This window comes from Cardiocondyla obscurior, linkage group LG27 (assembly GCF_019399895.1).
Source record: "Cardiocondyla obscurior isolate alpha-2009 linkage group LG27, Cobs3.1, whole genome shotgun sequence".
NCBI classification, from domain to species: domain Eukaryota; kingdom Metazoa; phylum Arthropoda; class Insecta; order Hymenoptera; family Formicidae; genus Cardiocondyla; species Cardiocondyla obscurior.
Window position 1 is genome coordinate 527392 of NC_091890.1, and position 121896 is coordinate 649287.

At 38.1% G+C, this 121896-nt stretch overlaps 19 protein-coding genes and 2 long non-coding RNA genes across 36 annotated transcripts; 11 read left to right on the top strand and 10 right to left on the bottom strand.

The window, feature by feature from the left end:
• Nucleotides 1-1023: 1023 nt before the first annotated feature.
• LOC139112234 (uncharacterized) lies at nt 1024-12387 on the top strand. Its single transcript, XM_070673125.1, has 4 exons — nt 1024-1306; nt 11594-11673; nt 11754-11889; nt 12143-12387. Exons 1-4 carry the CDS (start codon nt 1298-1300, stop codon nt 12266-12268), a joined length of 351 nt encoding a protein of 116 aa, XP_070529226.1. The 5' UTR covers nt 1024-1297; the 3' UTR covers nt 12269-12387.
• A 6840-nt stretch (nt 12388-19227) lies between these two features.
• On the bottom strand, nt 19228-20850 carry LOC139112151 (SCAN domain-containing protein 3-like). Its single transcript, XM_070672967.1, has one exon. It carries the CDS (start codon nt 20848-20850, stop codon nt 19228-19230), a length of 1623 nt encoding a protein of 540 aa, XP_070529068.1.
• Nucleotides 20851-28856: 8006 nt separating this feature from the next.
• Nucleotides 28857-31287, top strand: LOC139112160 (uncharacterized). Of its 2 annotated transcripts, none has more exons than XR_011547336.1 (6): nt 28857-29485; nt 29643-29839; nt 29997-30192; nt 30350-30545; nt 30703-30912; nt 31054-31287. It is a non-coding gene; the product is annotated as an uncharacterized lncRNA (long non-coding RNA). The 2 variants fall into 2 exon arrangements; XR_011547335.1 differs by having other exon boundaries at nt 28859-29485; nt 30703-30899.
• Nucleotides 31288-31552: 265 nt separating this feature from the next.
• LOC139112195 (uncharacterized) lies at nt 31553-32120 on the top strand. The gene is made up of 3 exons (XR_011547344.1): nt 31553-31730; nt 31787-31840; nt 32037-32120. It is a non-coding gene; the product is annotated as an uncharacterized lncRNA (long non-coding RNA).
• Nucleotides 32121-32275: 155 nt separating this feature from the next.
• Nucleotides 32276-33405, bottom strand: Emc4 (ER membrane protein complex subunit 4). The gene is made up of 3 exons (XM_070673045.1): nt 33211-33405; nt 32688-32959; nt 32276-32610 (listed from the first exon to the last, which is right to left on the bottom strand). Exons 1-3 carry the CDS (start codon nt 33276-33278, stop codon nt 32414-32416), a joined length of 537 nt encoding a protein of 178 aa, XP_070529146.1. The 5' UTR covers nt 33279-33405; the 3' UTR covers nt 32276-32413.
• A 331-nt stretch (nt 33406-33736) lies between these two features.
• Nucleotides 33737-40852, bottom strand: Rictor (rapamycin-insensitive companion of Tor). Its single transcript, XM_070673007.1, has 9 exons — nt 40411-40852; nt 40268-40312; nt 39692-39848; nt 36329-39574; nt 35977-36106; nt 35521-35891; nt 35208-35310; nt 35030-35137; nt 33737-34855 (listed from the first exon to the last, which is right to left on the bottom strand). The coding sequence occupies exons 1-9, from the start codon at nt 40469-40471 to the stop codon at nt 34439-34441; spliced, it is 4638 nt and encodes a 1545-aa protein (XP_070529108.1). The 5' UTR covers nt 40472-40852; the 3' UTR covers nt 33737-34438.
• A 170-nt stretch (nt 40853-41022) lies between these two features.
• Nucleotides 41023-42395, top strand: Hmgcl (hydroxymethylglutaryl-CoA lyase). The gene has a single exon (XM_070673042.1). It carries the CDS (start codon nt 41170-41172, stop codon nt 42142-42144), a length of 975 nt encoding a protein of 324 aa, XP_070529143.1. The 5' UTR covers nt 41023-41169; the 3' UTR covers nt 42145-42395.
• A 66-nt stretch (nt 42396-42461) lies between these two features.
• LOC139112177 (periodic tryptophan protein 1 homolog) lies at nt 42462-45982 on the top strand. 3 transcript variants are annotated; one of them, XR_011547341.1, is made up of 11 exons: nt 42462-42659; nt 42749-42810; nt 42940-43073; nt 43150-43323; nt 43392-43499; nt 43589-43763; nt 43832-43990; nt 44086-44194; nt 44291-44615; nt 44699-44923; nt 45850-45982. XR_011547341.1 is itself a non-coding variant. In XM_070673028.1 (11 exons), exons 1-11 carry the CDS (start codon nt 42591-42593, stop codon nt 45861-45863), a joined length of 1416 nt encoding a protein of 471 aa, XP_070529129.1. In that variant the 5' UTR covers nt 42462-42590; the 3' UTR covers nt 45864-45938. The 3 variants fall into 3 exon arrangements, 2 of the variants coding, with proteins under 2 accessions (XP_070529129.1, XP_070529128.1); XM_070673028.1 differs by having other exon boundaries at nt 44699-44785; nt 45850-45938; XM_070673027.1 differs by lacking the exon at nt 45850-45982 and having other exon boundaries at nt 44699-44927.
• Nucleotides 45647-48943, bottom strand: Rybp (ring and YY1 binding protein). 4 transcript variants are annotated; one of them, XM_070673051.1, is made up of 4 exons: nt 48632-48943; nt 47915-48423; nt 47239-47704; nt 45647-47125 (listed from the first exon to the last, which is right to left on the bottom strand). In XM_070673051.1, exons 3-4 carry the CDS (start codon nt 47413-47415, stop codon nt 46799-46801), a joined length of 504 nt encoding a protein of 167 aa, XP_070529152.1. In that variant the 5' UTR covers nt 47416-47704; nt 47915-48423; nt 48632-48943; the 3' UTR covers nt 45647-46798. The 4 variants fall into 4 exon arrangements, with proteins under 4 accessions (XP_070529152.1, XP_070529151.1, XP_070529153.1 ...); XM_070673050.1 differs by having other exon boundaries at nt 47915-48035; nt 48130-48943; XM_070673052.1 differs by having other exon boundaries at nt 47915-48426; nt 48632-48647.
• Nucleotides 48944-50233: 1290 nt separating this feature from the next.
• LOC139112176 (uncharacterized) lies at nt 50234-55334 on the top strand. Its single transcript, XM_070673025.1, has 8 exons — nt 50234-50469; nt 50550-50802; nt 51258-51505; nt 52026-52348; nt 52461-52704; nt 53076-53356; nt 53774-54039; nt 54129-55334. The coding sequence occupies exons 2-7, from the start codon at nt 50709-50711 to the stop codon at nt 54012-54014; spliced, it is 1431 nt and encodes a 476-aa protein (XP_070529126.1). The 5' UTR covers nt 50234-50469; nt 50550-50708; the 3' UTR covers nt 54015-54039; nt 54129-55334.
• Nucleotides 54089-57311, bottom strand: LOC139112190 (protein lethal(2)essential for life). The gene is made up of 3 exons (XM_070673046.1): nt 56888-57311; nt 56389-56710; nt 54089-56128 (listed from the first exon to the last, which is right to left on the bottom strand). Exon 3 carries the CDS (start codon nt 56120-56122, stop codon nt 55598-55600), a length of 525 nt encoding a protein of 174 aa, XP_070529147.1. The 5' UTR covers nt 56123-56128; nt 56389-56710; nt 56888-57311; the 3' UTR covers nt 54089-55597.
• A 129-nt stretch (nt 57312-57440) lies between these two features.
• On the bottom strand, nt 57441-63880 carry LOC139112184 (3-hydroxyisobutyrate dehydrogenase, mitochondrial). 4 transcript variants are annotated; one of them, XM_070673038.1, is made up of 7 exons: nt 63756-63880; nt 59144-59281; nt 58893-59071; nt 58661-58782; nt 58280-58490; nt 58073-58199; nt 57441-57765 (listed from the first exon to the last, which is right to left on the bottom strand). In XM_070673038.1, the coding sequence occupies exons 1-7, from the start codon at nt 63777-63779 to the stop codon at nt 57583-57585; spliced, it is 984 nt and encodes a 327-aa protein (XP_070529139.1). In that variant the 5' UTR covers nt 63780-63880; the 3' UTR covers nt 57441-57582. The 4 variants fall into 4 exon arrangements, with proteins under 4 accessions (XP_070529139.1, XP_070529141.1, XP_070529142.1 ...); XM_070673040.1 differs by lacking the exon at nt 63756-63880 and adding an exon at nt 59384-59666 and having other exon boundaries at nt 59144-59306; XM_070673041.1 differs by lacking the exon at nt 63756-63880 and adding an exon at nt 59384-59665.
• LOC139112172 (glutamate receptor ionotropic, kainate 2) lies at nt 60913-64802 on the top strand. The gene is made up of 12 exons (XM_070673012.1): nt 60913-61196; nt 61272-61416; nt 61542-61724; nt 61822-61976; nt 62105-62201; nt 62285-62351; nt 62497-62737; nt 62864-63047; nt 63131-63221; nt 63296-63457; nt 63582-63665; nt 63751-64802. The coding sequence occupies exons 1-12, from the start codon at nt 61025-61027 to the stop codon at nt 64072-64074; spliced, it is 1905 nt and encodes a 634-aa protein (XP_070529113.1). The 5' UTR covers nt 60913-61024; the 3' UTR covers nt 64075-64802.
• Nucleotides 64803-65142: 340 nt separating this feature from the next.
• Nucleotides 65143-67689, top strand: LOC139112182 (uncharacterized). Its single transcript, XM_070673036.1, has 8 exons — nt 65143-65384; nt 65504-65630; nt 65738-65831; nt 65914-66029; nt 66163-66411; nt 66531-66733; nt 67027-67095; nt 67165-67689. The coding sequence occupies exons 1-8, from the start codon at nt 65360-65362 to the stop codon at nt 67299-67301; spliced, it is 1020 nt and encodes a 339-aa protein (XP_070529137.1). The 5' UTR covers nt 65143-65359; the 3' UTR covers nt 67302-67689.
• Nucleotides 67690-67704: 15 nt separating this feature from the next.
• Nucleotides 67705-71793, top strand: LOC139112183 (uncharacterized). Its single transcript, XM_070673037.1, has 8 exons — nt 67705-68010; nt 68668-68794; nt 68951-69044; nt 69197-69312; nt 70582-70815; nt 70889-71091; nt 71222-71287; nt 71365-71793. Exons 1-8 carry the CDS (start codon nt 67986-67988, stop codon nt 71508-71510), a joined length of 1011 nt encoding a protein of 336 aa, XP_070529138.1. The 5' UTR covers nt 67705-67985; the 3' UTR covers nt 71511-71793.
• A 171-nt stretch (nt 71794-71964) lies between these two features.
• Nucleotides 71965-73867, bottom strand: Gxivspla2 (phospholipase A2 group XII). The gene is made up of 3 exons (XM_070673044.1): nt 73633-73867; nt 72767-72834; nt 71965-72613 (listed from the first exon to the last, which is right to left on the bottom strand). The coding sequence occupies exons 1-3, from the start codon at nt 73865-73867 to the stop codon at nt 72293-72295; spliced, it is 624 nt and encodes a 207-aa protein (XP_070529145.1). The 3' UTR covers nt 71965-72292.
• A 314-nt stretch (nt 73868-74181) lies between these two features.
• Nucleotides 74182-75074, bottom strand: LOC139112194 (uncharacterized). Of its 3 annotated transcripts, none has more exons than XR_011547343.1 (3): nt 74963-75074; nt 74538-74790; nt 74182-74358 (listed from the first exon to the last, which is right to left on the bottom strand). XR_011547343.1 is itself a non-coding variant. In XM_070673053.1 (2 exons), exons 1-2 carry the CDS (start codon nt 75059-75061, stop codon nt 74590-74592), a joined length of 300 nt encoding a protein of 99 aa, XP_070529154.1. In that variant the 5' UTR covers nt 75062-75074; the 3' UTR covers nt 74409-74589. The 3 variants fall into 3 exon arrangements, 1 of the variants encoding a protein (XP_070529154.1); XR_011547342.1 differs by having other exon boundaries at nt 74182-74424; XM_070673053.1 differs by lacking the exon at nt 74182-74358 and having other exon boundaries at nt 74409-74790.
• Nucleotides 74963-83405, top strand: Garz (Sec7 domain-containing protein garz). 5 transcript variants are annotated; one of them, XM_070672982.1, is made up of 18 exons: nt 74963-75090; nt 75351-75439; nt 75534-75668; nt 76406-76734; nt 76932-77130; nt 77221-77448; nt 77517-77623; nt 77699-78239; nt 78305-78675; nt 78755-78932; nt 79012-79127; nt 79218-79409; nt 79509-79847; nt 79924-80132; nt 80213-80458; nt 80522-81020; nt 81091-83190; nt 83259-83405. In XM_070672982.1, the coding sequence occupies exons 4-18, from the start codon at nt 76612-76614 to the stop codon at nt 83361-83363; spliced, it is 5553 nt and encodes a 1850-aa protein (XP_070529083.1). In that variant the 5' UTR covers nt 74963-75090; nt 75351-75439; nt 75534-75668; nt 76406-76611; the 3' UTR covers nt 83364-83405. The 5 variants fall into 5 exon arrangements, with proteins under 5 accessions (XP_070529083.1, XP_070529084.1, XP_070529082.1 ...); XM_070672983.1 differs by having other exon boundaries at nt 75534-75642; XM_070672981.1 differs by lacking the exons at nt 74963-75090; nt 75351-75439; nt 75534-75668 and adding an exon at nt 75948-76038.
• Nucleotides 83406-84817: 1412 nt separating this feature from the next.
• On the bottom strand, nt 84818-88157 carry LOC139112186 (zinc finger CCHC domain-containing protein 24). Its single transcript, XM_070673043.1, has 4 exons — nt 87963-88157; nt 87557-87799; nt 86148-86312; nt 84818-85536 (listed from the first exon to the last, which is right to left on the bottom strand). Exons 1-4 carry the CDS (start codon nt 88155-88157, stop codon nt 85414-85416), a joined length of 726 nt encoding a protein of 241 aa, XP_070529144.1. The 3' UTR covers nt 84818-85413.
• Nucleotides 88158-89110: 953 nt separating this feature from the next.
• LOC139112178 (cyclin-dependent kinase-like 4) lies at nt 89111-93472 on the top strand. The gene is made up of 6 exons (XM_070673029.1): nt 89111-90495; nt 90599-90818; nt 90899-91093; nt 91871-92156; nt 92403-92754; nt 92973-93472. Exons 2-6 carry the CDS (start codon nt 90651-90653, stop codon nt 93289-93291), a joined length of 1320 nt encoding a protein of 439 aa, XP_070529130.1. The 5' UTR covers nt 89111-90495; nt 90599-90650; the 3' UTR covers nt 93292-93472.
• A 3633-nt stretch (nt 93473-97105) lies between these two features.
• On the bottom strand, nt 97106-121618 carry Actbeta (inhibin subunit beta). The gene is made up of 5 exons (XM_070673011.1): nt 120396-121618; nt 101907-102121; nt 101452-101680; nt 101050-101227; nt 97106-100824 (listed from the first exon to the last, which is right to left on the bottom strand). Exons 1-5 carry the CDS (start codon nt 121513-121515, stop codon nt 100584-100586), a joined length of 1983 nt encoding a protein of 660 aa, XP_070529112.1. The 5' UTR covers nt 121516-121618; the 3' UTR covers nt 97106-100583.
• Between the last annotated feature and the right edge of the window lie 278 nt (nt 121619-121896).

A 121896-nucleotide genomic window follows, 5' to 3' on the forward strand; every position in this document is an offset into this window, starting at 1 on the left:
AGTTTATATGTAATGAAACAGAGATAAAGCATTGTCTTTAAAAATAAAACGTTAGGATTTCCATATATCTTGTAGCTCTGATATAATTATATTGATTATGCGTGCACAAAAAAAATATAGAAAATATACTTCTTCAAATATTTCAAACATTTATAAAATATGCAAATAAGATTCTCAATTTTACATATCAAGACAAAAAATTTAATTTCATAAAAAAGTAAAATAATGAAATCACTGTAATTTCTAACTGCGTGCTTTTGATGCATTTTGCTCGTAAATATCAATACCGAAATGTTAAAGTCGAAATCATTAAATTTATTCTGTTTTATTCAACAATAGAAAAATATTCAATTACGCTGGAACATCTAAAATTTTTGCAAGTTTTAAGTAAAAAGACGAGCTCCAGGCTATCGATATAAACATATTCGAAGAAAACTGGTTGCAAGTGTACATTCCATCGCTTACCATTTTTCATACTATGACCATGAAAATCTTCTTGTACTTTTGCAAGAACGTTATTTTACGAGATGTTTGTACTCAAAGCATGTATATACGCCTTTATAGCTACAACAATCACGTTTCTATTTCTCAGTTGCGACTTTTTATTTTAATTTTGCACAAACAAAATTTGATTTTTCTTTTTTTTAACTGTCTCTTTCTCTTCATTTTCTTTCTCTCTCTCTTTCTCTTGCTTATCATACCTTTTTGATAGAGACCGAGGTAATAATAATGACATAAAAGGACACGGTGCCATGTACTCTCGGATAAGCAGGAAGAAGAGTGGAGGAGGAATGAGTACATCAATCAGCAAAGGTGGAGGTGGATATGTAGCGCCCACTAGAAAGAGCCGATTCGATTTCACAAGCTTAATGAAAAACAAGGGATAGAACAGTGTAGGAGGTAGCAAAGAGCGGTGAGGAGGTTAGGAGAGAGAGAGAGAGAGAGAGGGGGGGGAAAGGGAGAGAGGGAGAGGGAGAGAGAGTGCGAGAAAAAAAGAGAATGTGCTTGCGGTATAAATGTGACCCGCGCGAGTACCATCAATCGTTCGCCCTCTGACTTCGAAACTTTCAGAGCTCTTTGTAGTCTCTTCTAGCTATTTAGCGATACCGAGACGTACCCCTTTGGCTATCAATCTCATCCGAGTCTTTACGGTCCACCGGCACTGTCAGTGGTAACGAGATCCGCTTTTGGTAAAGAAAGGGAAAAAGAAAACTGAGGTAGGCTTCCGAAGATACGGAACCGACGCTACTAAAGTTAAACAGCGAAAATCTGAGCAGAAAACCCTTTCACCAGCAACATGACAATCGTGAGTATCAATTGCAAATCATTGACTCATATCTTCTCCCACCAATTTTTATTTTTTCCTTTCTTTATTCAATTATTAATTTATTTAATTTTTTTTTCGTCTGAAGATTTAAATGACGTTTTCATTTAATTTCTCTACCCAACAAAAATGCAGATTAATTTAAAAAATACCAACATATTTAATAACATGCAGTTGCGAAAACTGTATCTGTATCAAAGATCATAAAAAGTTTGATGAAAAGTTGGAAAGCGGCTCTTTTATGGAAAATTAGTAGTCATCGATCGCGTTGTGGATCAAACGCGTGTACTCGAGTTTATTGTTGCAATAAGGAAGCAGTAAAAATTAGAGGGTGAACAGTGCATCTCGTTTCATACATCTCCACGTGAAAATATTCTTACGACTACCCTCAATTACTGTTCTCCGCACCGCGTTGCTACGGGACAATCCAACTATTTTTATAGAGTAGATTAAATTAATTTCAAACTATTTTTTGGGAAAAGAAGAAAACAAAAACAGTTTTTTTTAAATAAAAATATCGATGTAATTTTTTTCAAACTAAAAAAAATTTTTTGCGATGACGTGAAAGATTACGTCTATACATATTTACTCGACTATTTTATATTTTAGGAACATGTTACACATAATCAAAACTTAAAATTTGCCAAGTAATAAAATTATAATAAAATTAATGTGGCGTCTACAACAATTCCCGCAAAACTCCGTTATTTTGCACGAGTGGCATCTTTCTCAAGGCAGGGATAATAAATAAAACAAATATACTTTCTTTTATTCTAAATTACTGGACCAACCTTATTTTTTATCTTTACATTGTTTACATTGCTTACATAATCCTTACAATCTTCACGTATCTTTTACGTACATTTTTTACATCAGACGTAAAGAATTAATTTTTAATGTGTAAACGCACATCACTGTTAATTACCCCTTATTTTCCCACCCAGTCTATAGCTTGCCATTCTTTGCCATCTTCTCTCCTTCATCCTTCTTTTAAATAACTTGAAGTTTCTTCGCTTTTTACCCATTTATACCATTTGTTACATTTTGACTGCATTATCTTTTCCTTTCTTTCTTTTTTTTCTCTTCTTTTTCTTTCTTTTCCATTTCCTTATACTAGTCTTCCTTCATCCATTTTTCCTCCCTTATCTCTTCTTTCTTTATTCCTTTTTTTTCAAAGAATTCTTTTTTTCCCTTTTCCCATCTTGACATCTCTACTCTTCTTCTCTCTCTTACCTTTATTTTTTCTCTATATCTTCATGCAACTTTGTTTCCTTTCCTCATCATAAGTCTCGTCTCATATCCCCATGCTATTCTGTTCATTCTTGCTTTCAATATTTTTCTTTGCAATTCCTCTATCACCATATCTGTTGCATCGTAGCCGGTTCTGTGGGGTTTATTCTCCGGACAGGATGTTTTGTAGGCGGCAGAAAATAAAGATGTAGATTGTTAGTAATTTAATCGTTGTTTTATTTCGGCGTTGTCCTTGATTATACTTTGCACGTTAGATAGATATACGGATGGAGGTACGTGCCTTGTTTGACCGAGTAAAGACTGCCCGTCGCGGCTTGCAGGCCACTGCTAATATAATCGATTGTTGCTAAGTCAAAAATTATAGCGATCAACAATTCGCGAGTGGCAACCGCGATATTCTGGAATCGTCCTAGCTGACCGAAAATTTAGGAGTGGCCTGGTTGGAGAAATTCTGCAGATTCGACGGTTTCGCATCGCGCGTGCAGAACCTTGCCTGTTATATCTGAGTTTCTTGTTGCCAAGGACTTGGGATGTAACATATCTCGGCGTACATCTTTTCACTTCCAAAATCCATTTTAAATATCTTTTTTATATTCTCTCTATTTGCTTCTATTCTTTCTACTTCATATCTCTACTTTATATCTCATTACTGACCAGACCAAAGCATCAAATAACCATAATCTTTTCTTCCAATTATCTCTGAACTTCCTCTTTCCTATGCCACATACTTCTTAATGACTTTCGCCGCCTTTTTTACCCTCTTTCTCACATGTTTCTTTTACCCATCGTTTCTTTTCAACATGTATCCTAAATACTTATATACTATACATTGTCTTTCGACATTTTTCCTTTTCATCTTTACTGAATTTCTTTATCCTTTCTTCTCCCCTTCTACATTTCACTATTTTAGTTTTTTCCACATTTAGCTCTGATCCTTTTTTTATAGGTATCTTTCCAGCCTCACCATTATTGTATTTATCTCTCTTTCTTTTTCCGCCAACAGTACAATATCATCTATATAGCTTAACGTATATATCTCATATTCCTTTATTCTCACACCTCCCCATTCTTCTTTTCTCTTAGTCTACTCTAACTGTAAGGTTGTAATTATAATATTACATAGAATTGGATGTAATGGGCACCTTTGCCTTACCCCCTTACCTGTCAAAAATTTTTTATTTTTTTCTTCTTTTATTTTTATCTTGTATCTTGTTTTTCTTATCAATTCTTTATATCGTTCTATAAATCTCTTTCTCACATCTTTCTTTTCTATGCATTCCATTAAAATTTCTCTATTTACCGTTTTGAAAGCCTTTCGAAGATTAACAAACTGTTACGTCAAGGATGTAAGTATTTTGTAGGAGTTTATTAACCGCTCCTCGGGTGCTTAGGAAGATTTGGAGAGTGACGTAACAGCCGATCCTTGCGTGGCACGTGTTTAGAAGTGCCACGCGTAAACGCGCTAGGAATGGGTTCGAAACGGTTACGAGAAGGAACTAGCGCGTTATCTTGGTTCTTTTTAGGGAAAGAAATTTAATTCTTATTCCCTGGGACAGAACCGGAGGTGATTTTTCGCAACAAAGAATATTTGGATTAAATTGAAATAAGTAATTCTGAGTTCTCAGTAATGTAGCCGATGAATTTAATATTAATTAAATACAATTTTAGAGTATAAAAACAAATTAAATGAGTTTAGAGAAATAATTATATAAAAAGAAAGAGGAATAGGACTTAACAAAAGATATATTCTGAACATTTTTAAGAAAGAGAAAAGAAAACGTATCAATAATTTAAAGGGTAACAAAATTAAAAGTTAACAAATATGAATATAAGTGTATATACAGTGTAGTAGGTTGTGTGTAATAAAATTATTCTAGGTCGATCTCAATTATTTCCGAGATCTGAGCTGTTGACCTCGGAAATACTCGCTCGATGAGCCTGATCGGAGCTAGGAAGAGGTGTTCCACCCCGGGATAGTAAATAAGGATATTATGGTCAGGAGTCGCCCTCCTGGCTTCCCTCCTGATCTCCTCGGAATCAAAGTAGTCAGGGCCTATGGTATAGGCCCTTTCCGGAACAGAATCCGTCCACGGAGTGCAGGTCCTCCGGAGGAGCTTGAGGAGAGGGTCAACGACCGCTCTCGGTTCCTCTTGCTCCTCGAGGAACTCTACACTCGGGGCGGGGGAAGGGGAATGTTCCGGGCTGTCAGGCTCTTGCCAAGAGACGGTTTTGTCCTCAGTAAAGGAGCCGACCTTCTCGGGTTCCCCAGGGTAAGGAATCGGTGACGGGATGGGCGAGGAGCATGCTCTAGGAGCAGCTCCAAGAGAAGGTTCGGAGGAATTCAGGGAAATATCAGGAGTATAAGACGGAGAGGTAGGGCGGAACAGCTCCGACTCAGGTTCGGACGACGTGGTAGACTTCGAACGCGATGGTGATGGTGTTCGAGGTGGAGTGTTCTCCCCTGTTTCCGAATCTTCACCGTTAAACGGCGAATTGGGAGGTACGGAAGGTAGAGGCGACCATGGCCGCTCCGATCTTGGTTTCGGAAATTCAGGTGTGACCTCCCTTGGCGGCGCCGCGAATAAGAATTGGACAAAGAAGCTTCTAACTAATTCTTGTAGTTCCCGGATCTTCCGGTTCCTCCGGGCACGGTTTTTCTTAATCAACCGAAGATTTCTTGATTCCACTAAAAAGTATCAATTTGAATTTGATTTAACAAAATAATTGTAGTGGGAAAAATGTCAGGGCATCACGCCGCATTCCTCCTTCCGGATCTCTCTATACATCGCCTTAGAGATTCTTCCGGTTTCCCTGACCGGATGGACCCTTACTCAAGTTAAAGTTTTGATAGTCACCATTTACTGGCGGCATATCGCAACCTCTGACAAGAGGAGACCCATTAACCGAGTCGAGTTAACAGAGAATTCAAAGGATTCTAGAGAGATGCCTAATTCGGAAAACACGAACGGCATTCTGGCAATACCCACGTCATTCATTTCGGAGATATAAATTTTAGAATTTTAGTGGAACCGTTTCAAAGGGGAGGAGGAAATAAAGGTTAAATAAATGATGAGACTTACTTCTTGTTGTCTTCGGTTGTTCTTGGACAAATCCTGGACAAACTTTTTATTAGTTGAGTCACAAGTCACTTTTTCTTAACTGCGAAGGCGATTAATCGAATGGAGATGATTCAGAGACTGAATGAGAGCGAGTCCCGCCGAGACACGCGGTTTTATAACCTCGGAAACGGGGAGGACTAGCACCGGGTTTTCATTTTTGAAAAAGTCGGTGTTCTCATTTGCCAGTCGTGTCCCTCCACTTTTCCTTTTTCTTAATTATTGGTTACTCAGATCTCATCCCTTCTTTGATTTTCCTAAGCTCTAGTTTTCGCCCTTAGGTTTTTAATTAGTGATGAGGAGTTCCCGATATCTATTGGCCCGAGAGAAAAATTTCGGTCGTACCAAACTCCGCCCGCATGGCTTCCCTTTCCAACCTTCCAGAATATTATCATTAACAGTTGGGTCAAAATTCTTAAGGGCCCCTTTTCGTTATCACCGGGTCACGTTTGTTTATGGGATCCGGTCGCGTGTCATATTCTTATGACCGCAGGATTTTCGCGCCCTTTGTTTGCTTATACTTCGGAGCCACGGTATAACCGCGATCTCAAGTGTTTCACTTATCGCCAGATATTAGATATTGATTCTAAATCGTTTTGGGTCCCTATTAGTTTAATATCCCTTGAAGAGTTTTTTGTTTAGATTTCCGTCGGCATCTATAGCGTGATTGTTCTGAGTTTAATTTAAGCATCCGGCGATAAGGATTTCAAAGTTTAAATTATTTCTTCTGGAAGCTTGGAAGTTCTCTCTCGTCACCAAACAGTCACGGTTTACTCCTTTTATCTAATTTATTGAACGCGTGTCGGAAAAAAGGAGATGTGGAGTCCGAGGACGTAACAAAACAATATAACAATATTATAAATTTTTCTTTCTTGAGTAACCCTCTTGTCTCTAGTTCTTCTACCGTCTCTCTCTGTTAGTATTGTTTAGCCTGTACGGAAGAAATTTCGGTCGTCTCCGCGCACTCGCTCGCGACTTTTCGCACTTACTTACACTCGCGGCACTCTCGCGCCGCGAAAGAACTGATTCAGATTTTAGAAAAAAGAACGACAAGCTGTATTTAATCAACAACAAATTATAAACGTCAGTACCCGTCGAAAATTACGGAAAAGACTCGCTTGAATATTAACATAAACATTATCCATTCCCATAGCAACGGGGATCGAGCGAACGAGCTCGCGAAATCTTCACTCGCAAGCAACCGTCTTTAGGCGTAACAAACTTCGCGCCGATCTACGTACCCAAGCGCGCCGAACTCCGAACCGGGCGTAACTGTATCATTGTGTAGATCTTATACAAGGTGAACATAATCGTTATCCCCTTAAATTATTTACTTTGCTTCTGTTTTGTTATTTCTTTAACGGCACCACAATTTCTTTTTCCTATTTTTTTATCCATTTCTCCCCGTTCCATACTTTATTGCATAACTTCCAGACCCACTCTCTCACTTTTTCTCCTATATTTTTATACCTCTCCTGATATCTTATCACCTCTTATCGTCTTTCCGTCTTTTAGTTTCCTCAGAGCCCTTGCGACTTCTTTTTTTATTATCTTTTTCTCCCCTTTCTCTATTTTCTTTTTCATTCTTCTTTTCACCACTCTTTGCTCAATTCCTTTAAGTGTCCTCCCGAAATACGTCTCATACAACTACATTCTTTCATCTCTATCTCATCTCCTCCTCCTCCCCACTTTTTTTCCCTGTTTATTAGCTCTCAAGTTTATTTTTTCGTTTCTACTTTTTTCGATATTTTTATCCATTTTTATGTTTCCTTTTTTTCTTCCTGTCACACAGATTATTATAATTTTTTTTCTTTTTTCTGTATTTCACTCTTTTTATTTTTCCGGTTTTACATTTTTACAATTCTTTCCGTGTCCTTTTTTTTCTCTACATTTCTCATCTCACCAACCTCTTATTCGGTTTCCTTTTTTCTTTGTCTTTCAAAATTCTTTTTACTTCTTCCTTTACTTCTTTCCATTCAATTTCTTTCTTCTCACTGCATATTCTCTCAATTTTTCTTTCAAATTCTCTCTTTTCTTTCTCTGTCTACCTCCATTTTCTTCTTATTCTTTCTTTTTTCTGTTTTTTTTTTCTTTTCCTTTATCTTTACTATTACCGAAAAGTGATCTGAATCTATTTTGTTTCTGATTTCTATTTGTTTTATTTCTTCCTACATGTTCTCATTTTCCATTACGTAATTAATCATCGATACACTTATTGGTCCCTCATACGTTCAATTTCCTTCTTCGCCCCTTTTACTCCTCCTTTTAAAATTGGCCGCCTCGTTTCTTCTATTGTTCTTATCATTCTTCTTTCCATTTTATTAATTTTTTTATCTTTTGACTTTCTTATTTCTTCTTCTTTGTCTTCTCTTATTTGTGTTTTTTCTCTCTTACTTCCCGTTTTTGTGATGAAATTCCCTTTCATTATCATTTTTTTTTTTCTCTTCGTTCACTATCCTGTTTTGTAATATTTCTTATTTTTGTTCTTCCTTATAATTACTATATACTCCTATCATTTTTTAATGTATTTCATCCATCTTTACCTCTTTTGTCATAATTCCGTCCCAAGTATCTCTCTCTCTCTTTTCCTTCATTATTTCTATATATATTTTCTCAATTTTACTAATTCTCTCATATCCTTGTTGGCCTCTTTAAGCTCCTTTATGACTTTTTTACTTCCATTCTCATTTCCTTCATTAATTTCACTAATTTCTCTTTCTTTCCTTCTATATCTGTATCTATATCTGTCTTTTCAGTTGGTGGTCTTGCCGTCTTGTTGCTCTTGCTAAACTGACTAAACTCCCCTTTTTTTCCCATTCTATCATTCTTTTTTTTTTTTTAAGTAGTCTTTGATTTCTTCCAAACTTTCACTCTCTTTTTTTCCCTCCGAAAACCACTTTTCTCTTCTTTATTTATACCTTATTTCTTTCTTATTTTGCTTTTTTTGTCTTCTTTTCTGTTGTTGCTCTTTTTCTTTTGTTTGAACCTATACCTGTGTTTATGATTACTTGCTTTGTTCTCTTATCTTACTTCGGCTTTACTCACCGTCTTCTCAATTTCTATTTTTTACACTTTATTTATTTATTAATTTTTCTTTACCCTTTCTGTTTCCTCTCCAGATCATTCCCTTTTTCTTTATAATTCTACTTTTCTATCCTCACTTTTTCTCTTTCTTTTTTTCTCTTTCACTACACTTCCTTTCAATTTTATTTTCTTTTTTGCATCGCTCTTTCTTACTCTCATCAACTGTCCTCTCACTCACTCTTTCATCCCGTTTCTTCTAACCTTACTTTTATTTTTTTACACATCTTCTTTTGTTTTTTTCTTGAGCCCTGCACCTTTATCCCCACTTCCTCACTTTTTCTCCTTTTTTATCTTTACTCCCTAGCCCTTTTTTTCCACTTACACTATTTCCTTACTATTTACCACCAACTTTTACTGCACACCAATCCTTTACTCATCTACCACGCAGCACTTTGGAAACCGAAGTCTTTTTTGTATTAGTAATCGCGTTGTTTTTTTTTATAACTTTTTTAAAGTATTTTTATAAAAATGTTATTTTTTTAATGCTTTAAAAATATATTTTTATTTTAAGATATTTTATGTTGAATGTAGAAGCAACATTTCTCGAGAACTAACATGTCTGGAAGCGGTATTGAGAATTATCCCGCTTATCAAAATGGCGTTGGTGTTATACTGTTATTATAAAACAAAACTTCTTGCACAATAACAATCAGGCGGAATCTTTTAAGTATGCTTTATCTTTTCTTTATACGAAACTTATTTAAAGATATACATACATATATTGATTACTAATTAATTCAATCGGCAAGTAATCAGTATTGAATGTAACCCACATTTAATCAAAACTTCTGTAATTATAATTTTAAGAAGGAAAACTTTACATCTAACAAAAACAATATAAAACATTCTTCACATTTTCTCTATGAAACTTATAAAATACAATATTTAAAAAGAAATAAAAAATAAGAGAAATGTACATTAAAATATAATCAAAGTTGAACCTGTAACGAAAAGTAACCGATCTAAAGTGCAAACAAAAGAAAAAAAAAAAATATCGATGAGTTAAAACTCTTCGATATAAATAAGAAAAGATAAAAATTTTTGAAGGTCTGGAATTTCTACTGACGTACGTGATGGAAAATGAATTAATTGCCTTTTGTCAATTGCCTTTTGTCAATACATCTATTATTGCATATTTCAGTGCAGTTTCAAGTCAGTTTATAAACGGGTTTTTTGAGCAAGGAAAAATTGTATTAGAAATGTCTAACATTGTTTTGTATTTGTAGAACATTTCTTTCTTTATCCTAACTATAAAATAGTATTTTAAAATAATAATAAACAAGATTGACGTAAAGTTTATTCGTTAAAATATGTTTTTATTATGTGTCGGAAAGTTCTCGTCTTACATTAAAATAGGAAACACTTTCATTTGTTTTATAAACATATGTTGATTAGTAGCTAAAAATTATTTTCGCTTGAGATGCATCATTGTAAGATGCTGATAAGTTTTCTTAATGAGAAAAAGGGAGGAAAAAGGAAACAAAGGAAGAGAAATAAAAATGCTCGCTAGATGCAATTATTTCTTTATTGATTGACTATAAACAGGTATCGGGATAAAGATTTATGATTGTTTGTACTGAAGTTTTAAGTACATTTTTAAAAAATAACAGAAATTTATTTTTACATTAAAAAAAAAATGTTATGAGAAAATTGACAGCGATAAAACCTAAATCAACAACAACAAAAATTTGATAATTGTGTTCTTGGTAAGAAATTCTAAATAAGAGCGAATTTTAGGTAATATATATACTGAAAGAAACTTTTACTTAGAATGTGTCTGCGCTATACACTTTCATAAAAAGAAGTGAAGATAAAACAGTAAAGAAAAAAACGCGCGAGATTGTTGCTAAGGAAATCAACAAAACCGTTGTCAAGGAGGGACATTCGTGCCATCTAGTTATGAAGCCCATACATAAGCGCGAAATTCAAGATTAACTTAACAGTTCTCTTAACATAATTCGGAAAAATTGCTTTGAAAAATTTGTAGAATTACTTCCAACACTACATAATCTAAAAAAATAAAAGAATTTTTTTTTTAATTTACATACCGCTATACTTTGATTTCTTGTTTTATAATTCTATTAAACAATAAATTAGTTGCCGGACATGGAAACTCCATGAATTTTTTGATATAAAAGAGACATACGAGTGTGTAAACGTAAATCTCACCGATTAGAGCTAAAAGACTTGAAATCGAATATTTTTCCAATCTAAAGATGAATTTACGCAACAGTATTACGCAATTTTATTACGCTCTATTACGTAAACTTTTTGTGCGGCGCAATATCTAAGACAAAGCAATATCCGAAGCGAAGCCGTACCGATACTTTTTAAGCGGAATAATTTTTGAAGCGGTTAAACTAAGAAGTTTGACGTTTTTAACGATAATGATCGATGCAAACTTCACTCGATAAGTCGTAACATGTTAAAATTCCCCCACAAAAATTGATCCGCCAATGATATGAATAATTTTGAAAACAAATTGTCTTCTGACTCGAACCTGGCAACAACGCGATCGTAACAACCTGCTCACCTAAATATAAATTATGATAGCGGATAAGCGCTTGTAACATCCCAGAATAAATATATCAGCCTGCAAGAACAATAATCAATACATCAAGTAAATATCAAGAGTCTCAAATAACCGATCGCTCTCCGTAGAGAAAAGTAATCCGCACCGATAATTTTTAAATCTATATATAAGAAATTATTTCCTAAATTTCAAACAAATGGAAGAGTTAAAAAATTTGGAGCAAACCAAAATAATAAACTTAAAAAAAATATTATTTACGCAGAGCGTAATCTTTATTTTTTTCAGACATGTGTGCCGCGATTTTTAATCATTTTTGCTGTTTTTCTGTGCTATTATCAGTCATGGGTCGATGCAGTGGACTGCGAGTAAGTGTCGCACTAATAAGCTCTATTTTTTTTTGTACCGCTAAAAGATTAGTAAAATGTAATCGCGATTGCTGTTGCAGGAAGTATCCTTATCACCCGGAATGCCGAGGTATGCAGGCGAGAAAACGTTCGGTACCGTTGCCTGTTATGCGCGCTATAAATTGCGACGAAGGAGGTTGTCGAGTGCCCAGATTAATGATTGCGATTTTTGACAACGTAAGTTAAAACTTTTGATATTTCAGACTAATAAAATTATTAGTATACACTAAAAAGCAGTTGAGAAAATATTTAATTTGCTATGTATTTCTTTTTAATTTAATTAATTCGTTTCTTTTTCTATTAAATTTTAATAAAAATACTTATAAAAAATAATAATTAAATTAATTGTTTAAAACTAAAATAAAAACAGATTAAGAATTTTTATAATATACGTTAATTCAGATAGAATTAATTGGTGGCATTTTTTTAGACTCCCTACAGGAGCAATGAAATTTATTTACCTAACTTTGAATCAAACTCAATTCATTTAAGAAACGGTAAGAACAGAATTCGGTTAGAGGATCTGAAAGGTGCAACATATTTGGACGATTATTGATTCAATGATCACCGAACTATGTCGAAGTGATTCACATAAAAATGATTGACCAATCGACACAACTTTTTAAACATATTACTTGTCTGTTCAATTGCCTTTTATTATATTATCCGACTTAATTTTATCGTGTTTTCTTTAATATATTGTTTTTTTTTCTTGCCTTACCATTCGCAAATCTGAAAGCGATAAAAAAACATGTGCGTGCATGTATGTTAGGACTCTTTGGTAATAAACATCTGCATCACACAACGAAGTTTTATTTTGAGAGTAAAATAAAATTAAGAAACGCCGTCTTTGTCATCAACGTCGTTTCAAAAAAAGTCCTTTTCGTTTTCGTGCCTCTATATAGTGCAGATTGACAGAGTTGGGAAGTAACTCGTTACTTGTAACGAAGATACAATTACAGTTACTTTTTTTCAATAACTTTAACTTAACTTCGTTCCTTTGTTTCTTTCTGTAATTGTATCTTAATTTAGTTACATTTTTTTAATAACTAATAACTAATTGTAGCAGTTACATTAATAGTTATTATTAAAAAGATAATGGTAAGGATAATAGATAATATTACATACATTAGTTTTCGTCTCTGATATTTGGTTGCTTATTTCATATTTTCGCGCTTGCCTGCGTGGTGTGCAGTGATTTTTATTGGCTGCTCGCGATTTGTCCGTATCCCCATTAGACCACGTTTGCATTGGGCCTGCTCATTGGCTCTTAGCGTTACGCGCATGCGTTTTATTCGTCTCTCCGCGTAATGTACAGTCATTGACAGAAAAATTGCAACACTTGAAGTTAGGGACACGATTTTAGAAATAGAAATTTGTTGTGAACCACTGCATTCGCTTATGCGGCGCTTGATATGTGTGAAGCGCCGCATAAGCGAATGCAGTGGTTCACATCAAATTTCTATTTCTAAAATCGTGTCCCTAACTTCAAGTGTTGCAACCTTTCTGTCAATGACTGTACCACGTTTTCGCTATTGCGTTGTTTACCAAAGATTACGTCGTTTACGTGTTTCATTCGTCATTATCATTACTGATTATTGAATTCATTAATTCAACAAGGATTTGTTACTGGTATTACTACAAACGCGAGTTAAATGCAGCTGTGTTTAAGTGTTAAGTAATATAGTGATAAGATTAAGTGATAAGTTAAGTGATAATAAGACTGATAAGTTGATAAGATAAGTCGCCCGAAGGTGAGCTCTCGCTCTCTAAACAAGGTTAATAAGGTTAAAATATCAGGTAAGAGTTACATCTATTTTGTTTTATAAATTTATCGCAATTAATCGCGTAACTTTGAAATATTATTATTATTTTAATATGAAAAATAAAGTAAAAAACTGTAAAAATGCTAATTGCGTATAATATAAATTTCAGATTTGCGTTTAAGACGTTTAAGCAATGAGTAATGACAACTTCATCAGACAACTGTAAAAATAAAATACTATGGCCTTTTTTTCTTTATATTTTACCATGTTATATCATATCGGGGCGAATCTAAGTCTACGTTTGTACGGTTCCACATGGGTTTGTAATGTTAACGTTTTATTACCGGGGTGAACCTAGGTTCGTTTGTACGGTTCCACATGGGTTTGTAATGTTAATCACGTTTTATCCAAGCCAACCTAGGTCTACGTTTGTACGATTCCACATTTGTTTGTAATATTAAAAAAATTTTTTAGCTTCTTTAGATTCTTGGCGTAATTATTTGATCTCATTAGTTTTATAAAGATAATTTGATATTAAAATACATATTTTATGTTCTATTTTTGTGGTCTTTTTTCGGGGTCTACTTTTGGGGGAATTTCATTTTTTTGTAAATAATTTTCATGTTTCTTCAAGTTCTTGGCACAATTACTTGATCTCATTAGTTTTATAAAGAATATTTGACATTAAAGTTTACGTTTTATGTTCTATTTTGAGAGAGTCTGTTTTTAAGGGACTTTTGGTTTTGCTTAAATATAATTTTCTAGCTTCTTCCAGTTTTCGGCGTAATTATTTGATTATTAGTTTTATAAAGATTATTTGTATTAAAGTACACATTTTATGTTCTACTTAGGGGGAATATAATTTTGGGGATAGTTTTGGATTTGCTTAAATATAATATTTTAGTTTCTTCAGTCTCATTAATTTTATAAAGAGTATTTGATATTAAGGTACACATTTTATGTTTTATTTTGGGGTAGTCTTTTTGGAAGAGTCTTGGTTTTACTTAAAAATATTTTCGAGGATGCTTTTCGTGCACCTGTACTTGGCGCTTTTTTATACCTTTTTTTTAAAAAAAGAAATTTTGTAGTTAAAGTCCACATTTTATATTCTATTTTAGTGGAGTCTAATTTTTAGGAAATATAATTTTAAGGTAGTCTTTTTTTGGAAAAATCTTGATTTTGTTTAAAAACTTTTTCGAGGATGCTTTTCACGCGTCTATACTTGGCGCTTTTTATACCCTTTTTTAAAAAAAAGTAATTTTGGGGTGATATTAAAATACACATTCTATGTTTTATTTTGGGGAGAATAATTTTGGGGGATAATATCAATCTAGAGACACGATAGTATTTTGCGTTACGTATAACATGCAGCGAAACTGACCATGTTATTACACTATGTTATTTATTCTTAGCTATTGAGATTTTCGGATTTTAACAACATTCCAACCAATCGCTTTCTAAATAGGTTTCTTTAAAAGCTTATATACTTTTTGATGATTTTTTCTGAGAAAATGATTGACATATAAAATAGAATGGGCCCCATCCAACGCCCATTCTCGTGAAACGCATCAAATTAATACTTTTCGTTTCTCCGTTGCAATATTACATTTGACACCTGTAACGTTTTTATAAATATCGGTCTCAAGCACACGGCAACCTTTTATCGACGCACAGCAGCCTTTTGTCGGCGCACAGCAGCTTTCTATCTGCGTATAGTAACCAATATTTTAATCATTTCGTAAGATTTCTTATTCAGAGATATTGATATTTTCTAATCTCAACATTGGTCCAATCGATTGCTTTCTATATATAATCTTTTAAAAATATATAACAGAAAAATCTGTTTTACACTTTAGTAAAAACATATCTAAATATCAATAAAATTTGATTTTAATTTTTTAATTATTGATTACTTATTGGTCCATGCATGCAATTTGTTAAATAAATTTATTTTCTATCATTTTTTTGTAAAAAAAGTATATAAAAATCTTTAGTACTTTTGGGCCATTGTCTTTTTTTAATTTGCGCATTATTAATTTCAATCCAACTATTTGGTTCTCTACAAATACTTTTATAATTTCCTTCTTCAATACTAGAACCATAATGAAATATAGCATTCATAACTTTATATGATTTTTCAGCTATTAGTATTGTAGTTGTTGGAATATAAGATATATTACAACTACGTATTGCTTTTACAATTTTATCTTCTTCTGACAAAAATATTGCAAAATGAATAATAATTATATCTTTCGTCAACGTTATTTCTTTTTAAACAATATATTATTTCCTGTACAATTATCGCAAAACCCGTTATCAGTTTGAGACCAATGTGAGTATATAATATTAAATAAATCTTGTAAATTGTAGCTCTTTTTCTTAAAATTAATAATAGGTATTGAAATAAATAAATTGTTAGAATAAATTGTTTTTGAATATTAACAAGTAACATACCGAGTAGTAGAAGTTACCTCATGCTCTACTGATTCTCTTATACACTCGTACCTTGTACACAAAGTTGTTAAAAACTTGATTCTATCTAATTTTACATTCAACAAAAACAATTTTCTTAAATCTTGTCGAACATCATATGTATTTAAATTACTCATTCCATATTCATACCAATGCATTAACATACGTAGAATATTTGATTTATCACAATTAAGCAATTGCTTTCTAATAGCACTTAAATGAAATAGACATTGTATAACTGTATTAGCGTAACATGAGACATTGTCTGTATTTTGAAAATCACGTAAAATCCATGTGGTATTTTTTTGTAACGTTTGATTTTGTTGGCCATTCTCTTGAACAGCTTCGACTAGTTTAGACAATATCCATAGAATATCTTTCACTTTGGGACGACGTTCTTTTTGCATAGTAATTTTTTCTGCTTCTGGTTTGTACTTATATCTTAGTCGATTATATTTGTTAATAGTTTTTTCGTCAACTGTCACTTTGGAAGGATCAAAGTTAATCAAATGCAATCCTTCCAGAGTTGTTACTCGAGACAATGCAACATAAGATTGATCACAATTAAATATAGAATTGCCTATATCAATAATAGTTGTCTGTAAACTCAATTCTTGACATTTAATAGTTATTCCATAACTCAGACAAAGTAAAAATTGTTTTCTGACATCAAATGCTTTATCCACTACTTCAAATTTGACAATCACTCTCTCAATAAAATATTCTAATTCTGAGAATAAAAGAAGTTTGATTTTTTTAACACAATCGGTAGATACATCTCGTACAACTGAAACTACTGTGGCTATTGTACCATTCACTAAACCCAAAAAAGCATCGATATTACGTCTTATCATAACTTTTGCTCCAATTTTATTTATAATTTCTTTTAAAAGTCCAGCAGTTTTTGAATTATTATTGTCATTATTTGATAATACTTTTAATATTTTTTTTTTTAATATGAAGTACAGTTAATTGTATTTTCAGCAATTAGTAATATCTCTTTCGATTCAATGCAACTTAACATAGCTTTATTAAGAGCGTCACACATATGACGAGTAGGTAATAGACAAACAGTATCCAATAAACGATTATTAATAAAATCACATATCTCCTTTAATCTAGATTCAATAGAATCACCTTTAAAAATTATTTTTCTATTTTCAAGTATGGCACGATCAGTCTGTTGTAACCCGCCACGCCGCGCTGGTCATTGACCACTGCGTGCGCTAGATTTTATACAAGACTCAGCAGATTGCCAAACCGTTGGAATCTGCTAAGCCTACGATGTAGTCTTGTCAGCTTTTTCGTTATTACGCACTATCAGCAGAAGGCAGTAGGGCATTCGGCCACTTCCTTCTGCGATTTCGCTGACAGGATTAAAATTAATATTATAAAATGCACGAGCTCTGAAGCTCGTGCAAGACAGTCCGAGAATTATGGACTAGCGACTCGTAACTCTATCGCCGATATATATAAATATTATACTGCGAAGGGAATAAAAGTACTACTACTTATTAAATCAAAAGCACGTATAGTTATTTATCGACTACACTAAGTAAGTGTAAGTTTCGGAGGACGGACTCCGTGCACCACTCCGGTGCAACAAATTGGTGGCAACGGTGGGATCCGCCCCCCGAAAAAGAGGCAGCTCCATATCGCCCGCTCACACCGAACGGTGCTGTTGATAGAAGATAACTGAAACAAAAAGAATAAAGGTGAGGACACAGTCAACGATCAAGACAGCCAAGCAACTCACGTTGCAAACCCACCAAAGCAAAGCAGAAGCAGAAAGCAGACCCAGCAGAAAACAGCATGCGTTACATACTGTTTATGTAAGTTAACAATATTTTATGAACAAAAGACGTTTCATGCACAAAAAATTCGGCCCGAACACGATTGACTTCCTGCTTTAGGGCAGACGCTATCCCAATAAAAAAAAAAAAAAACGCAACCGCGCATAAACGTGATATACAAAATTTTTTCTTTTAAAAAAAAAAAATTAATTTAAAAGTCGCGAAAACAAAACCCTGCAAAACCCACTGCCACATGGCATATGGACATTTTTAATGAATCAAGCTACGAATTCGACGACGATCTGACAGAAGCCACTTACGAAAATATTGAGAGACCTGACAGACGAACGCGCCCCTCCGCACACACCACTATTCGCACGGCTAACGGAAAGAATTTCATGTTAACGATAACCGACCAAGGACACGATACAGAAAACCCTGAGGTTTTGGGTAGTGCCTCTACCCCCCGAGAGAATATAGAAGAAGAGGAGCAATCCGAACATGCTCACTCTTCGCCTATCGCACAACCGAAATCAACAAACCCGCGAGACAGTGATGGGAATTTTAGCTCCGAACAACATCGATGTTGCTGGAGTGGGGGACCACGCACACACGCCGGCGTCCTGTCGGTGAGCGCGCTTCGCTCGGCTTTCAGAAGAGGACAGATATATATATGTTCCGTCTTCGTCGCACCGAGGCAGCTACGATTCGTAGCCTACGAATCGTAGCCTTTGAGTTACGGTGACTAAGACGAGTGCTCGCATCGTGCGAGCCGCGTGAATCGCGGGCACCAAGATGCATGTTTTTTTACAGGCTGTATGTTAGAATATAATGTGGTCTTCCGCACTACCCAGGAGGTGCCACTTACAGTGCGTTAGGTTTTTTAACGTGGACCTTCGCCAGTAGCCATATCATACCACATTTCTGAATTGTCCAACACGCAAAGTGTCCGACAAACTTAATATTAAATTGTTAATAAATAAACTGTCCAACACGCAAAGTGTCCGACAAACTTAATATTGAATTGATAAAAAAAAAACTGTCCAACACGCAAAGTGTCCGACAAATTTAATTTTAAATTGATAATAAATAAACTGTCCAACACGCAAAGTGTCCGACAAATTTAATTTTAAATTAATAATAAATAAACTGTCCAACACGCAAAGTGTCCGACAAACTTAATATTGAATTAATAATAAATAAACTGTCCAACACGCAAAGTGTCCGACAAACTTAATATTGAATTGATAATTATTAAACTTCTTTTTTTCATAAATAAATTATTTATAGCATTGTAGACGAGGAAGGACCAGCCATGTCACAATCATCTGCAGTATATAATGTTAGATGACTTTCTTGTTTTTTATGACATATAGAATATAATTTGTCTGTTGACATTAAAGATAAATGCTCTTCATTGATGTTAATATTTAGAGCGGTTTCCTTTCTCGCTTTTAATGCTGACTTAAACACGCATAAAGCATTTACGTTTGCAGGTGCAAGTTTGTTTCGTTTTTAGTTTTTATATCTGGTAAAAAGGAAAAGATTCTTTCGGAATCGGCATTTGAATTTGGCAATGATCTAACAGCATTCAAGACAGACTTTAAATTAGGATATCGATGACTTTTTAAAATTTTTTTCCACAATTCATCAAACTCTAATATTGCTAACAAATCTTTATCTGATTCTGAAAAATCTTTGTATAATGCAAACCACTCTTTCTTCAAATCTTTTTCATCAAAGCCTCCAAAGGTGCTCACGATATAAGAGACATCACGAAATGAACTTTCTCTATTACTATCGCGTAAAGCCGTATTAAATTCAAAAACTTTTAATTTTGATAAAAAGGCATCACGTATTGGTAGTCTTTTACAAATGTCTTGTGCAGCTGTTACGTAAAATTGCAAACAATCTCGTCGAATGTTTGCAACAACGTCTGCATGTCCTTCCGTAATTAAATTATTTAGATATATTTGACATTCTTCTCCTAAATATATTTCATTTATTGAAATTTGATTTTCTGTTTTATCAAACTCTGGCATATCAATTTCTTTTAAACTGCTTAATAGCTCAGGTTTTAAGAAATTTCTACAAATGCCACATAAAAATTCTAAAGATTTTCTGTTTAATACTTGGATTCTTGTTTCTAGGCTTTGGAAAAAGAGATTGAAAGAATTAAAATGATATAAAATATGTTTTAAAAATAATAGGTAAGCTTTTGTATCAGGTTTTTGCATTATAGAAAGTATATATTCTCCAGATTTTGTTTTTTCATTTACTACTATTTCAGTTAAAAACAGAAATAGAGTATTCCAGTACTCAAGAAGTCGTTCAATACTTGAATACCGAGAAAGCCATCGTGTATCTGACAACTTTAAAATTTTGCGGTTTGTTTCCTGAAAACTTATAGCAAATTCTTCAAAAATAGCCGAACGTTTCGGACTACTGTTGATAAAAGTTGCTACTTTTTTAACAAATTCTTCGCAATGTTCTGGAATTTTACTACATGCATTATGTGCAATTAAAGCTGCGGAATGGCACGGGCATGAAAATGTTAATAATTTATGACAAAACTTTTGAAGTTTTGTTTTAAAAGATGAATATTTGCCCACCATAACATGTGCATTGTCGCATGACATAGCAATTATATTTTGAAATGGAATTTGCAATTTCCACATTTCATTTAAAAATGCATCAAATAATTTTTCCGCGCTGCTATTTTTTGCGTCAATATTTATTAATTTTACTAATTGTGAACGACTATCTAACGTTTCAGGATCAACATACCGCACAAGAAACGTCATCCATTTCTGATTCGAAATGTCTGATGTTTCATCTACAAAAATTGAAAATTTATTATTTTGTAATATGTCAACTACACGATTTGTTTCTATCGGACATAAAACGTTGGAAATAATTCCTTTACATTTTTTTTTATTCATTGTCATGCCTTTTATTATTTTAGAATCCTTTCCTATTTCTTTAAACAATGTTAGAATATCTTGTGCCGTTTCGAATGAAATATTTTTTTCAGCAATAAATGCAGCATATCGAATTTCTGCTGCCTTCTTTTCATCATCAAACGGCACAAGTGATTCCACGTTCATATTTTTGTCACACATATCATTTATATCTTTTTTTTTTTCTATTTTCATTGTTAATAATATGTACTTCGGATTCTGCATGACGATAAATATTCGATAATTTAACCACCATATATATTTCACAAAATGTACAAAAACATAATTTTTTATTATGTGATACTTCGCGCAACCATGGTTTAAATATTTCAATATCTAACCATTGTTGTCGGAATGTTTGCCGTGCCCCGTAACTAATATTTTTCTCGTTTGCGTCATTATTTGTTTCAAAATCGGTTTCATTAATTTTCTCATTATGACACGCAGAATCCGCATGTCGTGATACACATGTATTGCACGAAAAATCTTTTTTACAAATAATACAATGATATAAACTATCATCTGAGGGAACTTTTCGTATCCAAGATTTATAGCGATCATCAGAAAGCCAAGCTTCAACAAAGCTTCGCTTAGCTTTCTTTTTCAATAAATCGCACATTTTAATGTTTTATATATTATAAATATTAGATACGAAAAATAAAAATAAATTGAAAAGACTTACAATCTGTTGCAGCTTTCTGTAATAATTATTTCTCACAAAAACTATTACAATTGAGCAAATAAACTGTCAATATATACTAATTTAACTGTAGAAGTACTTTCAGTATATATAATAATTTTTTATTTATTGTTTCTGCTCGCGGTCACAAAGCGCTCGTAGCTTAGGGCAAAACAAATGTATTGTATATAATCGCTTACAAAGTTATAAACGAGCAGTAGACGTCTAAAAGCGAGCGAAATCGTCTAAAGATGAGCGAAAATCCTCGTAAGTAATATACATAATTGTTATTTTTTTTGTAATTCATATATTGTAAAATTAATACTTTTTTCATTTTTTAGAAAATAGTGCGTTAGAGCGGCTCGTGGAGGTAGAGCACCAAATTACCGCTCTATTACAAAAACGTAAGCAGTTGCAGGAAGAACTGCAACAACAGCCGCAGCCGCATCCGCAGCCGCATCCGCAGCCGCATCCGCAGCCGCAGCCGCAGCAGCAGGAGCAGCAGGAGCAGCAGCCGCAGCCGCAGCCGCAGCAGCAGGAGCAGCAGCCGCAGCCGCAGCAGCAGGAGCAGCAGCCGCAGCCGCAGCAGAAGCAGCAAAGTAATAACAATATTTAAATTCATATTTATTATTTATATTTAGTATATACTTATTTTTTTATTTATACATTTTAGAAAAACGAAAAAGAGGTTACGCGGCCGGACGGTCGCGAGGAAGTTTTTGGAGAGGCCGGGGCGGCATGCGAGGCCGGGGCGGCATGCGAGACCGAGGCGGCATGCGAGGCCGGGGCGGCATGCGAGGCCAGGGCGGCCCAAAGATATATCAATTTTTTTTTAATTAAATAATTTAAAATTAAAATAAAAATTTAAGTAATTAATATTGCCGCTCTTCTTTTTCATTTACTCCCGTAAAAAATTATCCTTCCTACATATAGTATACGCATTCTGTCGGACACTTTGCGTGTTAGACAGTTTATTAACAATTTAATATTAAGTTTGTCGGACACCTTGCGCGTTGGACAATTCAGAAATGTGGTATGATATGGCTACTGGCGAAGGTCCACATTAAAAAACCTAACGCACTGTAAGTGGCACCTCTTGGGTAGTGCGGAAGACCACATCATATTCTAACATACAGCCTGTAAAAAAAACATGCATCTTGGTGCCCGCGATTCACGCGGCTCGCACGATGCGAGCACTCGTCTTAGTCACCGTAACTCGAAGGCTACCACTCGTCGCCTACGAATCGTAGCTGCCTCGGTGCGACGAAGACGGAACATATATATATCTGTCCTCTTCTGAAAGCCGAGCGAAGCCGAGCGAGGCCGAACGAAGCGCGCTCACCGACAGGACGCTGGCGTGTGTGCGTGGTTCCCCACTCCAGCAACATCGATGTTGCTCGGAGCTAAAATTCCCATCACTGCTGCGAGACGACACTACTCTCATGTTATTAAACGCCATGTAAGAATTAACTAAAAGAATGGACTGCATGGAATCCGAACGTAATACGTCAGGAGCACGGAGTAGTTTAAGGAAACTAAGCTCTGTATATGAAAGGTGGGACGACTTTTGGCCGAACTAATGCGAAAATTGGCCAAAAGGAACATTAGCGCTTCTTGCGAAAAAATTCAGTACTATAGCGTTTGTGTGGCGCGCGTTGTTTGTAACGCTTTGATCTCATCCTTGTCAGTATTATTTTGACTGCTTGACATATAAAATAGAACAACCGGTTAGATCTTTGTTGAGAATATAGTAAATTAATTTTAGAATTAGATTGTTATAAAATTTTTATGTACAATTAATTTTTAAAATTTATTACATTTTACAAGAAAAGTTGTAAATATAATGCAAAAGAGCGTTGAATTCATCGAACGTAGTAATTTTAATAAATTTTGAAAAAGGAATTATTTTGTTAATTATAAATACTTTGACACTCATATTATTTAGAACTGCTACACTTCTTTTTATAGTAGCATCATCTTCTATTTTTTGAACTCCAAAAAATAAGTCGTTTCCTTTTGTGTGACACCACATTTCATTTGGCAAGTTTAATTTGTCTAAATTATTTTTTAAATAGTTAAAGTTGAATTCAGTTTGTGAATTTAGTGTTTGTCTAATACAGGGTTTTTCTTCATTGCTACTTTTGTTCTGATTTTGATGTATATTTGACTCCATGATGCTTATTCCACTGTTGGTTATTTAATATATGTTCTTAATTTTTTAATTGATGACTGTTTTAACAGAACCTAAAACATCCTCAAATTTAGAATTCACAAAAATAAATATAAATCAACAAATACTATATTGTTACGCCCGGTATACGGAGCAGCGTGAAGCTGTCGGCTCGCACCGAAGTCTCGGTTCCCCGTTGCCAGGGGAACGAAGATTATTTATTGTGACTAAATGACAGTTCTGCCCATGTCTTGAATCGGTGCAGACGTGTTACTGCTTGCATGCTCTTTATTAAATCGTTCCTGTTTATTTTTACAAATCGTGTCTCTTTCTTTCGCGGAGCTCAGGCGCCGCGAGTGTGTGTGTGTGTGAGAGTGTGAGAGACGCGAACGCAGAGACGTTCGCCGACCCGTTCCCGGCGTAACATTTTGGGGGCTCGTCCGGGATGGCTACGCATGCGGCGAAGAGGAGGCGATCCCGTCAGGAGGATCCTGCTTCGTCTGAGGCGGCGGCGTTCGAGTCGCTCCGCCAGGAGATGCGTCAGCTGCGGGTCGAGCAGGAGCAGAGGGAGGAGAGTCTGCGGGCCGAGATTCGTCTGCGTAATGATGCGATCACGAGGATGCAGAGCCGAATCCTGCAGCTAAGTCCCTCTAATAATTTTTCGCGCGTCTCCGGTGTTCTTCCGGCGGAGGGGGGCGCGAGTTTCGTTCCGGATGTCCCTCCGGTTGAGGGTGACGCGCGTTCCGTGTCCGGGTTGAATTTGAAATTAGACACATACGACGGTTCCGTTCCATTGCGGGAGTTCTTCTCCCAATTTGATTTGATCGCTCGGGCGAAGCAGTGGGGACAGGAGGCGAGAACTATTGCCCTTGTTTCTTGTCTTCGGGGTAGAGCGCGTTCGGTTCTCTGTTCTTTTCAAGATTCCGAAGGCATGGGCTACGCGGAGCTAAGAGCAAAGCTCGAGTTATGTTTCGGGGAACCGCGGTCTTCTCAGAATTATTATTCACTTTTTACAAATCGGAGACAGAAGGAGGGGGAAGATTTTGCTTCTTTTGGGACGGAATTAGAGCGGTTGTCTCAATTAGCTTATCCTGAATGTCCCTATGAGGTACGGGACAAGATCGCTTGTGCTCAGTTTATTTCTGCGTTGTTAGATGGTAGGGTTAAGAGAACGTTGCAATTAGAAGGAATCTCTTCACTTAAGAAGGCGATCGAGAGATCGAAAGTGATCGGGACGATTTTCGGGGAATCTTTTGATAGGAGAGTGTCAGGTTTTCAGGGGCGCGCGAGTTCTTTTAGAAATTTTAATTCTTTTCGTTCGGAAAAGTCCAGGGGGGACGTTAAGGAAAACGAAGGAAAGGGGGAAAATTCGGTAAATCCTAGGAAGTATAAAGGGAATAAATTTTCTCGGGAGACGAAGGGGGGGCTCGAGGAGAGTGTTGGCTTTGCGGGAAGCCAGGACACTTCCAAAATCAGTGCCCTACCCGTAAGGGAAACTCGGAATAGTCGACCTCTTCGGGGGGTCGGCTAAAGTAAAGGGGGCCCCGAGAGAGTTATTTTCCAGAAGAATCGGCTATTCTTCACGTGATTTTTGTTTTGCAGGGAAAATTAATAGTAGGGAATGTAATTTCAGGGTTGACACGGGCTCTGATATTACTATTTTGAGTTCTAGGTTTTTCGGAAAGGGGAATTTAGTTTTGCAATCGCTTAGAGAGGGGCTAAGATTTCGATATCCTACAGGGGAGGATGTTTCCATTAGAGGAGAAGCTAAAGTTTTTATGGAGGTAGGAAAGTTTGCTCTTGAAATGAGCATGTTTGTAGCAGAGATTTCGGATGATTGCCTTCTCGGGGCGGATTTTCTGAGGAAGGTTGGTTTTTCTAAAATTTTTGACGAAGCTTTTGGTTCTTGTCGGAATTCTTTGAGGGTGGCCAGAGTCGAACAGACTTCCGGGGTGAATTCTTCTTTTCCTCAGAAGCTTTTTGAAGAAAGCTTGAAGGAATTAAATGATGAGCAGAAGAATGTAGCTTCTTTATTCTTTAAAGAATTTCAAGGGACATTTTCGGAGGAAATTGTTGCAGGGAATTGTGAGTTAGTGAAACATAAGATTGATGTAGCAGACGCTCTTCCGATTAGACAGGTTCCTCGTCGGATTCCTTTTCGAATGAGGGATGAGGTTGATGGAATTATCGAAGACATGAAGAACCGTGGGGTAATTGAGGAATCGCGAAGTCCTTGGGTTTCTCCAGCAGTTTTAGTTAAAAAGAAGGATGGGACAATTAGATTCTGCGTCGATTATAGGAAAGTTAATGCGGTTACGGTAAAAGATTCTTTTCCTCTGCCGAGGATAGATGATATTTTAGATCGTTTGGCTGGGAATTCCTGGTTTGCTACTCTTGATCTTAAGAGTGGGTATTGGCAAATCAGGATGGATCCAAGGGACAAGGAGAAAACGGCTTTTTCCATAGGAAAAGGACTTTGGCAAATCACTGTCATGCCTTTTGGTCTCACGAATGCTCCGGCAACTTTTGAACGATTTATGGAAAGGGTTTTAGAAGGGCTTCTTTCTAAGAGTTGTTTTGTGTATTTAGATGATGTGATAGTTTTTGGAAGAAGTTTCGAAGGACTTATGGAGAATCTTAATGAGGTGTTTCTTCGTTTAAGAAAATTTAATTTAAAAATCAATCCAGGGAAGTGTGTTCTTTTCAGTAGGAAAGTTAAATACCTAGGTCACGTGGTTTCTTCAGAAGGGGTAGCTACTGATCAGGAGAAAGTAGCAGCAGTAATAGATTGGCCAGTTCCTTATACGAAGAAGCAATTGAGAAGCTTCTTAGGTTTTTGCTCGTATTATCGGAGATTCGTGAAAGGTTTTTCTTCGATAGCGAAGCCACTTCATTATTTGACGGGAAATTTGGTGAAATTTTCTTGGACGAATGATTGTCAGGAGGCTGTTGAATCCTTGAAGCGGGCCTTAACTTCTCCTCCAGTGTTAGCGTTCCCGAAGGAAGAAGGTCAGTTTATTCTAGATACTGATGCTTCTGGAATAGGAATCGGGGCTGTTCTTTCACAGAAGCAAGGGGATGAGGAGAAAGTTATAGCGTATTTCAGTCGGGTTTTATCGAAGTCTGAAAGGAATTATTGTGTTACTCGACGCGAGCTTTTAGCTATTGTAGATGCAGTCAAATCTTTTCGTCATTTTCTTTTAGGAGGGAAATTTTTAATTCGCACGGATCATATTTCTTTAAGGTGGCTCTTGTCTTTTAAGGAACTCGAGGGTCAGTTAGCTCGCTGGGTAGAAAGATTACAACAATTTCAGTTCGAAATTGCTTATAGAAAGGGGACTGCTCATGGGAATGCCGATGGTTTATCGAGACGGCTTTGTGAAGCGGAAAACTGTCGGTATTGTTTTAGGGTTGAGCAAAAAAGTCTTCCTGAAGGAGGTGAGACCGTGGCTCGTATAGTCTTCCAAGAAGAAGAGTTAGATCTTTGGAAGAAGGATCAGCGGGAGGATCCGAGTCTTAATGTTTTAATACAGGCAAAAGAGTCTGGGGAACGTCTTTCCCGTTCGGGATTTTCTTCTTCAAATATAACGGGAAGAGTTCTTAATTCATATTGGGATTCCCTCGTTTTAGAGAACGGAGTTCTTTATAAGAAATGGATAGCTCCAAATTTAAGGAAGGTGCTGTTGCAATTAGTGGTTCCTCGTAAACGGATTAAGGGGGTTCTGGCTGATGCCCACGATTCTCCTTCGGTTGGGCACTTTGGAATCAATAAGACTCTAGATAGAATTCGGAAGCGTTTTTATTGGGTTTCTTGCAAGCAAGATGTAGAAGATTGGTGTCGTTCATGTTCGGTTTGTTGTTCAAAGAAGGGACCTTCCGGCAAAGGGAAATCTCCTTTGCAAATTTACAATGTCGGATCTCCGTTTCAGAGATTACAGATGGACGTTCTTGGTCCTTTTCCTATATCTTCTTCTGGGAATAGGTTTCTTTTGGTAATTGTAGATTGTTTTTCTAAATGGGTGGAAGCATTTCCGGTGAGGAATATTAGGGCAAGAACGGTAGCTGAAGTTTTTGTTAGGGAAATTATTTCGAGATTTGGAGTTCCTGAGGAAATACATACAAATCAGGGACGAAACTTTGAGTCCGGTCTTTTGAAAGAGTTGTTGAATCTTTTGGGGGTTAGGAAAACTAGGACTACTGCTTTACATCCACAATCGGATGGGCAGGTGGAGCGACAGCATCGTACAGTTTTGGAATATCTTTCAAAATTTGTTTCAGAAAATCAAAAAGATTGGGATCGTTGGATTTCAATGTTTTTGTTAGCTTATAGGTCTTCGAAGCATGAGGTTACTGAGATTTCTCCGGCGGAGCTTTGTTTTGGCAGGGATTTAAGGTTACCGTTAGATTTGACGCGGGGAATGCCTCCTCAATCTTCTCAGTTTTCAGCTTCTCAAGGAGAGTTTGTTAGGGGTTTAAGGCAAAGGCTTGATGAAATCCATTCTCAACTCAGGAGGAAAATGGCGGTTAAGTCTTCTCGTGTTAAGGCGTTTTATGATAGGAATGTTAGGGAAATTTTATTCCGAGAGGGACAGAAGGTTTGGTTTTTTAATCCTTGTAGAGTTAGAGGAAAGGCTCCTAAATTGCAAAGTAATTGGGAAGGACCTTACTTGATTTTGAAAAAGTTAGGGGAGGTGGTGTTCTGTATTCAGAAGTCGCCTAAACATGGGAGAAAAGTCGTTCATGCGGATATGTTGGCTCCGTATTTTGAAAGGGAAAATTAAAAAGATTTTGGGGACCGTGTTTGTTTTTTTTTTTGGGGGGGAAAATTGATTTTTCTTTGGAAACTGCTTTTCTTCTTTTTCTCTTTTGAGGAGGAGTTTAGCTGGACGGGGAGGAAGGAGAATTTTCTTCAGGAGAAACGTGTTCCGCTCCGTTTCAAGATGAAGGAAGATTTTTCGTTAAGAAGACTGTTCTTCCTATGGTTTTTGATCTGTGGTTTTCCATGGGACGAAGGGCTAATGCCGGAACAGGAACTTGGGGAGACCTTGAGTCGGAGGGTCCACAGAAAGTTATGCCCCCCTTTTGTTTGAAGATTTTAAGAGGAGCAGCGGAATCGAGCTGAGGGCCAAGGACGGAAGCATCTTCGCGCTGAGGAAGATTCTTCGCGTCATTTCGTGGAGTTCAAGAACTTGGACAGGAGTCCAAGGTGGAACAGGAAGCCACGGAAGCCCCCCCTGATTGTCGGGGCGACAATCTTGTGGAAGGGGGGGGGGCAGTGTTACGCCCGGTATACGGAGCAGCGTGAAGCTGCCGGCTCGCTCCGAAGTCTCGGTTCCCCGTTGCCAGGGGAACGAAGATTATTTATTGTGACAAAATGACAGTTCTGCCCATGTCTTGAATCGGTGCAGACGTGTTACTGCTTGCATGCTCTTTATTAAATCGTTCCTGTTTATTTTTACAAATCGTGTCTCTTTCTTTCGCGGAGCTCAGGCGTCGCGAGTGTGTGTGTGTGTGAGAGTGTGAGAGACGCGAACGCGGAGATGTTCGCCGACCCGTTCCCGGCGTAACAATATAATAAATACTTACATAAACTGCAAACAGTTAATGTGAATTAATTAATGTTCCAAATGCATTTAATTTAATTTATCCTTTTGGTTTTCTTTTCTATTTCATGGCCCCTGTTTCTATTTCAGTGATAACACTAACTTTCTTAACTGTAAATAAATTTATATTTCAGATTCTTGGTGATTGGAGTGCTGCAAGGGTCACAGAAGTTTGACTGCACTTGTACTGCTTGTGAAAATAGTTCTGCTTATTCCTGGAGTGTCCAGTTGGATTTTTTATCAAATATAAACCTTCCTCTTGCTGCCCAAAAAGTGTCAAGCCTGCACATCAACGGGAATTATTTTTTATAAGAGTTTTAAAAGTGACAGGTATGTGTTTTAGGTTAAGAGTAAAGTTACACTTAAATAAATTATTTTCAGGCTTTTAAGTTCAATTTCTGACTTTAATACGGCTTTATTTAGTGTAGTAGAGTGTTTTAAAATCATTTTAATAATTCTCTTAACTGTAAATAAATTTATATTTCAGATTCTTGGTGATTGGAGTGCTGCGAGGGTCGCAGAAGTTTCACTGTGCTTGTACAGCTTGACAAAAAAGTTCTGCTGATTTCTGGACGGTCCCGTTGGATTTTTTATATAATTTGAAGCCTCTTCTTGCTCCACAAAAAGTGCCAAGTCTGTACCATACCGGGAACTATTTTTTATAAGACTTTTAAAAAGTGACAGGTATGTGTTTGAGGTTAAAAATTGAAATATTGTTAATTAAATTATTTTCAGGCTTCCAAGTTGAATTTTTAAGTTAATTTTAGTTTTGTTGAGTGTAGTAGAGTGTTCTAATAACAATTTAATATTTTTTCAAACTGTAAATAAATTTATATTTCAGATTTTTGGTGATTGGAGTGCTGCGAGGGTCGCAGAAGTTTCACTGTGCTTGTACAGCTTGACAAAAAAGTTCTGCTGATTTCTGGACGATCCCGTTGGTTTTTTTATCAATTTTGAAGCTCCTTTTTGCTGCCCAGAAAGTGCCAAGCCTGTGCAACGACGAGAACTATTTTTATTAAGGGTTTGAAAAGTGACAGGTACGTGTTATAGGTTAAGAGTAGAGTGACTCTTGAATAAATTATTTTCAGGCATTCAAGTTCAATTTTTAACTTTAATTCTGTTTTATTCAATGTATTAGAGTGTTTTAATTACAATTTAATATTTCTCCTAACTGTAATTAAATTTATATTTTAGTTTGCTGGTGATTGGAGAGTTGTGAGGGTCAGAAAAGTTTTCCTGTGCTTCTACACATTGTCAAGAAAGTTCTGTTGCTTCCTCGGCCATTCTGTTGGATTTTTTATCAATTTTGAAGCTCTTTCTTGCTGCCCAAAAAGTGCCAAGCCTGTACAACGACGTGAACTATTTTTATTAAGGGTTTGAAAAGTGACAGGTACGTGTTATAGGTTAAAATTAGAGTGACTCTTAAATAAGTTATTTTCAGGCATTCAAGTTTAATTTTTGATTTAAATTTGGTTTTGTTAAGTGTAGTAGAGTGTTATAAATACAATTTAATATTTCTTTTAACTGTAAATAAATTTATTTTTCAGTTTTTTGGTGATTTTAGTGCTGGGAGGGTCACAGAAGTTTCATTGTGCTTCTACAGCTTGAGAAATGATTTCTGCTGATTTCTGGAGGGTCCCGTTGGATTTTTTATATAATTTGAAACTTCTTTTTGCTCCACAAACAGTACCAAGCCTGTACATCGTCGGGAATTATTTTTTATAAAACTTATAAAAAGTGACAGGTATGTGTTGTAGGTTAGAAATTCAAATATTGTTAAATAAATTATTTTCAGGTTTTTATGATAAATTTCTGATTTAAATTTAGTTTATTTATGTGTAGTAGAGTGCTCACATTACATTTTAATAAGTTTTTTAACTCTAAAATATATATTTCAGTTATCTTGTGATTGGAGTATCTGGAAGGCCGCAGAATTTTTACTGTGATCTATACTAGGTGAGGGGGATTTCTGCTGCTTTCTCAAGAGTCTTATTGGCATTCCATTACAGTTTCTTCATTCTACTTTTGTCCCACAAAGTTTGAAGCTTGTAAGTCTACGGAAAATATTAATAATTAACTTATAAAAAGTGACATGTATGTTTTATAAATTAAAATAAAAATCTTATAAAGTTTATGATTTTGAATGTTTTATGTTAATTTTTTGACTCTAATTCGATTATATTATAGCTAGTAGAGTGCCCACGTTTTATCTAAATAATTATTTTAATTTTAAAATACATCGATAGAGGTTAGAAAGATCGATGTATTTTCGACGGTAGCGCCGTGAGCGTTTGTTAAACGGAATTTTTTGGAACTACCAAAATCGATGGTGACATATATATATCACCATCGATTTTGGTAGTTTCAAAATTATCCGTCTACCGAATAGTCCCAGCGCTACCGTCGCCGAAAAAAACATCGAAAGAGGTTAGAAAGATCGAACAACATTCAATTAACTTTTAAATCATACAGTGCATTTCTGTCTGAATGTTTATGTTTTTTGTGAGTTCTAGCGGATGAGATTCTCACGTTAAAAAAGTTTGATTTGAAAACCTTTAATATGTTGAAATTTTTGGTAGGTAAGTACTACAGTTAATTTCGATTACATTATAATATTATAATGATTTGCAGATTAGTCTGAGTATTGGAGTATACGCTGGTATATACATAGCTCAAAATTATGAGGTATGTACATTCGGCGAGATAAAATATTCTTCTGATTGTCTCACATATAAATATAGTCAATCTCGTTATGTAAATGATATTGAAGTTTTCTTTTTATTCCTGATTGTATTCGTTGTTTTTCTTTCAAATCAAAATTAAGATTACATAAAAGTTTAATGTGCCATACAATATTCAAGCTGAGCTGTTTCTGACGTAGGTGCCACGAGTGGACGAACCAGCTACACTGTATCAGCGAGTTCTTCAGTTTTTAGAAGAAAAAAAAAAGAAACCATAGCGTAATCTTAACATGTACTTTTTTCTGAGCCACTTCCGGTGCTAGAAGATGAAAATGCCATTATCAATATGGTAGAAATGTAATGTTTAACTATGCCTCTTAAAGAAATGCCGATGCATCTGTATATATGTACTTATACAATGTACAAAGAGACAACACACTTTTATTTTTCCATACTTTTATTTTAATAAACAATATTTAAACGCATGACACATATGTCTTTGTAGTATAATTTAGCTATGATTCACGTGGGCGCGTATGCCGAATACTTACAATGCCGCCTGACCAACCACTTTGCATCAAATGTACATGAAACCGCCACCCGAATACTCGACTCTCGTCTGGGGCTCGACAAACGCCAGCCAGTCGGACGCGTGTGTTGGCAGCAGGCCCATCGACTGACACTTGTACAAAGCTAACGCAATATTAACTAACTGTCCTAGAAAGTAGACGAATTTTTGCCCGCACGCATGTGTACCCTCGATCACTTTGAATGCTGCAAACAGAAGAAGGAAACAATTACATAATAGTGATGTCGAGCACGTGACACCTTGTAATTTTAGATCAACTCACTTTGCTGGAGTGTAAAGAGCGCCTTGACTGGTTTAATGATGAGCATACCGACCATCATGATGGGAAATATCGAAACGGAGCTGCCGGCCATGTACAAAATAAATAGATTCATGGGCACTTGTTTAAGGGGGCCCAGCGCCAGGTCCCAGGACTTTTTTATTATCAGATGGTTCGAATCTGACTCCCTCATGTACTCTACATTGTGAAAAAGACCGCCGGTTGGTGTATACCCTGGAGGAGAAGGTATCTCCACGCTTTTATCTTGTTTCGTTCTGCAAAGAGATATTTCATTATTATAAACATTTGCAGTGTACAGAGTTGCTTTTCCCGACAGTCCTTTGAGCGCAAAAAAAAAAATTTAACGATCTACTCAGAAGGAAAAAAAAAAAAGAAACAAAAGTTACAGAAAAGGGAAGTGGAAGGAGGAGTCTTTAATATTTAATACGCGAGTAGCTATTCAGCGTTGGCGATCTAAATATCGACACGTGTACTTTGACACTTGCGTGCCAATTAGGTTACGTACCTGTGGGCGAAATCTAAGGCCCATTTTGACCGTTTCGAACTTTGCTTCGAGCTCGCCGTCATCGTCATTGAGCCTACGATAATTCACGCTGGCTAATTCTCACAGTTTGTCCGCGAAAAATAATTATGGACGACACGCGATGACGCGAATCAACGCGAATGATCACCGATATCCGAGGCAGAAGTGATAGCAATCGCTGCGCCGAACAGCGGAGTTCTCGTGACTCAGGATGGTAACATCGATAACGTAGTTCCTCGATCGACAACGTCAAACGGTTACGTATACTTGCATACATACCCTAGTTTGGAGGAAAAAGGGTCTTGGATAAAATATGTATAAACATTTGCTGATATTTCACACATCCTGCTGCTTTTTTTTCCATCTTTTTTTTTCCATCGTATACATGATATATAAATTAATGCGTATAAATAGAAATAAAGTTGTAATATTAAGTATAAAACTAGCAACGTTACACGGTCTCGTCGCACCTTCACGAAGGGAAACAAAAAAAAAAAAAAAAATCGACTGCGATATTAAAAAATAATGCGGTATATACGTTACAATGAGATATGATATAGATATAAAATACGAATTAATCGGTTGTCAACCCATGGACTACAACGCGTAGAAGTCAATAAGACTTGGAGGAAAAAGTGGTCGGTGTTACATTGAACATCTCTTAAATATTAATATTTTACAATTTAGTGAACAAGCTTGGATTTTGATTCTACAATTACACCCGCCAGTCCTCAGTGACCGGTGCTACGCGACAGATCTACGCGCGCGCTTTGTGTGAGATTCGACGCTCCCCACGTCAAGATCACGTACGCTAGCCGCCGTCGCAGCACCACAAACGCGTAACCATTTCTGACGGTGTGAGTGTACAAAACGAGCGTAATCTCGGGGTTGAGTAATGAATAATTATGTATAGAAATAGAAACGCGAGATGTACAGAATAAGAAACATCGAAATATTCGTGAGAATACGTCTGATTGCTGGCAGTGTATGTGTTTATATGTATGTGTGCCTGTGTATGTGTATGTGTATGTGTAAGTGAACCGTTTCATTTGTATTATTTTTATATATCATTATCATTTTAATACAAAATATGTACACACAGCATACGACATACGTACAATTTGCATGTGTATGCCTATACATACACACGCACGTCCATATATACTCACGTGTATTCACGCGCGCGTAATTGTGAACGAGAATTTGAAAACTACGAATCAAGGCTGATGGCAGTGTTTGTACCCGATACTTTTAAAGATCTATCGGAACTCTTCGACAAACGTATTCGCTCTTCTGGCTTCAGGATTTCAGCTATGATTTTCTCGTCGGTGCGCCGCTCTTGCGACGAACGCACGACTTCCAGAGGTTTTTTTTTACACTGATTTTCCGCGTTGCACGATTCATTATTGCCGCTACCGCCGCCAGCCGAAGAAGCACCTTCCTCAGCGACCGATGCCAGTTGTGCCGTTTGTATTTCAGTCAGAGTAAGTCTTCCGTTAACTTTGCCCTCCGCAGGACTTGCAGACTGCTGCCGAGAGCTAGCCTCGGAACTAGGAACAGATGATTGCAAAGGATTCTCCTCCGTGCCAATTGGTATCTTCAGGATGTTGATTGGTTCGACATAGAGCTATAAAATTATAAATTATCTCAAGATTAAGATGGATAATTTTAATATATGTAATTTATTTTTAACGATGCCTTTATTTAAAGAATTACGTGTTGCATCAACTAAAAAATAATGCTGACAATTACGAGAGTCATGCAATTACGCACGCAAGTGTCGGCGTATGAGAAGGCTTACCGCATCGAATGGAGAATCTAGAAACAGTTCTTGTAGAAATCGCCGTGCCGGCATTCTATACGTCCCACTGCCCAGGCGAGCAGCAACGTCCGAAAACAAGCAGGTATCCTGCTTAAAACAAACACGTATTAAAAATACTTTTTATTTTGCAGATACTGAGACATTGTGGGAAACAAACCTGAAATTTTTCGGGATACCGCTGTCTCAGTCTAAGTAACGATTGACGACTGTGACGATACCACACTGGATTTGCCAGCCGCTGAGTGTGTCTAAGTATTTCTCTATATAAATAATATATACACTGTGAATTAGATCTTGTAAAATATATTATATAATATATTATATATTGTAAAATAATGTAAAACATTCAGACTTGAACATCGCTAATACCAGAATATATATATATATATATTTTTTTTTTAACGATAAATCAATTTTTTTATCGCATTTAAATTATATTAATTTTTTGTTTTTAACGTATTTTCGGTTACCTTCGCAATTTCAAATCTTGCTCTGTACCAACATCTTTGCCACCTTTTCCGTAATAACAAACGAGACACGTGCGACAATGCTCGGTATCGGCATCACATTCCGAGCTCGACTCCTCGTCAATCTCTGTCGTCTCTAATTCGGACCTAATGCTATCCTCGAGAATAGTTGGCTGGTATGGCTGAGGAGGATCGGGAAAGATGATGAGAAGTTTCCTCGGTAGACAGATACCCATGTAAAACAAGTTCTCATTGTCGTCTTCTGGAGGAAGTGGCGGCGTTGGTGTAAGAACCGCGTTCTCTGCAATCCAGCTACGAGACGAATCGTACTCGGATAAACTCTGCAGCGAAAGACGACCGTCTAAGCTATACATCTGTAAAGAAAAGAAAAGAAAAACTCAATCATTTAACGTGTGCTGTTTGTTTGTAGTAAATCTCGTCAAGTGATTTTTCACATACTTCTAAACTACTTTGAGAATAACTCGGTCTACGATGACGCTGTAAACTACGTAATCGTGCATATCCTTCAGCGTCTTGTTGGCTTAGTCTTTGAATACTCGAAACAGGACTTGGAGTTTCGCCTCTGTCTCTGCAAAATAAAACACAAAAGTATGATTTATTTAATAATCTAAATCATCTGTCGATATATATATATATATATATATATATATATATATATATATATATATATATATATTTTACATATTTTTTACACATTATATACATATATGTATATATATATATATGTATATATATATATGTATATATTGAATAATTTTTAATTGAATATATTGAACAGTTTTTAACTTACGAAAGAAAATATCGTCGAGCTTCGAGATCCGTGGCCGCGCTTTCAGATCGATTTCTAGTCCGGCGTATAATGGGCTCGAGCATTTCTGGTTTTCCGTCACTGAGACTACGATGATGCCTCTGTACAGGGACCGGACTTGGCATAGGATATCTGGTTGAAGGCGGTACCACGGGCCAGTTATCACCGCGTCGATGCCTGACGCATGGCCAGTTGAAATTTACCAACGTGTCGGCACCAGCTCGCGTCGTGCCAATCAGACTGAGAGCATACATCGCCGTGGCGCGTACCGAATAATATGGACATGTTTCCGCCATGGATGTGATCATCTCGATAATACTCAAGTGATTCAAGTGTTCGACTCCCGCGATGGACGTGCCTGCGTGACCGAGAGCCCAGAGAGCCGATTTGACTTTAAGAATGCCACCGTTCGGACCGACAAAGTGATCGTCACGCAACGATTCGGTCTCCAGTCTCCAGCTTCGCTCCGGAGTGGTGTGCCTGGAATCGTCTACACTGGTTTTACGACGGATCTCCATTAGAGAGTCCGTTCGCGGTTGAGTCGCGTCACGAGGATCGTTTTCGACCGTTTCGTAATCGGGAATGGTCTCGAGGCGACTGCATTGCTCGACGGCCTCGTCCGTGCCAGACTCCTCCGACATGATGCTGTCTTCAACGGCAGCAGAAGTTGCCGTTATCGCTGCCATTGCTGCCATACGACTTGTCCTGGTGCATCGCGAGTTCGATTCCGAGTCGCGGCCACCGAACTCTAGCTTGAATCGTTGCAGCACTCGAGCGAAACGTTGAATCACATTGCGGCGTAACAGCAATTGCATTCCCAGATCGTGTTGCGCTAGCTGGCCGATCAGATGTGGCAGGACGTAAACGTTCCGCGGCGTCATCACCACGTCGCTGGAGGGCCTTCTCTGGTAGCTCCCGATCTCATCGCGTTGACGACACGTTAACGCATCGTGTATCTCTCCTTCTACAAGGCCCACGTATCGCTCAGCAAAACCGCCGGGCCCAATCCATTTCTCTAGCTCTTCGGAAGGTGCAGTGAGACTCGCAAAACCCTGCTGAAGAGAATACAGTCTGATTTTCAATAAGTAACCTTTGTCACCCAGATGTTGTAGCCATTTGTCCCAGTCACGCGACTGTCCGCCCTGTTGCAACAGTGCCTCCAAGTATTCAGTCTCGTCGCAGGCTTCATGTAACGCTTCTAAAGCGGCCAATGCTACAGCCGTGTAGTTATCCGATAATCGATCGGCTAGTAACGTCATTGCCCAATGTACGGCGTCCGTCATTCTGGCACGAAGAATTAACCGTAAAAACTGTGTAGCGTAAAGACGCGTGCTCCATAACGTTGCCTCAGAGATGATCTTGCTTAGTACTTTCCTGTTGGGACCATCTCGAGTATAATCCAAACTGGAAACAATTAATTTGACATAGCAGTCGTGATTAGTAGCCAGGGCGAGATCTTGCAGCTTTTCCAACAGATTAAAGCTTTTGAGGACCACCGTGCCCTTAGCCGAGTGACTCAATTGGCCGAGAAAGAGGAAATACTTTTGGCAGCACGTAGTGGACATATGACGCGGCGAAAACAAACAATCGTGCGCGGATTCGGCGGTGCGGATGTTACCGATTTGCTCGGCGATGTCTCCAATTAGCTCGTTGAGTAGCCGCGCACCCTCTGGCTCGTGCAGTTCCAGCAAACAATTCAACAAATCACAACCGGCGAGAGTCGCTTCGCGCGCCAACGTTGCGCTCGTGCCCAATTCGACCCTGCTATAGCCGTTCCACGATGGTTTAAAGTAACGCACTAGTCGCTTCATGAACTGCCGATGATCGGAATCGTGAAGAATTCGCGTTGCATCTTCGCGCGATCGTAGAATCGCTCGCACCACCGGCCAATTCCAAGCGAGAGCGTCTTTCGAGCTGAGCACCTGTGCGTCCTTGAGCAAAGGTGTGATAGGTGACTCCCTGTTGATTCGCAACCAGTGCCTGCCGGACGGACGCTGACGCCGCGGTAGAATTGGACGTAACCAAGTGCCTGCTTGAAGAATGCGATCAAGAAAGAGACTCGCCGGGGTTGGTCTTCGGCGCATCATGGTATGCATTCGCTCGAGAATGGTGACCGCCGCTAGCGCTTGATGCTTGCCGGCACTTGCATGCTCCAGGAGATTCGGTAATGGTGGCGTGAGGTCGCAGAGTTCCGACGGAAGGAGTGAATGCGCGAGATGTAGCAACGCGCCCAGTAGTACCGCCGCGCGCACCGAAATAAACGTGTCACTGGAGACGATAGTTTCTGCAAGAGCACGGTGCAAACCACACTCCAACAGAACGTAGACTAGCAGCGCCGAATGTATCTCTGTGATGTTGGGACAGTGCGACGACAGGGACGGCAGGATAGATTTTCCCTCGGCAGCAACAAAGCCCTCTGACAACTTCCACGAGTCTCGGGATCTGCTGGGATCCACCGCAGCCAACGCGACGTCCGGTTCATCAGTCCACGTGGGCAATGGTAAGTCCAATAGTTCATAAAGTAATTCTAGAACAGCGCCGCGCACTTCCAGTTGGTCCACATAAAGAATATCCGCGATCGCCTTCAGTCCCGAATTATTGTCTGGCCGGCAAAAGTGAAGAACGCCCGGGTACGAGCGCAGAATGCTCAGTAGGGCCAGTTTACTAGCGGCAAATCTCTGTTCACGCTCTTCCTTGGTTCTTTCTATGCTCAAGGAATGTAGCTCGCAGTAGGGTGCGGCAAAACACAAGAGGGAAACGCTGCTGCGCGTATCGGGATTATTTAGCAACCGCAGCAACACTCCGACGACAGATTCGACTGCGATGCTACTCTGGCCGGTCATCGCGGCTCTGGCCAGCGCGTTAACGCCACCGCAACTTATCAGGAGACTCGAATTTAGAACGCCTAGCTCACACAGAACCGCCAGAAAAGCTTTAAACGCGCGATCTCTCTCCTCTATACCACCGTTTGTTAAACTGATCAATGATCTCGCTAGCACAGAACTGAAATGCTTGGGAGCTAATACTAAAATTCTCCTGACAAGTCGAAGAGCCTGAATCCTTTCCATTTCATTGCGCAGGTTAACGTCCATGCTACGCGCCAAGAAGTACGGATACTGTAGTCTGTTGATCGCGATAACATCTTGCTCCTTCTTAAGCATGTAACGTACTGCCCGCAACGCGGCAGCGCGCACCTGTGTCGCCTCGTGGACCAGCACCACGCGTAAACTAAAAAAAACATTTTACAATTTATTCATAATTCACTCATTAACAGTCAACGTTTTTTTTTTTTTTTTCCTCTAGTACTTGACAATTAAGCAAATCTAATTATCATCAGAGTCTCACCAACAGAATAGATCCTCTGCACAGTACCCATAATCTTGGGATTCGGTTTCACTGATCAACTTAACAATAGCATTGAGATACGCTAGCTTTTTTACACCTGGAACGTTGTGCCGCTGGCAGAGATTGGTCAAGACCTCCTTGACGTTTTCCTTCAATCCTGTAAATCAAAAATTATTTCCTTTCGTGAACAAGCTATGGAAAAAGAAACCAGCATCTTTTACATTCTCAGAAAGAACCAGCAGCTAAAGTAATTACGTAAATTAATAAAATTCCATATATAAAAAAAAAAAAAGAGATAATAGGGTGAAAGAAAAAAGCAGTTTTGTTTCCATTTCTTCGAGCCTTCCGGTTTCAATCCAGGCCGAGAAAGTCGCGTCGCTCGTTATTATTCAATCCAAAAGCGTTTCTATTTTTCTCGCCGTCAGGAACTCGCGGCAAATCAGTCACCGATCGTGAGCTCAAGACGTAATAGAATTGCGCAATATTGCGCTCGCAAGAGGAAAGATAAATAAATATACGAAAGGTGGCAAATTCCCGAAAGACTTGGAGGAAAAAAGAGGTTAGGTTACTACTAACCTCTTGACAGGTCGAGCTGCACGCAGCTGTCCTCGTCTTGGCGGCCTGTAATCAGAAAAAGAATAAGAAACACGCGAGAGAGGAAAGGCGAATTGTCGGGCGCTTCGTTGCAAAGTTTCATCCTGCAATCGTTAGACACGCACTTCGACGGGAACGGCCGGTGCGTAGGCTCCTGCCCCACATCATCCAGCTCGAGATCGCCATTGTCCAGGCGGCGGCGGCGGCGGCGGCGTGCTCAGGTCCGATCCGCTCGCTCCTCAGCCGTCACGGTCACGCTGCTCGACGACGCTCCTCCTGGTACGTGCGTGGTCGTCGACATCGTCGCCCGCGCCGCGCGATATGTCATTCTCGAGAGAGCGCGGGGTACTACGAACGCAGGCGTATGTACATACGTGCGCGTATATCGTGATCCGTGCGTGCGCGAATGCACGCGAAAGCGCTTATCGATGCCGGACCCCAGAGAGTTTCGTAGTCACGCCGCGTGACGGGCACTTTACACCGCAGATTTTCCCCACGAACGGCCAACGGAGGACGCAAGCTCGCCGAACAGAGCGAGCAGGCGGGCACGAAGAAGACGGCGACGACAACGACGGTGGCGGAAACGGGGGCGAAATCTCGCGGCGCCGCGCGCGCTTTCGCCGCTCCGCTTTCGCGCTCCTCCGCATGCTCCGAACGCTCGAGTCGGACCCGTCAGCGGTTGTACTACAGAACGCATTTGGTGCCCGTCCTACCATCTCGCGACGGTCAGGGAAACTCGATTATCAGCGGGTGGGGGAGCAAGTTGGTGCAAGTACAAACTCCCAGAGTCTAAAGTTTAGATCTTCGGAGCAATTCTGTCGTGGAATTTCTATTTAATATATTTTTATTCACCACGTAGTTTTTGAATATTATTTCTTTACACGATGCTAAAATCGTTAACGAACTTTCGCAACTGTATTCGAGGTTACGCGACGAGAAGCATCGATGGCTTTGTAAAGATAGTTGAAGTCGGTCCACGAGACGGTTTGCAAAACGAAAAAAAGATAGTGCCCATGGAAGTTAAGGTTGAATTTATCAACAGGTTGTCGTCAACCGGGTTGAGAAGCATTGAAGCTACAAGCTTTGTGTCTCCGAAATGGGTTCCTCAAATGGCAGACAACTCACGAGTCTTTGGAGAGATCAACAAGAAGGATGGGGTGTCCTACCCGGTGCTAGTGCCAAATCTGAAAGGCCTTGAGAGTGCTGTCGCAGCAGGTGTGAAGGAGATTGCAGTGTTTGGTGCTGCATCAGAGACTTTTTCCAAGACAAACACAAACTGCTCCATCAAAGACAGTGTCAAGAATTTTAAAACAGTTGTGGAAGAAGCAAAGAAGCATGGGATCAAGAGTCGTGGTTACATATCTTGCATCGTTGGCTGTCCTTACGAGGGGGAGACCAAACCATCTGTTACAGCGTACCTCGCCTCGGTAATGCTGGATCTTGGGTGCTACGAAGTTTCTCTTGGTGACACCATAGGCGTGGGCTCCCCAAGGAAGATAAAACGTGTGTTAAATGAGCTACGTCACGTTTCTTTCAACGATATGACTTGTTACGCTTTGCATTGTCACGACACGTATGGTCAGGCGTTGGTAAACGTACACACTGGTCTCAACGACGGTATACGGGTCTTTGATTCCTCAGTCGCTGGACTTGGCGGATGCCCGTATGCTGCCGGTGCTTCGGGGAATGTAGCCACGGAAGATCTACTATACTTTCTACGAGAAGAGGGATTAGAGACCGGGGTAGATTTTGATAAAGTAGTAGAAATTGGTGATTATATTAGTAAAGAACTTGGTAGAGTAAATCAATCTAAGGTTGGAGTGGCCATGCTTGCCAAAAAAAATCGTCTAAACTGCTGACTGATATTTAATATTACATATTATATTTAAGGATGCTTCGAAAGGCAAATAGGAAACTTGAAATTTGTAAAACAAAACCAAAGCAATTTGCATTCCAAATAATGATTTTTATCTATGTATATATATGTATATGCAATGTATAATATGTATATATAATTTTATACGTTTGTATCAATAACATTTTATATCAGTGTTACGTTTATATATATTAAATCGTTGAAAAAAAATTAAATATGTATTGTGCCATTTTATGTCTGATCAATCTATTTATTATATAATTTTTTTTAATAAATCAAATTTTTAGGTAAATAATCAGCTGGATGAGCATTGCCGCCATTTGCCACCATTGCTCACAGAAACACGTGCTACCGTGAGAGATCGGTGCGGTAGTTTGGTCAAAATTTGATTTTAATTGATATTGAGCGTTTAATATAATTTTAATCAAAATGGAAGCAAACGTTATAGCTTGTGCTACGTGGGTGAAAAAAGGCGTTGCTGCAGCCGTTCCAGAGAAAGTTAATATTTTACAGATATTTATTTATAGGTTATGTCTTTCTGAAAATATTACATTTTTTTACGTGTTTTTTTTTTTTTTTTTTTTTAGGTTGAATTAAAACCCGAAGAACTCGAGATAATTATAAAGGAGACACAAGCTGCTTTAGAAACGTAATAAAATTAAAATATTATTTATTTCTTTCTCTTGTAATATATTTTGTTTACTGTCAAAAATTTAACCATTAAATTTGTTTAAACTGAAATATTTTAATAAGCTAATTATAATGATTATTGTTCTAGAAATGAAGGCGAAGATGATGATTCCGATAAAGAAATTGACATCTCTAAAACACAATCTGGGGCAGACAATAAAGAAGAAGAATCTTTGACTGCTAATATTGACGAATACAACTTTAAGACATATGATGATGAATGTAAGAGACAAATATTTAAATATTTTATTATTTAATTATTTAATATTGATGTGTTTGACTTTGTATTTTGTTTTAGCTGGTGATATATGTTGTCACATCAGTAATTTAATTTCTTTTCGAAATGGAAAGGATCCTCTTATAACAAATAATGAAGAAGATTCGGATAAAGAAGATGATATTATCAAGGCTGATGATAATTTGGTATTATTTGGTCATGTTGAAGGTGATGCTAGCATTTTGGAAGTATTTGGTTTGTATAATATTATTTAATATGTAAATTTTGTTTGGAGTTTATGATAACTTTATACTTAATTACAGTATATAACGAAAGAGAAGAATCATTTTATTGCCATCATGATATATTGCTTCCTTCATTTCCATTATGCATAGAGTGGCTTAATTATGATCCCACTAATCCAAAACCAAGTAAGTAATATAACGATGCAAATTGCATTAAAAGTATTTTTAAAGAAGTTGCAAAATAAATAAATAAAAAAATGTATAACTATTTTTAGGCAATTTATGTGCTATCGGTAATATGACTCCTATAATTGAAATATGGGACTTGGATTTATTAGACTGCTTAAAACCAGTATACAAATTAGGCCGAAAATTAAGTAAAAAGAAAAACAGAGACCGCATCGGTCACAAAGACGCAGTTTTAGACGTGGCATGGAATCACAATTATACGTTAGTTATTAATTTTAGTGATTATAATTCGAAATATAATTATTATTATTAGGAAATTATTGTTGCAGACATGTTCTTGCTAGCGGTTCGGTTGACCGGACAGTTTTACTATGGGACTTGGAAAATGGAACACCTGTAAATAAACTAGGTCCGTTCGGCGAGAAAGTACAAGCGTTAAAATGGCATTCGCAAGAAACTCATCAACTATTAATAGGATGTGCAGACAAGTATGTTTAATTACTAAAATATATTTAATTACTCAATTATAAATATCTGTGTTATACAAATATTTACATGTAATAGTTTTTTTTTTCTTTTTAAGAAACGTAAGATTATTCGATTGCATGAACAAGGAACTTGTTGCGAGTTGGAATACATCGGGAGAAGTGGAACGAGTGTTATGGAATCATCACGATCAAAATTATTGTATTGTATGTTTTAGAAATACAATTAATTTATAATTAAAATAGAGAATTTAAAATTAACTTTCGTCGCATCTACTGTACAATAAATGTATTTTTTTGCAGGCTAGCACAGATAATGGTTACATAGAATATTTTGATGTAAGAAATTCCAAACCATTATGGCAAATTAAGGGTCATGAAAATGAAGTTACAGGTCTTTCGCTTAGTACATCGTGTCCCGGTCTGTTAGTCTCTTGTTCAAACGACAGTGTAATAAAAGTATGGGACATAGATCAAAAAGATCCTACTCTTATATGGGAAAAAATGAGTAATTTAGGTGCTATACAATGTCTCGCTGCAAATCCGGATAATGGATTTGTATTTATTGTTGGCGGAGATAATAAAGAACATAATTTCAAAGTCCTAGATGTCATGGAGATAGATCCAGGTATGTAGAAATAATTTCTAATGCAAATTAAATCATAAAGTTAACTTTTGATGTTTATTATTTTTTAAATTAATTTTTAATAGTGCGAGAGAGATTTGGAAAACGTGTTGTATCGAAAAATTCATTGGAATCTCAAGAAGAAATAATGGATGCTACTGAAGATATGGAAAGTATGGATATTTAAAATTTGAAATCGTCGAAACACGTTGAAAACGCGAATAAAAAAGCAAATTAAAAAAAATACAGTATAAAGATTGATTCAAATCTTGGTTATATTACGTTGGAACATATTAAAATATAATTTCACTGTAAGTAAACACTTGTTATGCATTTTTTTAAATATTTAATTTATAACGTCATAAATACTGTCGATATATGTATATAATTGATAGGTTTGTTATTAAAACTTTTTTTTTTTTTTTTTTTTTTTTTTTTATTTCTCGAAAACATTATTTATTGTTTTCTTGTTAAGAGTATAATTTTAACCCCATGATTATTTTTCAAAAATTTTACATCATGTAATATAATATTTCTATTAAAAACAACATACAATATTCTATTCAGGTAGCCGAAATTTTACATTGAGCGAGTAATTAATAATGTTCTGAAGAGATAATTACATAAAAGAAATTTTTTTCAATAGAGGAATCTTTCTTGATTTGTAATATTATAAATTTGTAATGGATTACACTTATTTGATCTCTCGAATGAACAAGAGCTTACACAATAATGCATTTAGAAACATTAATTTAAAAGAATTCAAAAATTCAATATATTTGATTAAGAGTCCAAGTTATTAACGATCGGGAAAGCAAGTCTAACAGGCAGTCGTAAAGATTTATCTCAGTTTAATAATATTACCAAATACTCGAAGATATCAATCTTTCATTTGTCTTTAAATCATTCAATTATTCTGATACTGGGAGATTCTTATATTTACTTTCATTTTCTAATGCAGAAATGCATTGTAATCATATGAATAGGATATAATTATCAATATTATTAACAATGTTTCGTTAAAAATTCTTTCATTTCCGTTTTACTCATTTATTTAAAGAATTGCCATGGTCCTTGTAACTATGATTTAATTTGAAATAATCACAAGTGTTTGTTATTATGAAATATCGTGGGCAGTTACAAATGTGGAAAAAAAGTTTTTATTTTACAGTCTTAATTCACTTATTCGTTGATGAAAATAAAGTTTTATTAGTACTTTTTTTTTTTTTTTTTTCAGGGGGCATTATTTGAATATTCAATACGTAAGGTACATGTACATACATTACACATTTGAAAATTTACGTTCGATTACTGTACGTACATACAATTGCGATTAAATGTTTTTGGGCATATCGTAAATTAAAAAATTTAATATTAGTTAATAAAAATGCAAAATAAATTAGCGAATCACGCAGATCGGTACAACAATTTATTATTTAAGTATTTTATGTTTGGAAAAAAGTCATCTCGATGACCAATTAGAATGGAATAAGATGTACATATGTACCATTGCTAATTATGCTAGGAATAATTAAAAAAAATAAAATAAAATAATACGATTTGATTGATAGAGTTGCTAATAAATTTCGCAAATCGTCTTATCGCTTTTTCTGGCAGTGGAATCGTAAATTCAATCGATATAATTACACTAACAATAGCTTACAAATTCCCTGTTTCACAGATATTTACAATTTACTTCTTTTTGTATTTATGTCTACTGCAACACATGTTATATTAAAACATTTTACATTAATTCAATAAATATTATAGAATGAAAAAAATGGCAAAAATTGAACGGTTTTTTAAGTACATTGTTTTTCTCGCAGAAAAAAAAAGTGGGGAGGGGGGGGAACCCTTAAAGAAGCAATAGGAACTATTTAGATTTAGTGCAACGAGCAAAACAGTGATATATAATGTACATATATTCCTATTCTTTTCTTGAATAATGATGATGATACGAATTTATGATCAGTCAATAATATCCCCCCTGGCAGCATAAACTGCCCGATCTCGTTGGATTCGTCCACATATAATTTGCGACGTGTACTCGAACGAGAGAAAGAATGACTGCCAACAATGGCCGCGCTTGTCTAGAGGATGTACAGTTGACCAAAGAGGTTGACATACATTATGACAATATATTAATTAGAATAATTCGTACACACATATGTAACATTAGCATTAAACTAGACGTCAGTTCCTACATCGAGACTTCTCGAGTCCTGATTCGAGTCGTGCTGGCTCCCGCCCTCGGAGCTCGCATTGCTCGACTGATCCGAGCCCTTTTTCACTTTCGGCTTATATTCTGTGATAGTGACGGTAACATTGTTGACCGTTACCTCGTTCGATTGCGCGGTGCTACGGTCGACATTTTTCAGACGCGGTGGATGTCTGCTTTTGCGCTTCGGCTTATCCAGTTTGCGTTCCTTCTCCTTGACACCGCTGGTTGTGCTACCGGCACTCCCTTCTTTTTTGCCTGGTTTCAGAAGTGGTACATACTGTTGCTGTGCAACCTGGATACGAGATGATACAAAATCGATTATGCATTACACTTGGATAAAAAGAAATATACATATTTTTTGTTTGTTCTTAAGCAATATATATATTACAGGATTATTAAACTGACCTGTTGAGCTACCAATTGGGGGTTTATGCGGGGTTTCCGCGTAGAGGTTCCTTTGCGGACGTCACACATGAGGCACTTAAATGCTTCCGCTGTATTTCTATAAGTGCAGACACTGCAGTCCCAATAATTTTCTTCCAAAACCTTCGCCTGGCGTTTTCCGCTTCCCGAATGGTTCATTGTTCGTTGCAGTCAATTGTAGAACGCTGTACCTTCTCAAAAGAAAGTTTCCCCTCTTTTGAGGCACCTTCGGCCTCATTAAATTTTTCAGTTTTGTAAACACGGGATAATTTCCAACAGAGTGTTACTAAGGATATGCAATAAAAATGCTAGATAAACGTTTTAAGCAACGTTCCATACATCAACTAAGCGAGATACACAATAGTCTGTTATAATCAATTGCTCTGTATTCAACACCTATGTCTCTAGATTGTATCGCTCTGACATTATACATTTTCTTCTAATGAATCTGTAATAGAGAAACAATCTTATTAATTTAACGCAGGAAATTAAATCGATTTTCTTTAAAGATAAATTTTATTAATATCTATTTAACTTGAAAAAGACTTTCAAATTAGTTACAATTATCATAAAAATTTTTTTTTTCTTTTTTTATTAATTGACTTAAACATTTATTAGTACAAAATTCACCTTCCGTTGGTCCTGAGCACTGACTTACATTATTTACACCTGCTGTTCACCGATGGTGAATTTCCTCACCCTGATGGACCCTGAAAGTCCTCTCCGACACACCTTCTGTATAGTATCCTCTCGTTTCGCTTTAACACAGCGAAAACGTCCTGCATTCAAAGACGATTTTATCAAATAATGCTTTCTGTACAGTTTACATACTTCTGGAGAAACTACGTTCGATTCACTAGACGTTGCACCTACAGAATTATTGTTCTTTAAGTTGAAAGTGTTTGTGGGAGTCTCTCCCGTAGTTCTTTGCCGGGCAACGACGCTCCACACTTTCCGTTGCCGTCACGTATTCGTCAAACCTGTGATTCCACTGAGGACGAGGTAACAGATCGGCACATCCTTCCAACGACGAGACGGACGGAGCTCGTCAGTGCATCGTTGACACGCACACACGTGTGCGTTCACGCGTCGTGTCTCGACGAAACCGTGTGTACGCGTGTCCTCCCACCGTGTTCGTGCATTCCAGCGTCCTGGCGTTGTCGAGGTCTGCTGCGAGCAAGGGAGGAGGGGAAATGAGCAAGCTACAAGAGAGAGTTGCGAGGAGGTAAAAGTAGCCGCAGATTAAATCGTAGACCCGCGATATGTCACCGAGTCTGCCGTTGATCGTCCGTCATGCCATGCCGTGACGTGACGTCTCGACGACGGCGTGTGGTGAGTGTGCCGTACAAGTACGAAGGGAGGAGGGGTGGCGTACCTTGACGTGCGAAAGAACAAGCGGCGTCACAGAGTTGGAGTCGGAGTCGGAGGAGGAGGAGGAGGAGGAGAGGATATTGACAAACAATCCGGTGGTGATTGCGTGCGGCGATCGTGCGCGGCTGCTCCGTTCACGACAGAGTCCGCTTCCGCTCGTTCCTGTCACCCGTCATGCAACTCCAACTGCTCCAAAACTCGGGAACGGAATCTCTCCGCTCGTCGACTGACGACCCGTTTGTGGACGATACAGACGTTTCCCTTTTTTTCTCTTTCTTTTTTCAGCGAGCAGAATTACAAACGCATTTTAAATGATATTTAAAATAGATATATATATATATATATATATATACCCTGATCGCGTGCTTAATTTTATTTTAATTAATTTTATTTTAAAATATGTCCAACTTATCATTTAGTCATACTATTTAGATATTCAATTACCTATGTATAATAACGTGATAATTCGTACTAGTAAATGTTTTTTTTTTTATTTAATTTAAAGTAACCGTACTACTACTACTACTACTACTACTACTACTACTTGATTATTTTTTTATTGAGAAGAAATAAAGCATTTGGCTAAAATCGTACTACTGAACGTCGAAGAAAAGCGACGGTGGTGAGCTCGTAGTGGATTTTTTCCCAACTAATAAAATTTTTCGTCATTTGATTGGCCCATGAAGGACCAATTAGACGACAGAAAATTTTGTTAGTTCCGTGAAAATTCACTAAGAACTGCCACCGTCGCCGACACCATTTTGAGGTAGCGGAAATGTCAACCGCCATCGGCAAATCGAGGGAATAATAGAGGAGTCAACCGATGCTGAATAGACGCTTTATTTTACATTACAACTCAAATTTAATTAGATGAATTATCGCACGTTAGTATATATTTTAAAGCTGTTTTTTTTTTTTTATGGATTTAATTATATATCAATATCATTTTACGAGCGAGACCCCACCGTACGTGTCTCTTGATTTCACTATACTAAACCGAACCTATTGGCGAATTCTTTTACTTTTTACATCATTTTACCTGACTGGGACAGGATGATATATTTATGTGTCTCTACTTATTTAAAAAATTAAGTTTTTTGGCCGACGCGTGTTAGTCGGATAAGGTTATAAAGTGTTGATTAAATTAAGCTTTTTTTTGTACGATTATTACGTCGCTTTGAGACACTTGGGAAGTTTCGGAACTTGCGTTTCGATGGACTTTGAATCGCAGAGCCTCAAAAATAATAATGCCGCAACGTGCGTGGCGCTCAATTTCTTTTGCACTTGTTGCATTTGTCGTTGCAACAAACGAAATCAACGCGCGGAGATTATTTACGACTGTCGACGATGGTTCCCCCGATAGCAAACTTTTATTTTCGATGGCCTCCAGGTACAACTCGATTTCAGGAATTTTTTTTTTTTTCCCTCCAACAACCTGTTTACGGGATAAAAATCTGTTGCAGGAATCGCACCCTGACTAATCGCGCCGCAATGTCGTCTACTCGGCACGCTTTGACTCGCTTTGGTGCCGTCGTTAAAGCGAGAGATAGGAATCGATGTGACAAGGGGAAAGGAGATAAGGGTAAAGAGGAAACCATGCAAGGCGGGAGGAGAGAGAGGCGCGGACAGAGATAAAACGATTGACCCTCGCTCCCTCAATGACCCGCTGGTGATATCGTTCCATTAATTTCGCTGGTATGCCTCTTCGGTCAGTCGAACGCGTGCATACACGCCTCTACTGTCGGCTGACGACTACGATCCACGCCGCTCATCTCTATCTGCTTGTAAGCATTCATATATCCACGTCGGTAGAAAACCGCCGGTGGCGGTCAAGTACGAAACGTATGTGGCAAAACTCAAACTCACCTTAAAACCGATCTGCAACTTTATATACAAAATATTAACACTTGAATAATTTGCAGCTGAATGCTGATAAATTTCCGAAAGAGGGAGGAACAACGACGAAAACGATTAGAGAGGATTTGAAGAAATTTATGATTCGGCTAAACGTTGATGTTGATGGTGATAGCTGGCACTTATAGAATAAAGGGGTGTTGTCAAAAGGAAACTAAGGAATAAACATGTGGGACGAGATGCGACCGGATATGCGACTGTACGCGACGGTCTTGTTGGGGTGCTGCTTCCTGTGTCTTTCATGTGCAGGCGTGGAATCAGGTACCGATGTCCCGTTGTCTTTGATAAGTACGGCATTTGTCGGCGGGTATATCTGTTTATTAAGAGATTGAATTTCGAAACAATAATTTTTACCGCGAAAGATTAAAAAAATAACTGACGTTATTCGTTTCGTAATAACTACGACGTACGTTTTTTTAACATTATTTCTCATGTAAACAGTTTATTCCTCTTACGTAGTTTAACATGCAGTTCAAAGAGCAGCCATAACATAGATCGTTATGAGATAGAGCTGTCGTATCTGCAAGCTTGAATAATTAATTTTTCCAACTGACTTTCGTCTCAAAATTTTTGGATGTTGATAATTTCAGAACTATAAGATTTACTTTTCATAAAAGTGCCTTTATATTGTATTGTATAATAATAATATTTCTATACTTATTTAGTATTTGATTATCGTGATATACGCTGATTAAATGAAATATGATATAACGCAGACAAGAGCAAGGCAGCTCAGCTAGCGGCGGGTGAAGAGCGACTCGGAGATCAGATTCGTGCTATTCTCAAGCATTATCAGCAAGACGATCCGGTTGGGCTTCCAGGCGCGCCGATTCCAGATCCGATGCCTGTGCCGGATATGAAACATTCCTTTTCCATGTACACGATGAATTTTAAACAGATGAACGTTTACGGGCTGTCCAAATTTCGTATCGAACGCGTAGAATCGGAATTGGCACGTATGCAGGTAAATTAAAATTGCCCTTTTATAAATCTTTATTTATAAAAGTAAAAGATGAAACGAGAAAATATCCCTGTAGAGTTTTAAATTAATGCGCTAATATTTCTTTTTTTTAATAACTTTTATTAAATTTTAAATAAAACGTATGTAGTTTGTTTAAAAGCAGGAATCAATATTTAGATATATAATTCACAAACGTAAAAAATTTTTGGTAAGCGAGACACTAAAAATTTCAACTTGTATCAGAATCGGCATTTTGTACGTAAAAAAAATCAAATGTATCATATTTTAAGCAGACGCAGGAGAAAAATGATAACAAATGCAACTGTGCAGGAATGAAAGTAGCAAATAAGAAAACTTTACTGATTCTTATGAAATTTTTTTCTGCTAATATGTAGATTTAAATTATTAATTTATAATATCGTAATAAATTTTTTTTCTGAATATTATTATTTTAAAATTGTCCGATTTTAATCGTTTATTTAGATTTTTAATTTTCTATATTATATGCAGATATTTTTTTAAGGTGTCTGTCGCGGTGAAGATCAATAGCCTTGATATTCGTGGATTATATACTCTGGCATCATGGATTTCGAGATCCGCCGGCGATTTTACCGTAAAACTCTCCGGGGTGAATGTCGAAGGTGTTGCTAGGCTAGAAGTGAGCACTGATGGTAAATTACAAGCTCAAAACATCGACATGGACCTGATTTTCGATAAGATTGACTTGGACTTTAAGAATCTTGGATTTCTTGGTTCGGTTTTTCAAGGTGTCATCAACTCTGTTGGTAGTTTTATCTTTGACAGTATTAAACCTTTTATATTGAAAGAAGTTAATACAAACGTAAGGTATAATATTTTTTCGTTCTTGAAGAAATTTTTACTATATTTTCGAAGGAGAGAAAACATTTATAATAAATTTCGACATGTTTTTTTCTTAACGATATATAATATATTTCAGAGGTGAGGTAAACAAGCATATATCACAATTACCGCAATATTTTCCGAATTCGATTTCACCCTTCGATATGGCGATCGCAGAAGGTCGCAGACAAGTTTCTCAGATGGGCTATGACCCATACAAAGTGAAAGATTACACCCAAAGCGTCGGTGTATTTACCGTGACTTCGTCGCATACCTGGATCACCGGTTTAGCCAGTTTTTATCGCATGGGAAACATAACTATCACCATGGAGAACGGAACTGTAAGGAAATTTTTTTAATATACTAGACATTACGAAGCGCGCACGTTCTATTAATATATATATATATATAATTGAAAAATTTCAAGTGAAAATAACGTTAGCGGTATAAACGCTGCAATTAGACATAGAAAAAAATAGTATTTTAACAAACTAGCTGTAATTTAATGTAAATAAGTAAATTTTGTCTGCGACAAAATTGTTAAATGATGTAAAGCAGCTGCAGCATTGGCCGCAATCGCGATCGTTGTTGCGTAAACATTACGTAAAGCACCGTATTTGCAAATTGCCTGCGACGCTCGGTTTTAGGGTTTTGCACACACGTAGACGAGATGTCTATCATGGACTTGATAATTAAACGACATTTTATATAGGTGTATGCGCTTTTGGATGTCGGTACTCAAGAGCTGGAAGGCAAATCGCATTGGGAAGTAAGTCTAATCGGTGGCTTCTTTTCTCGCGCTGGTACTGTGTCCTTCACCGTGCAATACTTCCGTGTCCAAGTGAAGCTGAGCCAGCCTCTAGATACACGGAAACGCGCTATGCTGGAAGAACTGGAGCTCGAATTGGGCAACATCCAAGCAAGAATTCACGGTGCTGGCACGCTCGACTATCTTGCGGAAGCAAGCGTTAATATTCTTCCGAACCTGTTAAGGTAAACCGTAATAGACCAGACCTTGCAAAATATGCGTCTTACACCGATCTCAAGGTAACATCTGTAATAGGCGATTTTCTGACATCGGTCGAATTACGATGAGTATTAAGAGACGTGTCTAATAGGGCCTATGTCCTTGATCATTTTAAAAATAATCTTTGATCAACCTTTTTCATAAATTTTGTTCGTCTCGGAACGTGTGATTATTTTATACATTTATATAATTTGGTAATTAAATTAATTTGAGTTCGAAAAGATATGAAATATCTATTCCTTTTCTCGTTATATTCTTCAAGTTTTAATATCATATAATTAAACTGTAAAAAAATATTTACAATTTTTTTTTCTGTTATCTTAAAATTTTACGATTAACAATAAAACTTGTAGCTTTGCTTTCTATTATTCTTACTTGTTTAGATATCAAATCATGGACGCGATTGAGGGACCGTTGAGAAGACGAATACAAGAGGAACTGGACAAAGTAGACATGGAAAAATTGATCGATGAAAAAATTCCAGTAATCGAGGAGCAAGCTAGATGGATGCAGGGTTTAGTGCCAGCAGAAGAAACTATTTTGGAAGATCTGACGCTATCACCGCATAGTCAAGATGATCAAGTGCCATTTTCTGAAAGTGAAGAAGAACGAGGACCGTCGTAAAAAAAGACGTTCAAACATTTAACAAGTAATTTAAATTTTAGACTATACCTAAGTTAGAAAAATATTTATTGCTGTTTATTTTTTTTTTTTTTTTTTTTTTTTTTATCTTTACAGATTTTCATGTGTCACAAGTGTGCCATTAAGATATTAGAGGCAAAATTGTTCAATTATAATACAATAAAATACAAAATTAAATTAATATTAACTCTTTATTGAAGAAAATATTAGCAAAGTGTTACATTAAATTTAATAGAAAGCAAGTAAAAGTATAAGTGCCTGTGCAAAAAATATCAAGGTAAAAAGTAAGTTATATATGTATATACATATATATATATACATATATTGCTTTAGTTTAATCGTTACTTGAACACAATTGCGATCGTCTAACTCGAAATATCAAATACATTACATAATAATGCAGTTACAATTCTAACTTGTTTCCTGGCTAGTGATGAATAATTAATACCGCGTGATTTACCTATATCACTCATACATATTTTATGCAACTTGCATTCCTTGCCAAAAACAGGTGTTACGTAAACAATCTATAAGTACAAACTCTAAATCGAATTGTCGAGCTGACGATAACGAATAAATTAAGTGAATAATTACGTAATAGCGACAAGCTCTACAGAACGCAAATAGTAGTTGTTACATTTTAATAGCGAGTCACGGCGGCATGAACCGTTTGAAACCAATCGCCGAGACGAACCCAAAATGATGTAATGCCTAATAGTGTCGTAAAGCTTCCTGGCGCGTTTGCCACTGACGTTCATACTTTTAAAACTATGAGAAAATAATTAGCGCAATATGATACGACTATACATATAAGTTTTTGTATAATTTTCTACACTTGCGACTAATTACGCTATATATCGAAGTTTGCCAAAAAAGGAAAAAAAAGAAAAAAAAAAGAGTGCGCAAAAAATAAGTCAGCCGTAATTATCGAATTAATAACTATTATTTTTTGTTCTTAAAAATTTATTGGAATTAAAAATTTATTGGAATTAAATAATCCTGTTTGAAATACGATAGAACGGAAATTTGCAGTCTTTTTCATCAATTCCAAATACTTGACTCAAATAACGTGTGACTCGTTTTTTTGCCGACATACGGAGTGCAATAATATACATACACATATGTAGGTATATTTGTGTACACGTATATATCAAAAAATATTTACATATCGTTACATCATATTAATCGGCTGTATATCATGATAGACGATTGCGAATAAGTCAGGACAACGCGGATCGGTCGCTTGAAACTCCGAGATATCTGACGGTTGTACAAAAAAAAAAAAAAAAAAAAAAAAAACAATTGGCACTTAAAGTATTAAATGTTTTTACGTGCAAGACATTTTCTAAACGTCGATTAACTTTTTAGCATCAATCGCCTGACTCTTCTTACGATTGCAATACTGAACGTTATTACAAATAACAGCACGCAACTGTAAATTGTTAATAGTAAGAGCAGTCGTGACTTTAAAAAAATAATTTGGATATTTAAATATCTTTGGAAATTGACAATTAATCTCTCGGATATTGGACCACCTTCGCGTTTTCCGGTAACGTTGTAGCGCATTAGATGGCCTTGATGGCTGGCAAATAGGTTCGTCGGATTGGCAAAATTCGTTCACCTGGCGCCGGTAATACCAGTCTTGGTGCAGTAATTGTCAGAATGCCGTCGGACGACAAGCTTGGCTTAACGTGCCCGATGTCATAGCCTTTGGGCAACAAGTAACGACGTATGAATTGCCGTGACACGAAACCATGCTTATCCTTCCTCTCGTGGTGCCTAGCTTCGACGGTGACAAACTTGTCGTCAGTGCGCACGATGATCTCCTCTGGCGTAAATTGTTGCACGTCCACGATCACTTGGAACTTGTCGGCGTCGCGCTCGACCGTCGCCCAACCGCCTATTTCGCGCTCCAGGCTTTCAAATACATCGCGCCACGGCCGGAACGTATCGCGGAGAGGACGTAACCGCGGCAACCATAGATCGTTGTCACGCACAGTCAGCTTCTGGAAATGTTCCTCCATCTCACGGTGGTAGCGATCAATCTCGTCCCACCAGCTGCGAAACGGAGTTTTCGGTACCAATGCCATAGTTTTCTGTGAATATACAGGAACGAGTTATATAGGCCAATAATTTAAATTAAAGACGTAAAAAATTACGCTCAATTTTTAAAAAGCAAAGTCAAGAGATTTTCTCTCTACTTTCTCGTTATTCACCCTGTAATTTTCCCACTTTGCGAAAATGTTTTTGTATATCCTGAGAGATAAATACATTTTTAAACCGCGTTGATTGCTCAATGATCGATGATTTTTACGGATTGGGTAAAGCTCACGGCGGAGAGAAGAAGTTTCAATACCTCGGATTGTTTTCGAAGGGTCACTCGTTTCGTTCGTCAGAAATCCAACGTCGTCGTGTACAAAATTCGCCACGCAAAATTCCTCGTTGTACTGCGCAATAAGAGATGCACGGTACGGGCTCGTTTTCTTCTGGGCAATTCCACTTGGCGATTAACTGCGCAACGCGTCCAACGCTGGCTTATATTCGGTTTGCCGCTCTTTTCGAGACCGTTCGATATCAAAACACACGCGCGTGCGCGAAACGGCGTCGTGCGGCTTCTCGTTACTTCGGGAAGTCATCCACTCGTTTTGAAACTGAACTCCTTATCCTTCTTGAAAGATCTGGAAGGAATACAAATATATTATTTCTTTGAATTAAATGCCCAACAAACGTGCACGTATATTTCGATATTTTTTTAACTGTAATTATGCCATGCATCTATTTCGAGGGAGGATCGTTTCATTTGCTTTTCCTGGTAGATGGAAAACGGCCAAGAAAAAAAGTATATAGAATCTTACGTGGATATAGAACTTGAATGCAGATAACGCCAAATACTATCGTATTAATAGCGCACAATACAATACTTGAGCATTTTCTTAAACGTCTCACGATGATCGGTTAGACAATTGTCGGACGATTTTCATCGCCCATTGCTTTTGTTTAAATAACTTATTGAATATTTATATCATTGACAAAAAGTTCAGTTTTGCACTAAAATATGTTGTATACGCGTGTACGTGCATTGTTTAACTAACATACGTACATACACTATGTATGTATACATATATGTTACTTGGAACTTCTGTCGGTGACAGTGGCGTCGCGTTTTGGGATTTCTCGGAAACTAAATGTCAATTTACCATGCAAGTAGCAAAAAAAACCGTGCAGAAAATGCGAATCATTATTTGTTGTAGGCTGTAATAATGGAAGAATAGCCAGAAAATAGTACAGAATTTGATGACAAAGTTCTTTTTTCTCTTGTTAAAACCACTGATAGAGCTATTGGGGTGTAGCCCCAGCACTAAAATATTAGCATGTGGCAAGAATAGTGAACTGGAACTTGTACAAAAGTTGCAGGATCTTATACATTGTCTTATTTTTTCTGAAAAGCAATATTTCCACCATTGATAAGTACAGAATTTTTCAATACCAAGTATAAAATTTATATTTACACAATATTTTAATAAAATTTAATATAACTTTTTAAGTTTCTTTAGATTTGTCCCTTAAGAAACTGATAGACGACGCTGAAATCCTTATTCGAGTATCCTTGGGCAATAACTGTTCTATAAATTTGATGCGCCAAAGAACCGAGAGGAATCGGAGTTTGCGTTCTAGTTGCTGCAGATTGTGCTAGTCCAAGATCCTTGGCCATCAACGTCGTTCCGAAACCTCCCTGCATGAATAAAATTGTTCTTAATTTCGTATAATTTATATTAAACATAGAAATAAAATTAATGTGGAAATTCAGATAAATATAATCAAGTGCCTGTTTCGCGCACACTTTCAAATAAATAGTAAGTTCTCTAAAGCGTTATACAAACTATTATATGCACATCGATCTTGTAAATTGTCTTAATTTTAAAACGTTAGTTTTTCTCTCCGATTATTTCGCAGTTTCTTCGACTGGAAATCTACGAATCAGTGCAGGGTGAAAAGCAAAGCGAGTTATGCTCGTGGATAAGCTCTTCACGCTCAATTACCTCGTAATTCTTCGAACTGGGAACATTAGGCAGGATTCCTGGAACCGGATTGTAAAGGTCGGAAGACCAGCATCTGCCTGAACTGGAATTTATTATGTCCGCCAATATCTTTGCATTTAAACCGAGTCTAAAATATAAAAAGCATTCATCAGTTACCGACGTGTTAAAAATAACAATAACGAGTGCATGCACACGATTGTCCCTCACTTTTGCCCAAGGTTGAACGCCTCAGCAGTGCCAATCATGCTAATGGCTAATAACATATTATTACATAATTTAGCCGCTTGTCCCATGCCCACATCTCCGCAATGTACTATCCTGGATCCCAGAGTTTCAAGAATGGATTTCGCATCGTTAAAATTCATTTCCGTGCCGCCTACCATAAACGTCAACGTGCCATCTTTAGCTGCATTTACACCTGCATATGATTTAATACGTAGTTTATTTAATTTCAACAACGTAAAAAAGCGTCGTCCAATAACACGGTAAGTTAAAATATTATTCTATCCAGCATATAAATTATCTTTTAATAAATAAATTCTTTGTTCTAAGAAAGAAGAAGAAAAAAAGAAAAGAAAAGAGAAATACCTCCTGAAACAGGGCTATCGATAAATCTCAAGTTGCGTTCCTGAGCCTGTAATGCAACCAGTTGAGATACCGATGGATCCACGGTACTACTGTCAATCAGCAGAGTATTGCTCTTTGCTGCACTAAAAAATAAATAAATTAACGAATTTCAAACTGCAATTTATAATGCTTTTGGTTAATAAATAAATTTGATAGAATTTTAGATATGCTAAAATTTAAAATTAAATTTTACCTGAGAATGCCGTTTTCACCAGTGTATACGTCAAGAACGTGCTCATTTGAAGGTAACATTGAAATAATTACTTGAGCATCTCTGGATACTTGGGCTAAATTTGATGCAGAATTAGCGCCTGCCTCCATTAAATTTATCACCGCAGATTTGTTTGAGTCGTAAACAGTCAGCTCACATTTCTAATAACAATTAATAAAGGATTATTAATTACAATAAAATATAGTATGTTATAAAAAAAAAATTGCAATTACCATTTTTAGCAAATTTTTCGCCATATGACTGCCCATGTTGCCCAATCCGATAAATCCAATTTTTGAATAACATCTTGCTCCTAATATTGGGCCAGCAAATAACTTTGTCAATACCGTATAGCTACTCATTTCGAATACCTGTGAAAATGATGACCTGCAGAAACTTATAAATAAATCGTGACTTTGTAGATAATGAGAATAATGCTAATTCTTGCGTTGAGCTATTTAAATACGTCGTACCGATAATTTGTTCCGATGTGTGGCACGTAATCAGCTGTTAATTATTACATTTTAGTACATTTTAGCATGTTGAGCAAGAAACATATGAGAAAATATAATCGTTTCCGAGGAAAGAAAATAACTGATGTCTGATTCTACACGAACACTGCCATGGTATACGATAGCAGCGGCGTCTTAATGATTAAGCATGAAAATACATTACGTAATCTTCATAAGAATTGATAATAGACGATGACTTGGCGGCGGGCAGTTTAAATAAATTACGTAATTCATTCATTACCATCTTTCATAACAAATAAAGATTTGTTTTTTTTCTATTAAAAAAAAAAAAAAAAAAAAAAAAAACATATATTTTTCGACTAATTAAAATGACAGTTAAAATTGTAGTGTACTTTTATATTTATGTCACACTAATAGTATTTATATGTAGAAAGCTCGTGAAACTTTTTTTCTAGTCTCAACAGTTTTCTGTCTTGTAAATTGTTCGTTTATCGCAAACACTTGCTGTTAGTATTAGAGTCCATTTGATCGCAGAGCGATTAGGAACGCACGCGATAACGAGCTATCAATATTCCTGCAATGTGTCGTTATTTATAACAAGTATGAATATGTCAAACTGTATAATAATTGTCACTCTCACGTCATATTTCTATTGAGCAGTATTTCTTTGTGTCTTAGAAACACTCTATATAATACCACAAATGATTGTTTCACCACATAGCAGGGAACTGTTTACATCATTTTATAGAGTTTCTCTTTTTATGATCCATAAAACCGCGGCAGCTAATAATATTCATTTTTATACATTGCAACAATGATGGAAATGTTAACGAAAAAAAAAAAAAAAAATTACAATTCTAGATAAACCTATCTGATAAGAATTAGTTGCTAATTTTTTGAAAAAAACATTATGTTGTTCAGTTTTTCTTTCATTAATTTCTCCATCGATATCATTATGACAAATATGCATTCGAAGCTTAAACTAAACGTGTTGTTTCTGAATTTTTATCTGCAAATATTTATGATTTAAAATGTTATACTCGGAAAGATTATCAATGCATATTTTATCGTAGAGTTAAACATTAAGTATCTTCGTATAGATCAGTAGTACAAGGACACTTCGCGACAGGCTGTTAGACAATTCTTGTCGAGATAACATTAACGAATTCCCCCATGTTTAGCTTTATGATTGCCGTCACAAAGTACGCTATCAATTTTTCATGGATTACCAATTAAGTGCCATAAGCGACGTATTCCGTAGATAATTGCACGTTTGTCTTTTTTTTTTCGTCGCGTAATTACACTTATGTCAACCGTGTTGATCGTGGCTACATATTTATTCAGGGTTTGTTATCGAAGTACTTATCTGCTATTAAATTGCACCTCGAGGGTCTCGTTATACGCCAAGTACGTAGGGGTTGCACATATTAGCGTGCTTGTACGTTCTGATCCTTTCAATTCTATCTGGAGAACTAGTGCAATCGTACTTTTCTTTTTATTTCTACGAGTTATTTACGTTGCATATAATTATTGAGAGTTATTAGTGATCGAGTGCGAGGGTCTTTTTTTTCATGCATTGAAAACAATGTTACCCCAACGATAACGCATCAAGTTATAATTTTATTTTAATAATAGATCATCATGAAAATAAATTCAGTGTTTGGTGTTTTATCGCTCGTTATTCCGGTGTTGACTGACAGGAGAAGTATTATGAAGAATTCCAAAGTGGAATCTTGGATCTCGACGGAAAATTTTACAACTATGGTCAGAAAATCATTTCTTTATTCTAAATGTTGTAATATTTTTTTAAGTGGTTCGTATGCGCGCACGTAATTTAATTACACCAAAGGAATAATGCACAGTTTTCATAAAATCTCCTTTCTTTTAGAATCAATTCACGATGTGGAAATATTATTTCATCAATTTATTGATATTTATCCGCATGAATATCTTTTGCATAAAATAGTTTACGATTGTCAAGGATATTTTTTACTGGGGCCAACAGATGAAGAGATAGAAAAAGCTATGCGATTGTAAGACGAAATAAGCATATTTAAATTTTTCAAATTAATAATAATTATGCGCAAAGTATACAATAAATTTACGATAATCATAAAATATAGATAGAATAATTAATTAACAAACGGTCTCTCGACAGTGTACCCTCTTTGATCTCAACGACAGAAATTCTTATTATAATTGATGGCAAACTGAAGAATACTTCTACAATTTTTGATGTGTCTTTATATGGAAATTCCAATGCAAATATCATAGCAAAATCTGGAATTTGGACTTTATCGGAAAACTACTTGGAACCTAGATTTTTTCTAAAAGTCAATAGGTATTCAAAGTTATATTTTATACGTTTATATTTCTTGTGATAAATTCTACGTAAAAATGTTATATATATATATTTTTTTTTTTTATCAATGATTTAGTTACGACGAACTAATGTCTGAATTCGAGATGGTTAATCTGAGAGGTAGAGAATTACAGGCGTGCACCTTTTATCAGCCACCCTTTTCTTATCTGAAGAAAACCACGAAAAAAATAATTGAGGGCGTCGAAGAGGAGGTTTTTCTAGCGGACAATGGTAAAACTAAATTATTTAAATTTCTAATTACTTTTTGCTATCGCTGTAATCACTTTTATTTAAATTATGTTTACACCCTTTACCATATAATAAAAGAAAAAGTGATAACATATTTATACATCGTGCAGATGATGAAACGGATGGAATAGAAGTAAAAATGTTTCTAGCTATAGCGGAGAAATTGAATTTTACTTGGACAATACGAAAGCTACAAGGAAACTATCGGTAACTCTGCATACTTGAGTTTTTCTTTCATTATGTTATCGTGTAAAGCATAATGATACGTTGGTTCTTTTTTTTTTTTTAAGGTACGGTCGACGCGTAAATAACACACACTGGGCAGGTGGTGTTATTCAACTTGTGCGAGAGAAAAAGGTATAATTAAAGTAATTTAAATTCTAATAACGATTGTGTGTTTTCAATATGAAAAAAGGAGTGTTCCATTATTAATCTTTCTCTTGTAAAAATTAATTTAAGATTTAAGGAAGCTTTTAAAAATAATTTCTTGTCCTGTACAAAGGTTGATATAGCATTTGGAAGTATTTGGCTGACGCAAAATCACAATGAATTTGTGAATATGACCGCACCATGGATTCAGATGCTTGTACATTTTTTGGTACCGAGACCACAACCGATAACTAGTTTCTGGGCACTTACGAGACCATTCTCGGTAGATTGTTGGATACTTGTGATAGTCATGTTATTTGTTAAAAGTATATATATGTACACACGTGCAAAGATTGATCCGAAATTTCCAAAGCGTAAGTAAAATTACACCCCGTATGTTCTAACACATAAAAAAATTGCATCGACAAGGGTTTGAATATTTCATTCAACTTATCTTGTAAGAACACAATGTTAAGTGCAAGATATTATCTTCCAAACAGGCTTTCGAAGTTTTTTCTGTACCATTACTGAATTGATCGGTCGTTTAGTGGGCACGTGGATGCCACGAAATACCGCTAACGCCAGGTTCGAATTACATTTATGGCAAACTACGGGATTTCTGCTGGTGACCGCTTACTGTAGCAGCCTTGCAGCAAGACTAACAAGTTCAGAGTATGAAGAAAAGTAAGAAGAAAGAAACTGTACTTTCTTTTTTTGTAATTAAAAAATATTATAGTCGCACGTTTTTTTTTTTTTTTTTTTTATAGAATCGATACTGTACGCCAATTTCTCGAGGCTAACTTATCGTGGGGACATACCGGGCAGGAGCCGTACTGGCCGGATTACTTTGACATGGACGTATGTAAATTTATGATTACATGAACGTAATAATAAACGAACATTTTTTACTGCCACTCATATGATGACTTTAGGATCCTTATACGAGTCAATTACCATCGAGGCATATCCCTGTACATCCTGAACACGAAGCATATATTTATTCATTAATTAGCAAGGGTAAATTTGCGATTTTCGGAAAAATGGTAGACTCTATATTTTTTCCCGAGGACGAAGTCTTTTACGAGTATATTCAAGTAAGGTGTAAAAATGTGCTTACTTAAAATTACTTAAAAATTGCCAAAAAAAAAAAAAAAAAAAAAAAAAGATAAAAAAATATATATATATATATATATGTATATAATAAATTGTGTTTGCAAGGACTACAGACTTATGAGAGAAAAGGTGGGCAATTATTATTCATCTTTTGCGGTTCAGCCATGGCTGTTACGACCAGTTGATACGGTAAAAATAGTTATTATCTCCTCGCTCGTTAACTTAAAAATATCAAAGTTACGTATTATTAACATTTTTTTTTTTTATTTCTTAGGTTACCTTGTGGTTAAAGGAATCAGGCATTGCTCGTTTTTATCTTAAGGAAGTCCTGCATCGTAGAGCCAGCTCGAATCTTCGAGGGGTCCTCAAGGAATACAATGGTATTGATGGAAACGCTATCGTTCTTGGGCTGACACCATTAGGCGCTGGATTTATAGCACTCATCGCTGGTCTTTTATTATCTGTAATGGTATTTTTGTATGAAATAAAACAAGCCGCTAATTCGCGACCGATTCGCGAAGTATTTCGAGATATACAAAGTAAGCGCGAAAAATATAGATCGTCGAGTTGTAAAAAAAAAACGTCGAGAGGAAACTGAGCCAATGGATCGTTATTAAAGCAATGCAAGATTTTGAACACGAAAGATAAAAATACTTGGTCATGTGTTTACGTAGTTTCGTATATAAATGTATAAAGTAAGTATATAAAATTTATAAATTTAGCGTAAAGACAAGTTTGAAATGTAGCCTTTTGGGAAAGTGCACGAGATTATAAAGATACACTAATGTAAAATGTTGGTTACACGTGCTTAGTATATATTATGCAATATTATTAATTTAACGCCTTATCGATAAAGAAATTGTTTGTTCTCGGTACTGATAGAAATATAAAGTATATTTATAAGTTGTACGAGAATTTTTTTTTTTTTTTTTTTGTATTCGAGTACCCGAGTAATTTTTTGCTTCGTGCAGTAAATAATTCAACGCATGTACAAGTTTAAAAAGATTACACGTATCTCTCTATCGAAACGCTGTTTCTTTCAGTTGGTTTTTTCTTTTTTTAAGACAAATTACTTTACTTTGTGTACTTGATATGGAATTAACGAAAGTAAAAGTTCAATGGTATTCACAGTACTATTACTGATAGTTGAAAAATTATTGCAGTTTCTTTTTTTTTTTTTTTTTTTTTTATACAACTTTGTAAAATTTTATAAAAAAAATACTTGACAAATGTAACCCCAGGTTACATACAAGAAGTTACGTCATGTTTATTTTAATGATGTTCTCAGTTACAAAGTTGAGACTAATGGGAAAAACCCCGACCTCCGATAGTGCTATTGAAAGCAAAAACGTTTTAACGATAAGCCTAATATCAAGAATGGAAATAAATGGAGGAAACAACATAGTTTCCTTATTTAACGTAACAACAATACGCTGATTAAGGAACTCAATAAATCTCATAGAGAGTAATTCACCGAATTACTTCGCCGAGTTTGCTGATAGGACTGCTAAGTGATCGTATTGAGTTTCAAGAATTGAAACTTGTGTGACGTTCGAGTCTATCAATGTTTGTTCATTAACGAGAAAAAAACACCACTCTCTTGCGTCATAAAAATGTACTCACTTGTAGACTTGGTAAATCTCACGGAAACAAAGTTGCATTGCGGCTGAGGGTGCGAGTAGAACTACATGTGTTCTTAAAGCGATTCAATCTCATTACTTTCAAACAAGGTGCATTTTTACAATATCGCATTATTGTATAAAGTAAAAACGCTTATTTGATTTTGCATATTAAAAGAAAAAAAAATCTTTTAGTTTTATCGTACCAATAGTGATAATAAGATTCTTTGTGTTCGTTTATCAGAGTTAAATAGTTGAAGTGAGATGGAGAAAAGACATATCGACGATGGTAAGTAAATATTAAAAACGTAGATCTAAATTACAAAGTAAATTTATAAAAAAAATTTGAAACATAAAAAATAAAAATAAAAAAATTACGTAACACTAATGCACATTATTATTTTACAGTTCAGACGCCAACGGTAGATGAACATTTTAAATTATTGTTGAGTGATAATAATATAATTGAATTAAATCGCACCAACGTAACGCCTAATGATCTTCCGAATTGGTACAATGCCAAATTATTCAAAGAGTAAGTATTTGCGCGATAATAATATCAAGATGATATAAAGTTAATAGAAAATAAATAATATACGAAATTTATATTACATTTGCAAGAATTAAAGATTTGGATTTCAGGGCTCAAGATTATTACAAGCGAAATATGATGTCAATGATAGTATCTAGCTTTGCCGGACTTCTTGCAATAATAGCAGTCCCAGAAACATTAAGGGTAATTAAATGATTGTAATATTAGATTAATGTGTCATGAATTAATTATCGAATAAATTGAAATTTATGTAATTAATTTGCAGGTGCTCGTGCACACTAAGAAAAGCTATATACCCTGCGTGACATTTAGCAGATATACCCAAACTTTGCTACACATTTATAAACTATATATAAGTGACCCAGACGATCCGAATTCCGAGTAAGTTTCACCAAAATGTATTTTAAATGGACTATTATTTCTATAATTAGATTGTTATTTAATCTACTTATATGTTTCTTACAGTTTAATTCTTCAAAGTTTTTTTTTTCTTTTTAAATATTTATTCTTTTAGCTTGTACAAGACGATAAACGTAATTCACCGCAAACATAAAGCAAGTAGTAAGAGCTCAGAAAATGCTGGGGTGGGAGGAATTTATAAACGTGATATGGCAATCACACAATTTGCTTTTATTGGATATATATTGATAGCTCCAAAATCCATCGGCTTATGCAACAAGTCGCGGGAAGAAGAAGAAGAAGCAGCAGAGGCATTTATTCATTTCTGGCGTGTAATAGGTCACATGCTGCAAATTCCCGATCGGTAATATGTCTCTCTCGATCTCTGATATAATTAATAAAAATAGTGAACATTCAATGAATCTAAAATTATTTACTCGTCTTATTATTCGTCATCTAACTTAATATTTGTTGTACTTGCAGATTGAATTTGTGCCGTAAAAACGCAGCAGAAACTCGGGAATTATGTAAAAAGGTAGCTGATGTTTTGACAAAATATATGAACGATGCTCCACCCGAATTCTATCATATAGCTTCAGCCATATTAGACGGATTATGGTATATAGACATAACTTTGGACAAGCACGCTTTTCTAAAATTTACCTATCAGCTGCATGGTATTGAATGTAAGTAATTACGTTATAAGTAGATCCTACGATCTAACTTGTGACCGCGCGTAATAAAATATTGCATAAAAATATTACAAATATATTTAAACGAAAAGTAATATAAAATTATGAGCAAGTAAGCTACAAATTAAATTCATGTTTGTGAACTTTGATTCATAATATCATATCGCGAATACGAATCGTACGAGATTATAATTCTGATACGAATGCGTGATAAGTTTGTAAGAGCTTGATTTTCTCACGTAAACAATATATATATGTATATATATAAAGTATTATTTTTATTTTAGATAATAAGCAGCTTGGATGGTATAGCCGATTGAATGCCAAATATCGTGATTTAGTATGTTATCTTTGTCGTAAGTATCGTATAGATTTTCTATGTTGTATATTATTGGCTCCACGTTAATTTCTTTTGTTTATTTCAGTTGTACCTTACGTGGGAGCAATAGTACGACTTTATTACAAAGCGGTACTTTGGTTGACATTGTGGCTTGTAGTTAAATGGCCCATATTGGCATGGTTATTATTAGGAAAAAAGAACTCTCACATCAAACTATATTAAGAACATATAATTTTAGTAAATTTCTTATACTTTTGATGTAGTATTTGCTCATGTGCGGTTTAGATATCCTGAAAGGTTCCGTTATCCGTGAGTAATAATCCATTATTCATGATTCCGTTAACAACTGTGAGTTGAGGAAATAAAATTGTCAAATCAATTTTCCTTACTGAACAAAAAAGTAATATCTGCCAAATATTTCAAACGAAAAAAAAAAAAAAAACCATTAATTTATTTAATAAATTATTATTTAATTTCATCTATAATCTATGCGCTTTAAATAATTTTTACTCAATGTAATTAAAATGTAAAAATGTCTAAATTATTATATTAGTATTGTATTATTATTTGTAACAACGCAAGTATTGTAACAATGTATCTTACGTTTAAACCAGTTCTTTTTAATGAATGCCTGCCTTCCTGTATTAACCAGTTGTAACGAAAAAAAGAAATAGTATGCCAAGAACGCAGGTAATACGCAACGTATCTACCTGCAGGAGAAGTGGTGGCTGGCTTTGCTGGTAGTGTGATGAAGGACACCGGACTCGTTAGAACGCTTGGGAGCGACACGCGCTCTGCTTCGAGTTACAGTAAAACTGTGTCTCGTGTAGCACGTTTACGACCGTGTTTTAAGTATTACAAAGTTCCGATCGTGATTTCGCGCAGGAAATATACGAAATAGTGAAAATGTCGAAGAAACATATTGATGATGGTAAAACGTAGATTAAACATACGCGAGAAATTAAAAATTACTGATTGAAACAGTGAAACCAATTTTCAAAGTGCACAATTATTTTTAAACGAAAAAAGTGTGCCTCATAGTTAATTAAACACAATCCGATTAAGTTTGTGAAAACGTTATGCATATAAATAAGTACAGTAATAATACACGTGTCCGTTCTATTATACATCTTGCTCGTAACAACTACCTTTAAAGTACAGCTATAATATATAAAATAAAATTTGACTTTATGGCAATAAAGTTTTTTATATATTTAATAAAGAAAAATTATACCGCGGTGCTTCATCGTATGTACTGCAAAGTACTGCACAAACAAATTGCACGAAAGAAAATCGTGACACTCGGTGCTAAAAATATACTACCATTTCATAATTATCTTGCTCGTCTTTCTCTTTCAGAGTTCAGTGACACAGCAGAAATCATTGCCATGTTATGATATCATATTAATTCAATTTAATAGAGTTTAATTATATTCATTTTTACGTGGAATCTAAGAAAAGATTTTCTTTTTTTTTTTTTTTCCAATTATAAATCGTTAATTTGCAAATAACACAAAAATTTCTAGCAATATTCATATTAATTATTTTACAAAATATATTTGTTTATTATAATATTAACGCATTGCAGTTCAAACACAGACGACAGACGAGCATTATAAATTCATTTTAGAAGATGACAGTGTGATCGATTTAAAATCATCTAACGTAGCACCTAAAGATCTTCCACATTGGTACGATGAAAAATTATATAAAAAGTAAGTAGCTTCTTGTATTTAAAATACTATTTTTTTTTTTTTTTTTTATTTTAATTTAAAATATTTAAATATTAAATAATATTAAATATATTCGTTAATTTATTTTATATGTATATATGTCTAAAACATGTTTTAACGTTAAGCATTGAATTTTAGAGCTCAAAAATTTTATATCCAAAACATGCTATCAGTAATAGCGGCAAGCACAGTAGGAGTTATTATAGTATTTTCAGTAACATCCATAATAAAGGTATTAAAATTTTGCACAGTTAATAAAAAAACTTCAGCGTAAAAGGGAATTTATTTTCTAACTGCATTAAAAAGAAAGTTATGTTAAATAAAATTTATCAAGAGTAACAAATCATTATTTACTGCATACTTTTTTGTTCTTCTAATATATAGGTGCTCTTGGCTACAAAACGAAGTAGTTCAACTTGTTCAGCTTTTAAAAGATACATTGAAACTATCTTGCACATGCATAATATATCAACGTGCGATTCGAAAGATGCAGATTCCAAGTAAGTTTCTTTTTTCTTTTTCAATTGTAATCTGTTTCAAAAAAATTCCCATTTGCGCGCGCCATTATATTCAGGGGCATTATTTATACTTGATTACAATTGAATGATCTATGGCGTGTTGCCAGTTTACTTACATTTGTATCTTCCAGTTACATTAGGTTAGATTAGGTTGTTTTCCCTCCTTCCTTCCTTCCTTCCTTCCTTCCTTCTTTCCTTTCGTGGAAGTCATTTAGAATGTCTTGACGTTGCTTACTTCTATCAGGTCTTCACTCGAATCGTCCTCGAGATAAGATACTGGCTGCGGTGTATAACACTGTCCAAGTGTCACTTTTAATTCTTCAATTAACTCCTGTTGGTAGAACGAACGTATACTGAAAATTTGCGCCAAGCGGCGAATGACCGCGGGGTATCGAATATCACGTTTCAGAGTCAATGTTCTCCGCGCACTTTATCTTTCCCAAGTATAAAAATCCATTCTTCGAAACGAAATGAGAACTCTTGGCCGCGACGAAGAAGACTGGCGGAGATGCGGAGCTCACACTTTGTAATGGCGGTAGCCGGAACCCGCTGAATATAAATGCAGAAGAAGAGTAAAGTAGGTCGAAAATGCGGAACGCTCCGTGAATTTCGTCAGCGACGTAATCTTTTCGAAGCACTTTTATAGAACGAAACGAAGCACAGAACGACGAGTAGAATAGCACAGGCGTACAGAAAGTGACTGTTCGTTATCTAATCGACGACGTCGACACTTATTCGCGCAAGATACTTTCCTATCCCGAAAATAGTTGCGAAGCGATCAAGAACACGTCCTCGCGCTCGAGCTTCTGCAACTAGACTGAAATTTCGGCCCTTCGAGAAAAAGAGACAACCGTGGAGGAAGTGAGACAGTTAATAGGTCCGATCCTCAATTGATTATTGTCATTTTTTTTTTTTACGCGCTCGGCAAGCTTAAGGCGTTTTTCTCCAAAATAAAAAAATTAATTGAGGGTTGATGCTACTCTCGCGCTTGGCATAAAACGAGTTAAGCAATAAAACCAATGCATACACATAATACACATAATACACATAAAAACATAGAAAACTTAAAAAATTTTTTTATTCGGTTTTTTAAGACATTAGAACGTTACGTAATATTACACATTAATATTAATATATGTTTTACATATAGCTTAGGAATCTATTTAAATATTGATAGAATGTTCGTCGTAGGAAAATATATTTGTATTAAAAATTCTTGAATTGTTTTTTTTTTTTTTTTACATTTCTTAGCTGGTACAAATCGATAAACACAATTCGTTGGCATCATAAAGTGGGGAGCAAAAAGTCAAAAGATGCCGGTGGTGGAGAAATTACTCAAAGAGATATGGCATTTACGCAATATGCTTTTATAGCATTCATCTATCTGGCACCTAAATATTTTGGATTGAACAATACATTAGAAGAAGATGAAGCATTTAATCATTTCTGGCGTGTAAACGGCTACATGCTAGGAATCCCTGATAGGTAACGTACATAATGATATTGAAAAGCGATTATTATCCTAACAAAATACATATTATTTTATTTTTATCTACAGATTTAATGTGTGTCGCAGAAATGCTAAAGAGACGACTGAATTATGTCAGAAAATCAGAGATCTGTATGCAACTTATTTACGTGACGCTTCATCTGAATTTGATGAAGTAGCAACTTATACGTTACACGCACTTTGGTATATTGATATTACCGTTGATAAAGACGCTTTCATGTCGTCCACTTATAAATTACATAATCTTCCATGCAAGTATTAAATTATGATTTTCAAATGCCTTAATTAAATTAAAAAATATATTATGTAGCTTTAATTTAGTCATCAGTTTTTTTAATAAAAAATAAAACTTTTTTTAATAAAAAATAATTAATGTTTCAGATAAAGAGCTTGGATGGTATAGTTGGATAAATGCAAAATACCGTCAATTTCTCTTTCACTTATTTCGTAAGTATTGTAAATTATTGTATCACATTTGATTGTAATTAATATTTGTTAATTTGTTCTTTGCTCCTTTTTTTTAGTCGTACCTTACGTCAGAGTGATAGCAAGAGCATACAGTTATTACTTGGTTCTTTTTATAATTTGGAGCTCGGAACATTTTCCTTTACTTGCATGGATAAAATTTGGGAAGTCAAATGTTCGGCTTAATCTGTATCCTAAATATTAAAACTACAGTTCTTCCTGATAATTTATATACTATGTACAAATCAAACTAATGATACTTTTATAATGCTTTTTCTTTAAAATATGTTATTATATATTTCTAATTTCTTTATAGTATAGTATATTTTATAGTATTTGGGATACAAAATATGTATTGTGAATAACTACTTAATAGTTATCAATGCTGTAAACGGTGCTATAGCAACTTCTTGCCAACATGTACTCTTTAGATTGTATTAATATTCTTAAAATTTACTTGTTTAATAATTAAAAAAAAAAAAAAGAAATACATTTTGATTAATTTAAATTGTATATTTAATTTTGTACGATTGACTTTAAACATTAAGTTTAAAAATATTTAATTACTAAGAAGTGCTTGATAAAATGTAATACATGCGTGCTGATTACGTGCATACGATAATGTATATTGAATGATAACAATAAAGTGTTGACGGGTATACATTGAGAAAAAGAATGCTGTACATTTAATTATTTTTACCAATAAACTATGCACGGATGTACATATATTTTACATGATATATTGTGAATTTGATTTAACACGAGATTGTTTTTAAGACAAGGAACAGGATTCATTTTTTTTTTTTTTTTTTTGTATTAACTTGACTTAATTAACTGTATAATATTATAACGTTATAGCATTACAAAAATTCTATGTACATAAATTGTCTTTACAAGAATACAACCGGTAGAAATAATTTTTTTAATTAACTACGTTTTGTTTAAATATAATAATTAAATATTGTTCTTGTTACAGCGTGTGCAACGTTATAAATCTCCGCCAGCTTGAGCTGCTTTCTTCGGTTTCTTATTTCTCCACCTGTCTGGGCAGTAACAGGCCTGTTTCTGGGCGTCGAGAAAGCTTTTGCAGCCCAATGCAGTCGTCCCCGTGAAGAGGGCTTTCGCCGCAGCTTTGCACGTGTTGACCACGCTAATACCAGTGGTTTGATACGTGTCGCAGTATCTGTAAAGGCATCTCTTGAATTCCAGATCACACTTTTCCTTGTCGGTATTACAAGTGTCGTAGCAAATGTCATGAGTGTCGCAGCACTTGGTCATCTCAGCGAGTGGAAGGTATTCTTGGTTCACCTGTGAGGTTTTTATGTTATTTGTTGCAATATATTGGTTTGATTTTTCAAATTACATTCCATTATGATAATATATATGTATAATAGAGTTAATTAAGAATTTACAGATATAATTACGTGACTAATTTGTACATTATTTTACAGGCACACCGACCTGAATGCCGAGGGAACCGCATCCGTCACTTTGCGGTTTGTGATTCCAGTCCGCCTTTGGCGTGGAACCTGAAACAATTTGAATAACCCACTGTTTATTCGATTGCAACATCGTGATCCACTCAAGATGCATGCACCATGTCAGCGCATTTCGTCCCGCCGACATTTTTACTCTGACCAAGCTCGAACGAGGAAGCTCACTTAATTTTCTTTCCCCGTGAAACACGTACTTCTACGACCGATATTTTACCGAATTTACAGAAAAAACACTAACAGAGTAACAGTCACTGGAGAGATCAAGGTTTGCATTCGCGCAATAAAACTCAATTAGACAAACGACCTCGATTAAGTCTCAATTAATTGTTGATTATCTTATTAAATGATACTGAATTTATTTCTCTGTTGTAGATAAAATCATTAATTTTCCGTTGTCTGATATGTGGATAGGAAGATCGAAGCAAAAACAGAAAAAAAATTTAAGGTAGTAGAAAGAAATTCAATCGAGATAAAAATCAGTTTGCATTGATAAAACAAAGTACACGGGGTAAGAATAAATTAATGAATGAGCCTCTCTTTCAGGGAGAGATAAATGAATAACGAGAGACGAAAACTTAGCTGGGCAAGCTTATCGAAGTCGTCGAAACCGCTTAACGCGACCGAAGAAAAATTTCGGAAGGAGGGAGGGAGAGAGAGAGAGAGAGAGAGAGTGCAAACGGTGCAATTAAGAGGTAGGTAGGAGGAGAGATTGATCGAGGAAATTGACCAATAGTAGCGGCGTGGCGTTGCGAGATAACCTGATTATCGCGAGATTGACGGATGGAAATGACGAGGGACACGAGGACCAGGGTGTACGTAGTACGTACGCACCGTCGGGACACTTAAAGACGCAGTTCTCCTCGACGGCGGCGTCAAACACCTCGTGTATGTCCTTGATCTTCCTCGCCACGGTAATGGCGTTGGCGAAGAGGTCCTGGAAGACCGTCTCCGCGGCTAGCACGGCGTCCCGTAGATTCGTCAGCAGCCCGGCACCGTAGCCGGACCAGGCGTATGCCAGGAACGTTAGGACGTAGATGATGATCTTGCGATACCGCGTCAGATCCATTTTCTTTTCCTTAAATCGATCAGTCTGAACCGACGCGGTCGCGGATAGCTGTCGCCGGACTGCCGCGCGTATATTTTTAGACGGACGTGTGTGCGTGCGTGCTCACCGCCGTCATCAAGGTAGACACGTAATGCCCCGTGTATCGTTGACGTCTGCAATCGGCTTGAAACGGTCGCGTTTTGACTTAGATTTCCCGACTTTTTTTTCACTCGCGCTAATAAATTATTTTTCCAACACGATCGGAAATTGTTCTCGGTTCAAAATTAAGAGGGAGAGGAAAAAACCGGGAGAGGAGTTGTCGACGGACGAGCTCGTTTATCCTTTCTCTTTTTTAATTTATTTCGTCGCGCACAAAACGCACAATTTTCTATGTTATATATCGATATCTAATTAGCGTAATTCGGCCGGAAAATATGAAAAAAATTGGGACTTCCTCGTTAGATCTTGTATAACGATTGCTGTCGGTTGTAATTAGCTTAAGGACAACCACACTGTAATTAGCTTGTTAGTAATTAACTTGTTGATAATACAGCTGTTGATATACCTATATCGAGTTTCTTTTATTTTGTGAGAAAAAAAGTCAAGAAAAAAAATCATTTTCTGTTCAATTAAATTCATGCATTATAGATACATAAATTTTATAATAATCGTGTTAAAATAAGGAGCTTACCATTGAATTATTTGCGATTGATTACAACATACTTTGCTGATATATGAAATATTTAACAAAATTTCTTTTCAAGTTCGCCACTCTCGTACAATTTCTTCACATCGGTGCCACCTCCCAAGCACTCTCCGTTGACGAATACCCTGGGCACCGTTCTGGCACCTGTTAATTGGCCCAGGACATCTTGTATCTCCTGTGCGTCCTCTCTATCGTCCAACTCTACCGTTATGTAAGTCTTCTTCAACGAATCAAACACCTATACGAAAATTCGATTAATCAGTGAAACAGATTAATCTTAAAAGAACAACTCAAGACTTGATATTATCAGTTTCTTTTATTTTGAATTAATTTTTTTATTTTCTCTTATAGGAAAGAGATCTACGGAGAAGATCGTGATCGATCTTTCGTTAAATCTACAGCATAGATACCTGCTTGGCCATTTTGCAGTAGGGACAGTACGTCTTGGAAAATATTACAATCGCATTCTTTGCGATCGAATCGTTGATAAAATCTTGCGTCGAAGACATGATGATGGCTTTTCTTTTTCTAGTGAAAAGTATGAAAATAGCATTAGTATGAGATTGGTTAAAAGTTGTGGCTATAAACCAACTTCCACCTTTTGGTTATTTATCAGTTATTTAAACACGTTCAGCCTCGATCTACTTAGAAAGGAAAATTAATTTAGACGTGCAAGTACTTGATAGATAAATTTACCTGAAAGTTTGGCCTAAATACGCGATAATCTATTAAAAACTTGTACATCAACTACGTTTGAATGAATTACATTTTGTTAATTCCAATTAATCCTTATTCCAGCAAAGTCGCGATTAAACTTTAATACAACTTACAACCTCTGCGTTTACAACGATATGTGGTGATATTTGAGTGGCGTCATAACCTCTACGGTCAGTATAATCCATTGAAATTTTATTCGAATCAATTTGTCGTGAGCAAATTATTTTGACTTGCTAATCAACTTCACAATTAAATTCTTTACAGCGCTTCGACAGTTTTGTACAATCAACGTCATCGTTTGTCAGTTCTATCTGTTTTGAGACGATTGCTTCGGTCAGCGTTAGAAAACGTGAATAAAAAATATCAATCATTGGTGAGAAACAATAGTGGACATTTTGCGTGAGTACAAGCGTAACGACACTCGTCCGAGCCACACGAGCACGAAAGAATATTACACGTAGGGATTGATATTTTTTACAAAAACCGATATAAAGCAACGAATAGTACATGGCAAACTTAAATCAAGAAGTTGTTCCTCCGAATGCGTCCTTACCCTTTAACGCACACCTGCAAATCACTGCAGAACCACTTTTAACCAGGAATAGAAATTAGCTATCAATTTCAAGTGGAATGAACGTAAATCTGTATCTTCGATGATAAGATTATATTCCTGCGGCTAACCAACGCGACGATTTTCCTTCGATTTAACGTTAAGTCTCGTGCACACGACACGTCATCGCCAAGCAATGCCGGGAATAAGGAAAACCGGGTGTGTACAGTTTGCAAGAATAATATCGACTAAATTAAAATGATTAATATTAATCGTAATTAGTTATAGTATTTAGGATAGGAAAAAAAAAAAATTCATGTAGTTAACTCCTGATATGTTTTTTGATATTTTAAAAGAAAGTCGTGCCATTTTATAGCGATTCGTAGACTTTTATAACTTCGGAAATTCTCCCGAGAGATTTGTAACGAGTTGTTAGAAGGTAGAAGGACGATTCGCGGCTACAAGCCTGCGACGTAGGTATACAGGAATATCACATGCATATACATGCACTAGTACGTTACATTTTGCACGTTGGAACATGTATCGACTAATCGAACGGCACTTTTTTCTTTTTTTTTTTTTTTAGCGCGCGAGAGTTCGTGGATCGACGGCGCTTTTGACAAGTCGATGAGGAGGTTATCGCGTTGGAAGTCGACGGTGGTGGGAAGTGGCTGCTCGACACATTTGACGTGACGGGTTTTTCGCGAACGTTCCGGTGATCAAGTTCTATCCGGCTGTGGGGGCACCTTTTCGAAACTTATTATGGCGAAATAACGGCGGAATCGCGCAAAGATGAGTAGAACCACGAGGCCCGTAGGCCCCTGCAGAGGAGGTCTGTATGTCGTCGAGGGCGAGGTATGCCTCCTGGTAACGGCAATGCGACGTGGTGCTCGATGGTCGTCGCATTCTCACCAGGTACGAGTATTTCTTTTTCTATTTTGTACAAACTGTCGTTACGAATAAGACGATCGTTATCATTGTTCTGAGCATATACATTCGTTATTATTTCCGATTTGATCAAACAGGTTGTAGATTATAAGGTAACTTGGCAATTAATTGACAAAAACAATTTATAAATAATTCCTTTTTTAATTGTATAATTTAATTTTCAGGATGACGATCAGGACACTCTTATGAAGGGCTTGAGTGCCTTGAAGGAAGTGTTGAACGATCATAGGGATTTATCTCAACTGGAACCTGCAGTTTTTCTTACTCCTTTTCTGGAAATTATTAGATCTGAAGAAACTACAGGACCTGTGACTAGTCTAGCACTATCTGCTGTTAATAAGATCATTTCTTATGGGCTTATTAGTTAGTATTGATTATTGTGACAATAAATATTTCTATATTTCAAATTTTGTTGCATAACATATATATATATATATATATTTCTCTTTTTAGATTCTAATCATCCTGTTGTAGTTACATGTGTAGAAGCCATAGCTGATGCTGTCACACATGCAAGATTTGTGGGAGCTGATGCTTCTGGCGATGGGGTAGTTCTCATGAGAGTTTTACAAGTTTTGAGGGCTCTTATGCTATCATCTGCTGGTGATCATCTTTCTAATGAAAGTGTATGCGAAATTATGCTGAGCTGCTTTAGAATATGTTTTGAAACACGTCTTAGTGGTAAGTTGTGAGTGGACTTTTATTATTTTAACAAATTTTGAATGTATTGTAATAAAATGTATTTACAGAAATACTTAGAAAAACAGCAGAGCATTGCCTGAGAGATATCGTTCAACATTTGTTTACTAGGTTACCTCAATTTGTCGAGGATACTAGAGTTTTGCCAAATATGAAAGTAAGTTTTATGCTATACAATTTATTAGGTACAAAATGTAATATTCTATATATAAAAGGACATAACTTTTGACAGAAAATGAGAACAAACAGCATGGAAAATACTCGTAGCAAAAGCAGAAAACACAAAAGTTACACAAAGCAAAAATCCAAGTCTACTGCGGACGACATTGACGACAAGGAATCAAATATTTCGAGTACCGTTGACAAAATACGAAGCGGTCATTTAGCCACCACACCCGTCTCGCCTGTTGGTAATATCGTTGATATGCAAGGATCGTTAAATCATACAAGTATTGAAAAAAGCGAAGATGAAAAAAATGAAAACAAGATTAATACTAACAAAGATAATACTAAAGATGGAAATGATTGCATCAAAGCAACAGATAATCAGGATGGTAATCAAAAACAGGAGATTGGTAAAGATGGAATCAATAAAGACATTACGAGTGAAACAGAAACGACCAAGGTAAATAATTTGCCGGAAAATATTAATATAGAGAATAAAGTTCCAGCGTTGGTAGAAAATAAGAGTGTGGAAAATGAAGATACAGCTGATCAGAGAGTTACAGATGAATCTGAATCTTCCGTTAAACAATCTGTCTCGGAAAATCAAGGTATTTATTATATTGCTGTTAAAAAATTTTATTTTACAATTTTAATTTATTAAATAATTGTACAGGTGACGAAGAAAGAAACATCGATTTAGCACAATCTCCAACGGGTAGCGTGGAAGATTTATCGATAGACGAAAATGTATCTAGAACATCTAAAGTGAAAGAGTCCGAACATATCGAGGAGTATGTCAATAGACAGGGTGTTCGATTTATTCCGTTGCAACAACGGGCACCATATGGCGCGCTGTGTGTTCGCGAATTGTTTAGATTTTTGATTTCGCTATGTAGTCCTCTTGACAAACAGAACAATGAAATTATGACCCATTTAGGTCTTAGTTTATTGCAAGTAGCGTTAGAGATAGCAGCCGACGCTCTTTCTAATTTCTTGTCGTTACTTGCACTTGCAAAGGATGACTTGTGTAGAAACTTAATCTTGGTAAGAGAAATTATTACAACTACCATTATTGATTATTGAAAAAAAAAAAAATGCATCAAGTATTTTATTTATGTATTAGCTACTCGGAACAGACAGATTGTCGATCCTCGCTGTAAATCTTCAAGTATCGTATTTGCTGTTTGAGTCCCAAAGAGAACACTTAAAATTTCAACTAGAACATTATTTAATAAAATTAATGGAAATAGTCGTTTCCGAATCTAATAGAATATCATATGAGCAACGAGAATTGGCGCTTGGTAAGTTTTAATTTTTACAACGACAAACGACTGCAATATAATATATTAACTATATAAATTTTATTTTAATAATTTACAGAAGCTATAGTAAGATTATGGAAAATACCCGGTTTGCCTGCTGAATTATATTTAAATTACGATTGCGGACTTTACTCCACGAATTTGTACGAGGAACTTATGAAAATGTTTTCCAAGGTATAAAAATATCTCAATATATAATTAGATTAAATTTTCGAAGGTATAATTCAGATGTAACATCTTTATATTATTAAAATTTTCTGTTAGAATGTTTCTTTGCCAATGACCACTGGGATGCATACTATACAATTGATTTCCTTGGATGCCATAATAATGTTAATTGTCGGCATGGAAATTCGCTTCAAAGGACGTAAGGAATTGTGCAAACTGTCGCGTCATGAGGCATCCTTGAATTTACCCACGCGAGAAAATTTACTTGCTATAAAATCAAATAAACGTGTACGTACTATTATTTTATTTTATTTTATTTTATTATATTTTTTTTACCATTAATTTGATGATGAAATAATGTTCTACTTTTCTCTGCGTCATTTTTAGTGGCTGGTTCTTGGCACGGAGAAGTTCAACGAGAATCCCCGAGAGGGTATCGCAAAACTCACCGAGCATGGTTTACTAGGTGGTGGTACTCCAGGTCATTCAGACCCTGAAAAAATCGCAAAGCTTTTAAGAGAGAATCCTGGTTTAGATAAGAAAGCGATCGGCGAATATATCAGCAAGAAAGAAAACAAAAATATTCTCAATTATTTCGTGCATAATTTTGATTTAAGAAATACTCGAATTGATCAGGCTTTGCGACTTTATCTGGAATCATTCAGACTTCCTGGAGAAGCACCTCTTATTTCTCTTCTACTTGAAAAATTTGCCGAGCATTGGCACGTAAGTACGCTAATCTAGAATTTATTAGAAATAATATAGATACGGAAGTGGAATAATAATCTGTTACTGTGTTTAGGATAGCAATGGCAAACCTTTTGCTTCGGCCGATGCCGCTTTTACATTAGCTTACGCTGTGATCATGTTAAATGTCGATCAACATAATTATAATGTAAAAAGACAAAACAATCCTATGACTGCCGATGAATTTAAAAGAAATTTAAAAAAAGTTAACGGCGACGCCGATTTTGATCAGGATATGCTTGATGAAATATATACTTCAATTAAGTAAATATTGCAAATATTTAATTTAGATACAAACTATGTAAAATTGTCAGTTTAATTATATATATCGACTGTTTTTGCAGAGGGGAGGAAATCGTAATGCCGGCCGAACAAACTGGACTAGTAAAAGAAAATTATTTATGGAAGGTTTTGCTGAGAAGAGGTTCCGGGCCTGAAAGTACATATTTGAAAGTAGGTAATTCCGGCGAATTCATCGATAAAGACTTGGCTGAACATGCATGGGGTCCTATTGTAAGTGCTCTTTGCCGAGCTTACGATAAAGCACCGGACAGATCGCTGCAACGCAAAGTCGCTCAAACGTTTCTTAGGTTAGTTAATATTTTTATTTTGATAAAAATACATCTTTACTTACTGCCATTTTTCTTTTTTAGCTGCGCAGGGATTAGTGCTTACCATAATATGTGCGGCGAGTTGGATACACTTATAGTAAGCCTTTGCAAGTTTACGGGTTTGATAATCGGTGGCAAATCAGAGCAAGTAGTTTTACATCTCGGTGGAAGCTCCAAGTCTCAAATGGCCGCTCGCACTCTCTTCGAAATTACACATTCACATGGAAACGCTTTGAGAGTATCGTGGAAGAACATAATTGATTGTTTGCAGTCGCTTTACGAAGCAAGACTGTTACCGAAAAATCTTACGGAGGCGGAAGACTTTATTGATCCATCCGGCAAAATATCTCTACTCCGAGAACCTACCACGCCCAAGGTTTCTCCAGGCGATCAAGGAATACTTTCGACATTTTATTCTTATATCGCTATGGATACGTCACGTATGCCACATCCCGCCGAAGCAACTGCGCGAAAAAAGGCTATGGAGTTTATTGCCACTTGCTATCTTAAGGAAATAATAGAAGAAAGCAAGTTCTTTCAGGTAAATTAAATGGTTTATGATTATTGGACATGTAAGATATTTTATTTTTACAATTTTTATTATTTTGCAGACTGAATCGCTGAATTCTCTCGTCGGTGCTTTGGTGTCGGCAAATCCAAATGACGAGGATATATCAATATTTCTATTGGAGTTGTTACTAGAGGTAACTATACAGAATCGTGACAGAGTAACGTGCATTTGGCCTGTAGTCCAGAGTCACTTGGATCGTTTGCTGACGGTGGCCGCGCGTGAGAATCACCCTTACTTACTCGAAAGGGTGGCTGTGGGTATGCTGAGGTTGGCTATCAGGCTCTTACGTGGAGAAGAATTTGCATGTTTATCTCCTCTGCTGCCTCTGACTCACTTACCATCCGCGACAACTGCCCCACTAGCTCGACAAATCGCTTACGGTTTATTCGAGCTGCTGAAAACGGGCGCTGCAAACATTCACAGTGCGGAAGATTGGAAAGTAGTATTTAGCCTGCTGGAGTGCGCAGGTGCTGGCGCGTTGGCGCCTAAGCGGTCTAACACGGTTCTAGATGAAACGGCAAACGCTCGGCCGTCAGTTTTAGATCCCAGACCTATCAGTCCTGTGCCTGAATGGGTATTGGTGTCGCCAACTGGTACCGAGGCACCGCTTCCGGTGGCCGCTGACACGATAGTACTGGCGCGAGATCTGCAGCCGCACGACTCTGCAGCATTTGTCAAATGCTGCGAGAGCTTAAACTTCTTGGTGCGCGACATGGCACACGTAACACCTTTCAACTTTGACCTTTGCGTCAATTGCGTCAGAACTTTTGCCGAGGCGGTACTACAATGTGCTGGAAAACGTAACAGAATATGCAATTCTGCGGAAGAATCAGCTGGTTATCAACAGAGTCCTGTACAGCTGCTCGATCTGATGCATACATTACATACGAGAATCGCGCAAGTGTTCCGATGGTGGGCGGAGGAAGGTAGCATTGACGACGGTATATCTTTATGGCCGCAAGCTTGGCGCCCGCTGCTTCAAGGTATCGCGCGACTTTGTTGCGACGCTCGGAGAGCAGTACGTACTGCGGCAATCACGTATCTTCAAAGCACCTTGCTAGCTCATGATTTGGCGCAACTGTCAGCTTTAGAATGGTCACAATGTTTGGAGGAAGTATTATTTCCACTGTTAGCGCAATTACTCGGCCCAATCGCGTCCAACGATCCAATTGGCGTCGAAGAAACAAGAGTCAGAGCCGCGATGCTACTTTCGAAAGTATTTCTTCATCATTTGACTCCGCTGCTAACTTTACCTGGATTCTTACCGTTATGGTTAACAGTATTGGAACTTTTACGTGCGTACATGCACGCGGATAACAGCGAACTTTTGTTTGAAGCAATCCCTGAATCGTTGAAGAATATGCTATTAGTCATGTCGTCGGCCAATGTTTTAGCGCCAAGTTCTAATCTCTGGGCACCCACATGGCGCGCGATCGATGCGTTTCTGCCAAATTTGAGAGCAGAACTCTTCCCGGAATCTCCCGTCGCCGTTTCACCGCCTTTGCAACCGACACCTCAGCAGTCATCGCAACCGCAAGTTATCAGTTTAGTTGGTCAACAGCAACCACCGTCTTTTCCGGGATCTATAGCGCCGCAACCGGAAAATAATACTATTTTACCGGCCGATATTGAATGCTCGAACGAGAATAATGCAGATACAAAAACCGTGACGCAGCCTTTAGATATTTTAATCTCTGCGCAATCCAGCGGAGTTATGGTACCATTACCGACATTGATGTGCAATACCGAGGGCAAAGAAACGCAGCAGGTGATTACTTTGGTGAGCCAGCCGGCGCCCAGCGTATCAAGTCCGGTCGCGGTGCAGCCAACGGCTCAAAGTTTCTTTGATATTTGCTACTCGTCAAACTCTTTAACCGAAAGTACAGACCAACGGCAACAACAGTCGATGCCACCGAACACTTGGGAAGAGGACAAATTAACAAAGGATACGGGGCAAGATGTTAATTTAGCAGATGAGAATCACGATTTGATACTCGCGATGAGAAAATACGAAGAGTGGAAACAACAACAGGAACAGCAACAAATTCTGATGCAGCAACAGTGCACGCAGCATTCACAATCAGTGCAGCATCAACCTTCGGCAACAGAAAATTCTCCATACCGGGTGGATTCATCTGAGGTAAATTGATATTTCATGTAATTTAATTAATTTGCTGATTAAGCGTAACGACTATATTTTATTTGTAGAAAATGAAAACGGATTCTACGGGTGCGACTGCAACGTTTAACTCTGCGACGTATTTTAACGAGGATCCGGCAGCGGATCTTCTCTTCGTTGTTACTAATCCTTGACCACTGTATATTTCCTATGTATAAATTGTATTATATAAAACATTTCTACAACGTGTGATCATGTTCCGCAGATCAGTATCGAGAGTGATTGATTAGAGGTGAGGAATAACAAGCGTAGATGCAGACTTGTATCTTTGGTTTGTATAATTGGAAAGCACTCATTATATACAAATTTTATATATATATACATATATATAATATATATTATATATATTTTATATATATATACATATATATAATATATATTATATATATTATATATATATATATATATGTATGTATGTATGTATGTATGTATGTACACTGAGAAGCAGAGACGGCGGCCACGTACGCTAGCCGCTATCGCCGTAGCAAATGTCATATCTGTTTTTTAGTGTACTATACGCACGTATTACGCGTTATTGCTAAGATTATTCTGTCATCCAATCTTAGCAATAACAATGATAATATGATGCAATTTTCAACACTGTTTCTCAGCACTTAATATGTCGTGTTTTTCTGTTTTCGAATTTTTTGCATCACGAAGAACGAAAGGAGCTCTTTGCGAACAAGCCAAACGCATAAGTCAAGTTATTAAGAAAATAACCGATTTCTTGAATTCCATCGATGTCTTATCGGCGTGTTACACGTGTCTTGTAGAATGGTGCCGTAATCTCGATTCATACAAATTCTTCTTAAGCATTTATAAATTCTACTATATACTACAACAGGTAAGAGTCTTTAAACAAGAATTCTTCTCCCAAATTTGCATGAAAATATATTCTAGACCCGTTCAATGCGATTTATAAATAATGCCAAATTAATTGACAATGATTTCGGTCGATAAACGAGAGAATGGAGAAACCGCTGCGATTTCGGTGAGTTTCAATTTCAAGGTGTAAATAGGTGCGGAAGACGATTTTGCCAGTTGTCTCATTACATTATCACGAATGAACGGAACTCGTTTTGTATGTGCACTTACAGCATCGATAGCTGAACTCTGCGAAATCACATCGGTTTCATAGCCGCTATTTGTAACTTATACTTTAAACTCGATTCGAATGTTTCTTTATTCGCTCAGTATCGTAAATCAATCTGTACATATGCAAATAATATATTGAATAAGAAGAGATTTATATATGTACGTCATGTTTATGTCCCCGGAGCCAAAGAATATTCAATGAATAAGTTCCTACAGTTCCTACACGATCAATATTATTAATGCGATATGTTTAATATATGATAATATTAATATGCATATATTAATTAATATAAATATTAAGCGATTAATTATTGCACAATATGAAGAAAGGAATACTGATGTGAATATGTCTAATTGACATTGATATATATCAATATATATTATTACGCAATTGTGAAATAATATTGATTGCGTAAGGGCTGCGATGTTGCGTTTTAACGCAACTTAAAATTATTATGGACATTGCTGTGAATATTTCGTTTGCGCTCATAAGTTTTTTTTTTTTTTTTTTTTTAACTTTTAATTCTTTGTATAATGATTTTTTTTTGTAGTAGCTCCCTTTCTTCAAGATCTACCGATGATTATTATTAGCTCATAGGGTCAGAACATTTTATTATATCCCTGAGAACGGTGCCCTCGTTTTTTTTTTATTCTTTTATTTTCTACTCGAATGACACGCATTTCCTTGCAATACACGATAATACTAGTCGAATATTAAAAAGTCATAAAATTCTATTGTTGTCACTATGCGCCCGTATAAGTATATAGTACTGTTCGTGATACACACTAAAATAAAATATTGCGATTGACACCGCATCTTTGGTCGTTATCAAAGATGATCCGATTAAAAAACAAAATCCTAATCGTAAATATACATAAAAATATATAATTTATTTCTCTTTTCTTTATCTTTTAATTAATTTGTATTTAATCTTGCGAAGATAGAGAAGACTTTAATCGCGTACTTGCATCGGTGCATTCAAGTGTATCGAACGACTCGAGTTCTCAGTTTACCGTTAAACTCTTCTCTTCTTGTTGGTGCAATTAATTGGATTAGCAAGATAAATTGGACGGAATTCGGCTATATCGTTAAGTTATTATCGCGCTGCGTCTGCAATAGTAGCCTAACGTCTTACACTTTTCGCAGAGATGTTGGGGATGTACCTTGCTCTGATCCGACACGTCCAGACCATCGGGTTTTTCCAACGGCCTCTGAAAATAATACAACCGATTTTACCGGACGCTACGTTTCTACATTTTGCGAGAGATAAGAATAGAAATCTTTCTGCGGTATCTCAGTTCTTCCATCTATTATACGAGATGTATGTTTGTTTTTTTTTTTATTCGGCGTAATTGATGTCAATGATATAATTAATTACATTAGATTATATTTATGTTAACGTTAACTCAACTGGGCGATTGCAATTGAGCGATTTTGAGATCGTTTCAAGTATTCGCTTGCGACGCGACGCGACGCGACACGTTGAGTCAGAGCTCAATTGTAACAGCAATTTAATTTCGAACGGCTTTCGGGATTCGCGAGGTAACGATTACCGGTGACTCCGACCGGGTATTTCTGCACTTGCCGGGCGGCAAAGGGCGAGCGAGCGCGATTATGCGACTATAATTAGCTTTCGCGTCGGTTTACACAAGATTTCGTTCTCTCAGCGGCCGCGCAATATTTCGAGAAAGCGAAACGGTTCCAAAAGTCTTTTAGCGAGTCCGACCGGGGACCGACTTGCTCGAAGACCGTTTCAATCTCTATATTTATATTTAACGCTTAATTGCAGGGAGAACTGGTAACGAGCGACTCCTACCCTCACCTGTTTCTGAGGATACACGTTGATGTGACACTTGATGCACTCTTGGCCCATATTAGCCCAGCTGTTGCCCGACATCCATTTACGTTTGCACTTGGGACATTTGTATTCTCCAAAGCACCTCTTCTTCCCTTGGTAAGGCGTTAGTCCTTCGCCTTTCGGGCGTGCCTGCGAAAATTCCGTGAAACTCGATGAATTCAGGAGTTTCGGCGCCTTGCTCGCACCATTTATGATTAATATCGCCCCACCAGGCGGTATAATAATTGAGAATGAATCGCATGCGTCGTCTGACATTTCATCGCTATAAATTTTATCAACATAGGATTCAGTGATATTTGATACGCGAGAAGAATTGATTTGTAGTTGAGGTATCAAGTACTTGCTAAAGTTTACGAAAGGATATCGCTTTCGAGCTTACTTTTCTCTTTATAGAGACGTTCGTTCAAGTTATCTCGCATGCAGATTTTAATTAGCCTTGGGCTGAAGGCCAATCAAGCCTTCCTTTCGTTTGGAGAACACACATTAATATTCCATTCTTCTCCCATCGATTAATAGGAATGACGTAAAAAACGTCATCTCGGTTAAAAAGAGAATGACTTAATTGGCGCACCCTCATATCGCGACGATTGACCGTATGACGTTACATGTCGCGGATATTCTTTATTCGTTATGTCAATTAGTACTCAATTGAGCCACGCGCATCTCGCTATTGTTGTTTTAAGACACGCACGCCGTTTACGAGTATTGTTAAATTCCCTGATGGTTCCTTACAACAAGCGGTTTTTCCGCTTGATTGCAGTTTATTTATGCTATCGAATGTTTCTGAAAGAACAAAGTTTTTGGTAATAATATACCATATATATATATATAATTATAAATAATCGATATTTGAAGAAAGAATATTTGTTTTGTTACCACACTTTTTATTTCATAAAGATTTGGGGGCAGTTTATTAAAATTGTATCTTTGTATTATTTTGTGGTCATCATCTCTGTTTACATAGTCTTTATCAGTGTTTTATCCAACTAGTCGGCCTTTATACATCTTTGTAACGATAGTCTGATAAGATATATTTAAAGCACATCGCGTCGTTGAGCAATGTGCCGAGACTCACGATAATCAATCGAAGATTTATATGAATTACACGATAAGTGGATTTATCATATCTTGGAATCGAATCGTGATGTCACGGTGATTACCCTCGATTGCTACTTTTGTTTCCTTTGTGTTTATGAGATCGACCATCAGGGAATTCACGATTGCAAATTTCGCTACCGGTTTAAATATTCCTGGCTTGAGTTAATTTTTAACTATTTAAAAAATTCTGTCACGTATATACATATATTTATATAATTTTTGATTTGTATTTTAAATAACTATTAGTACTGCGTGTTGTATGTAAAACTACCGACCTGCGGGCAATCCTTAATATAATGTCCTTTCTTGAAACACAAGTGGCACAGGTACGTCGAGGGTGGCTTCTTCACCGATTTCCGCTCGCTTACGGCTAACTCGTTAAAGTGTCCCGCTAGATCCGCGATACTTTCCGCCACGCTATCTCTCATGGTTCTAACAGGTCCGGATGGATTCTGACATAGATACGTTTGCGATGTCGTACTGGGAAAATTGCTCCAGACCGCAGGAAGTAACTTGCTCTAAAATTTAAACAGACAATTCAATCTCGATGACTGATTTAAAATAGCACTTTGTTGATTTAACAGAGCTTTAAATAATAAATTGTTTTTTATAAGGCAATCGGTCAATAAATTATTTGACGAATCTTGGTCATCAAGTGTCTGAATTGTCAGGGATGACTACCTGATCAGGTGATTGCGATGGATTTTGCTCGGCGATGGCCAGATAAACCCAGTTTAGTAGATGCGGCGGATAAGTCGATTGCTGAAGAGTCTTTTGACTTGAAGCACCTATTCCATTGATCGCACTGTAGCCGATCCGAGTAGAGTCCTGCAACTGCAGGCGCTGCACAGCAGATGTCGAATGGCAAGCGGCCATATTTTTATCTAATCGGTTTGCAAGTTTATCTGTTCCGGGTGGTGTCTCGTACCGCCAACAATTCCCTTAGGTAACTCGTTTATCATCTCCTTGTCTTTCGATACAAGCGACGTTCTCTCCATTTGAGTCGCTGTCGACAACAATCGCTTGAATTATTTTTCCGGATTATAAACGAATTAATGTTATTATCGATGCTAATCTTCTCAAGTTCTCGATGCTCTTCGACGTCTCATTCTTGATCAGTTATGCCGATAGTGAGCTTTTCAAAACGAGTGCTTAATTTCTAGGGATCGCCTTTTATTCTTCCACACGCACTTTAGATGAATTTATTTCTGTACGTCTTACCGACATTGCAATTTGCCTTGCTAATATTTTTCATATTTATTAAGTACGTTTATTTGATTTCAGGATTTTGTCACGATCACATTTGAGATTGCATGATGTAACAACGGCGAACGTTCTTAATCATATTTTATATTTGATCATAGAAAGACACTGTTTTATTTCAACGTATTCTAATTACAAGCAGAAAAATAAAACTATGCTGTTGCACGTTGTAATCGCAATAGGGTCAGGAAGCAACCCGTATGTGTTTCACATTCACTTTTCGTGCAATCGTGAGTGTCAAATTCACCACTCCAAGTGTTACGAAGCCGCATATTAATGTTGAATGATCCATCCGATCTTTCAAAAAGAACCAGAGAAGATTGGAAAGAGAGAGAGAGAGAGAGAGAGAGATCACTATTTCAGACTGCAACCAGAGCTTTGACAATTTTTACGTGATGGTCAGCTCGGCCGGTTCCAGGAGGCTCAAAGTTTTCTGCCTCAAAGGCTTCATTCAATCACAACGGGAGCGTTCGTTGTCCGAGTATGATGCGCTCGCTGCGCGTCATATTAACTCGAGATAATCCGACGTTGGGCGAACTAACATAAGAGCTAAAGACGCACGACTAACGAATGCGTGCAGAGCGAACGCGTAAAAGGCTGGACGGGGATGCAGGGAGCGAAGAGAGCTGAGAAGCAAAGCCCCGCCATGTGGTGCATCTATTTCCGTGCTTGCTCTCGACCGACAAGGCGCCTCCGAATGGACCCCTGTGACTCAAACGGTCCCTTCTCGCAGAGCTCTTGATCGGTCTGCGTAGGCTTCTCATGCTGTCGTGGCCCACGTGGCTTGACAGACGCGCACAATGTTCGCCTAATCATTGAATTCTCCGCTTACGTCTTGATTTCTCGCTCTTTAATCTCCCGACTTTCTGAACGTTCTCCAATGTTCGCCATTCTTTCGATCATCGAAAAATGTTTATACGAACCTTTTTATAAAATATTTCAGCAAGTAACTATTATATATTGTAAAATAATTAATAACGATATATTTTATCATGAATTATTTAATAGTATGTGACACGTGTACAGCGAGATCGTTTCAGCTCGTCTTGAAGAATTTAAAAAAAGAATGAGTGTGTCGCGATGTACGAGATACGTTCCATAATGCACAGATATTTTTACTATTTCATGTCGGAATCCCGTTTGCAGATTGAAGGATCGGTCACGATATCACCAAGGAGAGTCACCGAACTCATCTATAAATAAACTTCAATTGCTATTCGCGTGTATCGATTGTCCTCGTCTGAGTTGCCGCAACAAATCGCGAATGGTTTTTGACACGACAACAGAGAAAATTGAACTCCTAGTTTAAGATGTACAATAGATATCTATATTAAATAACATTTGTTACAAAAAGAGAAGACTACCATTTGCAGAGTTAAAGCTTTGGCTAATTTTTTGGCGCGATATCGCTCCTGTGACGGTATGACGGAGGTGCCGAATTTAGAATCTGCGGCACGCAGGAGTAGTCCTTTAATTATAGTTTTTTTTAACTGATTACTCAATGTTTTTTTTTTTTTTTTTTAAAGTTATATGAATTGAAATTATTTTATGTGACCACTTTAATTCTTTTCTAATTGTCTAGTTTACCTGTACCTTCATCGGGGGAGCGAGAGCCACCCCTTACTAATTACCAACAGATCGATAATCATCGATGAGGGCTGTGCACGAGGCTTCTCGGACTGCAGTCCAAGCTCGTCGGCGAACGAGGCAGCATTAAGAATTGCGGTTTCTTCGATCGCATCAATATACCTCATACATCATCGTGACATTGTTGCATCTATTAATTTCTCGTTAATTTTGTTTTTTTATTCCGTTTAAATATGTTTCATATAACAGTATTTAAAGTGATGGACTTGACAGGACATTGTTTATTCGTCATGCAAGATTTACAAACTTAATCGAAAGGTTGAAGCAAATTAAAAAATTGATTTAGCTCGGAATTATTCCAGAGGTAATTATAATTAATTAAGTTATAATAAAATGTAATTTAGGTGATAGCAATTAAATCATTATTCACTTATTGTAATTATATGAAACATTGATGTGGTTTTCAGCGGAGAAATCTTGGAAACGGCTTGTTAATTTCTCACCACCGGAGCGGATAAGATGGAAAAGTATGAAAATATTGAAATGGTTGGTGAAGGAAGTTACGGGCTGGTGATGAAGTGCAAGCATCGCGAAACCGGGCAAATAGTGGCGATAAAAAAGTTTTTGGAAACGGAGGAAGATCTTCAAGTGCGAAAAATGGCATTTCGAGAAATAAGGCTGTTAAAAGTCGGTATTGGTTATTAAAAATTTTTGTTAAAAACTCATTTGTAAGTAACATGGATTACATAGACTGTAATATCGTTTAGAAGTTACGCCATGAGAATTTGGTGAACATGATCGAGGCGTTTCGCCGAAGAAAGCGACTTTATCTCGTGTTCGAGTATCTCGACCATACCATACTTGATGAATTGGAAGAAAATGAAAATGGCCTTGATTGGGAGAAATCGAGGCGATATATCTATCAAATACTTCGCGGTCTGGACTTTTGTCACAATCACAGGGTGAGCAATCTTCTAAGCTTTATTAAAATAGTTATATCTTAATTATAATGTAGAACCCACCTTCTTCTTGTTATTAATTACCTTGATTAAACGATTTATTTTCACGTTTCGTTATTTTAAGATTTAAAATCATATACGTGCATTTCAATATTTTTTTTATTAAACTAGTGGACTAACTCGTAAAATAAAACGTCAAAAATAACTGATGTAATAAAATTAATATGTTCCTTTGTATATGTTTGATATTAAAATTTTAATTAGTTTGATAGATATAAAAAAAAATTACCTGCACGGTGTACTTTGGTATATCAGCAACCTTTGGCAATAAGTACGCCTTCGTAACGGTAAAGTTCACGGCCGTGACGTTTAAATTCCAAGTTGCAGTAAGCTGTGGATGTGCAGTAACACGCGACGGCTGGATACCTAATGAATGATAGCATTGTAACAAACGAGGGCAATGGTTGCCGTATTTAGTTAAGCTCTATTCGGAAAGTTCCAGCATGCAGAAAATGCGTAACTGCAATTCAAATGAGAATTTTGCAAATAATCCTGCACTGCTACGCAATTAATTCAACCAACGTTTCTTTTTATAAAAATAACTTTATAATGTATTAAGTATATATATATTTAATAAGTTCCACATTGATCTTTCTATTTAAGAATTTTTTTTTTTTAAGCTAGTTTTGTAAGATTAGCGTTATTAATGTATCGGCCTCGCAGCAGTTTGATTAAATAATGAAATTAAACAAATTAACGAAAGATTTTTTTTTTTGACAGATCATGCACCGCGACGTAAAGCCCGAGAACGTGTTGGTATCACCGAACGGCGTGATCAAGCTCTGTGACTTCGGATTCGCGCGGTACGTCACTAATGACTCTTGCACTGATTACGTCGCGACGAGATGGTATCGCGCCCCAGAGCTCCTCGTCGGGGATTCCAGATATGGCAGAGAGATCGACGTCTGGGCTGCCGGATGTATTTACGCCGAGATGGTCACCGGCCAGCCTCTTTTTCCTGGCGATAGCGACGTCGATCAGTTGCATCGCATCACAAAAGTTCTTGGTGAGTTTGACGTGAGACAAATAATAATTGAAAAGAAGCTTTACTAGATGAAAGACTATGAAAAGAACTATAATCAATTAAATTCAGAGATAAGTACTTTTATTTCTCACAATGGTATTGATGAAATTATTTAATTAGACCGCGTAGCAAATATCTGGCAATTTTTGCTCAATCTGATTTTGCTATCTAGACGTTTGTTAGATGGACACATGATTTACTTACATATTAAATTTCCTCTTTAAATAGGTCCTCTTCATGGCAAGCAGTTGGCAAACGATAGCGCTAAAAGCATACTTCTACTCGGGCATGCAGAGAATAAGATTGCTGCTCTTCCGCGAACTACGATTGTGACTTTCCTAAGTCTTTTTCCGACATGGAGCTCGATGGCGATTGACTTTTTGGCACAATGTCTTCGTATAGATCCCGTTCTCAGGCCGAAATGTCTCACATTGCTGCAGCATCCATTTTTCTCGCACGACGGCTTCGCAGACAGATTTCTCACCGAACTGCAGCGACTCGTTGCAAAAGAATCTGCGATGAATTTGCTCGGTAGCAAAAGGATTGAGACATCTAACATTTGCCGCAATAGCATTGGAAGGTTGGTTGAACAAGTACTTTAACTCAATTAGCTTAACTTAGCACAGATGACAAATAAATAAAAAAACTTTACTATCTTGGATTTACTTTCTAAAGAATATTAATTGTTTTTTAAGTAATATAAACAATACAACAAATGTAACGTAAAGTTTGGTAGATTGTATTTTATTCTTTCCACTGGCACAAGTAATCCGTAGTCGCACATTTTTTGTATTTCAGATGGCAGATGACATTAATGAAAGAGAGACAAGCGACGAATAAAGTAGAGTACGATGCCGCGGAAAGCGAGAACTCGCCGAGCGAACGTATTAATTCAAATACCGCGAGTAAGCTGCAGATAAATCGGCCGCGTGAATTACGTTTCTTCGGCCCGGTCTCAGTGATACCGAACACCACGTACATCCGACGGCTGGAGCACAAGGGGCTTCTGATCCCTGAATCGAAGGGCTGTGCCTTGCCAGCTCTGCCGTTGAAGATGAAGACGAAAACGACCGCCAAGAGGAAAAAGCTCGATCTGTCTAGCGTGAAAAATCATTGAGAGCTCTCGTTAAGAAGAGCTCGGTTCCTTTTCGCGATATTGATGCCGAAGGAAAGGGAATTCGCCAACTGTACAGAGAAATTATTATGTGCAAAATATGAAAGAAAGCGTGTACATATCTTGTATTTAATATTCACTTTGCAAATGAGCATGTTAATGTAAATAAAAAATGTCGACTGTGCGTTTGTAAGGTGTGATTTGCTTGTAAGGTGCATTCTGCGAGATACAAAATAAATACTGAGATCTTCCTTTACTTACGTCGAATACGAAAACGTGAACATAATACGAAATATATGTAATCGAGACGCGTCGCGTCTTTAACTTTAATCATCATCAATTTAAGAATGAGAATGAGCACTTTGCATTTATTTTGCCCTTAAGCCAACGATAATGTATAAAGGACTTTGCATTAACTTATTTTTTTATTTTCAGAATTAATAAAAGGGCATAAAGAGTAAAGTTTGAATCGAAAATAAAGCAACAGATATTTAAAAAATAAGCATTAGCGCGGCAAATATTAGCGCGAAAAATCTCGAGCGCTATTGGTTGTTAAAATCCTTGGCCGTGATTGGCTGACTCGAGGTGGCGTTACTTGCGTTACCCAATCCTGGCAATCCTGATTTAACTTCTGTGCCATAACGGTTTCTACCTCGCCACGGCTCGCAACGCAATTTTGAATTCGGTGACGAGTACCGCATAATATTCGGCATTTCTTTCTCTTCTTCGCGAATGTACGGCGAGGTATCCTTTACCCGGTTCTCCGATCAAATCTGTGCAAGGCGCGACGCGTTTCTGTTCGCGAAGTGATAGATATTCCGAAAATGCCGAAGACGTTGAAGACGTCGGGACAATGAACGATCGACGCCATAATCGATGGACTTACCTCTGGCAGAAAATACGTCGTGATCAACGTAGAGAAGCTGATGGCTCGCCGCCGATGTTCACCCGGTTCTTTGGTTGAATCAGTGCAGTACGCAGCGCGCTTCTGTTCGTGAAGTGAAGTGAGAGATTCCGAGAGTGCCAAGGATGCCGAAGACGCCGGTGCAATGGATCAACGATCGACGCCATAATCGATGGACTTACCTCTGGCAGAAAATACGTCGTCATCAACGTAGAGAAGCTGATGGCTCGACGCCGGATGTCTCAGCAGCCGACTTGGGACGTGGGTCTTTTCAGGACGAGATGAAGAAGGTGAGTAGAATAATAATATCTTAAATATCAGCGGTCTAAACGTCGAACGAATACCCCGATCCGCGTTGGCGTCGTGTGTCGTGATTTATTTTCTTGTTAATGTCGCGTTCGCTGTTGGCGTCCGTTCGCTATCTCGCATGGACAATCTCGACGGCCGGCCAGCTGGCCTGATTTTTTGCGCGTTCTTTGTCACAATCACGCGTTGTCTTTTGTCAGTGGTCGAAGAATACGCAGCGTACAAAATAAAGTGGATACTGTAGAATAAAATATTGCTGAAAATCTTTCTGAAACAAAGGATACTCTATCAAACGCGTCAATTTTTTATAGAGAGGCATTATTTTTTTAAATAATATAAAAAAGGATTTAGGAATTGGGAATTGCTCTTTTCGTAGAAAAGGATATTGAATAACTTGCCTATCTGACATATTTAAGGGGTTTTTATTTCGGAATTGCATCCATTTTTGAAATATATAATTAATATCTCGCAACGGACGCGTTGACCCTGCAGCAAATGCGACGGGAAGAAAGAAGGAATCTTCGCCGAACGCGAAAAAATCACCGACACACAGTTTTGTTTTTCTCTTTCTTGTTTTTTTTTTTTTTTTTTTTTTTTTTCCTCCTTGACTGACGCCGTGCCGAAGCTAAGAACTAAGAGAAGATGAGAGAAGATGATTTTTTAAATCATCGTTCACTTTTGACGTGTCTCCTTGTCGGAGCAATCTACATTCCGCTTTCCCTTTCGCTTCGTCTCTTACGTTCACCCCCTTGGTTCCACCCTCTTTTTTTCTTTCTTTCATTATCTCCCAATCGTTATTCTTTTCGTAAACTTAAGTTATATACAATTGGTAAAGTGTTTCGCGAATTTAATTTTACAAGATTTTTCACGTTAAGCTGTATTAGATCTTCGAAACCAATGTCGAATGTAGCACTTGAAAAAATGTGGTTTTTTTTTGTCCCAATGATTTTTCGAATCTACTCGTGGTAATCCAATTTCATATAAACAGGTTCGGCGTAATTTCCTTATTGCGATTGTCCCGTTTGCTGGGCTTTAAAATTTCAAAGCTTACCGTTGAGAAACTGCACGCAACTGCAAGGATCACTTTAAATTATCATGCTCGTGTAATAATAATTATAATGTCGGAGTAATATATTACAGTATAGAATTTGCGTCTTTTAGATTATATATTGTAGGATACAAGAAACTTCTCTCTCTCTCTCTCTCTCGTTTTCTATGTTGCATTTTTTTCCCTTTTCCCTCGCTATTTATCTGTCTTCTAGTTTTGTCTCATGCACACGCATACGTATACGCTCGCTCTAATTGTTTCTCTTTCACCCACTTACCCACACACACACACACACACACACACACACACATACATATACGCACGCGCAATCGTTTGCCATCAACATTTATATTTCGCCTTTGACCGTCACGCGAAATCTGTTTTATTTTTTTTTTTTTTTTTTTTCCCTCCTTTTTAGTCGACTTCGAGGACCGATTAGACTCGCCGGTGATCGCGGCTATCTTACAATTAGTTTCAATCGTCGCGGCAGAATTTACGCATTGATCTCGGACGAGCCTCTCGCATGACAATCCGCTCGTTGTTGGTCAGCGGCCGGAGGAAATTCGCGTTACGAATTTGCTTCGTATTCGTGGAGGACCGTTATAAGGCACTTTAACCTGCACTACGAAATTGTATCGTTAGATGAAAGTGAACGCGTGTAACGCTAAGGACACCTGCGCGCTAATTAATATCAGTACCTTCCGAGACTCGCTATCTCTACTCGCTAAATCGGCTAAATGCAAAGAAGCACGCGGCGGGATTCGACGTGCTAGCTCGACAATTTGCTAAAAGGCATTTAAGTGCAAGGGCACTTGCTCCAATTTATTCGCTAATTGCACATTATTATCTGTCTTCGCAAACACTTGTAAAACATTTTTCTTTGGATTTTTTTTTTATCTTCTTCTTCTTTTTCTTTTCTTTTTTTTTTTTCTTTTTTCTTTTTTAATACATTTTTTTCCTACGTCGTTTAAGCGCGATTGGACCTACGAGGTGGCTCGTCCGAGACTTTTCTTTTTTTTTTTTTTTTAGTTTAGAATTAACGTTCCCGAAGTCGATGTGTGATCACGCGGGTGCGATATTTGGTTGATATTTGCGCGGCATTCCTCGTCGTGAGAAGTGTCTCGTTCCGCAAGAGAACGTGGTGACGCAAATCTCGCACGGGTCGCATCTTCTCGAAGCTCGAATAAGCAGAAAATTTCCCTTCCCTTCTCGCGGAAGTAAGTGTGTAATAAGAGTGTCAATCGCGCGTCGTGTGTATTTTCCGCGGCGTCGCACGCATCCAGAGCGGCGACCATCGCACCTTCCAAGTTTTTTCTTTTTTCCCCCCCTTTTTTTTTTTCTTTCGTTAGCGGATAATTACTGGAAGAGAGAGATAAAAAAGACGTTTTTTTCCGTTTTTTTTTTTTCCTTTTTCCTTTCAAGTTAATTAATTAATTGGTTAATTGGTTAAAATACTCGAATACTGAGATAGTGACTTTTCGTTTATTTATTCTTTGCGCAAGTAACACGTAAGCGATCTATATAAAGGTCAGGAACAGTAATACGAGAGGAATTGTGAATTTAATTTTTTTTTTCTTTCTTTCTTTCATCGTCGTTTCACGCGGTTTAAATTTATACACGCTGGCTCGCGAAGGTGACGTATCGTCGCCCATCGGATCGGTCGACGAGATCAGTGTCGCAAACAATCACAATAGTGACTCGAAGCGTCGAATACCTCTCACTTCCTTTGGAGTTTGCTCTTAAATTAAGGAGGGTAGACTTTCGTCGGCTCAGCCTTGATGCCTGCGCTCCGTTTTCCTTATGCATATTATCATTAATATTACCTTTTTGTGTTCATTAAAGTAGTATTAATATGAATATTATCAATATCTTCAGTATTATAATAATCGGTACTCTATTATGATTATTATTATTAGCATTATTAATATATTATTGTTCTTCTTATTATTATTTTTTTGTTTATGCATTAACTGTTAATTATTAATAGGTATTTATTAATTAGTACTGTTATTGTTGTTGCTGTTGTTATTTCGTCATTATTGGTAATATTTGCAGTAATGTTTAAATATTACCATTATAATCGTTAATAGTATTAATATTATTGTTATAATTATTATCATTGTTGTTGCCATTATTATTATTAATATTACCACCATCATTATTATTAATATTATTATTACCGTTATTACTAATATTGTTGTCATTATATTTTTATCCTTAGTATCATCATTTTTTGTCATCACCATCTCTTTTTTTTTTTTTTTTTTTTTTCTTTTTTTTTTTTCCCCACTTCTTATACATTACGATCGGTACAATGGTCGTAAACACACTCCTTGAGCTTGTTAAAGGCTTTTTTTCATCTTTATCAAGACTTGTACGTACTTATAGCTTTTTCCTTCAAAAGGAATGAAGTAGAAAAAAGAAGTAATAGTAGTATAATAGTAGAAGATGAAGAGGAATTCGAAGAGAAATGTTCCTTAACGGTGCTAGAAATACGCTTGCTTAAAGTCATTCGTAAACTGTACCATGGACGCAAGTAGTTCTTTCCTTTTTCTGTCTTCTAGCCGAACGGCGGAATGACACTAGTCGTATTTATAATTTTTCCTTCCGACACACATACACACACGCACATACACACTTTTTTCTTTTTTCCTTGCTAATTCTTTCTCGCACGTGCATACTCCATTACCCACGCTCTAGCAATTTGAAAAAAAAAATAAAAAAATAAAAAAAAAAAGAGAGAGAAAAAAAAGAAATATCAGTCGAAGTTGCACCAAGAATACTTTCGAACCCTTTCGCGATCGAATCGCCATCCTTTCGCCTTTCTCTTTCTCACCACAAATTTTTCCACGATTCTGTTATCATATCCCGTTAATTACATCGCTCTACGCTCGCAATTTACATCGCCGATCGAGCAGACACAGGGACACATCGTCGCTCTGTTCACCTCCGTTGTTCTTTTTCACTCCACACTCGCCGTTGTTGCTCCTCCGCTGTTTCATTAACGTTACTTAAGCTTTAATTACTTTGATAGTAATTCAGTAATAGTACAACGATACCTTAATAAGGCCCAGTAAGGCTACGTGGGTCGACAGTCGACATTTCCACGAAAAAAATTTTATTTGTATTATTAAATTCTTCCTTTCCTCAATCGCACGCGTCGGAACAATAAATCGCATTTCGAAATGCGTATTAACTAACTGTTTTTGAAAAAGAAAAGTGTGCGCCGCCACTCAAAAATTGTCCAATTGTTAGGGGAATTTCTTCTCCCTTTCGTTTATTGTCGCATTATTGTTTTTCCGTGATTATCAGTCGCCTCTCTTCGTCTCGTTTTGAAATCCCCAGTCCGAATTGTTTTTTAATTCTTAACAACCTTGCCTTTAGAAATACAGCACTCAGTTAGACGTATTTTCGCGTTGCAGCAAATTTTCGCGAGTCTGTTATGTAAGCGGTAACACAAACGGTGCATATCTTACTTCGTTTAAAGTGAGAAGAAAAAGAGAGAAAAAAAAAAAATAAAAGAATGGAAACAAAGAGTTATAAAAACTTTTCTTAACGTTACGAGATCGGAAACACGGAGTGTGCGGCCTCTTTTTGCGCGTACCGAATATTGTCGTATGATTTTACGGAATATTAAATTGTCGATGCTTGCCTGTAAAAGTCGTCAAAATATACATACGCTTGCAACACCCCGTATCTATTATAGTTTTGAGGCTCGACCTTACGATTAATTTGTATAATTAATAATAGTAATTATTTTTCGTTAAGTTTTTTTTCTTTTTTTTTAATTTGGATACTTGCTCATTCCGACCGTCTCCGTTTCCAACCCCCGACCCCGGCACCTTGGATTTAGGTGTACTTATGCTTATAGGTGTGTCAGTGTACATACATGGCTTCGCATGCGTGAGTGCGTACGTGTGTGTATTATATATTTGTAATAAATAAATATACATATATATAGAAGTATATGAATATATATTTATATATATGTATATTTTTAGATCTTTAAACAGCATTTTTTAAATTACTTTTTAAATCGTTACTTTCAATACTTTCATAAGTTTTTTTTTTTTTTTGCATAAAAAACAAGGCAATTAGAGAAATTGAGTTGCTTTCTCGTCTTTATACTTAATATGCGCCCGTACGCGAATATTTCTATACTTCGGTTGAATCACGTCGTGTGTATGTATGTATCCGAGAATGTATATATAATTATATATATATTTATATTTATATAACGTATATATAATTATATATATATTTTTATATAATATATACATCTTATATATGTATATATGTATAACTGTAAAAGTCACGTCTTTTACTTTCAATTGTTTTAATTATACTTTCTTTTTCGATCACTCTTTTCTTTATTTTTTTTCATCACGCAACTAATGAAGAAAGACTAAGCTCTCGGGCAAGAATACTGACTCTGAATAACTCTTTCGCCCGTGTCTCCTTTCTGCCTTTTACGATCGCGTACAAATAAATCGAAGAGATATAGATAAATATATTATATGCGTGTTAAATAAACGACGCTTTGAAACCGAGACGCCGCGTCTCTTCTCTTTTTGTTTTTTTTTTTTTATAATTTTTTAAATTTTTTTTTACAAATTACCAACCGGTAAAGAGCTAATCTACGTACTCGACCGTTTCTATATTTTTGCATGTATAGAAAGGCCAATTTTTATTTTATCACCACGCACGCTCGGGACGCAATGTCGCGCCGATGTGGCGTGTAAGTCTAGCAAAATTACCTAGTTCTTTTTAACTATCTTAACGTACCGTCTACCCTTCAATCTTCGGGAGACCGTCGCACGATCGAGAATCTCCGGTTCACCGGTTTCCCGTTATCTAACGCATACCTCGCGGATTTCGGACGGTTTCTGGACCGATTCGTCGGACGGGGTCCGGGCTCGCGGTTACGATTCCGCGATTAACTTTCTTCTCATTTTGATTTATACAAGGTAGAGCACGGCGATATTTGGCGCACGTGCTCTTTCGTTTCCCTGTCGCGTTTTTTTTTTTCTTTATTTTTTAAGGACAGCCGCACTCGTCCACTACCATTTTCGGCAGATCTCGTTTGATAATGTTCGAGTCCGGGCCGTAGTAGATAAGCGACATGGGCGAGAACTTGAGGGGCGCGCAGCACGGTTGCATACCGGCCAGCCGGTCCATCTTCCGGTATTCCTCGATCACGTGGGTGTAATAGTTGAGAAATGTGTCCGGCGTCCTGTGGCCAGCTGCGCAGTCTCCTCTGCAGTAATTGGCGTAGTATCTGCCGAGATAATCCGTGTTAGAGTATCGATTCGTGTGTGTTGAACCGGTCTAGAGTGCTTTCATTCTACGTCGCTCGATAATTTCCTTACGGTCGACATTTAATTGATTAATTACAACAGCCGGATATCTAGGCCCTCGAATATTTGGGTAGGCCAATTAATAAAAAATACGCGTAAGACCGGGCTGAAATAGGATTTATTTTACGTTCGCCTGATTCGCTTACCCCTGAGGAGCAATTATCCAGTCGTCCCACCCAAGCTGAGAGAAGCTGACGTAGAACCTTTGCTTGCAGCACTGGCCCTTTATCGCGCCGCTGCACTCGATCGCCCGTCTTCTCACGCGTTTTGCGGCCGCTGGGTCGGTACGCACGACTAAAAACGGCCTGTCCGGATCGTGATCGCCTAAAGGATAATATTCTAATTACAGAACACTTTTATACGAGGACTAATTGTCGTTGTATCAGAGTTGTATCAGAAATAACCGAAGAACGTATTAGAGTGAATAAAATTGCACATAAATTATTTTATTTATGAGATGTAAGATTAAAAAAAAAAAAAATTGCGCGGTAATTAAATATGGGATTTTTTAGACGAGTTTTTTCTTTTTTTCTTTTTTCGAAAATTACCTTTCGGATTTAAGGACGACTCGATCACGTGCGGTGAGTGCCCGTCGAAGGTCGATACGTAGACGTGCGAGCCGCACCCGCTGCAGTCGACGAGCAGCGTCAATTTATCTTTCGAGTAGTTCGTTGTGTACCATCCGCTGACGAGCTTTGTCACGTCGAATTTCTGCCACCCGAGCTGGCCGACGTTCACCACAAGAGATGTCACCATCTCTAGATGTTGCCCGAGTTCCTGAATTAATTAAATCGCTTAGAGGCTACTTCGCTTTAACGTAATGAAATTAATTCCGTAAGGCCACATTGATACATTTTTTTTCTCTCTATACGCTCGAAGATATTAGGGTGTTCATCTATTATTTTTTGTTAGCAGTTAGCTTGTTGAATAAGTAGTACATACTTGGACTTTTTCGAAATCTGTATAAATTAAAAACGATACTAAAGAACGTAAGATATATTACCTTGCCGCGGAGATGCGTCGTGTTACCGCAGTGCACTCTAAATACCCAGAGAGTGATATTTCTCTGGTTTATGTGACGATGATGCTGATAATGATGAGCGTGCTTGAGCTCGACTCTCGCCCACAGAGTGGCTCTTTTGATCCTTAGAGGTTCCAATGCCGGTTCGCCACTCGACATTGGAAATTCCAGCAGTGGCTGGCCGTTCAACGTGTGCCCTGAAACAAAACGTAAATATTTTAATTCAAGATCAGGTGTATACATTCAACAGCGTCGAACATACAGTTTTAACGATCGCGATTTATAGTCACTTCTTTGTCGGAATATAAATTGTAAAAAAAAATATAATTGTTCTCCACGTTTATCGGAAATATTAAAGACACGGTGATTTTGGATTTCGAATTAATTGACACACCGCGAATATTGTCATTTAAATAAATTTTAAAAATAATAAGAAAGGAAAAGGATACTGAAACTAATGAGAAAGAGGGTTTCAAAAAATACAGCATTTTTTATATGCGACGTAATGTGTGTAATTGCTAATTTCCGGCGTGCTCACGATAAAAATGTCGCGTCCGCATGGATAGATTTTTCCAGACATTGTTTTTTTTTTTTCTCTTTCTCTCTCTTTCCCCTTTGCCATGTACTAGAAATTACGCGCCGGACTTGATTCACATACAGGGTGTCTTGTGATCCTCGGTCTAAAATTTAACCATAGATTCCTGTTGATATCTCCTTGAAGGAAAAGTTCTTTTAGAAATAGTATCGGGTATCGTTAACGTTCCATTCCTCAGTCGTAACCGAAAAAAGCTGTCTTTATCAAAATGAGGTAAAGAGGAGGGATATTTAAAACAGAGTGCTTTGATGTTTCAATTAAGAGAAAGTCCACTCCTAAATCGATCTTAGAAGAATCTAATCGTAATTAAGCTCCGTGCTCGCCACAGTCACCCTTTATATGCGCGCGTACATACGTAAGTACGGAAACGTGCGACACACATACATGCGCATACGTATGCATGTGCCGCGTTCAACGTTCGTTCACTCGAAAGCACCGCGCCTCATATCTCTCTCTCTCTCTCTCTCTCTTTCTCCGTGAAGGGTGTACGTGTGTACACCTGCTTGTGTCTGTAGTGGCGAGCATGGAGTGAAAGCAGGGCGGCTTCATCCTTTAACGGTTTGGTGAGTCACGGATCGGGGTGGGTCGGGGTAGGGATAAGCACAGGGTGTCTGCCGCCCGTCTGCCTTCTGCCTTTCACCGCGCACCCCTTCGCCGTAACCCTCTATAGCCACCGCCACCACCCTCGTCTCCGCAGTCGACTAGCCCCGTCGCTGCGCGCGCTACGACGGCCGATATACACGCGATTATTTCGCCACTCGTCGTCTTTGCGATCGTAATGACCGATCACAATCGCCGATAATCTCAAGCAAAACTTACGATCTCTTGCGTGATTATTCGCGATGACACATCGATCCCTGCTCGTCAAGGCAGTTCGCTGTTCGCGGAAACTTGAAGCGGAATAATTTCCTTCGATTACCGTTTTACTACGTTAGCATTACGCATTTTAGTAAAGTTTACTCCGACTTTTTTTCAAATATATTTTATATTATAACATTTCAAAAATTTAACTTTGCACGAAATAAATATATAGAGATCTGTGAGAATAAAAGAAATGATATCGAATTAGAAAGAATAGAACAGAATGCTGTAAATGACACTAGAAATATTATGTTATTTCGTCAGGTTATTTCAGAGATGGTAAACTGCATATTTAAAAAGATTAAGTATAAAGATAAAGTTGTAATATCACGGATGATTCTGAAGGGAAAAATACGAAAGGTTCAAATCGATTTTTGCAAAATTCAGGGTGAGTACAATGGAATAATTTCGTAACGCTCTTGTCTTTCGCAAAGGCACCACGCCCGAACATATTCGACTCCGATCTTCCTTCTAGTCTAGGAAATAGAATCGAGAGCAAGCTGGAGCAATATAGTTTTTTTAGTGATAAAATTTTTAGATTAGTAATTATCTCTCTACTGCCGTAGGGCAGTAATTGAATTTGAGTTAAATTTTCATAAAAAATTTAAAATGAAGTAAAACGATTTCATCGTTTTAATATTATTTCTTTAATATCATTATTATATTCGTGAATGTACATATTTTATTCTATTCTCATCAATAAGATGAATATTAAATCGTTAATGTAAATGCAAGCATCAATATTGATTTTTAATGTCTCTATGAATTTTTTTATACGTGAATCATTAAAGAAATTTGTGCAGCGATACATAGTATTTGTATATATCTATATATATTTAAATATTTATTAATATATCGTATTGTAATATAAATTAAATGCGTTTAACTGAGGAAAAAAAAAGAAAAAAAACGGTTTTTTAACCTATAATTTAGCCAAAAGAGATTGAGGCGGATATGCGGATATGGAGGAAAAAGAGCGATATAAAACGCGGCTCCAGAATGCTCCACGTCCTTGGCACATGATCGACAACAAGAGTAATACGGATTTTTAGTGGCAAATACTTATAGCATGATCGCTCACAAGACGCCGAAATTACGCGTTGGCTACGCAAACTGGCGTCTCTTTTTAGCGTACAAACTGTCTCGAAAATCTTTCCTTTTTCTTTAGTCTCGACATCCGTAGAAAAAGACATAACGCTTTGCATAATTAAGAGGAAAAAAGCTAAGTAACGGTCGAATTATTTCTCTGGATCGCGCTTCTAGATAATTGCAACAATTGCGTCAGCAAATTTATTTCTCCTTCTCGACATTTCTTTCTTTATCGAGTCTTATACATGTTGCTAAAAAATCAAGAGTCTTTGCTATTTTGGACATTCTTATCGAAATCGCAATATTCAATTTTATTAAATTAATTGGAGCAAAATGATGAATATTTTTAGCAGAGTGCTTTGTGGTAATTAATTGATTAATCTTTCAAGACTCGTAGATTGATATGACACTCTACCTCGATTTTTCTTTCTCCACACGTATCTCGGATCTTTGATCTTCCGTTCACCAGCTAGGCTTTCTTTTTGGGCCCTTTCTCACTCTTTCTCTTTCTCTCTGTCTCTCTACTTCTTTATTTTTCATCTCGTACTCCAGCTTTGTTTTTCTCTTTCCTTCTTTCGCTCTGGGTCGCGTGTTCTACATTTTCGTAGTTCGATTTTCTAACGGCCTCGCTCGAGTTTCGAGTGCGTCGTCTGTCGCACATTTCGAGGTCGGTACATCGGGTGGTACTTTTGCCCCCCGTGCGCCGCAATGCGACACCACCACGGGAATCTGCCCGGTTCTCTCATCTCTCTCATCGTACAACGAGACTTTTTTTTTCTCCCGCGACGAATATCATTTCGAATAAAGTTTTCACGAGAGGTCGATGTTGAGCGCGGCTCTTTTTTTCCAATGCGCATAAATGTTGAAGCAGCGGAAACATATCATTCCAATAACCGATATTTTCATCATTATTTTAATAATGCTTAAAGTGCCCGTTTAATTCATAATTTTTAATAGGATTTTTATTTTGATTGTCGTCTAAAGTTTAATAGACTAAATGGATGCGTTGCTACAAGTGTAAAATAAAAAAAAGAAATAGTACCGATCAGGTGTAGCGTAGCTCTAGATTGTGACGAGGTAATAAACGCTATCGAGCGAATCAACCTATTAGTATGGCCAAGGTTTAAGTATTATAGACCTTACATCACGCTTGTCGCGTTCTCGATGAGCGAAATTTTCCGGGAAGCTTTCTTAGAATAAAAGAAAAGAAAAAAAAAAAAAAAAAAAACGCGCTCTCGTGCTAAAAGAATACACGAGAAGTCTAATATAATATGAAAATGTAACGGAAACCTTGAGGCTACCGCGCGATATTTCTAGAGACGGTGAAAAGTCGCGATAATAAACCGCGCGATGTAGATTTAATCGATCATTTTGACAAGAAAATAGGTCCATAATTTTCGAAGATCCTCGGGTGGTTAATGGAGGGTGTTGCAAATGTGTGAATGTACAGATGTGCACGTAAACAAGGCAGCTCCGCGGCGCGTCGCGACGCAACAGAGTTTTCGTTAAGTTCAGAATCAAACGGCGCTTCCGTGATAACGCGGATTTTTAGGGAGCCGTTGTTTATTCTCGAAACAGATACGATAGATTCTCGTGCGATCAGATCTAGCTGGCGTGCCGGGACCGCGAATAGCCTTCCGAGTTTGGCTTCGGCAATGATTGGCAAGCTTCTCGTGACCTTGCGTCAGATATCCACCGCGAGATAACTCGCGGCGTCCTACTTTCGAAATTTTCTTCCCGGCGGCGTTTTCCACCGAAGCTCCACCACTTAGGACCCCCTGGTTCCGCGTTCTTTCATTTAATAGAAAGCCCTTTCATTCGAGCTGGCGCACGCGAGAAAAAAAGGTCAGGGCTTTTCCGAGTTTAGACCTTAGATATACGGCCCCCGGATTCGTAGGTCCTAGATTCGTCCTGAAGACGCTGATATATCGTCCCGACGTCCTTCCGCGCGTCCCCTACTTTTCTAGAAGCGCACACAAAGAGACAATCCAAAACCCTCCCCTGCCATTTGAGAAATCTGCCTTTTATGGAAATTAAGTATGATCGATTAGGGAAAACGAAGGAGGAAATATACATTTTCAGACGTGCACAAAACAAGAACGGCACAAATCGTTAAAAAGAAACTTCTCTTTTATTATGATTAGTTTTATCAATTTGCGGGCAATCTCTATTTAAACGAAATTACATTGAAAAGAAAAGACTCGTTATTCATTTTGTAATATTTATAATTCTCTATAATCAAACTGTAGGTACTAAAAAAAAAAAAAAAAAAAAAATGGAAAGGAAAGGAGATTTAATTTAAATGTGATCGTCCTGCATATCATCTGTTATTTTTAGTAATACTCCTGAGATGCAAAAGAAAGAAAAGGGGAAAAGAAATAGAAGAAAACTATCGCGCGTGATTCTCTCACATTCTTCCCTACTTCATATTCCTTACTTCGGCCGCGTAATCGGGGTTAGCGCGATCTTTCTCGGTGGCGGAGAATAAATTTCGTACACGCGCTTGTCAGTGAGGCGAAGTAAGGTCTCCCCGTCGCCAAGTTGTCCATTTGAAACGTGCCGCGATATAGGATATCGAGAAAAAGGCGCGACGGCACCGAAGAAAACCGTGAAAACGTCGCGAAGGCTCGTGGGTTGGGGGAAACGAGAATCGAGAGATTAAGTAAGGGATGAGGGAGACGTTTAAGAAAGGAAAGCGACATTGCCGACAACCTGGCAGTGGCCTACCGAAATAGTAGAAATTATCCCGCCAAGTACGTCCGTAAAAGAAAGCTATTGAATTGAAATCGGTTTTCAGCGACATTTAAATCACAGAAAATAAGCTTGGGTTAAATTAGGAATAAGATTAAATTTTGGGGACGAAATAAGTTCCAATTGGGAAAATCAAATTAATAATTAAACGTGGAAGATCTATGACGTCTAATGAAAGACAGCGGGTGTTAGCGCCCGGTGCCTCGTTAAAGATTTCACTAAGCGCCGCTTTATTAACACTCGACGATTTTTATCCCAACGTGGTGGGCAAAAAATAAATAGATTAGAAAGAATTCCGAGATATCGAAGAGAAAATTACGTAATGACATAGCCCTCGGCGTCGAAAGCAGGCAATGACTTAGAAATACGATTGCTCAGGTTCTATTTTGACGAAAGGCGCGGCGATATCAAGGGCGGTTTGTTTCCGCCGCCGGCACCCAGAGTGGGTTCCCCGACGAAGCGTCGACTATAATTCTTTCGCGGGAGAGAAATTGGGAGGAAAGGGCGGCAACGAAGACCATCCGAGGATCCGGTCGAATGTAAGCGGCAGCTTACATAGTTTGTCACTGACAACTCGCCGACGAACGAGATTTTGGTCCGTCCTTGGAGTCGGGACGGAGAGATCGTCGGAGATAGGATGAGCCCCGAGGGATAAACTCCCGTTTCGTAACTCCCCGCTTCGAAGGCCGGGGAAATAGCGAGAGAAAGCAGCGATTTCTAGGACAATTCGCGGCCGTCTCGATGTATCGAGACGCGGAGACGAGAGGAGAGATCGCACATATCCTGTCGTACGAATCGGGATCGTTGCGAGGATCGCGGCTAGATGAATAAATGAAGAAGCACCGCCGCGCAAGCCCTACTTCAGGCCGTTTCACAAATGAGTCGCTCCCGCAAAAACTGCTGAGGCGACTTGAAGCCAGACAGCAAAGCGGAGACGACACGGCGCGGTGGTCGGCGATAACAGGGCAAGGCTTCGAGAAGAATTTTCTTTCGCGTACTTTCATCATCCGGGTACCAGAAATCTTCGCAAGGATAAATGGTGTCCCATGACCCCCGAAAATAGCGCTTCCAAAAGTTCCGCTGTACAACGTATTTCCCCCCTCTCTCTCTCTCTCTCCTCCTTCCGCGTTTTCTTTTATCTGCAGACTCCCGAGCCGATCTCGATTCGATCCTTGGCTGAAATTTCGCAAGCTTTGAATTATAAAAGAAAAACAAATTCAGATGAATCCTCCATCTCGGTTAGGCATTTAAATCCGAAAGTATAATTAATGGCATACGCGCGTTCGCGTTAACTTTAAAGTTGCTTAGAAAAAACGTCAGAGGGTTGAGTTTAATCGTAAAAAGGATGAAGAACGAAAGGGATAATCATATCGGACAGACTCGCATTTGAAAATAATCGCTCGATGTAATGGACAGATCGGATCGATCGGCGGAGGAAACGAATTCGCGTGGACCAGCAAAGTGCATTAGACTAGATCAGTGCGGTAGGAAGTGGAAGTTTGGCTCGAGGTAAGAGCGATACGCGGAAGGAGGGCGGAAGGGGGATTACAACTGTTACCGGGAACGAGAGCGAACGAGACAAGGGGCAGGGGGTTGTAACAGGAAGCGAGGAGATTGCGGCTTGAGATTGATGAAGAGACGAGGAGAATGCGATTTTTAAGCATCGCTTAAATCGGGGCGCGCTTAAGGGCGGCTATAATTCCGTGGGTCCGGGGAGTGAAGTCACGCGGAAACGGAAGGAAGTTCTCGCAGTTAGGGTGCCGCGTAGGAGAGTGATTATTAGGGCGGAAAGCCGGAAGTTCGTGAGGTTTCGCGATGGAGCTCTCTTCTCCGAGGGGGGCGGTTCTCCGGAACGCGTTCAACTTGAGGCCTCGGCGGTCGAGATAAGTTATCCTTACGATGTGCACGGTAAAGCGTAATATCAACCGATGATGTATACGGAGACGGTTGCGTGCGCGTCTCGAGTCCGGTAATTATTGTCGAAAGTATGGAGCGGAGTATGGAGAAAGAGTTGGATCGTCCGCGTCGTCGCGAACGAGGGAAACTCGCGGTGCGCCCGTCGTCTCGTCGATAAAGCATTTAAAATAAATACCGCCTTCCGCTCACCCTCGCGCGCGCGTTCTATACGGATAAAATGCATACGTCACGCATACTAAGATCGCCCCGGTATTGTCCCCAGATAACAAGTCCAGCGAGTAAGCCCGGGGCGAATCTAATTACAGCGCGACATGTCACTGACGTGTTCCAGACATAGTACCACGTATACAAACGCGATACTCGACTCGTATAGGGCTGAGGCGATTGACCGTAATACGACCAGTCAAATAAGAGGGTCAGATATAGTCAGTTAGTAACCCTGATCCAGATCTATCGCCACGTGGTTGCTCGCAGCTACGACGTACCCGCTGTTTAAAGCACGTGTGACGTATTCGCGCGATCACGTCCGCGCGGTAAACGCCCGCGGTTAATTTCCGAATCTCCCTGCTCCGCCCGTGGTCCATCGATCGCTCGATCGAAGCGACGATTTCGCCCGCGGACGACTCAGTTTTCCGTCCAAGGATTAATCGGACGACGGTGTCCGTCGTCGCTTTGGGTGTGGCTGATGCGGTTCGTGCTGGAATCGCGACCCTATGCGACCGTGCTGTCTGATCTGCGCGTAGAAAACCAGCGAGTGGAAACGATCGAACAAGGTCAGGCGTTCTCTAGTCTCGAAATTACGCGATCGTTTCGATTTTCTCGGAATTGCCTTCCACGATTTGTACACTTAAATCGATTAACTGTCTAAGAGAATTACGACAAGTTGTTTTATTTTTTTATTTTTTTTTATTTTTTTTTTAATAAATACACGTACGATAGTTATGTCGCGCTTTCGCGAAATATTGCTGTTTGCAATTTAGTTTTGGGAATCGCGAACCGTATGGAGAATCGGCACGCGGGCGAGCAGAGAGGTTGAAACGGAGCAACGAGTTACGCTATGCGTTTTACGTGAACGGGGTTTCGCGATTTCTACACGGCGAGATACTACATTAGACGATCGTGCATCGGAGAAATTAAAGACAATGCCAAGAAAAAGATACGACGGCAGATAGTGAGCGGGGTGGAGCGCGGAGGGACAACGGGGAGTGCAGAGAAAGAGAGAAAAAGATATGAACTCGCAGATAAATAGAGAGGTCGCGTAGGCAAAGGGAGAAAAAGCGGCGGAGGGCGGAAGAAGAGAGCGGGAGAGGGATAAGAGTGTAGACGGAAGGGAAGTACATGGTGGTGGACAGGAGGGAGGGAAGGGGTGGAAAAGAAAGGAAAGAAGAGGCATGAGAGAAGATGCGAGACGATCAGGAAACAGACGAAGCGAACAGAGAAAGAAGGAGAGAGAGAGAGAGAGAAAAAGAGACAGAGAGAGCGAGAGGAAGTAACCTACCCTTTTCTACCCTGAAGCGGAGAGTGTACTAGGATGAGGAGAGTCAAGAGGGAATAAAGGGGGTGTAGGAGATATACGAAGAGCGGCGCCCAGCTGGAGCCACGTGCATCGATCTGACTACAGGCGCCAGCCTGTCCTATCCGTCGGCTCGTTCGTCCATGAGTTCGACCCTGCCCCACTCCAACTCATCCCGAACCGTTTCATCCCATCCTGAACCGTCAAACTCCCAGTTCTAATACTCCCCATAAAGAGAAAGAGAGAGAGAGAGAGAGCGCAGAGGAAAGGGGCAAAGAGAAAAAGAAAGTGAAAGAGAGACTGACAAAACTCGATCAGAAGGAGATAAGACGAAAAATGGAGACAAAAAAAGAGAATTAAAAAAATGATTAAAGAAATATATATGTGAAAATATACAGATAGGAAGAAAGCAAGTAAAAAAAAAAAAAAAAGAAAAAGAAAAAGAAATAAAGAGAGAGACGGTAAAATAAAGAAGAATCAAAAGAAGAAAGGAAAAGAGGAAGAGGGATAGTGCATGTCGCGTGGCATTGCGAGGGCGGACGAATTTTAACCCCCGCGCGTAGTGTCCGACTTGGTATTCTCCCTCGGAATTCCCACAGGTTGAACGAACTCTATTCTATTCGAGCGAAATTCGGGATGCACGCTCGATGCTTTCGGGTAGGGGAAATTAGCGAATTTTTCAAGGAGTCGTCACACCCGCAAAGTCGCACGTTTTCAGTCATTGTGCGCCTTCATAAATAATAAAAGAGTAGGGAAAAAATTAACCGACGTCGTTTACTGCCTATCGGGACTCCTCTCGGTATCTCAATCGACTTTTTATAGCGCAACTTTTATCGCGTTCTCTTTTCACGATTTGGCAGGGCGCGTTTTTATAGAACCGCGGTGATAATATATGCCCCGTTCGTATAATACGCCCGGCGCAATCTTTTCGTAATTGCGGGAAAAACAAATAAATAAAAAAAACAAAAAAAAATTGAACCAAAAGCGCCTCCGCGTCGCGTTGCGAGAACAAACGTAAGCGCAATCAATATCGTTCGTTTTCTCATCGTCTTATCGCTGTATCGGCTCTCGGCGGCCTTTGCTTCAAGGTCCGCGAGGAGGATCGTCTCGTATTAGCTCTCACGAGGTGGCCTTGAATAAAGTATCCGCGTTAAAAGCTCGTAGATGGATTAGCGGCGTTAAACTTTCCCGGGTACTTGGAGTGTAACCCAACCCGCGGGTGCATCTTCGCCCACGAAGAAGTGGAACGATGTTTACGCTAACGTTTTATTATCGCGTATGAATGAGTACAATGAGGACGATGTGTGCAGTCGGTGCAGTTAATGACACGGTTGAAATAAAGAAATACAACTAACGAGAGAGAACGAGAAGCGCGATACATTTCGTAAGATACATACCTCGAGTAGGAAGCAGTCTAAATATCACGTTGACACGAGAAAAGATATAATTGTTTTTCGATATATGTATATACTATTTAAAATCAATTAACGAGTTACAAGATAACATTGTATCACCCCGGAATATCTTGGGAAAGAAAAAGGCTTGAAGATTCACTTGTTCACGGAAACGAAAAGAGCTTTCTTATAGTAGCCTGTCTAAATACTTGCGAGGGGTCTAAAACCTTGTTCTGCCTAGAGTCAAAGAAGCTAAATAGGAGGGACGTTTTGCGAGTTGGGGACTGTTAAGAACCGCGAGTTACGAGCCGCGGACGCTCGGGCTTTCATAAAGATTCGCCGCCAAGTTCTTTTAAAAGAGAACAACCGTCTAGCGCGCATAATGGTCGATCTACGCGCGCTACAGGAGTCCCTCTCTCTTTCTCCATCTTTCTGGTCTACGGGATTTCATCCGGGCGATGACGAACGTCCTGAGAAATACTGCGTCAATTCGCCCATCGTGTCGCGCCGAGTCGCGTCGCGTCGCGTCGCGTCTCGTCGCGTCACCTCGTCCCCGCGTTTCAGGTCGCCCCATCGTGTCGCGATGCGATTCGTTTGTGCACGCGGATTTTTATGCCGTTGTATTCTAATACCGATATAGTAATCCCCTTCCCTCTCTCCGGGTTAAAGAAACCCGGCGGACGTGGCTGATAATTTCAGAAAGTTTATCGTACACGTGTCAATCCACTGTAGAATATTACGAATATATTTATGTACATATATTTGTAATTAATATATCGGTTCAAACATGCACGCGATTCTTTTAGACTGACGTTTAGATGTAGGGAAATAAATTTTTAATTCAATTATGTATTATCGTACGTTGATGAATTATTTAATTAATAGATTGATACTTTAAAATAATGAAACTCGTATCGAGGAATTTATTTTAATCTACGAGGTATAAAAAAAATAAAAAATAGATCTCAACGATACATTCGCAAAAATAAAATATTAAAAGTAATGACACTTAGCTACTATCAACTGCTAATTTCTAGTTGATTTAATTCTAGTTTTACTATTTAACATGCAGCACTACTGTATGACGAAAAACTATTTCAATCGTTACTTGTGACAGGCGCCTTGTCTTCTCGTAAATTCTCAAGATGCGCCCGGCAAGTTTTATTAAACGATGGTCGCATGCTTGCCTCGTGCGAAATGCCTCGAAGCGATCTTTATATGTATGTACAATAGAACATGCGTAGGTACTTGAAATTGTTCCTGGGTGTTACCGAGAGGTTCGCAGGGAAGTTTATCAGGTCGAGTTATTTTCTCGAGCTATTAATCATCCCTCTCGATGCGCAGCGTCCGCATTCGCGTACCGGAATCGATTAACCGATCATGCTGTATCATTAAAGCTGGCAATGGTGACAACCTTTGCCAATCGATGGGAGGAAATTCATACGAAATCGTGCGAAACAAGAAAGGATAATCGTGGCACATTCGGAAGAAAAAAAAAAAATTGCAACGGATGTAACTAATTGCTCGCGTAATTACTGATTGGAAAAGGTTTCGAAAAAGGGTACGCGAGGTATTTGATTTTTAATTCGCCGCCGCCGCCGCGTTTGTTCGGGGTGAATCAGCCCGCGATTTTCGTTGCCCACGCTCGGTGAGAGTGAAGGCGCGTGGTTATGGGTGACGTAATTAAGCGGGGTAAATGATCCTTGGCAGCAGGTCGTGTAGGGACCAACGACCAGCGGTGGTAGCGGGGCGTACGCGAGCGCGAAGCGAGCGAATTCGGCCGTTCGTCACTCGACGCGACTGGGTAATACACTGCGCGCAATGCACCCTGTCAAAGATAATGGTTTCCTCTTGAACATGAGAAACAGGAGACACAATAAACCGCTAAAATTACGACTGCTGGCTTACAGCATCGTTTGGTAATGGCGATGGAATGGCCGCGTCTAAAGGGAATGGAATTCGCGTGCAAAAAGAAAGACGGCACGCATACCGTTGACTAAATGAAGAAGAAGAAAAAAAAAGAAAAAGGACGAGAGTAAGAAAGGAATAGCGCACATATCATCGCGATATCGTCCTATACGTCGTTAGGAAGAGGCCTCGTGCGTTCTCTTCCTCGCCGCGGCTTTTCGCAAAATAGCTTCTGCCTTTCTGACTAATTAACTCCAAGTGGCTCTAACAAGTTCAAACCAGCTCGGTCTCTCGATCGATACGGGGAATACGATATCTTTTTTTAAAAGACACCGCGTCCTCCCACCTTTTAATTATACGCCGCATAAAAATTACATATTGTATCTTTTTCTCTCTTTACGAAAACAAGAGGATCGTCAATAGCGATACTCCTTTCCTCTCTGGAGCCTAATCTTCTTCGATAACTTGGCACTTTCTTTGTCTCTCGTTATCTATCGGACTTCCCTGTCTGCTTCCTCCCCTTCGTCGTCGTCGTCGTCGGCGTTGTTGTTCGGGATTTCGCGTCCTCGACGATAACGACATCGACGAAATGGTAACGCCGTTGGTGGCGTTGTTGAGTGAGAGACGCATAAATTCTTATGGTATCTTATGGTCCAAGCGCTTCGGAATAGCCCGCCCGCTTACCGAAGGGTGGTAAGAATATAAACGTTGTTTTTGCATAGGAGCGTTATTCACGGGTTGTAAAGCCCCGTGCTGGCTGCTCACGCTCGCTATTGCTGCCGTTACTGTTGCTGACTGTTAACACCTCCTCATACGCTCACTCACTATCGGAGACTTACACGGCCATATGCCGGCACTTTGATATCGATTGTTAAGACTACAAGGTCCGGAATCCTCTCTCTCTTTCTCTCTGATGAATTTCTGAACAGAGTTCCGGCTTACGAAAACGTTTATATTGTTTCAAACTGTAAGCCGCGCGAGGTAGAATAATTTTATTGTATTAAAATAATTTATTAATAATTTTTCCCGAAGCGTTCTTGAAAATTCCTGAGCCTCGCGACTCTGTTATTTATTCTTCAACATCGATAGTTTCCGGACGATAATTTTCATTCCTTTTTTACCGCACAGAAATTCCTCCCTTTCTATAATTTGCAATAACGCCTGAAAGGTTTCCATCGAAACGAGTTTTGACGATCCTTTTTGGTAGCCTTCACCATGGAAACTTTCGATCGCCCTACGAGCTCCATTACGAGTTTTTCTACTGTCGATTGCATCCGTACAATCTCCCATTGCATTATCGTGAAAGGACGTTATCTCTCCGCTTTATCTATCTCTTCGCATCGGCCCGGTAGAGCCGAATAACCAGATCGGAGAAATGAATTAATTTAATTATGTCCAATAAGTTATCTCGAGTTTATTCGACCGGTATTTCGCGAAGACGAAGGGATCGTGGGAGAGATTAAAAATCACGTCGGAAACGTTTTCTTTAACGTAGAAGAAGCAGGAATTAATGACGCATTCGCGATGCACGCGTTCCGTAATGTTTAGTGTTAATAAAAAAAAAAATATATATATATATATATATATATATATATATATATATATATATATATATATATATATGTAAATTTATAATAAAAAATTACGAGAGGTAATGAATAATAATTACAGTCGAGTATACTTGAGAGCTTTCTATTTGTCGCGATCGAGAGTCGAATGGTCGAGCCTTTCGCGCGCGTTCGTATTATAGAGAGGAGGGCTCTACTTTGCAATCATATACCGTAATCGTTAGAGAGATTTAGAGAGAGGTTGGGCCAATCGATGGGAGTTTGGCAAGCAAGAGAGCGTCGAAACGATACCTGGAATAATGGCAATAAAATTGTTTTCGACGACAGTTTGACTTTCCCGTGCGGTTATTATTAGAAAACTCGTTAACAGGCTGTACCGGCGCGTTATGTACCTTTTTTACGGTGACGCTAAAAGAGCGAAACTTTCCCGCCGAGATCATTTTTCTGGTGTTCGTCGAAAACACCGCTCTCGTCTCCGGACCAGTTAACCAGAGCATGTTCTCAACTCGAAGGAATTCCTTTTTTTTCTTTTCTTTTTCGCTGCTTAGCGGCAGCATTTAATTAATTAATAACGTGCCTAGTCGAAGCGTTTAGATATCGCATGGTCAAAAACAAATCTGGGAGAGCGGTAGCGATATTTATATTCAAAATCGGGTCGCGTTCGAGCAATTGATCAGCTGCCGCGTCGTACGCATCGCGCACAAATGATTTTGACAATCGTATTATTTGGAAATATTACTTTGATTCATCCCTCCGCGCTTTCGTCCACTAGTGGAATATTAAGAGTGATCGATTGCGCCCGAGAGCACAAGTTTACGCAAAAGTGCGAAATAAAATGTATAAAAATGCGCGTTGCAAGTTTCGTTGATTAATCGCTCGCGCGGCATTAGATATTGCGTTACGGATTGCGTTACAGATCTCGCGAAATTGTCTCCCTTTCCTCTCCACCCCCCTTTCCCCCCCGAGATGCCGACGCGTGGCGGAGTAGTTACGCTTCGCGCGTGAAGGCGGATCGCGGTCCGACGAGGCGAGAATTAAGGGCGAAGCTCCGATGGGGAAAATTCGCGTGGACGCGACGAGTAATTATCGTCCGTCAGTCCCGAGTTGCGCGCGGCCGGGTATATCGATTCAACGGGGGGTAGGTAGAGAAAAGTAGCCGCGGCACGTCGGTGCGATTACAAAAGGCCGCGAGAGTGGGAAACTAGCGATTGTCTGGGTTCCGCGGCATTTTCTTTTCTTTTTTTTTTTTTTTTCTTTTTTTTTCGCGCGTTCCACGTAGACAAAAAAATGTGGAACACAAACTTTCCTCCGCGGCAACCCCCCCGTGCGCCGCACGCCCGCCGGCCGGCCGGCCAGCCCTCCGCGGTCGATGCCGGGCCGAGCAATGGTGGTCGTTTATAGTTTCTTTAGTTTCTTCAAAAAGAATGACGTGTTCATCGGCTATGTATAGTGACACAGCGACATTAACGTTAAAGTATCACATATGGCGTATTACGATACGCCTTAGCGCGCGAAGTGTCCGGAAAAATCGTTCGGCGAGCAACCGCGACGGGAAGAGGCGTCCACGAAACGCTCTCCCGATTTCCTTTTCGAAATTCTCGCTGGAACGCGCGAGGATTCGCGATATCGATATCGCGCCGAGAAAAGTTGGCGACTCCGCCGGCACGGCCTCGACGAATCAATCGCGATCGAACAAAAGCCCGGAGCCAAGTAATACTGCCGTAATTAAGCTGAATTTCCGTAATTAATTCGCTGATACAACACTTGTCTCGTAAGTTATATAGTTGAAAAGAGATTTCTCTTCAAAATTAATACAAATCATAATTGTACGGGGGTAATGAAAGCGTCGTGGTGCAATTTTTTCAAGTCTCGAAAGTTTAATATTTAATTCTGATAAAATAAACTAGGCTTCTAATTTTTATTTGAGCATCGGGAATCGTTATCATTGCCATTATCGCGATCGCAAAAAATGAATGGTCCTACGGGCAACCGGAAGCACCGCTTTTCGCGACCGCCTCGTCGCGCAGCTCGGAAAAGAGCGAAACGGAACGCGGAACTCGCGGGCCTCGTTAATTTAACGGCTGGCGAAGGTGTGCAAGCGCCGGGGCTACGTCGCGGCAACGAGTCGGCAACATTACCGTTTCTACCTTGGGGTTCTATTACCCTTATTGTTAAACTTAGAGTTACTGTGAACTGCGGAGTGAACTATAGACCGCTACTCTGTTGCCGCAACACTCGCGGCGACTGCGGCGGGCCACGTGGCCGCAGGTGTGTGGCTCCGCGGGGACGCGTGCAAGCCGACGGGGTGCATTCCGTCTCTCGTCAATTCCGCACCGAAATTTCCCCCGGGCACCCTCGGTTCTCTATTTCCTTTCGTTTCCAACTTATCGCCCGCGCCTCCGAAATTCGTCGACCTCGCCGCCGCTCGCTGGTACCGGAAAACGATCCGACCGCGATTTTTCCGCAATTACGCACACGAATCGCGTCGCGGACACGACTCGGCCCCGAACTAGGCGAAACTACAAGGAAGTGAAACTAAAATGATGTTATAGTGAATAATGCATGGGAATCATGGTAGAAGTTGCAAGTATGACGAGCCACTCGAAATTTCGCGATGAGTCAGCTTTGGGTTCGATAGCGTACGCTTCTTTATTTCTTTCTTTCGTTTCTTTTTTTTTTTTCTTCCTTTTATTCGGCGCGATTTCTCTTGGCGATTTCAACTCGAGCGAGCTAAGCGCTGCATAAAACCGTCGGGATGTTAATTGGAATCGTTTATGCAGGTGTAATGGACAAACGTGTTCGTTATGTCATATCAGATGGCAATAAAACCTACTTACGTGCCGTTACTGAAGAAATAATGCAATACCCGCGGATTAACCCCACGTTGCACACATCGCGAGCTGTTACGCTAAATCCATGTGCACCGAGCACGCCGTGTGTTGAACATGCGACGTGTTGTTTAACGTTTCGTGGAAGTCGTCCTGTTATCGGAGACTAAACTTGCAGCTTGCCATTTCAAATCCGTTCGCGTACTTGTTATTTAATACACAGAGGTATCGTTCGGTCTATTTTCGCAAGTCATTTGAATGCATTAAATCTGATATGCCGCGAAACGTGTAATTATACTCGAAAATTAATCGCACACCCGTATCCGCGCGCGAAAAGAATTTCTAAAAAAAAAAAAAGAAAGAAACTTTACAAAGATTGAAGATTTTATTTAAAAAGAAGTCTACGAAAATCCTGATTGATTTTTTTCTTAAAAATATTGAGAATTACCTGGAACAATTATTCTCGACGTTTTAATAAATTAAATTTATTTCAAATGCCAAAGCCTTTTGGCTCGCAGACTTTTACCTTATGAATAATCTTGTGAAATTATACGTACGAGCAATAAGAGTTTATTATCGACTACGAGGTTCTAAAAAATTATACATCCACAGTATTTTGTAACAGCCATGAAAAATCATGATAAGTATCAATCGTGAAGAAAACAGTTCTCGAGGGGGTGCGCTAATCGGAGGAGAAAGGGGGGGAGGGAGAGGGCGGTTGTTAACCGTAATTGATAAACGGAACGAACGGTCGGTATATTTTTCGATCTATACCGATACGGTCAGGCGATCGTTATTACGGCGTATCGGGACGCACGGGGGAAGAATTTCGGAAAAACTTACATCGAGTGACCGGGTCATCCAATCAGACGTAGAATCAATGAGTTCTCCCTCGTGCAATTTGGCATCGAACGCGAATTCGGCTTAATCCGATAGTTTCATCCCAGCGATATCAAACGACAGAAAGAAAGTGCGCGATACCGAATCCGTCGTTGACGATTTTTTGCAATGCATCCCCAAATTGCAATCGATTGTCCGCTGGATCCCAGCTTCGTTTCGAGCATATACGTCGAAAATAATAATAAGAAAAAAGCGCTCGCATAAATTTAATAATGTCATAATTCGGTAATTATGATTATTATTCTTTTTTTTTTTTTTCTTTTTTAATTTACGGTAAGCAAACGTCTTAATAAATGCGTTTAACAGGTTAAGTCGGGGGGAAAAAAAAAGAAACTGTATTGAGTTACTTGGAAATAAGAGGCCAATCAACTTGAATCAATTCAAGAAGCTAAGAAACTTGCATCAACTTAAATTGGCGTAATTACATCGATCGTTACGCGCAATTACCATATACAAAAGTTATTTAAATGCGTTGCGAGATTTCAGTTTGCATTATGTATTAAGTATTGCATTATTGATTATTCCTTCGCAATTTCACGTGATATATCGCGAATAATTAATAATTGCAGCATTCGTACGTGACGGTACCATAGAGTACCTGCGTCTATAGATGCAGCAACGTCCTTTATCCGCGGCGGAATAATTTTCTTATATGTAGGCGGAATATTTTGATTGAGATTGCCGCGTCACTTATCGAACGAAGTTGACAAAGTTGTAAGAACCGACCGCTACTTACGTCAACGTTTCGCGCTTCGCAGAAATCTTTGCAACTTTCCTGTTTTTTTTTTTTTCTTTTTTTTTTTTCTTTTTTTTCAAGGATCCCCTTGATCACCGGTACTTTGCGCCAGCGTCATATCAGAAAGCACTTTTCTCGGAATTGAGCTTTAGGTATACACGTGTGAGATCGGTCGCGCTAGAAATTGCATTCGTGCGGCAAGGACACTCGCGTTCTCTAGATCGTTCTTGTTCGATATCGGCCGCCAAGTCGTTCAGGAAAACTCTGCGACGGTTTCTCTTGGGAATTCTCTTTGCGAGATCCCACGCGCCTCGCGTTAATTGTTGCGCTTCTAATTGTTGTCGCGAATATATCTTTAATAAATCGCGCCACGTGCAAATTTGTCAAATAATTATTTTTGGAGGGACTCACCGGGTTCGGCGAAGGTGATAATCTCCGAAGTTCTCGCGTAGAAGTCGTCCAGCTCCTCTTGAACGTCGTCGTAGCTCTGATAAGATTTGGCTGTGGTCCTATCGTTACCCTCGGGAGTGGTGGTCTCCTGGTCAAGATTCTTATAGGAATACTCGTCGCCGCCGTAGAGAAACTCGCCCGAGTATTCACTTTCGTAATCGACCCTTGACCGGTCGGAGTAACGCGGCGGCGTTTGCGCCTCCGCCCGGTAAAGGGTCTCAAGGGCCAAGTGCCGGGGCACGGTGGCCAACGTCCTATTAACGTCTGGGCGAGTTCTTAAACCTAATTTCTGCAGGATCTGATGTTTGATCGCCTCCAGCCTGAGATCGTCCGGGCTAGGTGCGGCGGGATCTTTGAAAAGGCCGTTCCTCGCCGGGCCTTCGTGATGCACGTGATGATGATGATGATGTTGTTGCTGCGGCTGCTGATGCGGGCAACCCGGACACGTTTGATGGTGGGTGCTGAGACGCGGTTGCACCGCCGGCAGAGCCAGGCAACAAAGCGCTAGTCCTATGAGCAGCAAATTGGACGAAAGCGGCGGCGGAGTACCGTGAACGGTCCGCACCGGGCCCAGACAGTGCAGGGAGGCCACGCGGTCGACGTCGGGCCCGGCGTCGTGCCGCCGTAATCGCTGCCGCGTCGTCGTCGTTGTCGTCGTCGTCGTCGTCGCTGTCGAATCGACAGTTCCGCTTGTGGTCGTTTTAGTCGTTGTTGTAGTAGTCGTGGTCGTAATCGTCGTCGTCGTCGTCGTCGCCGTCGTCGTCGTCGTGGTCCTCGTTGTCGTCGTCGTCGTCGTCGTCGTCGTCGTCCTCGTCGTCGTCGTCGTCGTGGACAATCGGCAGGTTCGGGCGCGCGCGCGGAAGCGAGCGCGGGCACGCGCGCGGGCGCGAGCGCGGACGCGGGCGCGGACACGAGCGCGGAAGCGAGCGCGGGCACGGGCACGGGCACGACCACGAGATCTAGGCTGCTGCTGTTGCAGCAATCGCCTAATCCCCTCGCGCTGCCGTTGCTCCCAGAAGATCCTCTTACCGTTTCGGTCTTCGTTCGAGGTGCCGCTGCGTCCGTAGGGCACCTGGTGCATCTCAACGGCGAGTCACCTCGTTCGTCCCCACCACCTCCGCCTCCTCCTTCTCTTGCTTCGGTGCTCCCTTCTTTCCTTCTGCTCTTGATCCGGTACCGGTACCCCGAGTGTCGCACCTGATGCCCCAAGAGGCTCCCGCTTCTTATCTTCTCGGGTGTCGTAAGGCTCCCCGTCGACAATGACGTCGCTACCACCGACGCATCCGACGCCGAAGAACAGGAAGTCTCTCGCGCCGGTGAAGATCTTCCTCCTTCTTCTCTGCTTGCCGTTAACGTGCTTGTTCTTTGCTTCCTGCGGTGCCGAGGAACCACGACGACGACGACGACGATGACGGTCCCTGGGGACGGCGGGACGACGTGGGACGGAACGGTACAACGACTC

Excerpts from the sequence above, each read along its gene's own strand:
- LOC139112234 (XM_070673125.1), top strand. Across the intron at positions 11,674-11,753 it reads GTCGATGCAGTGGACTGCGA|GAAGTATCCTTATCACCCGG; the intron begins GTAAGTGTCGCA and ends TTGCTGTTGCAG. Across the intron at positions 11,890-12,142 it reads TGATTGCGATTTTTGACAAC|ACTCCCTACAGGAGCAATGA; the intron begins GTAAGTTAAAAC and ends GCATTTTTTTAG.
- LOC139112151 (XM_070672967.1), bottom strand. The coding sequence starts at position 20,850 with ATGAACGTGGAATCACTTGTGCCGTTTGATGATGAAAAGAAGGCAGCA.
- Emc4 (XM_070673045.1), bottom strand. The coding sequence starts at position 33,278 with ATGACGATGACGGCGAGCTCGAAGCAAAGTTCGAAACGGTCAAAATGG. Across the intron at positions 32,960-33,210 it reads GCCTTAGATTTCGCCCACAG|AACGAAACAAGATAAAAGCG; the intron begins GTACGTAACCTA and ends ATCTCTTTGCAG. Across the intron at positions 32,611-32,687 it reads GCTCTTTACACTCCAGCAAA|CATTCAAAGTGATCGAGGGT; the intron begins GTGAGTTGATCT and ends TTCTGTTTGCAG.
- Rictor (XM_070673007.1), bottom strand. The coding sequence starts at position 40,471 with ATGGCGATCTCGAGCTGGATGATGTGGGGCAGGAGCCTACGCACCGGC. Across the intron at positions 35,138-35,207 it reads GGTATCCCGAAAAATTTCAG|GATACCTGCTTGTTTTCGGA; the intron begins GTTTGTTTCCCA and ends TGTTTTAAGCAG. Across the intron at positions 34,856-35,029 it reads TAGATTCTCCATTCGATGCG|CTCTATGTCGAACCAATCAA; the intron begins GTAAGCCTTCTC and ends ATAATTTTATAG.
- Hmgcl (XM_070673042.1), top strand. The coding sequence starts at position 41,170 with ATGCTAAAATCGTTAACGAACTTTCGCAACTGTATTCGAGGTTACGCG.
- LOC139112177 (XM_070673028.1), top strand. The coding sequence starts at position 42,591 with ATGGAAGCAAACGTTATAGCTTGTGCTACGTGGGTGAAAAAAGGCGTT. Across the intron at positions 42,660-42,748 it reads CTGCAGCCGTTCCAGAGAAA|GTTGAATTAAAACCCGAAGA; the intron begins GTTAATATTTTA and ends TTTTTTTTTTAG. Across the intron at positions 44,616-44,698 it reads TGTCATGGAGATAGATCCAG|TGCGAGAGAGATTTGGAAAA; the intron begins GTATGTAGAAAT and ends AATTTTTAATAG.
- Rybp (XM_070673051.1), bottom strand. The coding sequence starts at position 47,415 with ATGAACCATTCGGGAAGCGGAAAACGCCAGGCGAAGGTTTTGGAAGAA. Across the intron at positions 47,126-47,238 it reads CCCAATTGGTAGCTCAACAG|GTTGCACAGCAACAGTATGT; the intron begins GTCAGTTTAATA and ends TCTCGTATCCAG.
- LOC139112176 (XM_070673025.1), top strand. The coding sequence starts at position 50,709 with ATGTGGGACGAGATGCGACCGGATATGCGACTGTACGCGACGGTCTTG. Across the intron at positions 50,803-51,257 it reads ATGTGCAGGCGTGGAATCAG|ACAAGAGCAAGGCAGCTCAG; the intron begins GTACCGATGTCC and ends GATATAACGCAG. Across the intron at positions 52,705-53,075 it reads TCACCATGGAGAACGGAACT|GTGTATGCGCTTTTGGATGT; the intron begins GTAAGGAAATTT and ends CATTTTATATAG.
- LOC139112190 (XM_070673046.1), bottom strand. The coding sequence starts at position 56,122 with ATGGCATTGGTACCGAAAACTCCGTTTCGCAGCTGGTGGGACGAGATT.
- LOC139112172 (XM_070673012.1), top strand. The coding sequence starts at position 61,025 with ATGAAAATAAATTCAGTGTTTGGTGTTTTATCGCTCGTTATTCCGGTG. Across the intron at positions 61,417-61,541 it reads ATAGAAAAAGCTATGCGATT|TGTACCCTCTTTGATCTCAA; the intron begins GTAAGACGAAAT and ends GTCTCTCGACAG. Across the intron at positions 62,202-62,284 it reads AAGCTACAAGGAAACTATCG|GTACGGTCGACGCGTAAATA; the intron begins GTAACTCTGCAT and ends TTTTTTTTTAAG.
- LOC139112184 (XM_070673038.1), bottom strand. The coding sequence starts at position 63,779 with ATGCCTGATTCCTTTAACCACAAG. Across the intron at positions 59,282-63,755 it reads CTGATTCCTTTAACCACAAG|GTATTCGAAATGAGTAGCTA; the intron begins GTAACCTAAGAA and ends TCATTTTCACAG. Across the intron at positions 58,200-58,279 it reads GCGTTCAACCTTGGGCAAAA|ACTCGGTTTAAATGCAAAGA; the intron begins GTGAGGGACAAT and ends TTTATATTTTAG.
- LOC139112182 (XM_070673036.1), top strand. The coding sequence starts at position 65,360 with ATGGAGAAAAGACATATCGACGATG. Across the intron at positions 66,412-66,530 it reads ATGCTGCAAATTCCCGATCG|ATTGAATTTGTGCCGTAAAA; the intron begins GTAATATGTCTC and ends TTGTACTTGCAG. Across the intron at positions 67,096-67,164 it reads TTTAGTATGTTATCTTTGTC|TTGTACCTTACGTGGGAGCA; the intron begins GTAAGTATCGTA and ends TGTTTATTTCAG.
- LOC139112183 (XM_070673037.1), top strand. The coding sequence starts at position 67,986 with ATGTCGAAGAAACATATTGATGATG. Across the intron at positions 68,795-68,950 it reads GATGAAAAATTATATAAAAA|AGCTCAAAAATTTTATATCC; the intron begins GTAAGTAGCTTC and ends ATTGAATTTTAG. Across the intron at positions 69,313-70,581 it reads TCGAAAGATGCAGATTCCAA|CTGGTACAAATCGATAAACA; the intron begins GTAAGTTTCTTT and ends TACATTTCTTAG.
- Gxivspla2 (XM_070673044.1), bottom strand. The coding sequence starts at position 73,867 with ATGGATCTGACGCGGTATCGCAAGATCATCATCTACGTCCTAACGTTC. Across the intron at positions 72,835-73,632 it reads CGTCTTTAAGTGTCCCGACG|GTTCCACGCCAAAGGCGGAC; the intron begins GTGCGTACGTAC and ends AAATTGTTTCAG. Across the intron at positions 72,614-72,766 it reads GCGGTTCCCTCGGCATTCAG|GTGAACCAAGAATACCTTCC; the intron begins GTCGGTGTGCCT and ends AAAACCTCACAG.
- LOC139112194 (XM_070673053.1), bottom strand. The coding sequence starts at position 75,061 with ATGTCTTCGACGCAAGATTTTATCAACGATTCGATCGCAAAGAATGCG. Across the intron at positions 74,791-74,962 it reads ACTGCAAAATGGCCAAGCAG|GTGTTTGATTCGTTGAAGAA; the intron begins GTATCTATGCTG and ends ATTTTCGTATAG.
- Garz (XM_070672982.1), top strand. The coding sequence starts at position 76,612 with ATGAGTAGAACCACGAGGCCCGTAGGCCCCTGCAGAGGAGGTCTGTAT. Across the intron at positions 78,676-78,754 it reads TGTGTAGAAACTTAATCTTG|CTACTCGGAACAGACAGATT; the intron begins GTAAGAGAAATT and ends TTTATGTATTAG. Across the intron at positions 80,459-80,521 it reads GTCGCTCAAACGTTTCTTAG|CTGCGCAGGGATTAGTGCTT; the intron begins GTTAGTTAATAT and ends TTTCTTTTTTAG.
- LOC139112186 (XM_070673043.1), bottom strand. The coding sequence starts at position 88,157 with ATGGCCGCTTGCCATTCGACATCTGCTGTGCAGCGCCTGCAGTTGCAG. Across the intron at positions 86,313-87,556 it reads ATATTAAGGATTGCCCGCAG|GCACGCCCGAAAGGCGAAGG; the intron begins GTCGGTAGTTTT and ends GAATTTTCGCAG. Across the intron at positions 85,537-86,147 it reads ACGTGTATCCTCAGAAACAG|AGGCCGTTGGAAAAACCCGA; the intron begins GTGAGGGTAGGA and ends TATTATTTTCAG.
- LOC139112178 (XM_070673029.1), top strand. The coding sequence starts at position 90,651 with ATGGAAAAGTATGAAAATATTGAAATGGTTGGTGAAGGAAGTTACGGG. Across the intron at positions 90,819-90,898 it reads GAGAAATAAGGCTGTTAAAA|AAGTTACGCCATGAGAATTT; the intron begins GTCGGTATTGGT and ends AATATCGTTTAG. Across the intron at positions 92,755-92,972 it reads TGCCGCAATAGCATTGGAAG|ATGGCAGATGACATTAATGA; the intron begins GTTGGTTGAACA and ends TTTGTATTTCAG.
- Actbeta (XM_070673011.1), bottom strand. The coding sequence starts at position 121,515 with ATGCACCAGGTGCCCTACGGACGCAGCGGCACCTCGAACGAAGACCGA. Across the intron at positions 102,122-120,395 it reads TATCACCTTCGCCGAACCCG|GGCACACGTTGAACGGCCAG; the intron begins GTGAGTCCCTCC and ends GTTTTGTTTCAG. Across the intron at positions 101,228-101,451 it reads GTCGTCCTTAAATCCGAAAG|GCGATCACGATCCGGACAGG; the intron begins GTAATTTTCGAA and ends ATTATCCTTTAG.